The 144,179-nt window shown below is 38.7% G+C and overlaps 1 protein-coding gene across 2 annotated transcripts; it reads right to left on the bottom strand.

Moving 5' to 3' along the window:
- Positions 1-45,128: 45,128 nt before the first annotated feature.
- Positions 45,129-142,928, bottom strand: marchf9 (membrane associated ring-CH-type finger 9). Of its 2 annotated transcripts, XM_012956375.3 has the most exons (5): positions 142,670-142,928; positions 141,017-142,234; positions 64,455-64,610; positions 58,487-58,679; positions 45,129-46,312 (listed from the first exon to the last, which is right to left on the bottom strand). In XM_012956375.3, exons 2-5 carry the CDS (start codon positions 141,338-141,340, stop codon positions 45,984-45,986), a joined length of 1,002 nt encoding a protein of 333 aa, XP_012811829.1. In that variant the 5' UTR covers positions 141,341-142,234; positions 142,670-142,928; the 3' UTR covers positions 45,129-45,983.
- Positions 142,929-144,179: the final 1,251 nt, after the last annotated feature.

Raw genomic sequence — 144,179 nt, 5'->3', positions numbered from 1 at the left:
CAGCTTTGCTGGTATTTATTGATGTGGGTGGAAGTATCAAAGTATCAAATTGGTAGTGAAATCCCAAATAATTACCTTGGTAAATTGCTAAAATCTCAGTCATTTCTTTTTACATTTTGCCCCCCCAAAAAAATTCTCTGTTGCTCTCTAATATGGAAAATCTTAAAGGGGACCTGTCGCTCACAGGTGACACAGCTATATTATAAAAGTCCTTTAAAAATTAAACATGAAACCCAAATTCTTTTTTTAATGAAATCATCCATACCTATTATAAATATGTTTCAAAATCTGAGCTGTCAATCATATACTGTCTGCCCCGCCTCTATGCCTGAGGCATAGAGGCAGGACAGGCAATATTTGATGGACAGCTCCGATTTTTTAATTACAATTATTTAAACTTTCCATTCAGTCCTTCCTAGATATCAAGTAGATGGCAAATGCATAAGATTTTGGGGTGATACAGCATTACCTTAATAATGAAATGTTGCCTTTCTGCCAGCTTGCTGTGACTAAATTCCAATACTGAAGGGAAAAAAACATTAAATAGTTTATATGGTGTAAGTAAAGTTTATTTTGCTCAACTAACATGATAGAAAAGCATTTGGAATTATTTTTTAGGGTGACAGGTCTTCTTTTAGGGTACATTATCAAAGGCCTGGGATAAATTCACAGAAATATAAGTAGCAAGACCCCTGATGAATTTATCCCATTAGGTTTTACCCAATAATTAAACCATATTTATGTGTGTAGATCGGCACATGTGATACAGACTCTAGATCATTTCTTCTTGGGTGTAGGCCCCCAGTTTGAGATTCAGCATTTGGTTAAGGCTCTCTTGGCTTATAACCAGGTCACAGATAAGAATGCTTGGCTGTTTCAGCTATTCGCCTATAGTCTGAAGAATATCTAGAGCTGCAAATCTGTTTAGCACAAATCTCAGACCTACGTAACTTTTAAATTTCCATCTCTGAAAAAGGATTCATTCAAATACTATTAACTTCTACTCTGTTGATAAATGCTCTCAAAATGCCCTCAACACAGAACCACCTCTGCCCACATACTAATTGTTTTGTATTGTATTCCATAAATATGAGTAAATTCCCATTTCTGGGTTTTGTTCCTGGTTCCCATTTCTGGGTTTTGTTCCTGGTTTAGTATGAAACATGTTCTTGGCAACTCCACTTACGATGAAGAGTGGTTTGTTCTCAGGAGCAAGTTCTTTCATGCTTTTACATTCACGGTATCTAAGGATTTCCCGGTTCAGTTCTGCATAGTTTTATAAATAGTGAGTCAATATTTCTGTGAAATATAACCCACCGAGTGGAATTTTCATGTGAAACTGGAGCCCACCTGTGTCTTTTTCTTATTATTTCTACAGACTTTGCTGACCAATTTCCCTTTCAAAAAGCACTGGACAATATAGGGATTATATTGTTGCAGAGTCATACTACACAGGCTGTTTGTGTTTTATAAATGAAAGTGCAACTATAGGTTTACTAGAAATATTTATTGTTGTCATCCATGTGATATGTCAGCTGAGAGGGGAAGATACTCTGACTCACCGACACTGGATTTTGCAATCAAGAAGTTTACATCATTTGGAAAGTTTTTTTTGTAAATAAACCACTTTAAAGTTCCTCACGTCCAGCCTGTGCTGCATGTTGTGCATGCCTTCCTTTTATTCTTCTCACGTCTCTACAATAAAGATCATTGTAACATATCTGGGGATGCCTTGTTTAAAATGTATAGCATTTCCAATAATGTTTTAGTTATCTCTGTAACCCCTGTTTGGTTGTAAAACAGGCAACACCGGCTAGAATGGCTTTAGAGCATGGGGTACATAGGACTCTACACATCAGGTGGGCTTTTGCTAAGTGGAAAAATCCTTGGGGTGTAGTACTACAACTCACTTAGGCTGTGCGCAAGCAAACGAAATAATGGGCTACAGAAGGTTCTTTAATGGTAAACCAGAATATAACTTCTGTATAGCAATACTCACACAGAGGAGATATCAGGTAATTGCACAAAAGACAGAAAAATATGGTGTCCACCCATACAGCCCACATCAGCCAAGGGTGAGGAAAGTAAGGACCACCAACAAGCACAGTCCCCCTGCGGAGAGTAGCCTGGCCCAGTATCTGTATCCTCAGAGTGTCCCTTAGCAGCCAATGGTCCCTCACAGAGGGCTATGGATCAGGGATAGAAACTGACCTGATACATTCGTCTTGCTCTAAGGCAACAATGCCTGTAAGGAAGAGTACTTCCAGCTAATCTCTCCTGGTTTATAACAAAAGGGGTATAAAGTTGATACCTTTATTGGCTAACTAAGATAATCCTAGCAAGCTTTCAGAACATTTTAGTTCATTTTACTGTTTACAATGAAGCTGTGGTGCTCTCTGATATATATACAACATTCAGCTCATAGATCAAATAACCAGAAAAAGGGAATATTTGTGTGCAAGGTGTTAACAAAGTCATATAAAAGGGGGCCTGCAAGGAACAAACATATAAGGTACAAGATATTGTGGATCAAAGTGGCTTGATATAAATTAGGGTAAGTTACTGAAGTGTGAAGTGAATGGAATTCCATGTGATTAACTGACCCAGTGTCTCTACAGATGTTTGTATTTCTGGCTGGGTGCAGGCAGTTCTTAATCTATTTAATTTGCCAAAGTTTTCCTTAACCAAGATTCTTAAAGGAACAGTAACACCAAAAAATGAAAGAGCTTTAAAGTAATAAAAATATAATGCACTGTTGCCCTGCACTGGTAAAACTGGTGTGTTTGCTACAGTAACACTACTATGATTTATATAATAAGCTGCTGTGTAGCCACGGGGGCAGCCATTCAAGCTGGAAAAAAGGAGAAAAGGCACAGGTTACATTGCAGATAACAGATAAGTTCTGTAGAATACAATAGTGTTTTATCTGTTATCTGCTATGTGCCTGTGCCTTTTCTCCTTTGAATGGCTGCCTCCATGGCTACATAGCAGCTTATTTATATAAATTATAGTAGACTTTCTGAAGTAAACACACAACTTTTACCAGTGCAGGGCAGCAGCACATTATATTTTAGTTACTTTTATACACTTTCATTTTTTGGTGTTACTGTTCCTTTAAATCATTTATGGAGTGGTGAGGGCTGTTAAAATGGTTCCCTACTGGTGTGTCCAGTTTTTTATTTGTTATAGTAAAGTGGTGGTGTATAGTTCTCTTTCTCAGGCTTTGGCCAGTCTCTCCTATATACAGTCCTCCTGTTGGGCACCTAGTGCACTGTATTAAGTACACCACATTGGAAGAAGAACAGTTGTACTGGCCATGGATGCTGTATTCCTCTAATGGGTCTGGAATCTGTATTTTGTCTGAGTTACAGATGCGTGGGCAGGTTTTGTATTGTTTTTTGCCACAGGGATAAGTTCCATTTTTGTTGGGTTGTATCAAGGCACTTCTTGTTATTAGTCTTTTTAGATTTGGGGGCTGCCTGAATGCCAGAAGTGGTGGGTCTGGGATTATGTTTCGGAGCCTCTCATCCTTGTGAAGTGTACACTGTGGAATACTTACTACTCCTCATTCACAGGGTTCCTGTCCCCAACTTCACTGCAGCTATATGCAGACTCTAGGGTAGAAGGCTTTACTGGGGCCCTGTTGATCCCGGGCTCAGTGGAACTTTCACCTGGGTCAGCAGATGCAGCCAAAGAGGAAGACCCACCCCCCTGCTAAGCACTATATCAGAGTGCCAAGGGAGTGGTCTCCCTGTTAACAATAAGGCACATATACAAACTATAAACTGATACATGGGTCTTTGCCCAGTAACAGCATAGACGTAGTAGTAGGGTTTAAAGCCATAGGGGCATATTAACCCTATGGGACCCTACATCTCTCTTTTTAGACCTGATAGCATGTTCTTTTGTTTTCTATGGAAGAACCTGGCAGCTCTTTTTAATTGGTCAGAAGAACTTTACAATAAAATAGTGGAGTAATAGTGGGGGAGTATTTTTAAATCTTAAATGCCCAATCCCCATTCTCTGACCATTATGTAATTAACCAAATTACATAATGGTCAGAGAATGGGGATTGGGCACCTAATTTCACATGCTAGGGTACACAGGTATTTAGATGTGATGTGATGCACTATTGTTTTTTATCCTTGAGAAAGGTCCTAACAAGGACCGAAACGTTGGTTTTAACAATATATCTGCAATAAAAATTTTTTTGATGAAACATTGAAGGGTGTGCTGGCCACAGATGATTATTTTCTATATATACATAATTTTGGCTAAGCACCCCGCAGAATATTGAGCCTTGGAGTGCGGACACCATTTGGATTGATATATATATATATATATATATATTACACTGTAAGGTCTGCACTCCCATATACAGTTCACATTCACAATTCTCAAATGGGTACTGCTATCCTGTATCTATTCCCAATGATTATGTGCACCACAGTATCCTTCAGTCAAACTTATTAATACTTTACTTCATGGTTAAAAAACATCAATGTTTCAGTCCTGGTCTAGGACTTTATTCAAGATGTCAAACCCTGCAACCTGTACACACAATTAGGCTATATATATGCATGACACCGGGAGCTAGCTTTACCCATCCTCACACGGGGCAACGCCTCATGATTAGGCATAACATCACGTGTACCACCACTCATGTAATACATTTAATTATGTGCCCATGTGGGCTTTCATACGTGGGCAAGACAGATCTTATGCTGCGCCTACATATGGATGCTCACAGATCAGCAATTAACATAGTGTACCGGGATAATAAATCCATGAAACCGGTGGCTAAGCATTTTTTGGAAATTGGGGCATAGATTACCAACCTTCAGGATATATTGTCATAGAATCTAGATCATGTGCCCATGCCCAGACGTGCTGGAGATAGGTCTAGATTACTTCTCCAACGTGAAACTTTTGGATTAAAAAAACTTGATACTCTGTCACCAAGGGGGACTCAATGAGTACTGCTCCTTTAATTGTTTCTTAGCGACTAGACAAATTATGTAACAGTGTAATTCTCAATGAATTCATTTTTAGTGGAATCTTGTGTAATAATGTATATATTATCAATTTTGTAAGTAATTTTCCCTTTTCCCATGATGTCTGCATGCAATATGCTAGTCAGGGGTTGTGGGGCTAGGGTGTTTCTATGCAATTGGTGGGTGGGGTTATGTTTCCTTTATATAGCCTAATTGTGTGTACAGGTTGCGGGGTTTGACATCTTGAATAAGGTCCTAGACCAGGACCAAAACATTGGCGTTTTTTAACCATGAAGTAAAGTATTAATAAATTTGACTGAAGGATACTGGAGTGTTCATAATTATTAGGAATATATATATATATAGGAACTTATAGAAGCAGGCACTCGCGTCTCGTGAGAATGTAGTGTGCCTGGGTGCAGTATGGAGCAACATACATATCAGAAAAAAGTATGCCGCACTCGCAGGTCTTAAGGTGCAAAAAATATATTTCATTAAACAAAGGACTGACGTTTCGGCTGTCTCAGCAGCCTTTCTCAAAGTGCAGATGTGGCAAACAAACCCCCCTGATAAACCCAACAGTGGCGCCAAACATTTAGTGACGTCATGTAGTTGGAGTGTAAACACATATAAACGTAAAAATGTACATATAAGTATAAACAAATAAAACGAAAAAAAAAGTAAAGAATGTAGAACAAAAAGGGAGAAACACCAGAGAATAGAGAAATGAAAAAAGCGCAGTTATCACTGTCACGCTGAACTGCAACTCCCACTACCCGTTCAATGCATAGAGCGCATAAGGAAACAAATCAAATCAAAGTCGGACAACACAGGCATGTACAGCACCTTGATGGGAAAGCAGGCTTACCTAAGCAGCAGATGTGTTAGCGGAGGGCACCTGTTAAGTGTGTCACAAATAGGAATAACCGGCGCTCGTACTGACATCGCACTCCTTGCAGCACTGGCATATACGAATGGATCCTCACAGCGGCAGCTTCAGACGGCTAGTTACATGTATGATCAAGGAATCAAGACCCGCCAGGGGAGACCCTAATGTCAATACAACGTATCAAATTATACCGTCAAGCTTGCGGTTTTGAAGGTTAATAGTGCAGCGTGCCCAGAGAGTCAAAAGGTATTAATAAAGATTGCATTATAAATACTTGTAGTATTTCCCTTACAGGAGGAAACCCGTGCGGTGCTGATATCAATGCCCAACAAGGGGGAGCACAATGGCAATAAAATGGTAATAAAAACATGCTAATTTAAGGCAATAGTACACACACAAGGTGCGCCTGAGGTGTGCCAGCCAAAAGACATTATTTAAGGAAAAATCAAAATGGACCAGGCTGAGCCAGCAAAAAGGAAAATTATATAAAGTTTTATAAAAACCAATTAAACAAGAAGGAGCCAGGTAGTAAATGGAGATGCCTACAGTGCAGGATATCAGTGTTTGATGTAGTCCCCAATTCCATAGAATGGAGAGGTATCAGCACCGCACGGGTTTCCTCCCATAAAGGAAATACTACAAGTATTTATAATGCAATCTTTATTAAAGGAACAGTAACATCAAAAAATTAAAGCGTTTTAAAGTAATTAAAATATTATGTGCTGTTTCTCTGCAAAAAACTGGTGTTTTTGCTACAGAAAAGCTACTATATAAATAAGCTGCTGTGTAGCCATGGGGGCAGCCATTCAAGCTGGAAAAAAGGAGAAAAGGCACAGGTTACATAGCAGATAACTAGTAGATAAGCCCCATATAATGAGGGTTTGTCTGTTATCTGCTAAGTAACCTGTGCCTTTTCTCCTTTGAATGGCTGCCCCCGTGGCTACACAGCAGCGTACTTATATAAACTATAGTAGTCTTTCTGAGGCAAACACACCAGCTGTAGCAATGCAGGGCAACAGTACATTATATTGTAAATACTTTTATACACTTTCATTTTTTGGTGTTACTGTTCCTTTAACTCCTTTTGACTCTCTGGGCACGGTGCACTAATAACCTTCAAAACCGCAAGCTTGACGGTATAATTTGATACGTTGTTTTGACATTAGGGTCTCCTAATGTCCCCTTGATTCCTTGATCATACATGTAACTAGCCATAAAACTAAATGTTTGGCGCCACTGTTGGGTTTATCAGGGGGGTTTGTTTGCCACATCTGCACTTTGAGAAAGGCTGCTGAGACAGCCGAAACGTCAGTCCTTTGTTTAATAAAATATATTTTTTTGCACCTTAAGACCTGCAAGTGCGGCATACTTTTTTCTGATATATATATATATGCACCATTCCCATGACCATTCCCCCCGCACATGAGCGTTAACGCTTCCATTTAAACTCACATATGGAGCAGTGGGGAGAGGTCCCCATTGCTCTGTATGTGAGCAAAGTTGCTGTGCGGCTTGGGTGGCATGCCGCCCCTACATTTGTGCCCCATTTGGCTTCGCCACAAATCCGGGCCTGTATATACAGTCATATGAAATAGTTTGGGAACCCCTCTCAGCCTGCATAAAAATTTACTCCACTTTCAACAAAAAAGATAACAGTGGTATGTCTTTCATTTCCCAGGAACATCTGAGTACTGGGGTGTTTCCTGAAAAAAGATTTTTAGTAAAGCAGTATTTAGTTGTAAGAGATTAAATCAAATGTGAAAAACTGGCTGTGCAAAAATGTGGGAACCCTTGTAATTTTGCTAATTTGAATGCATGTAACTGCTCAATACTGATTACTGGCAACACCAAATTGGTTGGATTAGCTGGTTAAGCCTTGAACTTTTTCGGCAGGTGTGTCCAATCATATATATATACTTCTTTATGTGCTATGTGGCTTCATCAGTGGTCAGTTTTTTCTAATTGGTTTCTTGGGGAAGAGAATTGAGTCACACTGTAGTGCAGATTAGAGTAGCAAAAGCAGCTGAAGAGCATCAGAGATTATAGAGCAAACAGAGAGGAAAACAGGAGCAGGCCAGAGATCAGGGTTTGTGCAGAAGTTGTGCACCTTATGCTGGCAAGGAATGCTGGATGCTGTTATGTTTAAATGTAAATACAGTATAACATTTTAAAGGGTGGCTTAAAGAAATATTATATACCTAAAATCATACATGTATGACAAAAATAGCAGCAAAGGAAAGACTATAGCCATGCTACAGACTTCTTACATAGAACGGGAAGTTCAGTTTGTTCAATGGGAAGAATACAGCCCACTAAACTGTTGTGAACTATATGCATATACAGTGCCCAGGGTCAGAGAAAAGCAGGCACTAACTGAAAAGGGATTCTTATATAGGCAGCCCGATAGTTACAGTCTAGTCAAGGCAGATGGTAGTTGCAAGGTAACTGGGCCTACTCAAGTACCAAGTCTAGCAATCAGTCCACATAAACCTATGGAGCAACAGATATGTGGTGAATTTGTCAGCTCTGGCCCCAGTACATAGTTTTAAAGAGCTGTCGTTTATAATCTCCTGGTTACATGCAGGTTCTGCTATTGCAATACACAAAGTGCCTTTTTTCATTCTTTTAAGTAAGACAAAATCAGACAAAACAATTTGTTGAGATCTACTCCCTCCTCTTCAGTGCTCTTCACTGACAGAGTCCAGAAGGCATGACTTTTATTCATGTCAATGTGCATTCCAGGGAACACTGACTGCTCAAGAGAATCTCCGAAGCAAAAGAGTGTGCCAATGCAGTAACATTTTCTGTCAACCAACTCCATGGTTTATGTTCCAAATAAGGTATTTCCTGTTGAGACTCAAAGCATGGCAACACTTCTATTCTTTTTGGCATAGGCATATATCTGCACATTATTAACCAGAGTAAGTGTGTTGCTTTTACAGACACGTTACTGTGTATTTTCTGCATACTCAGCACTTAACAGCTACAAAAAATCTCAGCCCTAGAATTCTATTGGAAGGAGTAAATCAGACAGAGGTGGGGTGCTTCAGGTAAGCATTGGTTGCCCTAATATTTTCATTATGATAAAGGAGTGTTTTAAAGAAAGATTCTTAATAGATGCTTTGTCCTATTGACTTCAGTGGGTTACCCCATTGTGTGAAATAATGGCTCAGTGTTAGTCTGCCATAAAAATAATAAACGCCTGCTTATTGTTGGACTTATGTGGCTAAGGTAATCTTATTACGTAAGATATTAAAACTAAGCTAACTGCCCCCCCCCCCCCCACACATATATATTTAAAATGATGGGATACCTGTTAAATATACAGTTTCAAAAGGGTTGTTATCAGGGTTGACAGATTGGAGGTCCGGTAGGGGCGTAATCCAGTTTGTGGGTCCTGAAGGGGCAGAGATTACTGTGAGTGAGCAGGGTTTGGATGGATAAGGGGGTGTTCTGGAGCATGGCTGAGGTTGTTTGAGAAATTAACTATTTATTGATTTCTTGTTGTCCTTGAATATCAATTTCTTAGCTTCTAATCATTGCTTAAAACATTAGTTTACGTTGCAGAGTTTTGCTCCATATAAGCCAGAGATATAAAAAGGAAAATATAGTTGTCGCTTTGTTAGTGGAATTTAAGTATAAGAAAAGCCCCCCAGATGGACAGCCTATATGGATGGTGTAATTGCAGCATTATGCATTTTACGGTGACTGAACATAAAGATGCATGCTGGGAAAGCAATGGACTGTATAAGGGAATCACTATTAAAACAAAGTAGTTTAGAAGTAGTGAAGATGTAAATTAAGTCCTGACATCTTAGGAAAGCACATCAGGACACTTTAAATATAATATCTATTAATTAATATCTATCTAATATACATTAATTGTGCAAATTTCACTAGTTCACCAACGCTAAAATCTATTTGTCCTGCCTCCATAAAATTTTTTGGCATCAGAGCATTTGCTGACGGCTAAGCAAATATCCAAGCCATAGCTAGAGCATGGGCAGAATAACAATCCCAAGCCTTCCTTGTGCTGTCTGTCTCATCACTTTTATCCGCAACAATGCTCAGGCTATATGAAATGCCTGCACATCCCCACTGACCCTTGATGGCCCGCCCTTATTGATCTCATCTCATATAGGGAACATTGCATTTTTTTCATGGGGATGTAAGGGAATGGAAAGGTGTCATTATAATATTTTATATATAACCAACAATCTTTATTGGGTAAGGGAGTATATGCCAACAATTCAGCACCTTTTAAAACCTGGGTTCAACAAACACATGTGCACCTTTTACAGTACTTGGGGGAAGTGACAGATCGGCTATGACATTTTTCTGTGTAGAAGTAATGTGGCGGTTCAAAAGACAAGATTCAGACCTGCAATTAGGCAGTAAGTTGTGGAAATCACTTTCCTTCTACTTCTACTAGGTCTTGAACATCAAATAAAAAATGGAATGGCATTTATAGTCAGTAAGGACCTCCGGAAGACTTTAACTGTGAATGCCATTGCATGTCATTGTAATTACTTGCATAGACATTGAGCATTGCAGTCATACAGGCCAATGTCCCAATGTGCAGACAATCAGGCCCAAGTAGACACTGACCTGCAAACAAGATAACTTACTGGTAACTATAGACTAGAATGCCAAGGTGGGAAATGAGGAAGAAGGAAATACAGCCAGAAATGAAGTCAGGGAATGACTAATCATCTACTATTTGAATACAATGATCTTTTTATTAAATTTTTCATGCAATCAAAGCAGTATCATTTCACCTGGACATCACAAGATGGAGTTTACCATTATCAGGCAAATTCTTTCTTTCTGAGGCTTGTTTTTGCCTCACTTCTAGACAAGAGTGCTGACCCTGCAGATGACAGGACACCTCCCAAGCATGGCCCTCCTTGAGTGAACTGGCTCTGTCCCCAGCAGGGGATGACTTCTAGTGACATTACCTCCATGCAAGAGCCCCCCAGGAAAGCTCTAATTAGAAGTGTTGGAAATCAAACTAAACTATTAAAAAAGGGAGAATTATGGGACAACAATATCTCATTAAGCACCCACACTTCTTTGCATTAATAGCATGGGGAAACAGTTGGCAGTGATGGGACAAGAGTGGTTGTGTTGTATGTCACACATGCCTCAGTCAATCATATTGAATATGTGGCATATATTTGAACAAGTTGTAGCTTTTGCAAAGGGATGCAGAATACACTATGGACTTTCTGAGGCAACATGAGTACCTCTGTCATATGCTTTGTTCTTTGCTTCCCCATGTAACACAAAGAGATTATAAGCTTCAAATTGAATCTGGTTACAAATGTAGGTTTTATCAACTTCTGTGGGCCAAGTAGTAACCTATTATGTGCATATATGAAACAAAGAAAACTTATTCTAACCATCTTCATAAAACAGCTCACAGTCTTGTGTGACATGGGCCCAGTGTTAAATTAACTGGTGTAAAAAGGTTCCTGAAAAACTAAATCCATACTCTGTAATAACTGGCTTCTAAATCATTTTATAGTTGTGAGCACACACCTAGTTCATTTATGGCCTACTAGTTCTATAGATGACAACACACAGTTAGAAATCATAGGAGTGTGTCTTTCTTACATTCTTCTTCCATATTTTCATTGTTTTCAATCAATCAATCAATATTTCACAATATTTCTGTGAAGCAGTTGCACCCTAAATCACTTTAAAGAATCAAATATAATTCTTTTGAGGAACCTTCTCCAAACAAAGCTTTCTTCCTTCCATCCTTTGTGAGTTTAGGGCTACTGATTTAATCAGATCTGATTGTGTCAGAAACCAGACAAACCTGAAATGATATAGCACCGTCTAGTCACATGCCTGTCCCCACAAGCAGAAAACTATTTCCTGGCTGTTAAAAATACATGATTACATTATTGTCTTCAGTGTTTATTAAACACTCCCCACCCTCATCATTTGATTTATATTTCTCACAGCTATGGAATGTAACGAGTATCTTGGGCAATATGAAATCACATAGAGTTATAAAGGAAATCACTTACAGTATCTTGTGAAATAGCTGTATCATTTAAGGAAACAGGTTTGGGTAAGGGGGCTAAGGTATGGCAGTTTACCATAGTATATGCTTACACATCTTACCATTCCCAAGCTGACAGTTATTACCATAGAGATATCAGAGAATGATTCATCTTTATTTCTGCAGTAACTGAATGGCATTGATTATTTACATCAAATTGCATGAAGGAGTTCTAGAAATTAGCACCTTACTGGCAATCCATAGTAAGTTCAATGTAGCAATTAACACTTTTCCTATGAAAGATCATATTATTATCACTTAAGAGACTTATTATCACTTAAGAGGCAGGCCTGTGTTTTCAAACATTCTCTTTGACCACTTCCAGCTCAATGATACTCTTTTCTTCTGATGTTCTAACACCCTTACTGTATAGATCCTGAACTCCCAGCACTTTCTGCTTTCTTCAGAAAATCAGTACAGGTATGGGACATGTTATCCAGAAACTTGTTATACAGAAAGTCCTGAATTTTTGGAAGGGCATTTGTACAGAAAACTCCATTTCCCAAGCATTCTGAATAACAGGTTGAATACCTGAAAGCTAACTAATAGGTTGGAGGTTAGCATATCAAATTTAGAATTTGTTTATAGTGGGTACAATCTGTTTCTTTAAGGTAAAGTTAAATCATTGTAATTCCCTGCACTTATAATGAGTAGAATTTCAGATATAATTCAGGTTTAAATTGGATATGTTGGTACAGCACATGTAACTGTTTCAGTTTAGCTCTGCCTTTATTCCACTTTCTTCTATGTTCCTCATCTGTACTATCCATCCCTTATTTTCTAATACTCTAGCCTCTTGATTATTTGGTAAATTCTGCCAGGGATGGATCAGGTTGGATCTCTGCTAACCTGGTGCTTAACTTGTAGGTCTGCTGATTTGGTACAGGCCTGCTTGGAACTTATTAATCAAAATGTGTTGTGGCTGGCCATTAGATATGCCAGAACAGGAGTGTCATAATCTGTGCTCCTCTCTCCACCCCCTATGTTATTCCCTCTTATGCAATATTCAAAACACAACACTTTACTAATGTGGTAAGTAACAATTTCATGAGCTCTTGTATGAACCTTCTCTGAGCTCCTAAACATGTGTATAGCTTCAAATATTGTATCCAAAACTCCTCACTCCATTATGGTTGTCTGAGATCCTAGGCAACTGCAAGTTCAGTTTGGAAAGAGCAGTTTGAGATTCAAATCGCCATGCTTTTTACGCAAAGTGCAAACTTTTTACTCGTACTTGTATTTGTGACTGCACTCCAAGTTGTGTCTGCCACAATTGCTCCTAATGCTTTAAAACGCCTGCATTTTCAATGTGGAAGTTGCGTGCAGGGTCCATTTGGTGAAGTTGGGCACCATTCATCAGAAGAGATAGAATGGATGAACCAGCAACCGTATGTAGGTGCAAAAGGGTATATTGACGGAATTAGAAGCCCATATTGATGCAAGTAAATAAATGTGCATTTTGCTCTCCACATTTTAGAGAACCCACACTTGTGGGTGCATTTATAAATGACTCCTAATTTCCTAATATGTGTGATGGTTTTGGATCCAGCAACAACAAACATGAAGTAACAATGCTGGAAAGGACATACTAAACTCTATTTGTGTAAATATAGTTACATAGGGTTGAAACCAGACCTCCTTGAGTCCATCAAGTTCAACCCTTCCAAGTAAACCCAGCACCCACAAACCTACACTGACCTATCTATACACTCACATACAGACCCATACTGACCTATCTATCCACTCACATACAGACCCATACTGACCTATCTATACACTCACATACAGACCCATACTGACCTATCTATCCACTCACATACAGACCCATACTGACCTATCTATCCACTCACGTACAGACCCATACTGACCTATCTATCCACTCACATACAGACCCATACTGACCTATCTATACCCTCACATACAGACCCACACTGACCTATCTATACACTCACATACAGACCCACACTGACCTATCTATACACTTACATACAGACCCATACTGACCTATCTATCCACTCACATACAGACCCATACTGACCTATCTATACACTCACATACAGACCCATACTGACCTATCTATACACTCACATACATAAACTATATATACCAACATCAATACTAACTGTAGATATTAGTATCACAATAGCCTTGGGTACTATGCTTGTTCAAAAACGTATCCAAACCCCTCTTATAGGCATTAACAGAATCTGCCATTACCACATCTCTAGGGGCATTCCCCAACCTCACTGCCCTCACTGTGAAAAACCACCTACACTGCTTCAAATGGAAGCTCCGTTCCTCTAATCTAAAGGGGGGGCCTCTGGTGCGCTGGTCATTTTTATGGGAAAAAAGAACATCCCCTATCTGCCTTTAATCCCCTCTAATGTACTTGTACAGAGTAATCATGTCCCCTCGCAAGCGCCTCTTTTCCAGAGAAAACAACCCCAACCTCGACAGTCTAACCTCATAGTTTAAATCTTCCATCCCCTTAACCAGTTTAGTTGCACGTCTCTGCACTCTCTCCAGCTCATTAATATCCTTCTTAAGGACTGGAGCCCAAAACTGCACCGCATACTCAAGGTGAGGCCTTACCAGGGACCTATAAAGGGGCAAAATTATGTTTCATCCCTTGAGTCAATGCCCTTTTTTATACAAGACAGCACTTTATTTGCTTTAGTAGCCACAGAATGACACTGCCTGGAATTAGACAACTTGTTATCTACAAAAACACCCAGATCCTTCTCCATTAAGGAAACCCCCAACACACTACCATTTAGTAGATAGCTCACGTTTATATTATTTCTACCAAAATGCATAACTTTGCACTTATCAACATTGAACCTCATTTTCCAGTTTGCTGCCCAGTTTTCCATTTAAACAAATCGCTTTGTAAAGTGGCAGCATCCTGCATGGAACTTATAGTTTTGCATAATTTAGTGTCATCAGCAAAAATAGAAACAGTACTGTCTATGCCCTCCTCCAGGTCATTAATAAACAAGTTAAAAAGCAAAGGCCCAAGGACTGACCCCTGCGGTACTCCACTAACCACACTGGGCCAATAAGAAAATGTTCCATTTACCACCACTCTTTGTACTCTATCCTTCAGCCAGTTCTCTATCCAATTACAAATATTATGTTCTAGGCCAATATTCCTCAATTTGATCATTAACCTTCTGTGAGGTACTGTATAAAACACTTTAGCAAAAGCTAAGTAGATGACATCAACTGCCATTCCAGCATCAAGGTTCCTGCTCACCTCCTCATAAAAGGCAATAAATTAGTCTGGCAAGATCTGTTACGCGTAAACCATGCTGGCACAAACTTATAGTATTGTGATTTGCAATGTATTCAAGTACCCTATCCCTTATTACCCCTTCTAAAAGTTTTCCCACTACTGATGTCAGACTAACAGGCCTATAGTTTTCAGGCTGAGAACGGGACCCTTTTTTAAATAACGGCACCACATTAGCAATTCACCAGTCTCTCGGCACCATGCCAGACCTCAATGAATCTTGAAAAGTTAAGTAGAGAGGTTTGGCAATCACAGAGCTCCTTTAATACCCTGGGACCATCCGGTCCTGGACCTTTGTTTACCTTTAAATGTTCAAGTCTCTTTTGAATTGAACTACCGATGTGTCGGTAGTTATATTACTAGAACTGGGCATATTAAAAGGGAAGCCTTCATTATCTGGCTCCTCAGATGTATAGACAGATGAAAAATAAGAGTTCAAAATTTCTACTTTCTACTTCCCTGCTCGCTTTAACCAACGTACCCCCCTGGATAATGAGGTTCCCACCCCTTCTTGCTTCATTTTTTTACTATTTACATATTTAAAAAATAATTTTTGGATTTTTACTCCTAGCTGCAATATCCCTTTCCATCTCTATTTAGCATGCCTGATAGCTTTATTTGCTTCCTTGTACCTGATGATTACATTTCACAAATATCTAACTAATGGGTTCTAAGAAATTGAGCAATTTATGGTTATGATCTTATTACTGTGAAATTGTATGTCACAAACTGTATTTTTACTTCAAACCCCATTAACTTCCAATTGTAAGATTTTATGCTACTTTTTATACAACAATAGAGGAAGCAGACCCAGTGGCCTGGGCCCCCCTGTCCCTTTGGTCCCCCGCGACCATGGCGTCTGCTTCCTCTATTGTTACGCCACAGTGTACAACCCCCAGATGAGATCTTTAATTAATTGTGCTATAAATGTGTACACATTATTAGTAGAAAAAAACATGTTGTTTATTTAACAAAGTTAAATTATTATGTTACTGTGTTGTAGTTCTGTGGGACACAATGTATATATGCTGAAGTCTGTGATTTTGTTTAGGAGGTTGAAAAGATTACTGTAACACTTGTTTTTACATAACAAACTGTTCTTTATAATAGAGTCACAATCACTGTCAAAAATATATGCACCTAACGTATGTACTACTCATACAATTACAGAGGCACAGATACGTTGATGATGACTCTCTTATTTAGCAAGGGCTTTCTAATCATTTTATCATTTTACTATAATTTTTTTTTTGCAACATTCAACAACATTTCTTGAATGTGTATCTTGAAATGTAATCAAGTCTGTCTTAAAAACCTACAGCCAATAATAGCAAATTATTGGCTAGCTATCCTCATCTCTGGAAACGTATTGAAGATATACTTAAAGGGCAGTGTCTTCGCCGAGAAGAATTTGTTCAACAGATGAATGTTCAGACAAATGCTGTATGTATATGTCAGACTGCATGTCAGAGACAAGATAGCTTCTTTATAATCAGCTTTAAAGAATGAAATGAAATGTTCTGAAAGCTTGCTGTGATTATTCTTAGTTAGCCAATAAAGGTATCACCTTTACCCCACTATGCTTCATATCAAAAGTTTTACCCTCTTTTTTAACATGAATATTTGCAAGCTTAAAATTTGTATAAGAAGGTTATAACATTTGAGTCCTAAGCAAAGCATATCATGTGGCATTGTCCCACCCTAGGGACTCACTTCTGTGTGGTCAATGAGAAGATAAAAACAGGGTAAAAATGCCCCAACAAATACTGTAGAATTATAATGAATTATAGCTGTCAAAGTATGTCATTTAGTAAAACGCTGGGGTATTTTGCAAAGTGACCTCTGTTTGAGCACTATGGAGGCTAACACTTCAAGAATCATATACTGAACTATTTCTGTATGCCTGAAATAACCAATAAAAATTTTAAGTTACAAAAAAAAAAAAGAATCATATACTGAAAAGGAAGGAGCCTTAAGGATTTTTATTGAATTGACACTTAGGAGAAGGAAAGTTATTTTGGCATTTTACTGCCAATAGATCTGCCACATTAGTGCCACCTAGAACACTATATTTATTCTGCAGAAAGCATTACCATACCTGAGTAAAGAGCACTAGAAGCTCCCTCTGTTTGTTTAGGTTAGCAGTTGCCATTTTAGCTTGGTCTCCATAGCTTCCTGCTGTAGCTCTAGAGGCAGGTAGCTCAGATTACACATTTCTAAGGGAGGAGGGAGTGAGTTTTAGGAATTCTTAAGGAAGGAAGGAGCAGGAGAAGGGAGAGAAGAGAGAACTGCGCAGACTCTGGTCCAAGAATGAAGGATTTTTCTGAGAGAGGAAGTCTGATACTGAAGAACATGTTTACACAAGAGAAGACAAGAAATCCTGTGTTTCTTTTGATAGAGGACTCAGTGCAGCTTTTCTGATAAAGCTTACTTAGTTTTTACCTTTCCTTCTCCTCTGGTTTGGTTAGGCACCAAATTTTTGCAGGGCCTCAGACATTTGTGGATCTATTTTATGTCTGGTCATCTCAGATGTTGGCATTTGTGTTCAGCATCATAAAGAATAACAGCAGAAAAATGACATATCTTGTATTTTGATTCTTTGTATATTACAGGGAACAAAAAGTTGTTGGTTCCATGGTTGACATACTATAGCTCCCCTACTGTATTTTCCATTTGTGTCAGCCAATAGCTAATTCATATTTTATATACTTGTTGGTTTGGCAAAATTGAATTTTTCTGTTTTCAACACTGGATCGCTTGAAACAAGAGCTTCTGACAGTACAGAAGGTCATTTTTTGGTCTTCACAATAATGTTAGTTTTTTATTTAATTGAGTAACAGCAAACTTTCGGAAGTAATTAAAAGACCGTAGTGAAGCAACAGTTCACTTAGGCAGGCAGAAGTCCAGTTGGCTGTCATGCAATGGTAGGCTCAGTGGGTCACTGCTCTGTCCTTTATTTACTCCCATTGTACTACCTCATGCAGAAATCCGCCAACAAGCAGCACAGAATCAGAGAATTTCATTTGCTGCCAGGGTATTTACTAGAGTGAGCACTTGGCAGGGATCTCATGCAGAAATCCGCCAACAAGGGCCACAGAATCACAGCATATTTTTTTAAAACGTTTCCGGCTCAGAATGGGACGAGTATAGTTCTGTGCTGTTTTCTAGACATGTAACGTTTAGTTTAACTGGCTCAACTGTGTTTTGTACATTTGCTCTGAAAACCTGTATTTTCTTACAGCACATTTTTATGCACATTTCACAGGTTCATCTTGCAGTCACAGTAGGAGCAGCCAGTTCCATATGAATGGATTCTCTAATTGGACATCCAGATAGAAGGCCTAATTTCCAAACATGGGTTTTAAATTGCACAAGTGCAGTTGCTAACAGCAACCAATTTACCTTCATGTTCCAACTTAGTAGACAATTCAAAACTAATTGTTGATTGGTAGCTACTGGAAATTGCAGTTAAACAATTTAAAAACAAGTTAGGAAATTAGACCGTATTTCGTATACTGGTATATTAATGGAAAACGAATAACATGTAATGACTTTGTATAAATAAACCTTTGAGTTATAGAAAGAAACTACAGAATCAGAAGGAAGTGCAGATAAACAAATGCAGACTCCATTGCTATAAATGAAAAGAAACATTAAAAATAAAAAAGAAGACCAAATGAAAGGTTGTTTGGAATAAGCTTATCTATAATATAAAAAAGCTACTTTAAAGGACGACCTTCCCTTTAACATCATAGATAAGAGACTTGTTTGCAAATCTGAGCAGAGGAGACTTTTTGCCCACTGTACATAGCAGTAGCTGCTACAGTATGTCTTAATCCTCTTTATCCTCTCCTTATAAACTATAATTATTTCTATGAAAAAACCCTGAATATAAGGGCATAATTTTAAAAAAGAACTGTGTATTGTGTTCTTCTTGAAACTTTCCTTGTTGGTAATGGGAAGGTTTCAAGAAACCAGTAACCCAGTGTCAAATGGAAGATGTATGAGAAACAGGGGAGGAAGAATAATTTTTGGGGAGCTTTGTTGAAGGACAATGAGGAAAGATATTTGCGCGGTGATAGGGCAGAGATATTGTCAAATCAAGGAGCTCTGGAGTGATTTGAGCCAGGGACCATTTCGATTCCGGTTGTCTTTCCTTTACTACTGTGCTACAAAGTCAGCAACAAAGGTTTCTGGTGAATAAGAGATCATGCTCTAACTTTCCCCTACCAGCACCCTCATTGGCCGTTGGCAGCCTATTCTCCATCCTACTGAAACCCCCTTCCATAGACCAGTTGACTGGCATAGAAATATATCAAGAAGTTAGGGTGGGTTAGTGCTCCTTTCTCGACTGGGGTTAGAAGCATTGGAATTCTTGGTCGTTCCATTGCCCAGATGAATTCTCTTACACATGCATCTACTGTATTTCATTAAACCATTTCTTGTTAGGCACAATTGGGGAATTACGAAACTAATTCTTTTTATGATATTAATGTGGCCAGGCAGGGAGAGTGGCAAGCTTTCCCAGTGGTGGAGTTTAGTCCTAAGAGATTTAAGGCACAGAGGTCAAGTTCAGTTCTGTAAATTTCATTGGGTCTTTATGTATTACTATGCCTAGGTAAGTAAAGAAGGTGACCCATTGCAGTTGGGGTCCATGCAATAGGTCTCTAGCACTCCCCTTATCTATGGGGAACCCCAGAGACTTTGCTCAGTTAACCCTGAGGCCTGATAAAGCCCCAAACCTTGTGACCTCAGTTAAAAGTTCCTTAAGGGACTGTGTGGGATTGGCCAGGTATATATGTCATCAGCATAGAATGAGATTTTTTCCTCCAGTCTCTGAAGTGCTTTTATGTCTGGATTGTTGCGTATTTTAATGGCAAGGGGCTCTATGGCTAGTGCAAATAAAAGAAGCGACTGTGGACATCCCAACCTAGTAGGGTGTTAAAAGCTTTTTCAGTGCTCAGAGCTACAACCACTCTCTCCCCTGTGACATCATACGTAGCCCAGATATTAGTAAACATACGCCTAATGATGATGTCAGTGGCCTTTTTAGGCATGAAGTCATTTTGGTCAGGGTGGATCAGATGTTCTATAGCCTGTTTGAGCCTGATGGCAAGAACCTTGGCTAGCACTTTAACATCTGAGTTGAGGAGTGATATTGGCTTATATGATTCAAATCTCTCAGGGGGTTTTCCCTGCTTAAGAATCAAATAAATAGTGGCCAGTCTAGCATTTTCTGGTTGGCGGGCTCCTTGTGTAATCATGTAATCAAGTGCAAAGTCTGGGCGCCACTATGTCCTTGTTTATTTTATACTACTCAATGGGAAGCCTGTCCGGTCTGGGGGAATTCCCAGTGGGAAACCCATCAATGGCCTCTGTGATCTCATCAAGTAAAATCTCATGGTTTAGGATCTCAGAATCTCCCTATTATGTTCTTTACGTACTGGAATATCTTCTTAATTGCCCAATAAATAATTATTTTTCACATATAACAATGACTCAGCAAAAAAAATGTGGCCATAAAACCATATTGTGACTCAGAACCTTCCATTGAATCAATGATGTCAATGTCAGACAAAAATTGCATCTATATTTGTAAACCAAAATTTAGTGAATTTGAAGAAATGGTGCTTTTCCTGTGACATTATTATATGAAAGTACGATTTTCCTGTGAAATGCTGTTATGAGGAAACATTGCATGAGTAAATACAAGTCCTTCTTCCTTCTGCCCGACTCACGCATAGACCTGTGGTTACACTGTGGTAAAACTGCCCATTGCATCGACACATTGTGTTGCAACCAAAAAACTACACATGTTCTTTATAATCACTGTCTTACAAAACCCACATATCCCTTTGAGACACTACAAAATACAAAGAGCTCTAAAGGGGCATAGTAATACTGCACTTTTTAATTTCAGTAGCAGTATATATGGTGAAATTGTACAATTGTAATTTGGAACTCCATACTTTAAAGCTACTGAAAAGTCATTTAAACATTAATAAACCCAATAGGATTGTTTTGCCCCCAATAAGGATTATTTATATCTTAGCTGGGATCAAGTACAGGTATAGGACCCATTATCCAGAATGCTTGGGACCAAGGGTATTCCGGATAAGGGGTCTTTCTGTTATTTGGATCTCAATACCTTAAGTCTACTAAAAAATCAATAAAACATTAATTAAACCCAATAGGATTGTTTTGCATCCAATAAGGATTATTTATATCTTAATTGGGATCCATTACAAGGTACAGTTTTATTTCTACATAGAAAAAGCAAATCAGTTTTAAAATTCTGAATTATTTGCTTATAATGGAGTCTATGGGAGACAGGCTTTCCGTAATTCGGAACTTTCTGGATAACGGGTTTCCGGATAAGGGGTCCGATACCTGTACAAGCTATTGTTTTGTTATAACAGAGAAAAATTTAATAAAATTGAAATGAAGTATTTGGGAGCTGGCCGTTTTATAACTCCTAGCTTTCTGGATAACAGATTTCTGGATAATGGATTCCATGCTTCTCGACTAGACTAATGTAATCCCAGAGAAACTATCAGAGTTTTCAAGAAGATAAACCAGAATAAAATAGAATAGGCCAATGCACACCCCAGGAAATTTACCCCAGAAAAGTAAAAAAACCATTTAATATACTTAACATGTATACACCAATACATCTACATTACAAACAACTGCGTATACATTAGGGATGCACCGAATCTAGAATTCAGTTCAGGAATCGACCAAGATTCAGCCCTTTTCAGCAGGATTCGTACTCGGCCAACTCATGGCTCTGGCCAAACCGAATCTCAAACCTTAAAACAATGTGACTTTTTGTCAAATAAACACGGAAGTTGAAAACGTTTGACTGTGCGTGAAGCACACAGTTCTCTTTAACCCTTTCTTATTATTCATATTCCATTTGGTATTTGGCTAAATCTTTTAAAAAGGATTCAGGGTTCAGCCGGGTCCTAATAATAATGTTAATAATAAGTTTAAGAGTGCCCTCCTAACTTAAGATATTATCATGTTGTCCTTAAAGGAACAGTAACACCAAAAAATGAAAGTGGATAAAAGTAATAAGAATAAAATATACTGCTGCCCTGCACTGGTACAACTGGTGTGTTTGCCCCAGAAATTTATATAAACAAAGCTGCTTTTTAGCCACGGGGGCAGCCATTCAAAGAAGAAAAGGCACAGGCACATAGGAGATAACAGATAAAACACTATTTTATTCTAGAGAGGTCATCTGTTATCTGCTTTGTAACCTGTGCCTTTTCTCCTTTTTTCCAACTTTAATGGCTGCCCCCATGGATACACAGCAGCTTATTTATATAAACTATAGTAGTATTACTGTAGCAAACACACAACTTTTACCAGTCAGGGCAACAGTACATTATATTTTAAAAACTTTTATTTTTTGGTGTTACTGTTCCTTTAAGCAAAAGCCAGAGAAACACGCACCCTACTAATAAACCGGCAGCCCTGGTGCAAAATTGCAAATACTGGGGCTCATTAACACTGACTAGTGATGGGCTAGTCAGTGGATTCATGGATGGATTCGCGGCAAATTTCCACGTTTCGCCAGTGGCGGATTGTTTTGCGAAATGGATGAAAAAAATCACAGCGGAAAAATTCGCCGCAAGGCCAAAAATTGTCGCGTCAAAAGAATAGTTGCGCGAATAGTCGCGGGTGTCAAAAGAATAGCCGTGCGACAAAAGAATAGCCGCGGGCGACAAAAGAATAGCCGCGGGCGACAAAAGAATAGTCCTGGGCGACAATTTTTTTCATTTTCGCCGTTTCACGAATTTTTCACTGTTTCGCAAATCTTTTGAAAGACTCGTGAATTTTTCCGCGAAGCGAAATGGGACAGATTCACTCATCACTAACACTGACTTATTTATTAACAATGGGCAAAGCAACTGGGCAGTAAACTAAACAAATGAATGGCTTTTACAGTATATTTATTTCAGTTATCTGCTGACTTGGATTTTATAAACTGCGAGATAAAATTGAAAAAACTTGTTTAAAAAATGGTACTACCAGAATATTAACAAATAAGAAGGGAATGACTTCCAATTCTCACAACACAAAAGCTATGTAATGGCTTCCAGATTCCCGAGGCCGGCCCTCTCAGTACAAAGAATGGTTTGTGCCAGGCTGTTCAACTATAAATAAACAGCAGAGGGCGCTTCCTTGTACACTAGTATCAGTAGAATTGTAGGTGCAACATTATCACAGATAAATACTAAATACAAGACTTTGCAAATGTGGGTGCACAAGATGCACAAAACACTTGTAATACTTCCATTTATTTATATCAATATGTTATGTACTTTTACTGTTGATTAGTTTTATGGTCTTATACACTTATTTGTCCTTTCAGTGCGGCTGCTACCACTGGGAAAACTATGACAGAAGGAAGCGACCTCAACACTTCTCTTGAGGTTTCATTCCATGTAAGATGCATATGTCTAGTAAATAGTAAGTATAGGAATAGTATATTATTATAGGAATCAGCGGGAGCCCTGTCCTAATTTGATTTATTTACAGTAAAAAAGAATGTAGCCTAATATTGCTTTTATATAGCCTAATATTGCTTTTATATAGCCTAATATTGCTTCTAACTGCCATTTATTCTTTAGAATGCTTTTTTTACAGCTGTACCTTAATTAAAAGGGCAACATGATAATAAATAATAGCAATAAATAGGACTTATGCTAAACACACTTTTTGCCTGTTACTTTAATCCGAAAAAAATCTATGGTTTTTGTTATTTCCTGAGCTAAACAACAAACAGGGAAATTAAAACTACTTCATGTTTAGTCTTTTAAAGGTAGATGATTACATTTCCACTATACAATCCCTTCCTTAACCTTTGTTGTGAGTGTTGTTAGCAGGAATCCATTATGCAGGGAGATTATATGTGCATTTAGTAATCAAATTCTCTACAAGGACCTATTTTGCTCAAGAAATAACAAATGACGTAGATTTTTTGTGATTAGAATAATTAGGCAAAAGTATGTTCGCCACAAACCCTATTCATTACATTCTTGTTGAACAATGGGGTATACTTACCCTTTAAAAGCTCCTGGGAAAGGGTATGTGCAAAATGGTCTTACTGTTCAGTTGTATATCAGTGTATTTTGCTTTAACTGCACCCCAACAGGCAGTGTAAAACGATAAGGGGCCCTGAAGTGACTAATATGCGCTAATATATTTCGTCCAAGGTGTGGTACCAACCACATTATTTGTAACAATTATTTATATATATTTACAAAGGCTGGCATTTATGATAAGAGAGGGAAAGATAAATATGAAAATCTGATACGTTTATAGGTGGTTCTCCAGTGTAACTCTGTGCCTGGATTGTAGAAATGGAGTGAGGGGCCATAACTGATAACCATGAGGCTGTCATGGGAAAAAAATATATATATAATGTCTCATACAGCTACAAAATGCTACATTTTACAATCTTACTAAGACCTAAAGTTTGCCTTTAATGTTTAATAAAAAGCATCAATAATAAATATTGAGACAGGTAATAATATGATTTAGGGCCTGGATACTGCAGGGAGACCACAAAGGAAGTCTTTGGGAAGGGCTTCAGGCAAGGGCTGAGTGGGAGAAGAAAAGAACAGGAATAGTGGGCAAATATCTAATCAAGCAGGATCATGTTCTGGTTGGTCAAAATTACCAACAATCAGGATAAAGAAAAAGAAAGTGAATATACATGAGAAAGGCAGGACCAGGCAAGGATGCTCAGAACAGATACTGAGACCTAGTGATGTGCCGGAAAAACTCAACTCATGCCCCAACTCTAACCAGCAAAATGTTGCCATTGTAGGACCCACACCCAACCCATTCTGCACACATCTCTGATTCCAAGAGAGTCCAAGAGAATCCTCAGAATCAGAGGAGTGTACTTTCCCAGTCCGACCCACCTGAACCCACAATCCCTGCTTCAAATTTCAACCCATACCCACCCATACATCACTACTGAATACACACAAGGTATCTACGATGAGTCTAGGATCTCAGGACAGAATAGGGTGCTCAGAACAAGCAACGATGGGTCTCAAGCCCAGTGCTAAAACACTACAGGCATATTTATTAACATTGGAAAAAAACATCACCAGTGATTTTACCCATAGCACCCAATCCAGTCTCAGTGTTAGACCCATAAGTAAGTAAGGGATATGCTTATACACAATGCTGATTGGCTGTGCCTAAATAGCCAAGAAAAGGCCACTGAGGTTTGTGGCACTACAAGGAAGGCAGGTGAGTTTGCTTGTTGGGTTTCCAGCCCAGGACCTAGAGAAGGGCAGCTAGAAGTTGTAAAGTCCTCTTGTGATACATTAATGGAAATGTCAAATTCCGAGGGTGATATAATAACGGGGGCAAAGTCTGTTAAAGATCTAGTTACCCCTAGCATTCAATCAGCAGGTAGCATTCCCAAGACCTGGAGCAAACCTTACACACTTTATATAATGTTTATGGCTATGATACGAGATCACTCATAGAGATAACAGACTTTTTATTTTCTCTTTTATTACTCCAGATAATTTATTACTCCTTTCATTTTAGAGATTTTCATTTGCTGAATGACACTAATCACTTTGAATGCATTCTGATGGTGTATTCCACATACTCTATGTCATTATGTAACATGCAAAAGAATAGGTTAGTAAATCAATCTTCCGATGATGTGTCGCTGAATCATTCTGCGCTAATGCTGCACATCCTGACTGTTTACATTTACCTCTCAAATAAACTGTTTTCAGACAGTTGTCATAAAGTAATTCCTTTGTTACAAAACTTTTCCACAGCAACAAAACCCTTTGCCTACACTAAGCAGGAATGAATTCAAATGATATTGTCAGGCTTCTTAATGTCCAGCCTTGTGATTCTACTGCCATCTGGTGGTGTTAGAGATAACTGCAGGCAATGAAAGCAGAAAGGCAGATGCACAGCTCTAAGAATTAATAAAGAGCAAATCAGGGCAAATTTGCTAAAAGTTGGGGGGAACGTAATTCACTTGGCTGTTCCTCTTTTTGACATGGGGAGGCCCATTTATCACCATTTTCATTTTTGTGGTTTTATCGGTTTTTAAGAGACTATGGGGGAGATTTATCAAGACACGAACGCTCAGAGCATATTTCCGGCGATTTTTTTTTGTGCTTGCGCGACATTTCCGTACGCCCGCGTGACTTTTTCATACTTTTCACTGTTTATTATCGTTCGGTACGAAAATTTCGTGACTTTCAGATCACCAATACGATATTATCATGACTAATACGTTTTTTTTTGTAAGCATTTTCGTGATATTTGCGATCTTCAGAAATTATTGTATCCAATCTGAATTTTTCCCATTCAGGATTCGAACTCGTGTTTAATGAATCGGCCCCTGTGACTAAACCTACTGCATTCATTGTTAAACTGACTGAAAATATGTAATCACTGATTGGTTGCTATGGGTTACTCAATACAATAAAAAGCCATTAAAAAAATCATATTTTTTTACCACAAAAGATTCATATTTTTGCCAAAAAAATACTAACAGTGAAAAAAACAAAATGCAAACGTTTGTAATGCCCACATAAGCCTGTATTTGTAACTTAAATAAAAGTAGACATTTATTTATGGATAATTGGTGGCAGTTTTTACAGATGACATATAGGCAGCCCTTGGCTCTCCAGATGTCGGTAAACTACAATTATTAGAAACCATCTGTATTACCAACTTTTTTAATATGAAATAAGAAATTCATATGGATCTACTTGTATCTTCCCTTTCTTTCACCAATTATTGACTGCTTTAAGGCCCCTTGTTTGGATATAATTCAGAAATAAAGTATCCCAATATGCCTTATAATATGCCCTTTATGCTGTAGCTCACTCTGGAATATGCAGGGTCTGTAGATTTTTTTCTTATTCTGCAAATAATTCAAAAACTATAAAAAAATAAATAATGACGACCATTTGAAAATTTGCTTAGACTTGACCAGTTTATAACATAATAAAGTTAAGTTAAAGGTGCACCACCCCTTAATAGAATATTCAGACTGCTATGCTATGTTTTCTAATGAAGTTCCACTGTGCTTCCCTATAGTTCAGTTGTTAGAAGCCGTGGATGCTCAGGGGCCTGAATACCTTCCTGCTTGTATTGGCACAGATGATTCATTCAAAATAAGTGAGAACAGGGAAATGTCAAAAATCAGCCTTTTGTTCTCAGTGAAAATTGGAATTATGTAAGGTTTTTTCTCTAAATGACTGCATGCAGAGCGTGATTTCATGCGGTACATACTGTACGGTACAAGGTAAGTCAGTCAGTGTTAGGCACTTGCCTTGCTGATTCATCGCCGGCGCGTTTGTGCTCAGCATATTGTGCCAGTATTCTACACTCCTACATCTTCTATTCAGCACTAATTATGGCACCTCGTATAACCTCTCTGCATATCCCAATTAGCCAGGGTACTAACCTCATGGGAAATGTAGCCAAACTGTGCGCAAACTAAGAACGCACATATTTCATAGTTATTATTTTATTACTAATAACCCCTTATCCTACATGGCTGCTGCATATTACAGTGTGGGGCCAGCTGTAGTGTACAGGAAGGGGATCCATTATCCAGAAACTTATCATCAAAAAAGCTCCCAATTACAGAAAGGTCATCTCTCATAGACCCCATTTTAATCAAATAATTGACATTCTTAAAAATGTTTTCTTTTTTCTTTGTAATAATAACACAGCACCTTGTACTTGATCCCAACTAAGATACAATTAATTCTTACTCGGGGCAAAACAATAATATTGGATTTATTTAATGTTTGAATGATTTTTTAGTAGAGGTAAGACATGGACTTAATTTTTCAGGATTCATTGAGGTCTGGCATGGTGCCGAGAGACGGATTGCTAATGCGGTGCCGTTATTTAAAAAGGGATCCCGTTCTCAGCCTGAAAACTATAGGCCTGTTAGTCTGACATCAGTAGTAGGAAAAATTTTGGAAGGGGTAATAAGGGATAGGGTACTTGAATACATTGCAGTTCACAATACTATTAGTTTGTGCCAGCATGGTTTTATCCGTAACAGATCTTGCCAGACTAATTTGGTCGCCTTTTATGAGAAGGTGAGTAGGAACCTCAATGCTGGAATGGCAGTTGATGTCATCTACTTGGACTCTGCTAAAGCGTTTGATACAGTACCTCACAGAAGGTTAATGATCAAATTAAGGAATATTGGCCTAGAACATAATATTTGTAATTGGATAGAGAACTGGCTGAAGGATAGAGTACAAAGAGTGGTGGTAAATGGAACATTTTCTAATTGGGCCAGTGTGGTTAGTGGAGTACCGCAGGGGTCAGTCCTTGGGCCTTTGCTTTTTAACTTGTTTATTAATGACCTGGAGGGGGGCATAGAGAGTACTGTTTCTATTTTTGCTGATGACACAAAATTGTGCAAAACTATAAGTTCCATGCAGGATGCTGCCGCTTTGCAGAGCGATTTGACAAAATTGGAAAACTGGGCAGCAAACTGGAAAATGAGGTTCAATGTTGATAAGTGCAAAGTTATGCACTTTGGTAGAAATAATATAAACGCGAACTATCTACTGAATGGTAGTGTGTTGGGGGTTTCCTTAATGGAGAAGGATCTAGGGGTTTTTGTAGATAACAAGTTGTCTAATGCCAGGCAGTGTCATTCTGTGGCTACTAAAGCAAATAAAGTGCTGTCTTGTATAAAAAAGGGCATTGACTCAAGGGATGAAACATAATTTTGCCCCTTTATAGGTCCCTGGTAAGGCCTCACCTTGAGTATGCAGTGCAGTTTTGGGCTCCAGTCCTTAAGAAGGATATTAATGAGCTGGAGAGAGTGCAGAGACTGCAACTAAACTGGTAAATGGGATGGAAGATTTAAACTATGAAGTGAGACTGTCGAGGTTGAGGTTGTTTTCTCTGGAAAAGAGGCGCTTGCGAGGGGACATGATTACTCTGTACAAGTACATTAGAGGGGATTATAGGCAGTTGGGGGATGTTCTTTTTTCCCATAAAAAGGATCAACGCACCAGAGGTCACCCCTTTAGATTAGAGGAACGGAGCTTCCATTTGAAGCAGCGTAGGTGGTTTTCACGGTGAGGGCAGTGAGGTTGGGGAATGCCCTTCCTAGAGATGTTGTAATGGCAGATTCTGTTAATGCCTTTAAGAGGGGCCTGGATGAGTTCTTGAACAATCAGAATATCCAAGGCTATTGTGATACTAATATCTACAGTTAGTACTAGTGGTTGTATTTATAGTTTATGTATGTGAGTGTATAGATTGGTAGGTGTGGGTTAGGTGTGCTGGGTTTACTCGGATGGGTTGAACTTGATGGACACTGGTCTTTTTTCAACCCTATGTAACTATGTAACTATGTATGGAATTATGGAAAGGATAATAGGTCTTACTTGTGCCTGGGGCAGTAGCTGCATTCGCCAGCTTGTGCAAGAAAGCCATACACTAAGGGGCCCATTCATTAAAGTCTGAATGAGTACAAATGAGAAAAATTTGTATGTTTTCTAACTTTTCGAACTTTGCATATTTTTGTTAAATTACGTGACTGTTTAGTGTTTTGCGTCAATTTGTGTGACAAAATCGTATTTTCCAATATGATTTTGGATACGTTCGGATACGAAAATTTTGTCACTTTCGGATCACACCACAAAATTTTCGTACAACCATGATACAAATTTTCACACAATTGACGCACATCAGAAATTATCTTTGTTAGTCTCAATTTTTTCCAATCGTGCTTTAAATTGGCAAAAATTTTTACTTTGATAAATGTGCCCCTAAAAAATGGCAGACAGCAACTACACGTCTTTGCATGAAAGCTCCCTAGGGTGCTCATCTAAATGATATACAAACTAGGAAGGGTGACAGCGTGTCTATATCCTGCCTACAGCACCAACAAGCTCTGCCCGCACTGCATACAGGAAAGTGCTAACAAGAGTTAAGGATCTGGCCACAAGATGGAAATCTCATAGGGAAAATAGGAGCTTTATGCCTCTGCTTTTGGCCTTGGCTCCTTGCCTCAGAATAATAAATGTGGCCTCTGATCTCTTATAAACAACGAATGCAGCATGAAACAAATCCAAACTGTGTGCTGTGACATGTAAGGAAAGCAGAAGAGCAGAAGTCACCTTGGAGTTCCATGACCTGTAGAAGAAACTAACAAGACTGAGTCCAACAGAATTAGTCTTAACCTCATTCATCAAAATACATAATTAGCCAGCATATATATATATATTGGCAATAAATATGACAAATGCTAAACCCAGGTTCTCCAACCAAATATCCCCCATGTATTATTGATACAACTGAATACATGTCTGACCTTTTGGGCAGCAATATTCATCTTTCCAAATTAGCACAACTCTGTCATCAAATGTGTTTGCATCATTATGGCTTATTGAATTAGAAAGGTAAAAGTCAGTATAGAGGATTATTGTTGTGTTTTTGTTCCCCAGCCGCTAATACACGTGCAAAAGGTCTGTGTTAGTGCCTGTCAGCTGAGTGATTTATGGCGCAATATGTTTGTGAAGCCATGGTCACTGGTCCCTTTATTTTTCATATGATTAAGAAGCACAGAAGACATCAAATGACTAACCGCACGGTAGCAGTGACCAGGGCTTTGTGTTTGTATTTTCATTCTGCCGCCTGTTCAGATGGAAGATCATTTATGGCTGGGCCCAGCAGCTTGGCAGTAGAAGCTCCTTATTATAACCTCTATATCTTAAATCCAAACAAAGGCCTCATTGGTTGGCATGGAGCCTAGTGAAGAATGCACCGTTTTCCTCTGATAATGGATCTTATGAAGCAGTCACATTCTCACTTGTGCTTTATAACTATCTCCAGATGTAGGGACCCATAGAGTTAATATGACCCTATGGCTTTAAACCCTACCATTTCCTTCTTTATCCTGTTATTGGGCAAAGACCCATGTATCTAGTTTGCCATTTGCATTCTGTGCTTTATTGATTCATAGGGAGACCACTCCCTTTGTACTCTAATATAGTGTTTAGCAAAGGGGTGGATCTTCCTCTTTGGCTGCTAGAGAACCATCTGACTGTAGTAAAAGTCGGGGAACAGGGATCCCATGAATGAGGAATAGCTAGAATAGTAGAACATCCTTCAGACGGTTAAGACGCAGGAATCAGTTTAGTCAGGTTAGTTCCTATCCCTGATCCGTAGTCGGCTGTTTGGGATCCCTAACAGCTAAGGTATACATCCTGAGGACATGATGTACTTGTCCAGACTACCCTCCATAGTGGTGCTGTGCTGTTTGGCTGTCTTTACCCTGCCCAGAATCTGTTGAGGTGGGATAAACTGGTGGGCATCCTCTCTTTCTATCCACAGAGCTTTAATCTGCTATCTCCTCTGTGTGAGTATTTGCTATCACCCTGTGGACAAATTGTCTTTGACAATAAGCAAGTTAAGTTCTGTTTCACCACAAAAGAACCTTCTGGAGTCCATTTTTGTGCACAGTCTAAGTGAGTTATAGTTGCACTACACCCTAAGGATATTTCCACATAGCCCATCTGGTGTGTAGAGTCCTATGTACCCCATGCTCTGAAGCCAATCTAGCTGGTGCTGCCTGTTTTTACAGCCAAAGAGGGGTTACAGAGAAATTCCAAGAAATAATGGATTTGGAATAACAATATGTTGTATGAATTAACTCATCACCACTGAGGAAGAAATGGTCCCTCTATTTTTAATAAGATATAAATTACAGCCTAGGTGCTAAAGGTGCCTATAATGGATCACAGCCTGTTTTTTTCCTCCTTTTATTTGCCCTGTCTCCACTGTTTGCTCTTCATTTAAAAAAAACAAAAAACATTTTTCTACCTTGAAATATTTTTTTTGGAAACACACACATATTAAAGCAGATTGATGGTAGGAAATGGGAGTAACCGGACTTCCTTCTTGACCAAAGGAGTGCTGAAGGCTGTCGCTCCCAACATGTTTCATCTAAGAAGAAGGCTAAACCAATTGTGAATATTTTAAATGGCATTCCATGGGAAAGTGATGTTATGCAAGAAACTGTAGATGTAAAGACCATGTGTTCAGCATATACAGCAACTACATGTAGTGCAGTTGTTTGGAACAAGGGTTGAGTTACAGGTGTGAGAGAGTGATACATGGGAACAAATGGAACTGTATTACCAGTAGCGTTGGGCCCTCCCCAGCGTACAGAACAACTCCTAGGTCTCCTGGTGAAGTTATACCAGCGTATAGTAACCTGTTTTCTTTTGGAGGTATATAAAAACTAGAAAAAAACAAAAAAAAGATAAGGGGAAGTTTGGCACATGTTTATTTTTGACTGGGAAGTGGGATCACATATTTCCTTGACAACAGATACACATAGCAAAGGCCTCAACAGATAGAATGGACGATGTTAGTGGCCAGGGAAAATATTTTAGCAAAATGAGTGCTTGAAAATGCTCCTTTCCCCTAGAGTTGAGAGCCATGTGTGGAATAGTATTTAATCCATTTTACCCTAAGTGACCACCTTTTGATTGTCCACTTTCCAAGCAGTTTTCTGTCGCATGATGAATGAGACCCACCGTGCCTGATCTACCTCTGATGCATTTGCACTGATTTAATAAAACCAGCGTTTTATACGTACATCGAAATCGATGCTCTTTTGTAAGTCAATAAAGCCAGCGCAGCATTTGTATTCTCTAATGACTCTAATAAATATTTAAGAGCTACCTCACATGGCATGCACTCCTACGTCCGCATTAGAGCCATAAGAGCAAGCAAGTGATTTATCATCTGTCACAGAGACTGGCTCCATGGCTTCTGCCTGTGCTATCTGCATTGTAGGAAAAAAATATATGTAGGTTATCAAGGCCTGTGTTGGTAGAGAGAGCAGTATGCGTATTGATGTAGCAAGGCGATAGAATGCTAGTAAAAGTGATATGCTGCTATATATTCAGGAAAGATTTTTGCCGCCTCGTATACGTACATGGGAATAAACTTCCTGTAATCTCCCCGGCACTGACAGCGCTGTTAAGAAGCACAGCTCAATAAAGAACATTAAAGTGTCTTGTGCTGATCTACTGGAAATTTTCCATTTCTAAATCTCTTTCTTGTAACTGTTTTAAAATAACGCCTTGTTGGCAATGAAATGGATTCTGGGTAATAAATCAGGATATGATCGGAACACCCAGATGAATGGGAATAGCCCTAAAGAAATGCAAGCTGATTTGGAAATGTAACAGTTTCGGTGAAGAATTAACAAAGTCAGACAAAGTAGATAATTAGATTGCAGCTCCCATTCACCCTTTGCTGTGACTGTTTGTTATGTAGGGGCATTATCTGAGCACTGGTAAATTCTACCTTGCAAGGACCAAACATGGCGTAGTGTAAAATTCCTTGGTTAGAGACAGATAACAGGTTCAGAGTTTCATCAGTTGCAGTTTTGGTAGAACCGACTCTTAGATTTATATTAGAATCTGTATATAAATGTTTTAGCCCTGTTGGGTAGTATATTCTGTAGGTAACATAGGGGCCGATTCACTAAAGGTCGATAACGCTTATCGCTTGCTTGGTTGCGTTAAAAAAAGCATGCGATAATTAAGTCCCGATTCATCAAAGTCATTTTGCATGCGTTAAGACGCATATCGAACGTGCAAAAAAACGCACTATCGCAATGCGTAATTTACCTTGTGTTTCGTTAATTAGCGAATAGAAATAATACTAACGAATGATTCACAAACACATATGAAATGTTAAACGCGCTAAATATCACATTAATCTGTAGGAATATTAACACCTACTTGGGGCAGGCGGTACTTAAAGAATTGCGGTTCGTGAGCTTTTGGCAACACAATAAGGACTTTGCAGTGGGATTTATTCAAGTCTGTGTTGGCCCTAGAGTGATGCAGCCGCCAGTTTGCAGGGAAATGGTCATATTCAGAACAGTAGTTTTCCGAAAGTAATGGTTACGTGCGTAATATCGTGCGCTAATATAGAAAGCGGCGAAATATATTGCGCACAGCGGGAAATAACGCAAGTGGCGGGAAATAACACAAGAAAAACACTCATCGCGAGTTAAATAATACAAAGAACATCACTTCTTAATTATGACGCCTGTCCTTTTAGTGAATCAAGCGTAAAGTCGCAAAAAATAAGAAGCGATAAAATTTTTAATGCATGCTATAAATAGCGCTCGTTTTATCGACCTTTAGTGAATCGGCCCCATAGTGTTTATTAAGGAACTCAAGTTATGAGAATAATGGCTTGGCAGTCTGCTCATTTTACCTTAGTTAGCACACACTAATGGACCGATGTTGTTCCTTCAGCTCATTTGTACAGGATCCATCTCCCATGAAAATAAGAAGTAAAATCAACTTCTGTATTAGGAGCTTATAGGAAACAATTGGGAAGTACAGTCAATATCATTGGGAAACTAACCCCACTAATTCTCCCTAGTGGAGCTTAGGTCAGTGAAATTTACTTTAACCCTAACAATTACTAGTCATTATGCATGTGGTCCCCCTATCATACTCCATAATGCCCCCAGGGTCTTAACCTACATCTTTGCTGATTCTTGAGGGTATTAAAGAGATTGAATATAGCTCACCTTATTATTATTTTAATTATAACTTACTATGCTAGGCAAATACACAAGATGGACTTTTAAACAAACAAATATACATTATAAAAGGCAGTAGCAGTACCCTCTACATGAAAAAATTACCCAAAATAATCCCATCTTTGTAATGTAGCTAATGATGGGAGGCATGAATTCAGCTCACTCTGTCATTCTTATGAATGAATTCTACAGGGCTGCGCAATGATGGCACCTCTGTCTTTGTATCTCTCAGTCTAGCTGCATTTTCTGTATGTTTGTTCAGTTTCACTTTCATTTGCTTACGGTATATTGAAATGCTTCTCTCTGTTTGGAATGAATATGTCAAAATGTAAGGTAGAGGATAAAGAGGATATATATATATAAATATATATAGCAATGTGTAAAGGAAAGCCGGCACTCACGTAATTTTAGAGTCAATTGTGCCTGGGTGCAGTAAATGGATAAATATTTACAGAACAAAGAAGAAATACCGCACTCACAAGTCTTTGAGAAAGGCTGGGGAGCCAGCCGAAACGTTAGTCTGCCTGAATAAATTTTCTTTATTTTTGCACTAAGACCTGTGAGTGCGGTATTTCTTCTTTGTTCTGTATATATATATATATATATATGTTCTTGTCTTTTATTATTTAGAGGTTTATATTATGCTTTGATGAAAGAGCTAGGACAACTGTAGGATGTCTAAAGGTTCATTTGCTATATCATTAAAATAGGTTAAATGATGCTGGCTTGATAGATGAGTGCAGAGGACTTCAGCCACCTGGTTACTTAATAGCTTTCTTTGGATAAAGAATATTCACATAGGGATGCAGTATATGTAGCACTGCTAGTAATTCAGTCCATCAACTTGAATCTATGGCATGAAATCTCAAAAGTGCAGAAGGCTGGGAAAATGTAATAAACCAACACTGAATACAGCTTGAAATGCAGCCGATGCTGTGTAAGCATGTGTCCAATTCCACCAGTTTTTCAAATAGTGTTTTTGTGTACAATTACAGCAGTGGGTTTTTATTCCAAAAAAACAAACTCATTAACAGTAACAGTTTGTATGTCTGAATATGAAGTAAGTCTGCCTAATGTGACTAGCGAAATATAAAATTGTTGCTGTGGTGGCAGCAGCAAATTCCCTGAGAGCACACTCACCCTAACACAAATGTACACTTTCTGGTAAGGTACCACTAGGGGGAGAACTAAAGCGAATGAGCCTAAATGCATAACCAGAAACATGGAGGCTGGCATGGCAAGTGAAAACTCTGCTCCTGGAATTCCTTCATGTTTTTTCCAGAAAAATGAAGGAGTGGACATACTTTGAACCTGGGAAACCTTCCTGTATTTTTCACCAAACTACCAATAGTTATTATCTATTATTTATATAGAGTTGGCATACTGACACAATGCGTAGACTGAGAGGGGCTGAGGACTGGGGGTGGGTGCTTTGGGCACCAATATTCCTTGGCCTGGCTCTGCCATGCAGAAACAAAGATACCAACGTTAACCTGATTATCCTGTCTAGAAACAATGAGGGAAGGGAAAAGGGAAGCAAAAAAGAAAGGGTTAGATGGAAAAAACAAGAGGAGGGAAAAGTAGAAGGAAAGAAATGGGAAGAAGGAAATGAGGCAACAGAAATAATATCAATGTACTATGCATATTAGGCAGGTTTGCAAATTTCACCTGCAGATGCACCATTTCGCTTAGAGTATGGCAAATCAACAGAGGAGTAATGAGATTCAGCTCCTATTTACTTCCTGCTGTTCAAATCATTTGTGCTTATGGGAATGATCTGTACTACACAAGGGTGACACATGTGGCCCCTCGAATGGTCTTTGTTCCTTATGCCCATGGGCTAATCGCTTGGAGAGTTTAGCAGATTATCTATGACCGCTGTAACAGAAGTTAGGGACGGGAAGAGGGAGATTAGTTGCTAAGGGGATCCTTACTGAACACTACTGTGTAACCAGGATACTGGATTCTTATTTCCTCCACAACTAATTTCAGGTTCTGCTTTAAAACGCTATCAGTTATGAAACCCTATACATAGTTCCTTTGTTGATTCACAATATTTGCCTTGCTGTTATTTAAAATGTTCCACTGACCTTCATTTGTTATGATTTTCCCTGTGTAACTGCCTGCTGGTTGCACCTATACCTGTGCAATGATACCTCCATGTGTGCAAACGCCTTATGGAGAGTTAGTTTTGGTTTAGTATTGGCTTCCAATATAATTTTGGAAGGATGTTTTTAATGTATATGAGGGTGATATGTTGGATGAACACTAATTTTATGTCCTTGAAAAGTTTGGACATATGGCTGAATGACTGAAAAAGTAATGTTTTTATATACCTGTAACTTTGTTGTTCCTCAGACTGGTACTGGCTTAGAGTTATTGTTCACCCCTGCATGCTTCTTATTCTCTGTGCCGTGTACTGATTAAATCTTTAATACAAAAGACATACAACCGGCACAAAAGGACAATTCCATGGGAGGAGATCCCCTGCGTTTAGTGTGAAATTTGATACAATAAATGAAGGACATCTCCCCACTTGGAATTGCCCTTGTTGCTTGTCTTTTGTACGATATTGGCGAGGGGCCATTACCCCCAATTGTGTACCAGGCTGAACTTTTTTCAGACTTCTGTCTTAAATAGAGCATCCATCCAGGCACATAGCACAGAAGTAATTGTTTACTTATGAACTGCCTTGAGCAAGTACTAACTATGCATCACCAAATGTGCCTTATGCCTACAAGTGCAAAACTTATGCTGATCATTTGAGGGACATTTATCTTGGAAGCTAATGGGAAACCCATTGCATGAATACCCCCATATAAATAAAAGGCACTAAGTTTGGCCAGGAGCAGAAATTCATAATAATAACCAATAAGATGTTTGCTTTTAAACAGGTGATCAATAAATGCTTCCTGTGGATTGGTTGCTATAGGTTACTGCTCCTGGGCAAACTTTGTGCCTTTTAATATATAAAGTTTCTGCATAGAAGAATATGAAATGAACACAGGAGTGCCCAATGCCACCTTAATAACCAACCTAATTTGGGGACTTACACTAAGTATATTAAGTAGATATCCAGAGCGCTTAGACACTAAATCATTTAAACTACAGAGCTGGCAGCAGGAGACGACATAAGACATGTTTGCTGGGCTGAATTCACAAGGCATTGACTTGGATCGTTTCAATTGACTTGACTTGAACGTCAGGCTGCATCAAGTGGCTGTGAACATGATTAAAGAAAACATCTTATTATCCTAAAGGTGGCACTATAGGAACTATTTATTCCAAACACAGCCATGAGTCATTGGAGCTCAGCCAGTTCTGCAGAATTATGCACAGTTTACAGGCTATAATTTCAAATTAAAGGCAAAAATGATTATAATGTGACTCTTAAACCCCAGTAGAAAACATATGGAAATGATATTTTTACTTTCAGCTACTAAATATTCTGAAAACTAATATTCGTAAGGACTTTAGAAACTCAGATATTCTAAAGCATGCGCTTTCATTGTGGAGGAGGAAATTAGAGTAGATTTGTGGGATTATTGGTAAAACAAGGCAGTTAAAGGCCACAGAGCAAGAAAATAATATACAGTATGGGACCTGTTATCCAAAAACCCATTATTCAGAAACCCCTGAAATATAGGAAGGCCATTTCCCATAGACTCCATTATAATCTAATAATTCACATTTTTAAGAATGATTTTCTTTTTCTCTGTAACAATAAAACAGTACATTGTACCTGGTAACAACCAAGATACAATTAATACTTATTGGAACCAAAACAATTCTACTGAGTTTAATTTAATGTTTAGATGATTTTTGTACACCCAAAAGCCCTGGGTCCCGAGCATTCTGCATGACAGATCCCATACTGCTACAATATATATAATAATATACAGAAATAATACAAATAATACACCCCACCAGCTAAGATCACTCCTGGTTAGATAGGGCAGTAAGTATATGGCTCCATTGCAGCCTATGGCCACCGGAGTCTAAACAATATTCAAGTTAGGAGATTGGTAGGGGCTGGAAGGGGAGCGCCTACATAACTCCCAACACCGACCCCACGTTGAAGTCCAGAAATACGTTGCAGGGTGTAAAATGCAAAAAACATGGCTATTCTTTGCACTTTGTAAACTCCTTAGGGGCATTCTTGAAACCGAGTACCAGATAAAAATCTACCGTAAAGTACATAGAGCAATGTCAAGACCTGCCAGGCAGCAAGGACAGGGCCCCAATGAGGGTTGTGCATGTCTGAATAACCTGCAAGGTAGGGGCAGGTAGGGAGTGTTCAAGGGGATGCCTATGTGCCTCCCCCCCCTCTCTAGTATCCTGCACTAACACAGACATCAATGTACCCAAAGGCTGTATGTCTGTTAGCAGATGGGCAAATGCAGTGTGCAAAGTGGAAAAAATGGCCGATTATGGCCTTTCAAATACAGAGAAACCGAGCAATAGAAAATGCCTGACCCAAAGGGTTTGCAATCATCATCCTCATTGATTCTTTGCCAGTCTTGCACTATTGGGGGCTGATCTCTCTCATGTTCTATTCACAATCATAAAAAGGAGGAATAATTATATTTTCACATTTTTTTTGCTGCCATCCAATTTTTTTTCAAACTGAGTGCCTTTGCAGTTATTATTTCATATAAGTTTCATATTTGTCTGTTGCCCCCACAGCTGCACAATCCCAAGATTCTCTGCGTTTATCTGCGTTAGCATGCGGTGACTCGCTGAGAGACTGCTCAATGAGGACGATGATTGCAAGCCCTTTGGGTCAGGCATTTTCTATAGCTCGTTTTCTCTGTATTTGAAAAGGAATTTCCATCTGCAATCCAGATCCTCTAGACCCCTTGTTTGTTATAACGGCAAACTGCGTTCTGTAATTTCAAGCTCTGTGTGTTGTCATGTAATTTTCTAGCTCTTTCAGATGTTGCCTGAATGGCAAGTAGCATGGTACCGATTATCTATAGATGTCAGGCCACATGGCTCAGCCATTATGTGATGTGCAAGCATTGTCAGGCGCTTTGCTGAAAATAATAGGTGACTGGTGCTATTTTACTGTGAACTGCAATCTCCCTAACTCAGTTTTCTAAAGATTGTGCGCACAGTCTCTCTTTGTTCCTTGGCAATTACACTGTGCTTTGTACAAAATAGAGTTTAATGATAAACTGCAGTTTATGTGATGCAGCTTCCCTTGGTTATTGCAAAGACCTTGGCATCACTTTTATTGTGTCTCCTTTGAATTGCAAGCTCTTCCTTGCACCTTCGCTATGAATTTCAGCCTTTGCAATTCCCACATTTACCCTGCTCTAAGTCATAATTTGGTTGTCCTCATGGATCGCAAATCTGTCTGAATTGCTTCCCATCAGTTAGTACAATTCCATACTATTTCCTTATTTGTATTTTCTCTGGTTAATGAAAAGCGCCATGCAGTGGTTCCCTACTGAGTGGATCTCTCCTACTATAAAATGTGGTGATTCAGTACAGAATGAACGCTGGGTACCTCTGTTGGCTGTTTGTAACTTTACACCTGAGCATTGCAAAATGTGTCCAGAGGGTGATACCGTGACAACAACATGGCCAGGAAGACCCAGATGGACTAAAGAATGAGAATATCCAGCATTTTAAGAGAAAATCTGCAGTTTAAAGGAGCCAACATGCTGCCCAGCATTTTTGGGAATATTATTATGGGATTTCATACCCAGAAACACCTTAAAAAAAGTACCTTGTATGTGGTTGTATATAAAGTTGCATGAATCTATAAGTTTATATAATGCTTATATGGAGCATAATGGCCAATGCTCTACATTACAAGGTACTGTTTATTATTACAGAGAAAAAGGAAATCATTTTTGGAAATTAGAACTATTAGCTATGGGAGATGGCCTTTCTGTAATTAGGAATTTTCTGGTAATGGGTTATAGCTAGAGGTGTATATAGCGGATCCGCTGCCTTCTGTTTCCTGAATGTGTGCACTGACAGGTGCGGGATCAGCTTGGCAACACAGAGTGGATTTCTGAGTGGAAAAGCTAAAGTGTGCATGTTTGTGCTGTTAAGCTGATCCCATGCCTGTCGGACACACACATTCATGGAGTGGAAGGCAGCAGACTGGCTATATACACCAGTGGATTAAACAACTTGTCTGACATTAGTTTAATGACAAATGGCTCCCTCACTCTGCTGGTGAGATTCAGGAGGACTGCTCTTCCATACCAAAATATCCCAATTATAATACTGAGGATGTTAGTATGTTAATTTCATCCAGTTCCGTATATCATGCTTGTAAGTAACAAGTTAAACATCTGTATGCATGCAGAATAGTCTCTGAACCCCTGTTGCCTTCCTAATGTGCTAATTTCAGTGTTGCCAAAATACTACTAATAACCCAATGATGCCTTCATTACGGAATGTATGTAACAGTTAAGTGAGGATAAATTTAGAGCTTATCAGGGCAGCAGAAGCATACAAAGTATGCCGCCTGCCTGTGAGCAACTGCAGGGAGATATTAGCATACTGTCTTGCACACAAGCACAATCCACAAACCAGAGCTGGGGTAGTGCAAAGCAGGCCAGAGAGCAGTGTTAGTGCAAGGCAGACCAGAGCAGAAAGCGGTGCTAGTGCAAGGCAGACCAGAGAGCGGTGCTAGTGCAAGGCAGACCAGAGAGTGGTGATAGTGCAAGGCAGACCAGATAGTGGTGTTAGTGCAAGGCAGACCAGAGAGTGGTGTTAGTGCAAGGCAGACCAGAGAGTGGTGCTAGTGCAAGGCAGACCAGAGAGCGGTGCTAGTGCAAGGCAGACCAGAGAGCGGTGCTAGTGCAAGGCAGACCAGAGAGCGGTGCTAGTGCAAGGCAGACCAGAGAGTGGTGCTAGTGCAAGGCAGACCAGAGAGTGGTGCTAGTGCAAGGCAGACCAGAGAGTGGTGCTAGTGCAAGGCAGACCAGAGTAGAGGTTTTTTTTAAAAAGAACAATAGATTGTTCTGTTCAACATGAATCTATTAAATGCATGAATGTGTGTCCTGCCTATAGTTTCCATACTAAATATTGCTTGGCTTGTTGTGAGTGTTGCAGTATAGAGCAAGTGAAGAATATTACATTATATACTTGGCATCACATAATTCCTATGTATAATGAATGCCTCCTTATGTACAAACCTAAGAATGACAGGAAAGGGGCAGACATTAAACTGAATTCACTTACTTTGCTGATTCTTGGGATGGGAAGCGAGAAACTGAAAAAGAACATTTTGCTCAACATTTCATTTTTAATTAAAAAACATAAAGACGCTGGATTTTTTTTTAATTAAAAGACCAAGCAAAAGCATTCCCAGAACAAGTTTGGTTTATTCTGCTCTGGTGACTACAGGTGTATGCTGGGAATTTAACTACTTAGTGGAACAAAATAATGACTGGGCTAAGGATTTGGAAGTGCTTTCTAATTATATTTTTAAAAATGATAACTCTATAAAATACCAGTAATACCAGTAAAAGCCTACTATAAACACAGCGTCTGATGTTTGTTTAGCAAACTGGATTTGCACCCTTTAAAAACTGCAGGGAGTGGATTATTCCTACAGCTGCCCATAGTAGACACTGGGAGTCGTTTATCAACACAGGGCAAATTTGCCCATGGGCAGTAACCCATGGCAAAAAATTGTTGCATTCATTGTTTTACCAGCAGCTGGTCAATCACTGATTGGTTATTATTGGTTACTGCCCACAGGCAAATTTGCCCAGTGCTGATAAATAAGCCCCAGTACTGACCACCTTGTGGGAATAGCACTACTTATTATATCAGGCTCAGTATTATTACACAGAAAGAGAAGATATACAGCTTTAGTAGTGTATGCTGGTGCCGTAATTATTACGTAGCGCTCACTGCTATATATAGCTTATAGCTTAGGGTTCTTTTGAGCCTCAGACAGGGCCCGACAGTGCACAATTGTATTTTATTGTTTTGTCTCTTGGCATTACCTTGTCTCTGTCTGCTTATTTTCTCTGCAGCTTGGAACATGCTTGTCTCCTTACCTCTTCTGGCTGTTTCCAGCTTTGCCTCTCATCGATAGAAACATCCAGTGCATTTTCCTCCGCTCTGGGTCTGCAGCAGTAATATGTACCATACAAAGCCTATGGTCCCCGGTTGTTAAGAACTTACCCTTATGTCAGGTGTGTTTCATGCCCACTTTGGGCCCAGCAGTTTCTACATACACTCCTTTAACCCCGTGAGTTTGGATACTTTCCATGTACATGTTCATATACAGAAATATATTTAGCAGCAAATGCCTAGGAAACTAGCGAGCACACAAGCAATCTAAACAATAAATAGAATTAGTTTCATTTTTTTTGTGGTGGTGGAAAAAAAATCAGACGTAGTATTTACATTTACAATACAGGTGAAGGTACAAAATGTGTAACTCTGAAAGGTGACTATTAATATAAGACTTGGCGCAGAAAATATTTTGACCAAATGCAATTGAAAGCACAGAAGGATGAAAAAGCACCGTGCGTGCAGCAAAACATTTTCAACTTCCGTGTTTATGTGACAAAAAGTCACATGATTTTAAGGATTCGGTTCAGCCAGGACCATGGATTCAGGTGAATCCTGTTGAAAAAGGCCTAATCCCAAAACAAATCCTGGATTCGCTGCTAAGGGAGGCTAAGAATTCCTTAAAGAGATACTGACACCAGAAAGTAAATCTTTTTTTTACATCTATCATAACATTGTCTTTGCAAAAACTTTATAATTTTGCCATAAAAATATTTAACTGACAGGCTGAGAAGGGACAGTCAGGTTGGCAAAACAGTCAGGTTTAGGAACTTCAAGTAACAAATACTTACAAAACCAAACACTTTAAGGCCCTGACAGATGATTTAACTGGGGTGAGTTATCGCCCCTGGGAAATGCCCTCTCTCGTGGGTGATATAGCACCCAAAAAATACCAGCCCCTCTAGATTCACTGGAATAGCTGAATGCAAAAACCTTAGTGTGACAAAGTGTCAGCTCTCAAGGCATATAATCTATCTTTATTATAATATGTGTTTGGTTGAAAATTCTTTGGTTTCAGTTTTTATTCTGAGGTTGAGAATTACACAAGCCCTTTAGTAGCCACTTGCACTACAGGCAAATATAGTGGTCACACTGGGATTTACGTGCAGCAGGTATTGACTGTCACTGATTTAGGACCTGGACAAATTTCATGTCATTGTAGATGCCACCTAACAACTAAACTATTGACTTTTTAGGACAACTACAAAACAAAGTTGCTAAGATAAATAGCTGACTTGTGGCTTAATAACCCGCAGGCAGGCATGCAAAGAAACAACTCGCCGTACGGAAGATGCTTACAGAAAAGATTTTTGGCAGCTTGTGCTATCAGTCAGTATCAGTGCCTCCAATTTCTGCAAATTTAACCTATTGGAATTTGCAGCCTTATATAGAGATAATGTAAATGAAATCTAATATGTTTTATGTATTATCAATTCTCAGGATATATCATTGTAACTGATAAAATGAATTTGTGTATTTCAAAAACCTTGGTTTTCACTTGCAAACTTACATTACCTCTTGCATTACCGCCATTTGTTGGTTTACTCGATGTCTAAGGAAACCACTGGTAAAGAGAATTACCTTGGTAATTGTTCTAATAACATATTGTGATACTGTGTACAAACATTCTGTATTCACAGATGAACAATGAGCAGAAACACTAGCGTGTGTGTGTATATATATATATGAGTAGTCAGTAGTCCGGTGTCTAGAGCAGCACTGGACCAAAATGCAATAGTTTGACAGTAGTTGACGTCTAAAATATTATATATATATATATATATAAATAACAATAATAATAATATAGTAATATAGCCACAGAATAAACCATTTTAAACTCACAACTAAAGGCAGGACACAAAGGCAAATAATTCTAATCCTGCCAGAATATCTGCACTATGCCTCCTTTATAATTAAGATAATTATGATGAACTTAACTTCCCCTTTAAAATTCTGCCAGACTATCTGCAGTATGCCTCCTTCATAACTTAGAGAATTATAATGAACTTAACTTCCCTTTTAAAATGAAGTGCAAGGTGAGTTTGGCTTTAACACGTGGAAGACTGACAGTAACCTAGAACCTGTTGTACATCTGAGAGTATTTCAGTACAAGTACCCCTGAGTGTGTGCAGTTGTGTCAGATCGCATGTGTTGCTCTTGCTCTGTGAAGTGACACCATACGGGAATACAAGATGTTATAGGGAAATCCTGATGCTTTAATTTCACATCCCAGTATGTAAATAGAAAGAAAAGAAAGAAATGTAGTTGGAGACTATTTGCATATAAATATTTTTCTTTATCCTCCCGCAGGGAGAAAAGAGGGGGGAAAAAATTACATTTACTCATGCGAAAAATGTAAAATCAGGGGAAAAGTACAAGCGTCTTATTGCAAAGATCCCATTTTGCCGTAAAAATATGTTTTATTGCACCTATTCATCGCTTAGAAATTTCTTAACCATAGCATTGTCTTTTTTTTCCCCACACATATGATTACCATTCAGGTTCTGCAATTCTGGCAGGATGGACTTGTTGGAAAATCATTTTATTTACCGTTTTCAAGTTTGATTTGCTATCACTTGTGTTTTTGTGGTGCTGCTGTGTTTGGTAAATCTGAGGTAAAAATGTTAAGACTTTGTTCCTGTGATTTTTGCTGTTAAACCGCTGGCTTGTGCTTTCAACATATTCAAAAAAGTAATGGTTCAAGTGGGATTTCTTGGGAACAATTACAATGCTTGAAGGAGCCGTACATTTTCAGCTTTTCTTGAGGTTGGGCGGTTTTGTAATTGAAAAATAGCACGGGGCAGCACTAGCTGACAAAAGGCCCAACTTCTAAAAAAAGAAACAAAAAAAATAACAGGGCTTTTGGTATAAGAAGAAGGTTGACCAGAATGCATTAGAATGCCTGCTCACTGGGTAAAAGAAACGCATTTCGCTTGTGTTCCACATCAAAGCAAAGCTCTTTCCCCCCTTTGACAACAAACTGTTATCAGAAGTAAAGTGTCGAGGATAACAGCGAGCCCATTCTCTAAATGATTCCAACAAAAAGTTGCTCATACTGTTGTCACTCTCATCACCACCTCTCTGTTGGAGTTGGAGCTACTTCGATGTTCATTAGGCCTCAGGTGGCTAAGGATGTGCAGAATCGTATAACCACAGTGATGGTTCAAAATAGTCCTAACTCGCTGGCTCCGACCAGGTCCTCTGTCATTGTGAGAGGAATGGTTCGTCCGTGAGTTTCTTCCCCCCAGCTTTGAAGTCCCACCCAAAGGTTCTCCAAGGTCCTTGGTTTTGTCATAGTTCAGAACTTTCCATTGCTGATTAACAGCCTGCCACCTCTTGAAGATCCGATATACTGATGATCCTTCGTGGATAATTAAACCTGGTTCACAGAAACAAGGGAGATAAAACGGATTATTATGAAAGGTCTGGAAAAGAGGGAGATGTATTTATTATTCTGACTGACCATAAATTGTTTCTTTATTCCTATATGTTTGCTCTTCACTAAGGATTACAGTTCTAAGCTCAGGATAACATCATGCACCACAAATGTAAATTGCAAATTCCTGTTAATTAATGTTCTTTTGTTAATCATTTAGTTGCTTTCGTAGATCATTAAAGGGTTAGTTCACCTTTAAGTTACCTTTTAAAATTTTAAAGAATGTCTAAGTCTAAGCAACTTTTCAATTAGAATTAGTTATTTTTTTATAGGTTTTAAATTATTTGCCTTATTCTTCTGAGTCTTGCCAGCTTCCAAACGGGGATCACAGCAGCCAAAAAACTATTGCTTTGTGAGGTTCAATTTTATTGTTATTGTTATCTTTTATTCCTTCTCCTTCTATTCAGGTCCTTTTCTCTTCATAAACCAGTCTCTTATTCAACCCACTCCCTGGTTGCTAAGGTAATTCAAACCCTAGCAACCAGATAGCTGCTGAGACTCCAAACTAAAAAATTAAGACAGATTGTATTTTGTCTCAGAATATTTTTAAATGACCAATAAGGGGTGTGTTTTTAGTGTTCCTGCACTTGGTTCTGGAATTAAAGTAAATGACCCCTGTAGTCACATACTCACAAAAAAGCATCCCCCATATACACCAAATCAAATCAGTTAGGATGGAAATGGAGGGGTTGGATTACTGTCATGGGTTATGAATTGCACTAGTGCAGTCTCTCATGGCAACTTAATAGATTTTTGCTTTAATTTTCTAATTTCTAGGAAACTGGTGACAAATGCTCCTGATACTGTATTGTCAACCCTAACGGTTCTGACAGTATGTATATATTAATACACTAATATTGACTAAAAGAACACACAGAGCAATGACCATGAACCCCAGCACAGATATTGGCACTGACATACATACCTATGTGCACATATTTCCATACAGAGTCACTGACCCACAACATATACTGACACAGTGTCATCCTCAGCTTTTCAGCGTTTATTATACAGTAAACTGACCCCAGCATATATTTCCACAGTCTGTCTGCACATGTGACTACACTGAAATGAATTCCTAGCACATACTGCAACAATGAAAAATGACCGTCAGTAAATACTGCATGTAAATACAGCGGGTCTGGTTATTTGGCTACCACAGTACAAGCAAGTCTCATTGATACGAAAGGCTGATGTAACCTAAATTCTGTTGTGCCCTTCTGGGTATTGCTGCAAAGAAAAAAGACCCAAACACACCAAAAAAAACACACTGTCTAATTTGGCTGTTGGTTACAATGGCAGTAGAAATAAATAGATAAAAGCAATGTCCGATTAACTGAAGACTTCCGTACATCAATTAATGTGATTCTAGGACAATGGTTATAAGTGAGTCATTGCAACCTAAGGCTCCTGTCACTGATGTGGTTACCATGTGCTTTCTGTTATTGTGCCCTACATTGTGCTGTTATTGTGCTCCATATTGTGCTGTTATTGTTCTCCCCATTGTGCGGTTATTGTGCTTCACATTGTGCTGTTATTGTGCTTCACATTGTGCTGTTACTGTGCTCCATATTGTGCTGTTATTGTGCTGTTACTGTGCTCCATATTGTGCTGTTATTGTGCTCCACGTTGTGCTGTTATTGTGCCCTACATTGTGCTGTTATTGTGCCCTACATTGTGCTGTTATTGTGCTCCACATTGTGCTGTTACTGTGCTCCATATTGTGCTGTTACTGTGCTCCACATTTGCTTCTCATTTCATATAAAATCCATTACTGAATTTTTAATTGGCATTGCAACTCTATGCAGCTATGAGAAGGAACTGGCTGCTTATGGTTCCTTTTTATTTTTAACTGCTTTTTTTAACTGCTGGGTAGATATTAACCACATTACAACATAAAAAAAACAAGAATTTGGTTGAGAAATAGTAAGCTCATTTACTAATGTTCTATAAAAAGCTTCTGTTTTTGAGGACACACTAGAGAAAGATTACCCAAGATATGCTGTTCTAATACATCTTACACTGCACCAGATATGTAGGTTAATGCCAGCATCATGCCAGTGCTGTGACATTATAGCGCTCATGTTGGGACTGACATGCTGTGAATGTTGTGAATATAAAAGACTGAAATCCCCACTGTTACTAATACCTTTGCCAGATTGTATGTATTCCTGCCTCATTTCTGTTTGTTCACACTGCCATTATTGTGCTTGTGTTGGCTTCTTCTATTCATTTTTGAACTTAGCCTGTCCTGAACTGGCCTGGACTTTGACCACAACCTTTGCACCTTACTCTCCAGCTTTGCCTGCCTACCCCGACTGTTCCAGCCTTGTCAATCCTACTGTTCTACGGTACCTACTTCCTCCTCAGTCCTCACTTACCAGCCATAAGAGTGCCCTGACAGATAAATCATTATAGGATAATACAGAGCCAAAATCTAACTCTATATCTATATACTGCATGATTTTAAAAACCATTGTAATTTCAAAATTTGATGGAAACAATGGAAAGAATCATTCGCAAAAGAACTACAGTCATAATAATCAGCTTTTGTTTTTGTCCAAATATAAACCCAACCAGTGGTATTATAGCTATTGCTACAAATCCTAGCAATGGTATTTTTCTGCAAACATAATAATGACAGATACATTAAAGTGTTCAAGAAATGTGACTTTGAGTTCTAAATCCCAAACCTTTACAGATTATATTTCAATGTGAAGTGCTGTTTGAAGACCTGGAGTACAGATCTTTTGTTGGTGAAACTGTAAGGCTAACAATGGCAACTCAGTGAGTACAAAATGAACAAATAACCACAGTACATGTCTGAAAAGGATTATAAAGCCTACTGTATTTATATGTGGCTGAACCTTTCTTAAATTCATTAGTACATTTTTCTTTCACTGTCTGATTCTGTAGGTACCAATTGAAAAGAATAATAAGCCTTATAATAAACTGAAAAATTAAGTGAATTTATATTTAACATCTTTGACTTTGTTTTTCTTAAAGGGAAAAAGACCCTTCTATTTTTACATAAGCTTATTCAGGCAGGTGTATTTTAAAAAAGGTTCCCAAAACTAATGTATATTTCTTTTTTTACACAGACAAACCTGAATTTACAGACTGAAAGAGAACCATGATGCCACAATAATTTGCCTCTGGCTCATAGGAACCATTTCCCAACCCCTGTTAGGCTCATACAGCTCCTCCCATACCTTGTTCCACTGTAAAGTAATAGTCTGGCACTTGAATTCCCCCTCTTTTCTATAGTGGGTGGTGCTCAGACTCTCTCAGAATCCCAGATTCTACCATTTCACAATGGAACAAGATAAGAAAAGGGGTTGAATAACTCTGTGAGCCTAAGGGGGGTTGGAAATTAGTTCCTACAAGCCAGGGGCAGATTATTGTGGTTTCATTTCAATTTGTGAAATTAGATATGTCTGTATAAAAAAATACAATTTTGTTTATTTTTAAGGACAGGTTGCACTGGATAAGCTTATGTCAAAAAGGTGGGTATTTTCCCTTTAAAACTATATGTAAACTGGATTTACCACAAATAAACTGCAGATATATCCCTTGCAAGCAGAAGCTCCCCTTGTGTTTGGAAATGAAGTCACAGCTCACATAGGACAGTGGTTGCTTAATTAAAATTTCATGCAGTAATGGAGTAATCGGCTAACCAGAAAATTGCTTTCCAGCCATATATCACAACTTCATTCATACCATATAGTGGCTTTAATAACATTTTTTTTGTTGTTCTTTGACATTTTATTATTACTATAGCGTATTAAGTGTAACTACAACAGAGTTGACATTTTGATTGAAAAAGGCTATTTAAATGTAAGATCAGCCTGAACTCTGAACAGACTAATCTCCAGCTACTGTACCTTGTTCTGGTTATTGGTACAGTGGCACATAAAATGGTCAAACCACCATGCGGTCTTTGGTGCTATGGACAATCATAACCCATCACTGCCTTACAAAGAAGGTTATTTATGCTTCCATCACTGTTGTGATCACACCAGTGTCAGTCTAAGCTAGGGGGTCCTCAAACTTTGTAAACAGGGGGCCAGTTCATGGTCCCTCAAACTGTTGGGGGGCCGGACTATAGTCCTCAAACTACGCACCATCCCCTCCTCTACTACATCCCACTCCAGCTCCCTGCTGTGTCCTCAAACTACAGCCCGCTGCCTGCTCCCCGCTCCTTGCTGCGTCCTCAAACTACGGCCCACTGCCTGTTCCCCCTATCTTGCTGCGTCCTCGACCTACGGCCCACGCCCTGCTGTGTCCTCCTGCTCCCTGCTGCGTCCTCGCTTCACGTCACCGCAATGAAGCATACAGTTAGTAGGCAGGGGTATGGTCGCAGCAAGGGCTGGGGAAATTAACTTGGGGGGCCAGATCTGGCCCGCGGGACGTAGTTTGAGGATCCCTGGTCTAAGCAACGTGATGCTGACCTGCTTTAGAGGTCCATCTGGCAAGGAGCCCCCATAGCAAGTGCAGTTGGCATAGAGAGGGACATTGTTTCAGCAGTGTTTATGATTATTATCATATTATTGAAATCACTCTACTGACTCTGTATTGAATTTTGTAATAATTGAGAAAAAGCTCAATGCTCTTTACTCCCTTACTTTATAGGGTTAGATCTACCAAGCTTCTATTAATGCTGTGCTTGCTACTGAAGACATCGTTCTTATATTACATAGTGAATGCTTATAAATGATGTCTCTCCAGAAACCCTCTTTCAAGCAGCACATCTCAGTACTTCTATACTGGCACCCACTCACAGTTCATTTTTTCCCAAGCCCCTTGATAAAATGCAATGTTTTGCTATGCCATACACTCAAAAACACTATTGCCCCCTGTGACACATCCATAAGATCACACCAAAGTTGGCAGGACTTATCATTCAAATGTAAATGTAATATTAGCTTTATCTCAGGGAAATATGAAACTTTCTAAATATAATCAATAAATGATGTAATGTTTCTAAAATAATCAAGTGTCTCTTCAGCGTTTTGTCTCTCTTCAGTTTCTTTTCATGTAGAAGTTGGGGTCAGATTTTATTAACAGGTAGCTCCAGTGTTTCCTAAAAAATAGGGCCAATGTGTCGTCAGAAATAAAGTGGAAGCACGGCCCCCTGTGACTACAACAACATTGGAACTCTGGAGAAAAATGCTGCTTTATGGAAAAAAACAGAGATAGTATTTGAAATTTCTCTTTAATCACAGCATTCGTGGTAGTAATAACTTATGACTCAGAAACAGTCATATTTAGTGCAACCAGATCTTCAGTGTGTATATATATAAAAACATAAGCCTTACTGTGAACCTCAGCAAAAAGTGCAAAATGTTTTTTTTTCTTTACACAAGGAAGCTGTTAGCAGTCAGTAACCAATCAGTGACTTGAGGGGGGGGGGGGCATATGGGATATAACTGTTCAGTTAGTTTGCATTTCATTCTGAACTGTATGTTCACAGAGCTCCCATGTGTCCCATGTCCCATGTAATCTATAAGAACTGGAGTGGGCAGATGTCTAACAGAACAGCCAGAACTCTTCCTGCTTAGCCAGTGACTTTAGGGGGGGGGGGGGGGAAGTAGTGTTCTGGCTATAAAGTTATACATCTGCCACACCAGCCCTTATAGATCACATTTTTGCCTAACTAACTATATTGAAAACATTTCTTATTTTGCGCAGTTTAATTTTTACCCTGAACTGTTCCTTTAAGATTTATGGAAAGGTTTAGTAGAAGTTAACTTTTGCTACTGAAGCTGGCAGTTTCTCGACCTCCGCACATTTCAAAACCCCTCTGGGACAGAATTCTGGGGGGACCATGGCCTATGAAAATAGCTTCCTTTCAGTTTTTAGTAGTGTGTGCCATTGGGTAATCCTAAATAGAAAATTGCCAAAAGCACACATAAATGTTGGGTCACATGAGCCAATTAATGGGCATTTATTCCTGTTACAGTTAGAGCTGCATTATTTCCTGTCTGGTGATCTCTGAGGGAGAAAACAGACCATAACAAAATGGTGGCTCAAGGTAAAATATGTACAAGGGCAATATTTACTGAAATATATATTCCAGATTGGTAAGATTCTTTAATAGGCCTCGTAATATAATATAAACTGTCTGTTGGTTAACTGTTCATTTGGGGGGGGGGGGGGGGAGTAGCTTTCTTTTAAGACAACTAAAGGGAAATCAATAAAAAAGTATTGTTTGTTTAAATAGGACACTATGAGAAACAGTGTTGCTGTAATTTGGTGATTTTTGTATAATGGGTTTCCAGGGAATAGATCATATACCTGTATATAACTCTTGGAGAATATAGAAAGTGCTGCTGACTCATTGGGTCTATATAAAACCACAAATGCCTACATACATAATAAATGAAGTTTGTGAGCTGTGGTAGTTGCAGCTGACAACTTTATAGAGAACAAATGCATGAAAGCAGTAGAGGGTGAAATATGGGCTGCATAGAAAGCAATAAAAAAGATAAGGGTTTTCTCTTCCATATATAAGGGCTGACTCACTCTGGATTGCTATTTAGCCATATCCACAACTAATTTTATCTGTTAAGCAGTACCTTCAGTGAAAGGCAGGGTACTGTCAAATCTGTATAAATACACAATATAAATATTGGTGAGATTTGTAAATGTCAAAAGATTAGACACACAAATGGCAGCAAAACTGCTTTGCAATATCTTCTACACTGACTGAACAGCATACCATATAAATCCTGTTCATGTGTCCCAGTTATTGGATATGTAGCTTGGCAGACCTATAGCTTGCTGGGAATTGTGCTGCTTTAATGGGAAATAGCAGACCATAAATGTTGCTGAAAATAAAATGAATGATTTTTCATCGTATCTATTTATAGCAGAATGGATTGGATATCTGCAGTATAACAGGCACAGTTTATTCCATCACTTCAGATCTGGCACTATAAAGTTTATAGGATGTGGGCTGTATTGAAAGAACCCACATCTTTAAACTGGACTGAATGGAATCAGGCAGAGATTCCCAGCAGGCTCATGGTTGGCTTCTCTGTGAGAATCACTGCTCATTAGCAGACTACATTCTGACTGGTGAATCACTGGCTGCTTTGGATTCTGGGCAAATGAAACATGGATGGGCACATAGAAGAATTAAGTAGAAGCTGAAAACTGCCAGTTGAACAAGAACTGTATTTTATGTTTTAATGAAAAACTTCAGGTACATTTCTGTTATGGGGCTAACAATTATCTACCCTTTTTTTTTCTTAGGGTGTGAAGGGGGGAGATTAAGAGATGTCATGTTGTTCTCTATCCTATCCACCCAAGCATGGTTTTCTGAGCCATCTCTATACAGAATACTTAATATTTCCTGAAACATTAATGAGCACCAACTGCACCTTTACTCACAGCTTTGGAAATAGAAGCCTTTTTAACGAATCCACTGCGACAATTCTACACTCACACTGTGTGAAAACTCAACCACCCAAGTTGTCCCTGCAGGCACCATTGGGGGCCCAAGCTTTTTGATGAAAGCACCTACAGAGATCCAGTACTACGTAGGACACCAGTACATAACAGCAAAGTGGGAGGCAAGGCATAAACCAGAGTCTAGACAAAAGCTCAGGGCAGCTGGCAGACCACAAAATATGATTAACTGGCAGAGGTCAGGGAAGATATCAAACTTGCCAAATCTAAAGGTTTGGCAAAGGTCACAACATGCAACAAACAGCATAATATGGAATCCAAATAAGAGTCAATAACCAGGAAACACATCAAGAGCACAGAAAAAAGCTTAGCGGGTTCTGCAAGAACCCAGACAGCTCTCAAATAAGGGATCACCATCCTCCAAATCCTATTTAAAGGGGTTGTTAACTTTTAGAGAGTGATATTCTGGGGCAATTTGCAATTGGTTTTCATTTTTTATTATTTGTAGTTTTTGAATTATTTAGTTATTTATGTAGAAGCTCTTTAGTCTGGAATTGCAGCAGCTTTTTGATTGCTAGGGTCCAAGTTGCCCAAGCAACCAGGCAGTGATTTGAATGAGAGACTGGAATATGAAAGGAAGGGTTGAATGGAAAGAGTAACAATAACAATAAAACTGTAGCCTCACAGAGCAATAGGTTATTTGGTTGCTGGGGTCAGTGACCCCTCATTTGTAAGCTGGAAAGAGTCAGAAGAAGGCAAATAATTTAAAAACTATAAAAAATAAGGACTATTGAAAAGTTGCTTTAAATTATCCATTAGATAATATACTAAAAGTTAAAGATGAACAACCTCTTTAAACAAACAATTCTTTTTTTAATGAAGCAATACAATCCTATTGTTTTTTCATAATGTTTTTTGTAGCCTTGAGCATTGGTGCTGCTGCCATGAGGTAAGTCGAGAAACTCGTCTCAGGCAGCAGCGCCCCATAAGTTAGCAGGGCGGCAAAAAGCCTTTAAGAGCTGATTTCCTGGTTTTATACCGGACATTCGGCTCTTCTAGTGCAGGGAGCACAATTGCTGCGATAATAATAAATAATACATTTAATAATATATAATACAGGTTCTAGCTCTTTGTTTCCTTGTGGTCAATTCTCTCAATTCTATTCTTCAATCTACTGCTCATTTTCAGATCAATTAAATATAATACTTTGTTTCGTTTAAACTTTTGGCTGAAACCCATCTGTGCAGCCTGGGTGCTTAGGTCTGGCCTTTAAACATGGTTTTCTGGGCACCTACAGCTATGTTTTTAGGTTTATTGGTCTTTGGCATGTAAAAGTATTTATTTTCATTTAGTTTATTGTCCAGTGCATTTTTCATCTCATCATTTTTATGATAAAGTTTCATTTCTTATGTATAGTTTTTTGCACTATGCAATATATTCTAATACTGATAGACAACAGGTGTGAATATTAAATAAATCATATGGGTTTTCCATTAAATTCCAGTTGATTTTAAATGTAAATGTGCCAGTGTTTTCAGTTACATGGAAACAGTATGTAATTGCTTCAGGCTAAATATAGCACCTTGTGTCCCAGAATCCAACAATCACCAGGTAATTGTAGCGGTCTTAATCCAGTAACGTCAGTGTGCAATGTTCTGCAGTTTAGGCTGCCTAAGATTTCACATATCAAAAACTAAACTTGCAACATGCAATTTTCCAGAGATTTTCGTGGGCAGTCATATGTGTAAAACTGATAGGTATTTATAGCATCAGAACAATCACAACTTGTCCATTTATCTTTATCCACAGCCGACAATATTTTATTATGACAAATGCACTTTTGCCGGGTAGGAATTCCCAAGACAAATGTCTATGACACCTGCTTATTAAGTGAACCGGCGACTTGTTAGAATTGAAAACAAATAAAACTCTCAGTTTTTTAAAGTATTATGGAAGGCCAGTACATTTACAGGTTATATGCAATTTGTTGTTATCTATTTCTTATATTACAGGTATAAGATCTGTTGTCAGATATGCTTGGGTTTTCCATAAGTGGAGCACCATGCCTGAAAGCATTTAAAAAGTATTATTGTTTTGCCATCAACAAGGATCAATAGCTAGCTTATGTAACATCAAGTACAATATAGTATCTTAACATTTCATACACAAGGCAAAACAATTTGTATAACTAGAAGTAAGGATTCACCACCCCTCTCAGTCTCTGGCTTCCCATAGCTCCATCTGAATTCTTATTGGAGCCACAGTTGAGGGCCCTATGGGCTATTGTTAATTTGTTTTCATTGTAGGTGGTGCTGGGGACATGGCCACATTCTATAATTTGTCTGCATTCTATCTCCACAACTTTCTGGAAGAAAATCTCAGTGGTAAAAAAAAACATGGACTAATGCTGTATATGGAATACAAGAACCACCCCTGGGCCTGGAAACAGGTTCACGTATCACTTGAAAATGATGTTGTGTTGTAACACTCTAAGCATTTAGGTCCCCACTGTGAAACTATGTCACTGTGATGTGCTGCATTCAAAGGCACATAACAAAGGCTCCATGTTTTATGGTTCTCTGAACATTTATAGAAAAATATCTGGTATCCATACTTAGATATGTGAAACATTTAGTATTCCGTTCATTAATACAAAATGCAGGTTTTAGATGCCCCACCTGATATGTTCTACAACCATATAAAGGCATCAGGCCATTTATATTATAAATACTGATGAGGGTTTTGGTTTTTTTTACAGTGGGGATATGTTATAATAAATATGCTTTAATGAGTTGTGACACAAGGCACATCACTGAACAAGTGATGACCAACAACCATTTAAAGGTATATAGAGAATAATGTACCCCCTATTTAGTTATTTACTGTTATTTACATAGTGATGACATATTTCCACAGTCACTGCTTTACAGAGATTATACATAATTCACATCAGTCCCTGCTCCAAAGAAGTTTACAATCTGAGGTCCCTATTATACTCACAGACACTATGGTCAGAATCCGGAGTAGCCGGAGCAAACCCATGCAGGTATGGAGAGAACATACAAACTCCTTGCTCTAAATCATGAGAATATTGTAAGTCACCAACTAGTTTTGCGACCCTATATATACAGAAGTTACTGAGATAACATATTTGGAAGTCAACATGGACTTGGCACTGCAAAAATATATCTCATCAAACTTAAAGGAAAAGTAACACTAAGAATTTTAAAGTAAAAAATCTATTCTACCCTGACCCAATAACTGCCCTATCCTGCAAACCATTTAGTATTTTGAATGCTTTATTACAAACTACCTGTTAAAACTTGACTTCCGGTCAATTGAAATAAGGTAAGGCGATACGGCAAAGGAAGGAGCAGCATCCACTATGCAACAATCAATTGATCTAGCCTAGCCTTCTTTCTGTAGGAAGGAGTCAGGCTAGGCTCGATCAATCGATCGTCGCATAGTGGATGCTGCTCCTTTATCAGTTTTCAATTTTCAGTGTTACTTTTCCTTTAACTGCTGGATAGAAATAAACCATGGATAAACCACCCAATATGCCGTATATGCAGAATACATCTTAAAAATAAGCTCATCCTCTCTATGCTCATTTATGGGCTGCAACACATGAATGAATGAATGCCTTAGAAATACAATTAGTATGGACTCATTTATGGACCAGCCTTAAACTAGACAAGCAAATTAATTTAAAAAAGAGGTAATCTTCCTCTCCTTAATCATGCTTTTATACTAGCTCACCAACTGGGTGGAAAATGCCCACTGCCAATCACTAAAATTGCTCTGAAGCCAGTGAATTAGCTTTATTAACACAGCTATTAGCTGGTTTCTGCTGAATACAATATCCCCTAAGCTTTGCAGAAGGTCTGACAGACACCAATTCAAATTATACATAATCAAGATGTTGACCAACACACTACCCTAAGGAAAAATCTACCATATCCTTTAGTAGAAAACTAGGGTCCAGTGAATAAATGGGTGTACACAGGTATATGGGCAACAAGGGGGGTATAGCAAAATGATCCATTCTTCCCCTTCAGGGAGATATTTCATTTCTAGTTGGTCTGTGGCTCAGTTACATAAAGGTGGCCACAGACGAACAGATTTAAGCTGCTGATTTGGGTCCTTTAGAACGATTTGGCAACTTACCTGCGCATCTGTGTATGGGGCCCTCCCATGGGCCTCCCTGACCTCCCCTAGGGCCAAACAATCGAATTAACTAAATATTGCCCACCTTAAGTGGCCATATCTAGAGAAAGATTTGCTTGTTTGGGACTTTGCCTAATGAGCAGATCATATAGTGTATGGCCACCTTAAGACTCAAACAGAAAATTACTCTTTAATACAGCAATTTCTTCTTTGTAACTTTAATAAGCAAGTACCATCCATAATTAAAGGGTCAGTGATATTTTGAAGATACAGATTTTCAAGAACTAGAGGTATCAAATAGCCTGGAGAAGGGAACACCACCATGTACATTTGTTATTGTAAAAGTTAAAATGCAATAGTTTTTATATTATATTTTTATGACTTAACCAATGTGGCATTATCATGTACATAACAATTCAATATAATGTGATGAATGGCAAAAAATTATTTCCTTAAAAAACTATAATATCATTCCCAACCAATTAAAGGAAAGCCCTCACCAAGACTAATGTGGTTTGTGGAATTTGTTCTTCTCACCTATACAGACAATGTCCATGAAGCCATACATCCCATAGCAGATTTGAAAAAGTAAATCCTGTCTCTGCCATTTTGCTGAAGGACTGAGGGAGGACCAAATTAACCAGGAGATGCTAGCTATAAGGAAAAGGGAGCCCAGGATTATAGCTGCGATCTGGACCTTCTCGATCACAGTCAAGGATATAGCTTGCCACTGCAAGAAAAAAGGAAAATAATATATCAGAACATTATAGATTGAAAAAAGACTGGCAAAATTATAGCAACACATATGCAACAAGTATACTGTGTCTGATGATTTTCAGGTTTCCAAATGAAAAATATAAATGCACATGAGGAAAAAGTAACTAAAATTACGTGCACCAGATCAGGTGCATTGTCAGAAAGGATCTTGGAGGATCCTGTTTTGTTTTAGCACACGGGCACATAAATATGGCACACGGGGAGATTAGTCGCCCGCGACAAATCTCCCTGTTGGCGGGCGACTAATCTCCCCGAATTGCCATCCCACTGGCGAAAATGTAAGTCGCTGGTGGGATGGCACACACTGCACAGGCTATTTCGGCGAATCGCCGAAGTTGCCTCGCGAGGCATTTTCGGCGATTTGCCGAAATCGCGCCGCCGTGTGAGCCATCCCACCGGTGACTTACATTTTTGCCGGTGGGATGGCAACTGATGGCAACTCGGGGAGATTAGTCACCCGCAAACAGGGAGATTTGTCGCGGGCGACTAATCTCCCCGTGTGCCAGAGCCCTTAACCTCAGATGTTTTGTTTGGTTCCTCTGTCTGGAAGATCATCTACAAGTGGAGAAGATTTCAAACAGCTGCCAGTTTGCCCAGACTAGGAAGTTTAGCCTGGGAGCAAAATGCAAAATGCTGAAAAAAGTGTCTAAGAACCCCAAAATGTAATCACAGGACCTAAGGGTATATCTCACTATTACTGATGTCAAAGTGCATGAGTCTACCATTAGAAAGCGTGTGCACAAATTAGATCTAAATTAGAATTAAAAATTAGAATTAACCTGATACCAACTGATGAATGAAACTAAAGCACCAATATAATGACTACTAAATGTTTTCAGATATAAGATAATATATATAGTATGAAAGCATGTTTTTTGGTGCTATGTGCTGGCATGACTATAATCTAGTTGATTAGGTGGATCTCAGCTGGATAACCTTTTGGAATTTGAGGTAAATATTTCTGGGCCATGCTTGCCACAAATTGTACATTTCGTTAAGAAAGTTATTATGCATAGGAGAAAAAAATACAGTTTCCCTGTTTGTAGACCAATTATTTTCAGAAAGGCACTGCAGAAGAGAAAACAAATATATTGAGCTTTTGCACTGGCAAATTCCCACATTAGCAGAGCGTAGAGAGGTGTGAATAGTCTTTATTTCTCTGTCACGCACTGGAGGGATGTGTTTAACCCCAACAGTGCCTAGACAACATGCAAAGATTTGACCCATGGGTTCCAATGAAGGAAATATATTGCAGAATTCATCAATAAAGAACTACTATTTCTGCCCCATGAAACACTATAAAACACATTTGTACCATTTAATAACAATGTGGCCTAAATGTTGTTGTTATCCCATATTTATATGCCTCAGATATCCTCATGTATCTCTAACGGTTAACATAAATAACAAAGCTTTTTTTTTTAATTCGTCATTTTGTGAGTTCGCTTCCCATTGGAAATAAACTTTCAGTGATTAAGCTACTCAGCTAAGTGTAAAAAGCTTTTGTGTTTGCTAATTCACCTACAAAATCAGTCTGTCAACTACGGCATCGCACTGAGACAAATGGGCCATTGCTGTTTTCCCTTTGAACAAGTTAAAATTATATGATATGGAATTATCAGGCTTTTAATGAATGAATAACACTCATTTGCTTTGTTCTTGAACCCTGTGCACAAAAAACTTTCTGAAACAAATCATGTCTTAGCCTCTTCAATTTATAGCAATAAAGATGATGTAACGTACAAAACACTGCTCCCCCAGTGGAGTTAATAAACCATAACCATGCAATTACAAATGACAGAACAAACCATTACAGAAGGTATTAACTCTGGAACAAATACAAATTCCAAGGGTAGCGGCAGAGGTAAGCAACTCCATAATTTCCTTCCAATTGATCAGAAATTGAACAGAAATATTCTCACAGATCATACAGGTCACTGGGTAGGAATATTTGCTAAAATAGTAATTTTCGCTTATTTGACAATTTAAAATGTTTGAATAATTGGAAGGTCTTTCAACCCATTCTTAATTATTTATTTGGGGAAAAAATGAAACAAGCTCTTTCCTTGTTAGTGAATTTGTCCTGAAAGAGGGAGAAGAGAGGATACTAGACAAGGAGTAGAGGGAAAATAGAACAGAATAGCAGCAGAAAGAGAAGAGGTCGGAAGAGGGACTTAATAGCAGGCTGCAGCAGAATAAATAAAAGAATTTAAAGATACTGAGATGAAAGTGTGAAAATTGGAAACTAAATAAAAAGATATGAAAAAAAAAATATGGTATAAAAAAATAGAAGAGTGCATATAAGAGTGCAGTTACTGTATGTTGAGAAGATGAAAAGAGAGAAAATAATGAAAAAGAGAGGGCAAAGACAAGAGAAGACAGTAATACAGATTGAATGAGTGTGAAAATTGAAATCTTTTCAGGAATGGGTAACCAGCACCCTTTTCTTACAATAATATTGCCAATCAGAAGGCCTACAAATGACATTACAGGTATTATTATTATATATAGATCAGGAAGACCATTATATGTAGCAAAAAGTTCTTATATCTATTACTGGCCAAAGTGTATATAAAATATAATACGTGCTGTTTTCACAGCTTTTTATACCATTTCGATATAATATGTTAACAGAAATAAATCTGTGACACAGGCATCACATCATATGAATGGCTAATGGAATTGGCTTTTCTGGCAGGTATAAAGAAGGTTGAATGCCTAAAGCCCCCAAACACTGGGGCACCGCAGAGCATAGAGTTGGATGGAAAAGCATAGTGGCAGTAGGGATAGACAGTATCAGAATACCAGAATTTATTACCCAACATGCAGCATTCCAATCGCTGGTGATGTTCCGCTCCCATTTGTTGCCTTACCTTACCTTATCACGTTTACAGCACTTCTCAGCACAACAGAGAGACCTCAACCTATCATGCAAAATAATTTTTCTTTGCGGGTATAGCTAAGAATTATGTTGTTGTTTTTCTTTTTGTTTTCAAAGATTGACTCTTGAGTCTTTTAATGGAACAGACATTGGTAGACGGTGAGTCAGCAGTTGAATACATAGCATGCACTTTGGCTACAGAATGAACACAGTAAAATGTTTCAGATGTCAGCTGACTCACAGTCTTAGAACATTTTAACTGAGATAATCCTGGTTCTGATTCAAGAAATGATGTACTATAATTATTTAACGCCAGTACCATTCGCTTCCTTTATTCACCCCTTATCTCTTTCTATGACAGGCTCTTAAATCACTAAGGACCGGTCGATAAGGTTTACCTTAGGCAGAACAGGAACAAATCATTTTAGGCCTGCTTGCTCCTTTTTGGGGAATTACTCAACCAGGGATTTTAGGAAATGTTAGAAAATGGCATGTACCTTGTCTCAGAGAATGTGGCTTAGCATGGGGCTGAGAATATTCCATCCAGGATGCAGAAAGAAGGGGAAATATCTAAGAATGTGTTGGATTTCTTACTCTAGTTGCTACTGGATTCTTTTAATCTTCATACATGGATTTTACTGGCCATGAGATGTATGCTTTCTATACCAACCACCTCAAACTACTATTGCTTTAATCAAAAATCTTGCAGCTGCCAGCGGCAGGAGGCTTGCAGTTTTCTTTCATATTCTTGCTTGTTGAAGCAGGAGCTCCATTTCAATTAATGAAAATATTCTATTGCCGTAGTATGAATTTGTCTTTCCTCAAGGCATATTTTTATCGTAGCAACCAAGAGTTACCACAGGGTATATTTTTCAAACGGTGAAGAGCCAATTCAGCACAAAATTCCCCAGAAGAGATCTCAACAACCCTTTTAACTTGCATAGGCTTTTGGAGTATTCTTTTGTGTGGAACAGTCTCTTCGCTCTTTGATTAAATTTACTCCCAAAGCATCACTGCTTATGAAGGACTTTGGTTGACTTTGAGTCTTCTTTGAAAATTCCCTCTAAACTATTTCCTGGCAGGAAGATTCCAACTCCAGATCTAAAATTATCTAAAAAAAATCTGAGATCATCATAGTTTTTGAAATCTCTGTTTATTTTAGATGAAATTAGCTTGAAAAGGTTATTGAGCTGTTCACTGCTGACCCTCTTGTAGGAAACTTATCAAACAGCAATTTATTCTTGGTAATTATAAAGTACCCTAACAGTATGTTGAGAGAATTTTTTTTTGCGGAAATTAATTTTGACAGCCTGTTTATTTAATAACTAAATAGTTGTATTTTCAGCACCTGGTCTGGAATCCAAAGAGAGTCTGCATCTTCACCCTTCCTCCTTTTGCAAAATCTGTGTTAATATACTGTATGTTGACTGAAAAATGTTACAAATAAAATCAGTAAGCCCTATTCTGCATCTGTTGTTTCTTATCTATGGAAATTTGTAGTTCCCCATCCATCCCACTACCTCCCCTTTCCATACCTCCCGGCCCATATATATATATACCCTAAATCCACCCCAACCCTGTTCCCACCACATACAAATCCCATTTACCATTTCTATGATGCCACAGTCCCTACCCCAGTAACATCACTGACCCACCCTCCTAGAAAATTCACCAATAAATAATACTGACAAAGGTGAAAACCATAGTCTCTAGAGTTTTGTAGCCAATCTGTGTTGGCTGGCAAGCTTTCGAAATAGTATGTTTTTTAAGTGAGTGTTTGTTGATTATATTTTGCAATAATAAAATATACTGGTTTAAACTATAACAGGTTTATGCTTATGGAAAGGTCATCTTCTATAGGCATTTTAAGTAAATAATTCTATTTTTTTTAAAGATGTCCTTTTTCTTTGTAATAATAAAACAGTATAGGTATAGGTTTTATTATGCAGAATGACTGAGACCTGGCATTTTATGGAAAAGTGATCCTTCCATAACTTGGATCCAGAAACCCAATAGGACTGTTTTGCCATCAATATGGATTCATGCAGTTTACAAGTACATGAACTATTTTATTATTACAGAGAAACTCATTCTTAAAAAATGTAATTAGTTTCTTAAAATAGACTCTGATACGGCCTTTCTGTCATTTGGAACTTTCTCGGTTTGCAGAAAAGTAATATCATACCTTGTACTTGATGGTAACTAAGCTGCACAAATCCATATTGGTTGCAAAACATTCATATTGGGTTTATTTATGTTTAAATGATTTTCAACACACAAGGTATGGTGATCCAAATCACAGAAAGATCCAGAACCAGATCAGAAAAACCCCAGTTCCCAAGCATTCAGGATAATAGATCCTATACCTGTACTACTACTGTCTTACTAATAATCTTGTAATACAGTTTATGGCTCTCTGACATCCCAACCTGGTGGAGGGGCTGCTTAGATACAGGTATTAGGCTTTACACAGTCTCAGAACACATGACTTCATGTGAGTATCATTTGTATTCCAACAGACACTACCCAATGAACTCTGAGCTTTTTAATATTTCCTAGTGTTATATAGTGTAGTATGATACGTAGTAACAAATAAACTGTATGCATTTAATTTGCATTTTACAGAAAATGTTCATAGGCATGCTGAAGATACCCATACTTTTATTTCCCCGATGCTTTGCCAAACAGAAATAGTCACAGAATTCCACTAAATCAGAAGCTATATTCAGCATTTGAAGTTAGTTGTACAATGGCGTCTTAAATGCTTATGAAACAGGGCATGTCATAAAAATAGCATCACGCACGCAAGTGATTCTATACCACTAAAAAGTGTCACTGTTGACTTACCTGGAGGGGGTTCTTAGTACTAATGGCTAGAACATGGTATTTGAAATAACACAATTCACAGCTCCAGGATCCTCTCTCACTTATCCAGCGTATTAGGCAGGGCTGATGTGTGCAGCGTACTGAACCGTCACAGCGACATGGGCTCAACAGTTCACCCTAAGGGGAGAGAAATATATATTTTTAGGAAGCACACCTAATTAAAAATGCTTTTGGTAATGCATAACTGCTTAAAGAATAACAAACAACCAAAGAAAACACAGCAACAAAAGCTATTACAATAGATTTAAACATATATTTCTACTATTCTGTTCTTTATTAATGAAATTAAATGTGTAAACCCTACATATTCCTACCATGTATTTAAGTTCATCATTTGTCAAACTCATTTGTACTGCATATATCTCCTCTGTTTGCCTGCATCATCACATTTTCCTAAAACAAATAGCAGCTTTCACCCGACGTTCTTTTACCCTCTGATATTTACATCTGCGAATGGCACGTGTGCTGTAAAGTTCACGCAATGAAGAATGCAGGCTTACACAGGCAGAACTTTGATAAAAAGTTCTGCTTGGACCGAGCACTGTAATGGTTAAACTGAGCTCAGGAAAGGTTGTCAGGAGAAAAAACATGTTTCTCCAGCACAGTGCACAGCTAGAGCAGAGTTTCTATGAAAACCAGCATTGCCATCTCACTGGCTGCTAGACTGTTTAGTAATCCGAGTTGGGAAGAACTGAGCACGCTCAGTAAGCCAAGAGCCAATTCCTAAGGGAGGGTCAAGTAGGTTAGAGGAGGAGAAGAAATCCAAAGTGGTTAATGGGATGCTGCAGCCTTACTATTAACCTTACCAGAGTGGCATCTATTTAAAGATTTGTAATAGGCTGTTCACTGATTAAATTTTTTGTGGGGTGTTTACAGGTCCTTTAACATATGTCTAAATGACAGCGGCCAGAAAGACTTATATGTTCTTCTCTCCGCTATGGACAGTAATAGAGAAAGGTTATGATAAACTGAGTCTGAATTCTTCCTGCTGGCTGGTAAAACAGAATACATAAAAAAAAATCTTCAGTTAATGTTGGTAAGGAATACGGTAAGGAAGACCTGTCATTACTCAAGTGTTCTTTCTTCACGTGAAAGCAACTTGTCCTTTGGTTCTGCATTACTGTCTGTTCAATGATAGCAGCAACCAATAATTTTTATTTTGATCTTCATAGGACAGAAATGTTAAGAATTGGATACCTGTCTTTTTAGTGCTTTCAGCAATAATAAACAGCCACTAATGTTTCCTAAAACACCAACCACATTCAAAAAGACACTTATTTAAGGCACTATTCAACAGTTCTTGTTTAAAAGTACACAGATGTACAGTATAAACAATATAAATAGAGTAGCTACATGTGATTGACCTATGTCTATGCCTATGGTTCAGCCATTGTTATGTCTTTTCATACATGGCAATCTGATTTAATTCCAGTGCTCCATTAAAATGTAGTACTCTTGTATAAAACAAACATTCAATGTACATTACCTATAAGTCATGTTGATTGTTTTTTTGCTGATAGGGATGTTTTTGTGAGTAATTGTTACTAAACATGACTATTTTGCAAACCTGACTGCCCCTTCTCAGCCTGTCAGTTACAGCTTCTAATGCTAATGGACTACTGGGGTAATGTGACAAAATGCTTGTTTGCCCAGGAACAGTAACCCATAGCAAGCAATCAGCAGGTAGCATTTACTGGTCACCTGTTTAAAACAAAACACATTATTGGTTGCTATGGGTTACTGCACCTTGACAAACATATGGCGGTACTGCTGCACCAATATGGCATTCCCCTCATAGAGGAACATAGGGATGATATAGCTAATGTAAAAGCACTGGGAAAATACATATAAGACAAAATAATATATATCATGCAATGACATGTTATGATATATTTAAAAAAAATTCAGTCATCTTCAGAGGCCCAACCCTTACCCCATGCTTTACAACTTTACAGACCCAACCCTTACCCCATGCTTTACAACTTTACAGACCCAACCCTTACCCCATGCTTTACAACTTTACAGACCCAACCCTTACCCATGCTTTACAACTTTACAGACCCAACCCTTACCCCATGCTTTACAACTTTACAGACCCAACCCTTACCCATGCTTTACAACTTTACAGACCCAACCCTTACCCCATGCTTTACAACTTTACAGACCCAACCCTTACCCCATGCTTTACAACTTTACAGACCCAACCCTTACCCCATGCTTTACAACTTTACAGACCCAACCCTTACCCCATGCTTTACAACTTTACAGACCCAACCCTTACCCCATGCTTTACAACTTTACAGACCCAACCCTTACCCCATTCTTTACAACTTTACAGACCCAACCCTTACCCATGCTTTACAACTTTACAGACCCAACACTTACCCATTATTAACAACTTTACAGACCCGACCCTTACCCCATTCTTTACAACTTTACAGACCCGACCCTTACCCCATGCTTTACAACTTTACAGACCCAACCCTTACCCATGCTTTACAACTTTACAGACCCAACCCTTACCCATGCTTTAAATAAATAAGTAAAAAAACAAATACTGTTTGAAAACAGAAATATTTTTTTTTCTTTAGTGCCAAATGTAATCATATATCCCAGCACCCTCTTTCACTTTCAAGATTGCACAGAACTAAAGTCTAAAAAACATTACTTCAAATCACTAAGTGAAGTCCTTTTGTTTAACTAGGACCATGTCTCTCTATCATTAAATGACAGAGGAACATAGTGTACATCAGAAAAGTACTAGTCAGGGGGTGCCCTGCCATATGCCTTGTTCCTTAGACAAAGTATTGCTATCATGGCATGGTTCTCAAAACCAACTCTAAAATCTACCCAAGAAGAAGTTCCTTTGGACTTGAATGATTTGTAATGTGTGTGACCTCAAACACAATTCAGTTTTAGGTGTACAAATGCTCAATATACAGCAGCTGCCAGTGTCCTTAAGTGAGAAGATATGTAGCATAAAGCATAATGAAGTTAGGTTGTGTACCTATGCATGTTTCTTCTTCTCTTCATTCACTAATCCAAGGACAGTTTCATAACTAGCAACAATGGCAAATTAAAGTTATTTTAAACAACATCTGTACTAAAGAAATAATCTTTTATCCTTTAAGATAAAGTTTGTATGCATGTATGTATGTATATATATATAGTATATTGTTTCTGGCTGGAATGGCATCAGGTATGGCCACTTGATGTCGCATACCACCTATCCATTAATGTTTCATATTACAATTTGTGTTGCACACACATCAGGGAATAGTTTCCATTGGCTATAATAAAATTTGTGAACAAAGATCTTATTTTATGTTACTTTACTATCAATCGATCATAACCAGTTCAAGACTCACTCTGGTTCTTTATGTTTAATATCTGCTGTACAGGTATGGGACCTGTAATCCAGGATGCTTGGCACCTGGAGTTTTCTGGATAAGGGTTCATCTTATCCATGATTTGGATCTCCATATCATTAGTCTTCTAAAAAATAATTTAAACATTCAATAAACCCAATAGGATTGTTTTGCCTCCTATAAGGATTAATTGCATCTTAATTTGGATCAAGTACAATTACAGAGAAAAAGGAAATAAGTGAATCATTTGAATTAAATTGAGTCTATGGAAGATGACCTTCCCCTAATTCTGAGCTTTCTGGATAATGGGTTTCCAGAAACCAAATTCCATACCTGAATACATATATATATATAGAGAGAGAGAGAGAGAAAGAGAGAGAGAGAGAGAGAGAGAGAGAGAAAGAGATACACCATTGTTCTAGTTCCTAGCTCAGGTGCAGGCACATGTAGGTAAAATACGCATAAAAACGTGAGACTTTCAAACTCCGCTTGCCAAAAATATTCGCCCTACGCCTCGTCTGGCATTAGCCTCACTTAACCCGCACAATTTTGAGGGCTTAGCCTTCAAGTGAATTAATTGCTCCTCTTTTGGATTAAATTTGTTAACCATGCAATATATCTGGAAATGTTTTGCCTTTAAATATACTTGTGGAGTTCATGCAATATGTATCCTACAGGTAAATATAGCTATTTCAGATTGGTACAACTTTCTCTATTTATCCTGCAGATTGTGAATAAATGTTCCTTATTTTAGCCTGTGCACTTGATGAAATAGTTAGGATTCAGTTGAATAAGAATATGTATCTGCAGATATGCCTTTTGTCTCCGCAGAGCATAGGCGCTAGGTAAGGTTTGTGCTTAATTGGGGATTGGGCTCCAGCTGCACATCACACAAATATGCACTTGGGGAAGGACCGGACCCTGCTACTTAGTCCCTGCGGAGAAGCAGCTGCACCACTATCCCACTAATGAGCATTCTATACATTTTCTACTTTTGTACATAGGCTGGCATGGCGTTTGATTCTGGGTAAAGCTTTCAGCATTTGATTCTGGGTAAGCTTTCAGCATTCAGCCTATTCTTAAAAAGATGCTCTCTTTCTGCTGTATGGCTTTCCAACTGTACTTTTAATAACCTGCTGATTTTATACCCTGCCTACAGATATAAGGTCAGAATGAAGTATATTATTACCTTTTTGTCAAATGAATGGCAACCAAACCTACATATTATTTTTTTCTTAGAAAGTGAATGCCAATTATTTTTTGTATAATTAAAAGGGGAGAAATTACCCTAACAATTTTGTGTACGTACTGTATAGTCAATATAGTACACAACTGTATCCATACATATTCCCACATACATCAAGGTTATTGCTCCAATCCTCCCTTTGCATTATCAGGAGGTAGTCAGTTATGAAGGCAGAATGTGGCACCCGATGGTTAAGGTAACCCAGTGCACAATGGGGCTTTTAGGGGGCTAGCAATCAGACATACAAAGAGGAATGTAACAGACAAAAGAAGGTGATTAAAACAGCCATGCTTGTTGACAAAGCTGCGAAGCTCAGAATGCACAACTATTGGCATTGGAGGAATAAAAGTACAGGTATGTAATCCGTTATGCGGAAACCTGTTATCCAGAAAGTTCCAAATTACAGAAAGACCATCTCCCATAGATTCCATTATAAGCAAATAATTCTAACTTTAAAAATGATTTCCTTTTTCTCTATAATAATAACACAGTACCTTGTACTTGATCCCAACTAAGATATAATAAATCCTTATTGGAGCCAAAACAATCCTGTTGTTTTTATTTAATGTTTAAATTATTTTATTATAATTATTAGTAGACTTAAGGTATGGAGATCCAAATTATGGAAAGATCCCTTATCCAAAAAACCCCAGGTCCTGAGCATTCTGGATAACAGGTCCCATACCTGTATACATGCTCTGCTATTGCTCTCCTACATTCCATCAAATTCATTACCCTTCCAAGATATCAAACCTACATTAAATAATTTTAGGACATTTACTAGGAAGCACATTCACTAAACTCATTTCCACAATGAACTGTCGCACTGAAACCTCTACCTTTTCAAAATTGTCTCACACAAAAACAGCATCAAAATCAGAAACCTATTTTTTTTTAATGTTTAAATGTGTTTTTAGTAGTGATGGGCGAAATGTTTCACCAGGCATGGATTTGCGGCAAATTTCCGCGTTTCCCCATTGGCGGATTGTTTAGCGAAACAGATTAAAAATTTTGTCGCGTGTCCAAAAGAATTGTCGTGCGTGAAAAGAATTGTCGTGGGCGACAATTTTTTTTTTGATGTGCAACATTTTCGGCGTTTCACAAATTTTCCGCCGTGTTTGCAAAACGGGACAGATTTGCTCATCACTAGTTTTTAGTAGACTTAAGGTATGCAGATCCAAATTATGGAAAGATCCCTTATCCGGAAACCCCAGGTCCCGAGCATTCTGGATAACAGGTCCCATATCTGTATTTAAAAGGATTGTTAATGAAAGGCACTAGGTTTGCCCAGAAGCAGTAACCAACCAAGATAACCAATAAGATGTTTACTTTTAGACAGGTGCAGCCTGTCGCTATAGGTGATTAGACTAGTAGCAAACACTGCACCTTTTATTATATTTCCACATTAATTTGTTTATATCAAATTATGAAAAAATATTTATCAACTATTAAGAATAGTTGATAATATAGCAATATGACAATAGCAATGTCTTATCTTCTCTTCCTCATTAAATTAGCTTTTATTTTTTTTCTAGTATCTTTTGTTACATACTTTTTTAATTGTATTTTAGTTTTTTTTTGCATATTTCCCTTTCATTGTTTGTGTCCCATATATAAGATGTTTAATGGGAATATACATATTAAGTTGAATTAGAATATGTACAGTCTTGGTTTCCATGGTAACTTCTGTAAGCCACAATCCAGATGAGACAATATAATTCTCTAGTATTATTCAATTAATACCAACATGAATAAAGTCTGCTTATTATGTAAGCTGTGTTCTGATTAACGTTTCTTGGCACACTCATTTTGAAATGTTATAAGCGCTTGAGTGTGAAAGACTGATAAAAAAAATTCTTACAGGTATCAAACAATGACAAAAATGGTTCAATTTAGACATCCTGGGCAGATATGGACCTCGTATGCAGGCCCGGACTGGCAATATGTGGATTCTGGCAAATGCCAGAGGGGCTGCTGTAAGATGCCATAGAGTATAGACAGTCACTATTTATTAAGCTGGTGGGGGCTGTTTCAACCTCTGTGTAATTAGAATGGAAAGGCCTATTGACTCCCAGTCCAGACCTGCTCTTATGAAATTGTATGGAGCTAAGCCTGCTACTTGGACACACAAACTTCATTGTGTGACGACACTGTATTCTAATGAAGCCCACAAATATTGATATACTGTATAATCATCCCACTATAGGAAAAATCTGGTTGCTACTGATCTACACACACAACAGCTGCAGTGCCAAAGGTTGCCTATCCCTGGTATAGATGTTTGTAACAACTTCAGCTGCAGTTGCACAGAATATACGCAACGTGAATGTATTCCCAAATAACATAATTGATTCTTCTAATCTGATTGCTAATTAACATTTATATGCAAGCTAAATTAGCTCAGCACTTATTCTATTATACTGTACCCATTACTAATTAAATGGAAACATTATGGAGGCAACCAAAGTAGTATTAGTATGCACTCTAAACGGAGGCAAACAGATCAAGATCAAGCATTTTGTACCTAGAAAGCCGGGGAATGTACTTATCTGTTATGACAACACAATTTCACAACCTTTCATAAATTTCAGCAGATATGGTCTGCAATCTAATTGTGCTGCCATTTACCACCTTCAGTGTAAAAATGATGGGCCATTCCGCCAGAATGCCCTGCACATTCAGACTACCCCTTGGGAGCACAATGCTCTCAAGATTAAAAGTAAACCATTCCTCTCTGCCACTATTTTTCTCCAATGACATATTCGGTAATTCATTGTCACTTTTCTCCCATGCCATTGACAACATATAGACTGCACTATTCACAGCAGAGCTTGCACGCCAAGCACAATGCACTGATAAGAGAAAAAGCACTCTGCATTGTAATTAAATCAGAACAGTTGCATTCAGAAATGAAGCCACCCTTAAAGGAAAACTATACCCCCAAACAATGTAGGTCTCTATAAAAATATATTGCATAAACAAGCTCATATGCAAAACCCTGCTTCATCTAAATAAACCATTTTCATAAAAATATACTTTTTAGTAGTATGTGCTATTGGGTACTCCTAAATAGAAAACTGACATTTAAAGAATTAAGGGCCGCCTCCCGGGATCATATGATTCACAGTGCACACAAACAAGCCAAGGCACATATACATGCTAGGCCCCATCAGCCAATTAATGGACAGAGTTCTGTCTTTTACTCCCACACTACTTCCTGTTACAGTTAGAGCTACATTATTTCCTGTCAGCTGATCTCTGTGGGAGCACACAGCCCATCACTAAATGGCGGCTCAAGGGAAAGGATGTAAAATGACAATATTTATTGATATATATATTCCAGTTTGGTGAGATTCTTTAATAGGTCACTTAACACAATCTACTTTTAATTAACTGTTGGTTAAGTATACATTCTGGGGTATAGTTTTCCTTTAAAGTGAACTGCAGAGCCCATGCTCAGCTTTGGAACTGAGAAGGACAACTTTAAAAGTGGCCCAAAGAGCCTAATACAATTAGAAAAATTCTCTCTCCCATGGAGTACATGAGAAACTGAGAAATATCAACATGCTTGCATCCCACAGAGCTGTACCTTACCACAGTGTTCATCAAACTGCTTTTGCCAGAACATAAAAAAAATGAAAAATGAAACAAAAAAAACTGCATAAGGGAATTGTCTACAGTTTATATTCATTTTTTTTTTGCATTTTCAAAGCTTTGCATTCTAACAGTTCCCACCAATAGAACATAGTTATATAGAACAATAGTCTTTGTCATGTACATAGTTAAAGGGATTCTGCCATGATTTTTATGGTGTACTTTTTATTTCTAAATTACACTGTTTACATAGCAAATAATTCACTCTGCCATTTTCAATGTTATTCTTGAACCAACACGTATTTTTTTTTCGCCATTATATTGGTGTGTAGGCGCCATCTCAGTGCATCCGATTCTGAGCATTCAGAAGGAGCCAGCGCTACACATTAGAGCTGCTTTCAGGTAACCTATTGTTTCTCCTACTCCCGTGTAACTGGAGGAGTCATAAACCAGATTTATATTTTTTACTATTGAGTACTATTTTGATATTTACCACTTATAGTAATACAGGTGTCAGAGAGTTGCTATCCTGCTACATTCCCATTGTGCTGCTGATCTGCTGCTGGGAAGGGGGAGGTGATATCACTCCAACTTGCAACACAGCAGTAAAGTGTGAAGTTTATCAGAGCACACGTTCCATGGCTGTGGCACCCTGGGAAATGAAGAATATGGCTAGCCCCATGTGAAATTTTGAAATTAAATTAAAAAAAAATCTGTTTGTTCTTTTGAAAAATGGATTACAATGCAGGATTCTGCTGGAGAAGCTCTATTAACTGATGCGTTTTGAAACAAAAAATGTTTTCCCATGACAGTATTCCTTTGACAAAAAATGTGCAGCTGAAGAGATATTCACCTCACAATCATCCCTCTGCTGATCCTTCACTTCTGCACGGACTCTGGTGCTCCACCATGCCATTCTAGGGCTGTGAGTTGCTCATAAGCCTCCCCCTCACAACCACCACTACCTATGATTGCTCACAAACCTGCTGCTACCCTTGCATCCACTCAATCACGCCCCCCCCCAAGCTAATTAGCTTGCTACATCCTCCAAAATCCCTTATTTGCAAACCTGTTATCTGAATTAAAGGAAGGCCATCTCCAGTAGAGTAAATTTTAAGCAAATAATTCTAATTGTTTTAAAAATGATTTGCCTTTTCACTGTAATAATAAAACAGTACACCTTGGACTTGATGGATACTAAGCTGAATGAATACATATCAGTGGCAACATAATTCTACTGGGTTTATTTAATGTTTACATTATTTTTAGCAAGGTATGGTGATCCAAATTACAGAAAACCCCAGGTCCCCCGCATTCTGCATAACAGACCCTATCCCAAGATTCACAAATCATTACAGTAGCAAAGGAATCATGTCTGTATGGTACCCTGTAAAATATAAACATGTGTATATTTAGATTGTGAACTCTGTTGGGTAGGGCCCTCGCTATCTCTTTTATAGGTTGGTATTTTGTATGTAATCTGCGTGTTTTATTTAACCATTCACTTATTGTACAGCACTTAAAAATACGTTAGCACATATAAATATGTTTTCATATTAATAATTGTTGTATATATAGTCCGGATGGAGGATTATGTACAGCTACAACATACATTTTATTTAATCAGTCACATAATGTAGCTTAGCAATGCACTGCATAGGCCTCAAGAGGATAATTTCACAAGGGACTTCTGAAGTTTCCAGTCCTTTGGTTTTTAGATGGGGAGAAGGCCAAGGGGAATGGCTGTAATTCTCTTTCCAGCTCTGTACTTGTTATGGCCTCCCTTGCTCTCAGCGGCGGGAGCATTTCTTTTCCCATATTCAGAGAACCTTCTCTGTATTAATCATAAAAGCAGATTTCATATCACTTCTTAAACAGATGATTCAAAGCTTTTCCCATAACAAGCCAAAAATAAAATGAATTCCTGCTTCACATCAGCCCATAAAGGCACATATTTATGAGCAGTGCTTTCTGCTGAGAGGAAAAGGGGGAAGAGCAGAGCGGCTGCCTGTGAAAGCACTTGGCTCTGGAAACTAATTAGTGCTGCGACCCCCTGACATGCACTGGAGTAATCAGGTTTCCATCAGCATGCACTGTATCCCTGGGTGCCGCCACACAGGCAAAGTGAGGTCAACATCTTCTTTTCATGGGCAGCCAATCACTATTGCTCTTAGTGAATCACTTGACCCAGCAGTCTAATTACACCCATCAAATGCACAGCGTGGGCACATCATACTGATCAGAAGCCCCAACCTATTAATACAAACACGTAATCAAATACACTGCCACAGCCTCCGCAGCTCTCACACGGTACTTCTAGTAGGCCCAGAGCATGTCAGCAGCTCTTAGTGACACACAGCAACCCAGCTGTCACACATCAGCTTCCCCCCCTTATACCCATAGCAACAACACTTTGCCCTGCTGTGCGGACCTATGAGAGATGAGGGAGGAGGAGTTTTGTCATCCACTCAGCCCCAGCCACTTCCTTTCCCCTGTGATTACACTGTTAAAGTAACAGGGAGAGATGCATCTGACTGCACAGGCCACAACCAAGCAGGTTTTCCTCAGCAAATGACACACATTGTAGTGACACAAAATCACTCTTTTCAATGGTGACATTGCACATCAGACTGATATGTATTATCAGTCTCATAAAAGCAAAATGTAAATATATTCTACACTGTCAAATCATGAGGATAAAATTGCTTCAGAGATAATGTCTAAGGCAAACTCAATTTGCAGGGTACACACTCAGCTGTATGTTTTATTTTTGACTTTTATTGTATCCCTATTAGCCACCAAAGCTGTTTTTTCTGCAACAGTTTAAACACTGAATCCATTTTACATTTTTGTGCTACTATCGTTTTTGTCAGCAAGCAAAGCAAATGGCGCTATAATCATTTCCTGTAGCCCAATTAGGGGTGCAGCACCAATGTAGTTTACCTGAAACTTAAGGTTAACAAAATCCTTGCATATAGTGCTCAAGACTCTCAGGACCCCAGCACTGGTGTGTGGGTCGACAAAAAGTCAGCCCCCATCTAACCCTAACGTCTAGCGAGTCACCTGTATTTATAGACCTGCAGCCGACCTGCCCATCTCTAATGTCACTGTGCAGGCACAGTGTATAAATACAGTCTGCCAGAGGCACAAGTGAGGCATAGTGAGGTCAAGTGCAGTGGGCAAATTGAAGAGTTCAGCGGGTCCCATGGGTTTCAGACCTGCCTGCACATTACTAGACCCCACCAGCTGTAAGGCAGACGTGCTAACCACTGAGCCACTATGCTGCAAAAATAAAGTAGCGCTCGATGATTCTGGATCATGTGTTAGGTCTAATCATTGCCTGAAAAATACGGAACATACTACAGGGAGCACTCTGAATATTTATGTTAAAGGGGTGGTCCACCTTTAAGTTAACTTTTAGAATGTCCTATACCTAGCAACTTTGCATTTGGTCTTCATCATTTATTTACAGAAGCGGGACAAGACAACTGGGCGCCCTAGGCTACCCAGCCAGCCACCTCACCCCCACTGCTAACCCCTCTCCCCTTCCAACCCGCCTGTGCATGAATCCATATTAAAAAAAATAACATATTTTGAACAAAAGGAGGTTTATGCAATTTTTAAAGGAACAGTTCAGTGTAAAATAAATAGCAAATGCAAAATAAAAAATGTTTTCAATATAGTTAGCCAAAAATGTAATCTATAAAGGGCAGATGTCTAACACAATAGCCAGAACACTACTTCCTCCTTTACAGCTTTTTAGGCTGTTAGCAGTCCCCATATGGGACATAACTGTTCATTTAGTTTGCTTTTTGACCTTTGTACTCACAAACTGACTGACAGTTATGTCCCATATGCTCCCCCCCCCCCCCCTAAAATAACTAACTAACTAAGAGGTAAGAGCTGAAAGCAGGAATTAGTGATCTGGTTGTTATGTTAGACCAGTGGTTCTCAACCTTCCTGATGCCGTGACCCTTTAATACAGTTCCTCATGTTGTGGTGACCCCTGTGAAAGGGTAGTTCGACCCCCAAAGGGATCCTCCATGTAGCTCAGTCTATGAGTGTGATATAGATTAGGATATTTAAAGGGGTAGCTACCGTATAATATATGGGCTTTCTGGTGTAGATAGGGGCTGTCCTAGGGTTTTCACCTTTAACCATCAGCAAAAACTGGATAAGAGAGTGGGACGATGACATCAGGGGCAGAGCAGTGACATATGGGGGTGGGGTTGTGACATTTTGGGGCCTTGTAGGGGTGGAGTTATGATATCAGAGGTGGTTATTGCCCATGTTATTGTTGGGATTTCACACAGCTGAGACCTGAACAGCCCTAAGAATAATCAAACTCGGGTCAAAACTGAACAGCTGGAATCTCTAAGATGTGCTGAAATAGCTTACAAGCCAAGACTAGAACTCACACCTCATTATCAAGCAAGGTGTTATACACAAATTATACATCTACAGGTTTGTGATGCACTGTTTGGTAATAAATTTAATCTGTGAAATAGGACTGAGCTGTTAGCATCTTGGGCATAAAGGTGTGTAAGTGCTGAATAACAACAGAAGCAGAATTGAAGCATCTATAAATTATTTTCATGACTTGGAAGAAACAATTCTGGTAACAGATGGCACCACTGGATTACCCAAAATTACTTCTAAGCCTTAGACTGTTTTCTTTAAAAGACAGTTAATGTTTATTCCTGAAGCTCTCTCTCTGTTGTGCTATGTAGTACCTGTAATAACCTCTGTTCTGTACAATGGAGTACCTGAAATAACCTCTGTTCTGTACAATGGAGTACCTGAAATAACCTCTGTTCCGTACAATGGAGTACCTGGAATAACCTCTGTTCCATACAATGGAGTACCTGAAATAACCTCTGTTCTTTACAATGGAGTACCTGGAATAACCTCTGTTCTGTACAGTGGAGTACCTGAAATAACCTCTGTTCCATACAATGGAGTACCTGAAATAACCTCTGTTCTTTACAATGGAGTACCTGGAATAACCTCTGTTCTGTACAGTGGAGTACCTGAAATAACCTCTGTTCCATACAATGGAGTACCTGAAATAACCTCTGTTCTTTACAATGGAATACCTGGAATAACCTCTGTTCTGTACAGTGGAGTACCTGAAATAACCTCTGTTCTGTACAATGGAGTACCTGGAATAACCTGTTCTGTACAGTGGAGTACCTGGAATAACCTCTGTTCTGTACAATGGAGTACCTGAAATAACCTGTTCTGTACAGCGGAGTACCTGGAATAACCTCTGTTCTGTACAATGGAGTACCTGGAATAACCTCTGTTCTGTACAGTGGAGTACCTGGAATAACCTCTGTTCTGTACAATGGAGTACCTGGAATAACCTTTGTTCTGTAAAATGGGGTACCTGGTATAACCGCTTTTCTGTACAGTTGAGCTCCTGTGTTATGAGCAACATGGTCCTAGGTCCTACTACTCTGCACTACATACTTAGAATGTTAATAGGCAGTGTAAGAGTCATGTACAATGGGGGGCCTTGATGTGGCACGTGAGCTTACATAGTTTGGCCAAAGTGTGGTACTAAAACCTCATTTTTGTAAAAATGATTTTTAAAGGCAAACTGAGCACTGACAATCTTTCTCCTTTTTTCTGTGTACAAATAGTGGCTTTTTATTGTCTCTAGCAGCTGGTTAACTAAAAAGTTTGATTTTGTTGTTTTTTTGTTGTTTGATTTTGAGGTTTTGTCCCTGTGGATAACTGAACATAGTAAGTTGGGTTGAAAAAAGACATACGTCCATCACGTTCAACCATAAAACACTTCCTACTTTGCTACCTCGAACTGTGCTGGGCCCACAGAATAGTCCCCCACCTATCCCTTAATCCCGCCTTCTCTTTTCCCTTAAAAACGACAGTCACTACAATAATTCCCAAATCTTGTTTTTTGTTTTCTTCATATAACTTAGGGGCTGATGGAGGGCGTGCTAGGAGTCCCTGTGCACTGGTCCCTTCTGGAGATTTTTTTCTGGGGGTCCCAGTGCAGACTAGTTACACCACTGTTCAATTCTCTGTAACACTATGGAGGCATTTACTAATGTTTTTTTTAATTTTTTCTTCACGATTCATATTTTTTTGCGCCAAAATGCAATACTGCTGTGGAACCCCTTCCCCCTCCCGCAGCTTTTATATATTTATTATGCAACAAAACCAGAAAGAAAAAATAGGCCATCTAAAAGCTATCAAAATCATGTAGAAATTAATGACAGACACCCCTTTTTTGGGGGGGGTTTTAGACACTTGCATTTGTGTGACAATACAAAAATGTCTCGGTTTTCGAGTTCTTTTCCGCATTTTTTTCGTTCATGCTCTAGAAGCACAAAAATCCGAATATTAATAAATGCCCCCATGTAATCTTTTGCATTATCTTGATAATGTAAATGTCAGTATGAAACCAATATGATGCAGTTTCATACCAATTGCTCCTTGAAAATGTAGCACACTGGATAAATGTCTTTCTACATTAAAAACAATATGAACATATTATTTTTATTTATCTAAAAGAGTGTTTAAGTTACCCTTTATATGAACTGATGTTAACTTTGGGATTTTTTGTTTTCCTCATTAGGAGGATAGTGTCACGCAAATGTAAACATCACCTCCCCAGCCAGTTGAGCTTTATTGCTCCTTGCAGGTAGTCCTTGACAGTAAGCTCCCTGTCTGCTATGTATATGGAGCTTTATACCGCCAGGCAAAAAAAGATGCTTGATCCAGAACGCTTGCAAGCAAAATCCTGTTTCCCTAATTTATTTATTAGAAGAGTGGTAATGAAGCACTTTCTTTTTTGATACAGACCATTAACCGAAGGGAATTGGTTGTCATTCTGGACCTTGTGACATATCTGGACCATTAAATGAAGTCATGTGCAGAAATCTCAGACGGAATACATCTCACAACAGAATGCTATTTTCATCACTTAACTCCTCTCCACCACCTCCTACTGATTTCTCCCAAAGCGACAATTGTATGAGGGCATGCAATTAGCACTGGAATTTTGATGATGAGTGATACACAATTAAAACCACTCCAATAAGGAAATTCACTAAAAACAGCAGACATAAAATAAAGGCAATGACATTGAAGCTGATAGTTTCTTTACAGTGTCATCTCGACTAAACCAGTGCTATATACAGGTATGGGATCTGTTATCCAGAAACCCGTTATCCAGAAAGCTCCAAATTTTGGAATGGCCATCTTCTATAGACTCAATTTTAATCAAATAATTCAGATGATTTCCGTTTTCTCTGTAATAATAAAACAGTACCTTGTACTTAATCCCAAATAAGATTTAATTAACCCTTATTGGAGGCAAAACAATGATATTGGGTTTAATTAAATTAAATTATTTAAATTTATTTAAATTATGGAAAGATCCGTTATCCTGAAAACCTCAGGTCCTGAGCATTCTGGATAACAGGTCCCATACCTGTATCTTATTTTTGTGTCTAGGCGTTACCCCGATATCAGCCCATGTGCTAAGGGCTGAATCTGGCAAGGGACAAGGTAAGGAAAGTGTTACTGTGGCACAATTGCTATTCCCAGCAAAAAATAAGATCTGGCCAATTTGGCTCTGATTTTAGCCCCGAGTGTTATATTGTGCTTTCAGAAATGTAGGCCCTACTGCAAAACAGAAGTAGCGTTTGGTGGCAAAAGTGAAATCCTGCCTTAAAGTGGTGGTTCACCTTTAAGTTAAATTTTAGTATGTTATAGAATAGCCAATTCTAAAAACGTTTCATTTGGTCTTCATTATTTATTATTAATAGTTTTTGAATAATATGCCTTCTTCTTTTGCTTCTTTCCAACTTTCAAATGGGGGTCATTGACCCCAGCAGCCAAAATACTTTTGCTTTGCGAGGCTACCATTGTATTGCTACTTTATTTTACTTATTTTTCAATTCAAGTCCTCTCGTATAAATGTTCTCATTCAAACCCCTCCCTGGTTGCTAAGCTAATTTGAACCCTAGCAACCAGATAACTGCTGAAATTTCAAATGGGAGAGTTGCTTAACAAAAAGTTAAAAAACTAAAAAAAACAAAAATAATAAAATAAACAAAGACCAATTGCAAATTGACTCAGAATATTACTCTCTACGTCATACTAAAAGTTAATTTAAAGGTGAATATTTGTTTTTCCCTTCCTTTAATTCTCCTTTTATGGAACTGCTGCACCTTATTCGTGGAACATGTTTCCAAGAAGTAGATGACTTCCACATCTATACCAGAACTGCTACACCAGAAAAGGTGTCTGAATAATTATGTGGCCAATTAGATGTTCATAAACTGCATCTCCCTTCAAAGCTGGAGGGTAGGTGGGATTTGTAGTTCAGCTACAGCTAAAGGCCTATAGACTGGCATCCCTGTGCACTTTTGCTGTACACACTTTCTTTACAAGTGCATCAGCAGGGAATGCTCATTTTCCTGCATTGTGTTTAGAAGAACTATAGCTCTAAACATTTGCAGAATCATCGTTCTCCAAACATTTTCAGGAAAAAGCAAAAGGTATGTAACCCTTTCTTGGCTGTAACAAGCCAACAGCACGGCTAGATAGGCCTTGAGCATGGGGTACACGTGACTCAGTCCTTCAGGATGGGCCTTCGCTATGTGGAAGTAACCAAACGGAGCTATGGTGTAGTGCAACTACAACCCACTGTAGCTGTGTGCAGTGCAGAATAACAAATGGGCGCCAGAAGGTTCTTGCAGTTTAACAGTAGAACTGGTTTATTGTCAGAGACAAGTAACTTGCAGGGTTATACAATATACTCACACATCAGTTAGCATAGCTTTCTCTGAGGACAGCACAGAGAGGGGGCACACCCGCTCCTCCCAACTCCCCTTGAGCCAGGCAGGATCAGTGCCACCGGTTCAGTTGCTCACTCTGTGGAACAGCTAGCTGGATACCACACTCCTCAGGCCCCACGGCAACCTTGGATCAGGGTTCAATCTACCTGCCTCCTAGGTCTAAACCGTGGCCCTACACTAAGGCAACAATGCCTGTCTGGAAGGGTACTCCCACAGCTACTTTCCTCTGAGCCAAACTGCTCGTGCTCTCTTCCCTCACTATCTCACTTTCCTAGAAAGTGCTCCACAAAACTTGCTATCTAACTGGTCCTCATTCACGGGGTCCCTGTCCCCGACTTCACCAGAGTGGATGATAACACTCTGGGGCACATGGCTTTTACTGGGGCCTAGTTCCTTGCCTCCAGCACAGTGCTCCTTCCCCTGTGAACACAGGCAGCCAAAGAGGCAGACCCACCCCCCTGCTAAACACTATATCAGAGTGCCAAGGGAGTGGTCTCCCTGTGAACCAATAATCACACATCTGAACTCAAAACTGATACAGGGGTCTTTGCCCAGTAACAGCACAAAACCAGGAAGCTGCAGGGTTTAAAGCCATAGGGACTAGTTAACCCTATGGATCCCTACAGGTAGTTTTCTGTGGGGGTATGAGAATTACAGAGGCTGGGAATTTTTATAATAAAATATAATAAATTGGTTCCGAGTACAAACATAATGAAAACACTGGTAAAATCACTAGAAATAGACTGCAAATGTCTCCTGAACCAATTAACGCCATGAACCTAAGTATGTGTTTGTGCTGTACCCACTGGGGAATTGGTGTTGATATTAAGCAAGATATTACACAGAAATAGGAAGCAGAGTCTGTGCGCGGCCTCAGCAATAAGACAGATACAGAATGCCTAAAGCATCCCATAAAAGAAGGAGGTGAAGCAAGGACAGATGACAACAGGGGGCCAGAAGGAACAGCTCAGCCCTACATGCTAGTCACAATGCCTGATCAAGAGCATGCGTTAGGCTGGAACTGAGATGCAGTTAGCAAGCTATTTGTAAGCACAGGGCCATTTCACCATTCATTTCAGCACCAAGGACAGGGAAGACATGATGAAAAGAGGGATAGACAGTAAAATAGTACTGGTGAAAAACTAATTACCCTTATATAAACTGAGCCCTCCGTTATACACACACATATATACAGGTATGGGACCTGTTATCCAGAATGCTTGGCACCTGGGGCTTTCCAGATAAGGGGTCTTTCTGTAATCTAGATATTTGTACCTAAAGTCTACTAGAAAATCATGTAAACATTAAACACAGTAGAATTGTTTTGCTTCCAATAAGGATTAATTATATCAAAGTTGGGGGTCAAGTACAAGGCACTGTTTTATTATTACAGAGAAAAAGGAAATCATTTTTAAAATGTTAATAATTTCATTAAAATAGAGTCCATGGCAGATGGCATTCCCGTAATTTGGAACTGTCTGGATAATGGTTTACTGGATAATGGATCTCATACCTGTACATACAATATATATATATATGAACTATGCAGGGCCAGAAATGTAACAATTTCAGCCCTTAGGTGAGATTTCAAGAAAAGCATAATTATAAATTGTTAGCTTATGTTTTACCTACATTTTGCTCTGCTTCTAATGAGATTCTAATGAGATATGGGAACAAGGTGCAAAGTTTGCTACGGGTCTAATCACTTATAGCAACCAATCAGCAGAAAGCATTTCCTGGTCACCTATTAAAAAGCAAACATCTTATTGGTTGCTATGGGTTACTGCATATTGGCCAGCATAGTGCCTTCTATTACATATGGGTGATAGTGTCAAGAACAGTTTCCTGCTAATACATTATAAGAATCTAAATAAATAAATGGAATATGCCTTTTAAAGTTATTTGTTGCACTGCTTTACAGAAAAACCTCCTTAGCGCCTTTCTGTTTAAAAATGCTATATGTCCTCATTAACAGCTATAAAAATGATCAGATGATGTAAATATTGATGATAATTAGGGATGCACCGAATCCACTTTTTCGGATTTGGCCAAACCCCGTAAAGGATTTTGGCAAATACTAAACCAATGGGAATACTAACTAACATATGCCAATTAGGTTTTGGAAGGGTTAAATGTTGACGCAACGTGTGGCAAAAAAAAAATTAAACTTTACGTGACAAAAACTGACATGATTTTTAGGATTTGGATTTGGTTTGGCCAGGAGCGTGTATTCGGCCAAATCCGAATCCTGCCAAAAAAGGCAGAATCTTGGCCGAATCCCGAACCAAATCCTGGATTCGGTGCATCCCTAATGATAATAATATGACCTTTTTGACAAAAATGGAATGGCTCTATATATATATATATTGACATTACAGCAAATGCAACACTTAAAAAACTCACCTTATCTGACAGTATGTGTGTAACTATATGTGAAATTCACACTAACTACCTTCAATCTAACAACAAGGGTTTATTTAAGAACATATGTGTTAAGCTGTTGACAAAAGCAATTAGCATTGAACAGTCTACTACAAGCTGGCAGCCCCTAACCCTGTCATTCACTGTTATATAAATCCATATGGAATTTTTTTTACAGCATTTTATGAATTTTGTGAAATATCTGCTAAAATGCCAACAAAACTTTGTGCAGCTGCAGGAATTATTTTGCTGGTAATGAACACACTTGATTGAAAGCGGATTGAACCAAATCTCTAATGCTGGGAGTTAAGGTGCATGCACTCTAGTGGGCAACATTCATCCTTATTTAGTGTTTGTGTTGAGTGGTTGCAATTAAAAACCAATAATTTAAAGCTGTACAAATCCACAAAGGCCCTAACTGGATTTTTTCACAGGAAGCTGAATGGAGCTGCATCTGTGGAATGGCATCTGCAAGCCAAGTTCTCTGTTCCAGGTGCAATATTTTCAAAATTCTGTTCAGCCCCTAGCCTGTTCCGGTTCTGCCATTAATATCTTTAATAACACAATGCAGTTGTTACCTGAGCAGAACTTCAAGCAGACACAGAGGGGCATATTTATTATAGTGTGTAAACCAGGTGATGTTGCTCATAGCAACCAATCCGATCATTGTGTTTGTCTTTTAACTTGTAGGTGACCATTCACATTTAATTGCTGATTAGTTGCTATGGGCAATGTTGGCTTACACACTATAACACATATGCCCACAAATGCAATGGGGAGGCAACACACTCACACACTGAATCTAAATAAATGAGATCAAACATTTTCTTTATAACCCTTTGTTATATTTCTGTATGTATACAGCTAATTTCTAATATATTTTGTATTTAAGTATGTATAGGTTTATATTAACCCACATTTAATAATGGAACCTGGAACCTGCCAATATTTTGGACACCCCCCCATAGTGAATTCAATACATTTTTCTCTGGTTTAGTGGTCCTTTTTGGAAAAAGATGCCTCAGTCCAGGAAAGTTTTTCAGGCAGCATTTAAACTGGCCATGTACATAAAGATCAGCTTTGAGTGGCTTTGGCCATCAATATGCTGGGATAAATTGGGCTTATCTGATTATTTACCCCCTAGGCCAATGATTACATTATAATGGTGGCCCTTATCTGGAAAACTGTGGGTCCCAAGCATTCTGGATAATAGGTCCCATACCTGTATATGGAAAAGAAACTGGAGATGGGTGCAGGCCATATACATGCAGTGCTCCACTGCTGCTATAACACCATAAAAAAACGGAAAAAAGCTGCACTCCTTCTTCTAAAAAAGTAATTTATTCCATCAAATGTAAAAACGTGTGGCTACTGCAATGCAAACAGCAAAAATGCAAAGCATTCAAATTTTATAATACTGCTAGCCTTTCTGTATGGATCTAGATGCTTTACACTATTAATGTTTAAAGAGAAGGAAAGGTAAAAACTAAGTAAGCTTTACCAGAAAGCTCTTTGTAAATACAGCCATAAGCACTCACAGAAACGCTGCACTCTATCAAAAGAACATAGGTTTTCTTTTTTGTATTTAGGGTATCAGACTTCCTCTCTCAGAAAAATCCTTAAAGGAGATGTCAACGATAACTTTAATGTTAGGTCTAATACCCCCACCTCAAACGCATAACTGTCGCTATCTCAACCTCTTCCTATAGCCTGTACCGCCGCATTCTTTTTTTTGCCATTTCCCCTGTCACCCGGCCGCCATTTTGCCGGGTGACGTCATCGAGAGCTCGGTATTTATTCCAAATTCGCATGTGTGCATAGCCCCTCCTGCCTGGATTTTTTTTTTTTTGAACCAACTTTATTAAGAAACAACAGATTGGTTGCCCTGCAGAACATGCAGGCTCATTAAAATGGATTGGAAGTGCGCAGACAAGGAGATTCTGAAGGGAGGGGGGAGAGGGAGTTACTGAGCTCTGCAGTGAGAGAAACATCAAGGGATCGCTGCAGCTTCACTGTTTGCTTTTGAGACTCTGGAGTGGCAGGTATTTAAAGAGTGCTGTGAGGCTTTTCACTGCTAAAATTTTTGGTTGGGGGGTTGACATGCCCTTTAATTCCTGTGGCCAGAGTCTGCGCAGTTCTCTCCTCTCTCCCCTCTCCTGCTTCCCCCTCCCATGAGAATGCTAAGAACTCCCTCCCCACTCCCTTAGGAATGTGTGATCTGAGCTATGAGGGCTAGAGCTGCAAGCAGGAAGCTATGAAGACCAACCTAAAATGGCAGCTGCAAGCTTAAACGAACAGAGAAAGCTTCCAGCTCTTTACTCACGTATGGTAGTGATTTCTGCAGAATAAATATAGTGTTCTAGGTGGCACTAATGTGGCAAATCTATTTGCAGTAAAATGCTTAAGTGACTTTCCTTCTCCTTTAATACTTTATGTGCAAGAGACAATTGTCAATTTTATATTTCTGTGTAAAATAAAGTTAAAATAAAGAGAAATATACATAAAGACATGCAAATTAGTTCTTCAATCATTGGCAATAACATTTAAGGCAGGGACTTGATGACACAGACATTGTCCCCTTATCTTTTCTTATTCGTCTCATTTCTTTTGACTTCCCACGGATGACTGCAATCAATTACATATATTATGTGTGAGACCCTCATTACTCATTCTGATGACCAAACTGTTGCCCTGAGACCCAGCGGTGGTTGACTGCACAAAGCTTTTAAGTCCAAATTCCAGCTTTCTAAATCACTGAAATTACATTCGTGGATGTTGGTTGGAGGTGCCACCTATTCAAAGGTTAACAGCCAGGTTTAATAATAACGTGTTAGTTTGCAGTTCACTTTTGCAGGATTCTGAAAGCCTTACAGATTATATTGTAATTTACTGCCTGTTTTATTAACTTAGCTTTGGAGACCTATTTCAAGGGACAAAATAGAGAGGCTGACTTATTCATATCCAAGTTTTTTTTTTCTGTACAATTACATATTAATAAATAAAAGGTTTATAGTATCCCAGTCTAGATTGGGATGGAATGCTATTAAGCTTATTGTGAAAAATCTATATAATTACAAGAGTGGAGCTGGAAGTGATCGAACAGGCTGTAACCAAAACCAATTAAGCAATGGTCAGGTCAAGGGCAATCCAAATATAAAGCCAAAGTTCTCTTTCTCACATAAATATAACAATTTATTCTCTACGTCTGCAGCTTCATTTTAAAAGAGGCCAAGTACAGCTCATCAATGTCTACATCAATATCCTCAAACTATACATCAATATAGCAGGAATAGAAACCAGGGCAAAAGATGTTCTCATGTTTTCTGCCATTATGGAGATAATTGTGTAATACCAGGGCATTAAGGCAGAGAATGTCACTTCAAGTTTTATACCATGTCCATTTTTTAAGAACAAGCCCATTTTTAAAGCCAAGATCATCTTAAAGTGAACCTACAATTACTACACAAACTTCTATATGAGAAATCCTTTCTTCATCTACAAAAATCCATCTATCAACACTTGCAGTCTGGCACATTATATTCAGCGCACAGGGTTAAAGGTACGCCCAGCAGATTAGAATGAGAATAACTGGTACCCCCCTACCCATCATATAATACACTAAGAGCAGTAGGCGATAGCACCACCTGCATATTATACAGATTGAGCAATAGGTAATATAACATTCAGCAAATTATAAAGGGATAGCAAGAGGTAATGGCATCTCTACCACAATATAGAGTATGAGAACTGAGTAAAGGGCAACCCCATTACCAAATACCAAAAAGCAGGAAGTTGAAAAAGAACACAATGTCATGACAGAAGTTACAGGTGCCCCCTTCTGTTCTATCACAGTGTATTGGTCTTCAAAACATAGGTCTCCGAGGCTAATCTGAGCATGATGCAGTGTAGCAGAGACACTCAACTGCCTTGGAACTAGCCTTTTAGCTTTTTTTACCCTTTGGGTTACGGGACATAGAAGATGCATTTATTTATTTTCAGGAAAGTCTGACCTAAGGTTCAAGTTAGGAACAGCTAACTTCTCCTCAAAATAACTTATCCTCAAATTATGTAATCTACCAAATAGCAGGTCTGTCATTAATATTATTCATTTATCCTGTATGACTGGGGTTGCCATCTTCTCTGGAAAAAAATACCGGCCTTCCTATGTTTTTATATTTCTTCCCTATTAATAACATTGGCATCAAGCAATGTTTTTACTAGCCAGAGAGGTGGCTTGTGTGACTCCTAAATAATTCCTCTAAATATATATACTGTATGTAATGGAGGCTTAGAATTACAAGACACATTTATTAAAAACAGTGGCATTAGCTAATGAAGAAACAGTTGTAACATCTATTTTTGCCCTATAAGTTAATTTTATACATCTGTTTATTTTATATGTCATCTGTAGAGCAATGGCTGCCAGAGACTGATTAGGGTTCTACGCTATTTCCATCTTTATACTAATTTCTGTTTCTCTGTACATGTACCAGCAGCAAGGCCATGCAATACACTGCTCAGTTGCTGCTTCTCTTGCCATTGTCTCCACAGCTAAGGGCAAGTAGTTCATACTAGCAGACTAAACAAGGCCTTCAGAACATTTTTCTGTTGTGACACTCAACTTTCTTGCTGAAAGATATGTAGTGCTGTCCTTCAGAACACTATGTGAACATTTTGTTAAAAAAAATAAATATATATATATATATATTATGTGAAGGCACAGGGTCAATGACTAGGGCTTTCAAATCACAAATATGAGAATTAAATTATTTGCAGAGTAAATCGAATAGATTTCTATCCCACTTATTTTACCCTCTTTATACCACCTACAGTACATTTTATATAAGATTAATGCTCAGCCAATTTTGCCTTAAAAACTGCTGTTTTCCACTACAAGCAGATGACACATGATGCAAACAATGTGTCTAGTCTGACAGTTATATCTGCCCTTGATGTTATCATTTTTTTCTCAACTGAGGATGAAACAACATTAAATTGCACAGCAACACATTACAAGCTACATGACTAATGCAGCGTCGAGCCTGTCGTGCCCCCTTTTTCTTTCCCTTGATACCGAAATAAAACAACGGACAACTTATTTTGGGGAGAGAAGGCCGCAGTTGTTTAATGTAGAATTTAATATAAATCAGTAAATATATATATGTAAACAACAATAACTTGTATTAAACTGTTTCAGTTTCCAAACATTAAAACAGCAGTCAACTTACTTATACCTCTAAGGAGGTCTGACCCTGAGCCCAGGCCGGAGCCTGTGTCCTGTCTATTATCCAGGTCCCATTCTAGGGTTATCCATCTCCCTGAGGACGCCAGGCCTACCCAGTTACCCACTCATTTTCCAACTGCAACTTTTTAATTTCCTCTGGGGCTCAAAGTCGACCCCACCCCGCAACTGCGACTACTGTAAGCTTGCCTAATAGGGAGGGAGGGAGGGATGCTGCTGATCCTGCTCCTTCTCCCGCCGGAATGATGTGAGTTCACATCCGGGGAGGGTCCTGGTTTTCTCTGCCCTGCCTGTCCATCTGAAACATCCTGTGGTGGGAGGGGGTGAAAAGGGGGGGTGGCTTACTTCCTCACATAGTCATGCCCTGCTTCCCTATCATTTTATTCGGGTCATTGGGCTCCCGTATTACAACATATTCACCCTAAAAGGACCAAACATGGAGTAGCTTCAGATTCTCTATTTAGCTCATGAAATAACAAATATCATTTTGTGATTAAGACACAAGCTTCATTCATTGCTTTATGAGACAAGTAAATGAATACAGACTCATGTGTATCTTTTCTATACTCTACAAACATGTCACCTCTCTGAAGAGTTACAATGTGCCATTGTAATTGGATTAGTGGAAGAGTTATATATATATATATATAAGCAGAGGACTTCCCATACCAGTCAGCTGGTAGCAGGTAGCAGAAGCTGCTCGTATGAGTAGTGAAATATCTTCAATGATTACTTTTCAAGTCCAATTGCTTTAGATTTACTTATACTTGATTTACCATGACTTGGATGAATGAAAATCTTCATAGTCATACACTATAAAATGTTTTTTATGGACAGTGCACTAAGGCCAATAGGACATCAGGCAGCTGGACTGCCATGGTGGTAGGGTCAAAAGCTCCCTCTCTGTCTTTTGTGCAGAGAATAGGAAATACCCTGCACAGGAACTAGGGGTAGGCAGAAGAGGCAGCTGCCTAGGGCGCAACAATTGGGGGGTGCCAGGCTCTCCTGCCTACCCCTAGTCCGCACTCCTTTGTCATTGCCCCCGCATCACACCAGCCCCCCCACATGGAAAATGCGTGTGCGCGCCAAAGGACACGCAATGTGGGGAAGGTGCAGGGGTGAAGTGGCCGGCCGGGTTGCCTAGGGGGTGGTGACAAGACAGGATTGCTTGGAACACTAGTGCAAACACTAACAATTTTTGCCTTGTAATGGCATTTTGACTGCTGTGATTTTCACTGAAATCATTATGGTGGTCAAATCATCTAGTGGGCTCTACCTCTATGAGTAACTTACATGTAATAATGTATGTGGCAGTTTGCCTTGTTGGTATTATAATACAATTTGATTTAAAACACTTTTGCTCTGCAGTTTTATAGTTTGGAACATTTTATCTTCTTGGAGTCCTTAATCATACAAATTAGGATAACAGTAGGGTACAAGTGTGTGTATTTGTGCATGTTTAACTTTATATTTATTTATTTTACATGTCACCAGTCTGTGGGGAAATGTAATAAAAGTCACAACCATTGTTAGACAGTTATTAAATTGCACATTTGTAGGGGGGCATTTAAAAGGTGCAAACATGCTTTTCTATGATCCCTATTTTTTTTTTTCTTTTGCACAAAAATACAATTTTGTTGCGGAAAAAAATACCATTTTGAGATTTTTTATGTAACAAAACTGCGACAAATACAATAGACAAATTTGATATCTGAAAGCTGTCAAGATGAAGTAGAAGTCAATGGCAGGTGTATTTTACAGCTGGAAGATCTTTCTTTGCTTTGCTGTTTGAGAGCTTTTATGTGTTTTTTTGCATCATTTTCCTTTGTGCTTTTTCAGTTTGGATCTTTTAATAAATGACTAGACATTCACGATTTTTGTGGAAATGAGTTTAGTCATGGTTTCAAAAAACTCTGAAACCACGAAAATCCAAATATTAATAAATCTGCCCCTAAATGTGCATAGCTCATTTCTAAAGCCTCTTCAAGGTTAACATCTTTTTCTTATGCTTCTTTCAGTAAGAAGTTTTATTGCATACACCGAGCAGTACTGAAAATAATTAAATATATGATACTTCTTACACTTCCTAAAGTTGCTAAACACTTTCTGAATTCATTAGGGATATATTCAATTGGCATAAAGGTAAAATTGCTTGCACATGAAAACATTTCTTACTGTGCGTATTTTTTTCACAAAATTGTAAACTCATAATCCAGAAAACTACTGGAAGGTCATCTCTCATTAACCAAATAATTCTAAAAAAAATGATTTCCTTTTTCTCTGTAATAATAAAACAGTAATTACAGAAGAAAGGCCATCTCCGGAGCATAGACTCCATTATAAGCAACTAATTCTAATTTTTAAAAATAATTCTAATTTAAAAAAAATAAAAAACTGATTTCCTTTTTCTCTGTAATAATAAAACAGTACTTTGTACTTGATCCCAACTAAGATATAATTAATCCTTATTGGAGGTAAAACAATCCTATTGGGTTTATTTAATATTAAATTATTATCAGACTTAAGGTATGGAAATCCCAATTACAGAAAAAGCCCGTATCTGGAAAACTCCAGGTCCCGAGCATGCTGGATAACAGGTCCCATACCTGTATATGGTTCTTGATGGTAACTAAGTTGCATGAAACTGCATTGGTGGAAAAACAATCTTATTGGGTTCATTTAACGTTTAAACGATTTTTAGCAGACTTACGGAATGGTGATTCAAGTTATGGAAAGATCCCTTATCTGGAAAACCCCAGGTCCCAAGCATTCTGGATAATAGATTACATTCCCCTATGTATATATATAAGGTATTTTAGTCTCACCCTATTTTAAATGTATGAACTAAAATACACCTGCAGTTCTCTGAACCTCTGGTACACAGTTGTCTCGCAAAACAGTGGCCATTGACTCTCCATTGCTTTCAATTTAAATAAATCTACCCACATGCCCAAGTGTTAATAAAATGCAATTAATTTCAACACATCAACTCACCAATAGGAGAATACAAACTAAATGCAATCATATTGTTTTTGGGTGACAATTCTTATTTATTTGATGAATGGTGCTTATTTCTGTTCCTAAAACTAAATATTCATGGTGCTATATATCAAAATCTCCCAGCTGCAAACCTACAGAAAAGAAAGCAGCAGACTCTGATATCATGCAACCCAAGCTATGGGTCTTCCCGTAACTATAAATATAGTAATAGGATTGATAGAACAGAAAAAAAAATGATACTGGAAAACCAAATATATAGGTTGGCATGTAATTTAGAAACAAATGTAAATATCCATACCAAATAGGCTAAACATGCACAACCAAGAGTAGAATATATGCCAAGAAGATTTATAGTTGTTGATTGAAGAAATATTAATAAATCCCATGAAAATGACAGCGTAAGCATTTGACCTTGTGAAAACGTCTTGTGCAAAATCTTTCAAAATATTTTATTGTACCTGATAATAGAAAGCATAGATTAATCCTTAGAATAAGTCCCCTGGGGCCCAAAGCAATAGTATGAGTCCCAGTCTAAAGGCAAATAGGACAACCTGTGGGGGGTTTCTTCTAGACTTGTTTTCTGGGTGACTGTTTTATATTGTTTAATTCTGTCATCATGTAAGGAGCTTTTAATAAATGGTTGACCACAAATAGAAGATTTGACCCCAAAGGTCTTTAAAGGTCTTAAGTAGGCTAGTATATATTATAGTTATAGTATAGTTACAGGAACATTACAAATATATTTATTTTCTAACGCTCATATTTTTTTTCTTTTCCGACTTGGATTTTTAGTGCTACAAGTTGTGGGAAAAAAGTTGCGACAATTTTTAAGATTTATAATGCAACCAAACGGCTAAAAATACAAATCCGACACTTCACCAGCTAAAACTTGCCAAGATCATGTAGAAGTCAATGGCAGAGTTCCCTTCCCATTCCTGAAAGATCCTTTTTTTGCTTTGAAACTTAGAGTGTTCTTAGAACTTTTCTGCAACTGTTTTCATGCTGACTTTTTCAGGTCAGACTTTTTAGTAAATGTAAAACATTTGTGGACTCAAGTTTACTTGAATTTTAAAAAATAAAATAAGAAATGTTAGAGTTTTAGTAAATTTGTTCAAATGAATTGTTTGGTAAAGTCAAGAAAGTGAATATTTGGTCCAGTATGTGTAAGTGCAATGGTGCAAAGTTTCACTTATGGCTGGTAACACAGTACTATATATAGAAAACAGAGTTACATATAAGCTCTACCTATAAATATGTTATATTTGTCTTTAATAATCCAAAACTGTAATGGAAAGGTGGGCTAGTCTATTAGCTACTGAATGACCATGAGAGGAACAGTGGCTCTTGGTGATATTGTCAGGAGGCAGCTCTGATCAGTGCAGCGTGGCCCATTATATGCCAAATAGATTTCAAATTGCACAATATCCAACTAGCTTTTTATTAGCTTGCACTGAAAATATTTTTTGGGGTTTAAAATACAGATTAAAATAAAAAAAAATCTGTCTGCCAACAGTATCTATCTGTGTGCTTATCTATCTTTCCAAAAACATTTTTTTAAAAGATAGACATTCCCAATAGAGACCTGGTTGGGTCTCTGAAAACAGAGTAACCAAACTCAACCTGCACTCATAACTCAGCTCTTTACCCAATCCAACTTGGCTACGTGATTCATCCAAATAACTGACCATAAAACTGGGAGTGACATCATCATCATCATTATAAACTCACCCAAAGGCAGGGTAGGGAGGTTTCATATTATGGTGTGAAAAGGATTTTTATGGGGAGAGCTGTGAACTTGTGGAACTGGTTGTACATCAGACAATTTCAAATGAGGGGTTATGCCTTTTTAGCAAGTGTAATAATTGGAGAGACTTGAAAAGGTTCTTCTTCTTTGTCAAATCTCTGTCGTGATAGAGCTACCTGGTCGAGTCTGGTGATTACAAAATGTTATATCTTGGAACGGGTATTTGTAACCACACATACTCACAGAAACAAACCCCTGAGTGCAAAACTGTGTTGTGCAAGTATTTCTTGGGAGAGTAATAATATAGATTTTTATAGGTAAGCAGTAACACACAAGCATAATATTAGCATTTACTATGGCAAGCATCTAATGGAGTTGTGTAAAGGTCACCACTGGTTCTCTAAAACTAAAACTTTACCTCCTAGACATCTGACAGACTAGCCTGGATTTAGTCAGGAGAATGCCTTCCTGAAGTTTGGTGGTATAAAAAGAATGCTGATCATGGGTTTCCCATTAGGTGAGGGTCTCAGTTTTTTTAAAAAAGTACAGTGTACAATGGCATTCTTGTCAAAATGTTGCTTGTTGTTAAGGCAACAGTTTGGGGAAGGCCCTATCCTATGTTTTGCCCCAGCCCCTCAAGGCAAGGTCTATACAGAGTTTGGTTTGCTGAGATGCAAGATGGTTTTATTGGAAAACTATGAAACAGGCCTGTATCAGAACCCCACATTGCTAATATAATGTCCCTTAGCTGAAATCAAACCCCATCTTCTGTTAATAAATAACAGAGGGTGATACCCCTCCAAGAAAAGCCCATGTGCCCTAACCATTTTTTCCAATCAATAAACCAACATCTAGTGACAAAGAAGTAGAAGCTAACCAAAGCTTATTGCAAATGTCAGTACAGTAGCATTAAACTTAAATTATAATTTAATAAAAAAATGTAATTAGAAATATAAATTATAATGAATTATGGATCTTTAGCACAGAGGTACTGTCAAGCATTTTAAACCTTACAAGTCTACAAAACAAACAGAAAAAAACTGCTGAATGGTTTATTGAAAAAATGTAGCACAACATGTTCCCGGTTAACTCATCCTTCAGGTCCAAAACATGTTCTGTTACATTCAATAAACAATTGATCAGAGCTTTTTAGATGAACAAGGACTTTTTATTTAGTGGACTTATAAGGGCTGTTTAAGCAGAAAAGGCAGGATAAATTTCATACGTAAACCTTTGATTTCTGGATATGAGTTTGAAAAGACAGTTATTTGTTAGAGAGACAGCTGTCAGATATTTCTGCCCATATAGCAGCTCATTTACTACTGTAATATACAGACAGATGTCATCATTTTTACCCACAATGCAATGCTTTGACCCAGAATTCCAGCATAATTGTAGGAAACAGCTAATTATTGAGCACCACAATTTGTACACAATTTAATGCAGTCGCATATCAACATCTGCACTGGAGAATCATGTGTAAGTTGCATTCACATTATCCTAGCATCGGTATTACGCCATTTCCATTGTGGTGGTGCTTGTGGTACTGGAAAAAGCATTACCCATCACATTATTAGGCACAAGTCAGTTTTGTGTATAGATATTCCAAAAAAATATATTCAAAGAAAGCCCTAGAAGTAACACATCCTCAAGCTTCATGCTTCTGCGCAAATTTCTATGCTGATATACAGTCATGTGAAAAAGTAAGTACATCCCTTAGCAATTTGTGACTATCCTTACAGAATTTTGTTTTTCATTTTAACAATATTGATAGATAAAGATGATGTAACAAATAATATTTACATTTTGTAGTGCACTGTAATATAAATCAACAAAATCAGCAAATTTCAGAAACATGGAAGTCACCCCTAATTTTTTTCACTCAAATAACTAAAATTAGAATCACGGGCATCAGATCAGGAGCTTTTGGTTAGAATAGTGCTAGAGGGGATGGAGCATCCTGTCATATTCAAATCTTAGACATTTACTTTGGTTTGCTTGTTTGTTTGTTGTAATGTGTGGTATTATAGGTAGGTATACCTAGATTGAAAGAGCTTTGCAAGGCCTTTAGAAAGAAAGTTATGGATGCCTATGAGTCTGGCAAAGGTTTTAAAAAGGTCACCAAACAACTGAACATTCATTCCACTGTGTAGAAGATTACAAGTTGAGAAGATGTCAAACAACTGCCAATTTTGCCCAGGCCAGGCCATTCCGACCATTCAAGTTTAGCGTAAAAGCAAAATGCAAGGTGCTTTCTCTAAGTGTCTCAGAATTGCATCATGGGACCTAGAGGTAGCTCTGGCCACCACTCATGTCAAAGTGCACAAGTCTACCATTAGAAAGAGGTTGCATGATGGGAGGAGTGCCAGGGCTACTTTTTGTCTCTCCTGGTAAAGTGCCATCTCAATATCTCAACCTTCATGGCAATAATGGCGCTGAGTTTTATGGCATTTCTTATTACCGGCTAGAAAAAAAAAACAAGCAAAATATTCCTGCTGTGGTTAGGTCTGTCTACAGAACTGTTTGGCTGACCATTTCCTCAACCACTCCAACCCAGTACCACCTTGTGATAAATGAGGTTGGGGATAAGGAAACTTTGGTCCAACTAGCAGCAGTAAAGCAATAACACCCTAAACAAAGCTCAAACTGCAATTGTTTAACATGCAGCAAGAAAGACAGCATATTTCATGTTCATTTGGCTGCAGCCCATGAACTGAGTGTCATTTGATTCTGCAGGGTGAACCCCAGTTGTCCCTGAGGAATGCGAAGGGGCCAATAATATTTGTGCATAACTCTTGCATTGGAGCTCTAAGCCTTTTATACATTTATGCTTGTCATTATCACTGACCTGAACACTAGATATTTGGATTCGAGTCAGACACGAGTACCAACACCATCTTTCCCCTTTACCCTATTAGCATTGGCAAGCAGCCCTTATATTAACAAACAGCTTGTTAATATGTGAGCATTTCCACAAAGGAACATTTTATTTACCTCCTTTGAGTCCATTCTGAACCATCAATATTTCCCTCATTAAAGCTGTTGGTTTCTGATGGCCATGAAATGCCTGACAATTTCTTCTCAAAGGAGGATTTATTGTGACTCCTGTCAAACGCCTCCTCCCACTTTACAATTTGCAATAGTGATATTTCATTATCTGTAGGGGTTTATTGCTGCGGACTCCATGATAGATGCTGGGAATCACTTTTCCACAGACCTTTATCCCTCCAGATATGTCATCTACCCAGTGTGTCATGAATTTTAAAACAGATACTTATTACAAAACTTCTTAAACATAGTATTGGGCTCTATTACGGTGAAGTACTCCCCCTGTTTATGTGCTGGCAATACTTCTCAGATAACACTGTAGTTTATAGCTTTCTAATAGATTTCCTAGTTCTATTGATTCTGCAGTTCTATATATTTCTCCCTCTTGTCAGGGAAATAGTTCTGCTTAAAATTGTCTGCCTTTCCTCTGCTATCATTTTCTGCCATGCTGCTGCCCTTTTCACCCAGCACAGGATCTACAGAAAATTCTCCATTTTTATTAGCTGAGCTGCTTTCACCGGCACAGGCAAGTATGCCTATTCTCTTCTCAGTATTTTTGCACTTAAAATTGTAGGTATTTTGCCACTACAGTTCCCTTGGACTCCAGGGAGGAGGGTGGGCAGAAAATGGCAGATGGGATTTCAGGTTAATAAATGTAAAGCTGATCCTACTTTGAAAGATATTGCATTAAGTAAATCAGTAATGGGGGGGATTAAACAACCAGTACGAGACAAAATTCTGGTTTTAAATGCATTTAAAGTGGAAAATAATACAATAAATTGTAAAGGTTATTTAATAAATCCACAAATAAATATTCACCTGGTTTTCAAGCAGATACTCCTTGTTGGTGACAATTGTCAGGGAGCCAGGGACCAGAAGTGATGCAGCCACCAACCCTGCTGTATAGCTCAGCTCTTAGGAGTTACAGGGGACTTTTATTTAATGTAATGAAACACTGGCCAGGTGGCAACCCTAGCTCGCATATAAATGGTAGCTGAAAAAACAACCTGTGCCACTGGCCTATGCACATATTAGATAACAGGACAGGATTGTATATAGAATCCAGTTTGTTATTCATAGAAAGAGAAACAGGAGCCAAATGACATTTAGCTCTCTATACAGAACCCTAAAAATATTTTTTACACTATGTTGTTACTGGCCCTTTAATGAATAAGCAGCTGATGCAAAGGCTAACAGAATATGAAAGTGTATAAATGGATATTTGATTCCAAGCATTGTGCTTGTAAATACTTCACTATTTAGACTGGTCCTTGAGTATAGGAGCCCCTCCCATCATCCTTTGTAGCTCTGGGTGCCAAGCTATAAATGACACATAGGAGAACTGCAAAAAAGGTTATCAGAAGGGCAACAAGATTAATTAAGAGAACTGATGATATTTAATTTACAAGGAAAGGTTTGACATATTAGTGTTCCTTCATTAGTAGAAGGTATATGATGGATGTGAACAGCTGTATAATAAAGCCAGTATAAAAAATGTATGTAGTGCTTTTCCTCCCTAAGGCAACATAGGTAAGAAGAGGACATCCATGGAGGGTTTACCTACTGTTAAGTTAAGGGATTCCACGGAGAACAGGCAATGGGTGATTCAGTAGTGTATGTATAGATATATATAATCGGAGCTGTACATTTTTACGATATATAAATAGTACAGAGGAGGTATCTGATCACTCGGCCTTTCAATTCACTTGAGTAAGTAACTTAAGGTGACCATACAGTGGCCAAAAACAGCTGCTGACTGGGCTTCTCCAGACTGAGTTGGACAGCACATGTATGGTGGCTGTCAGTCAGCCTGCCCAATGCATATCTTCATCAAGCTATTGGGCCCTGCGAGGTTTTGTTTGTCTTGCTCTCGATTTGCTAGTGGGATCACTTATCTTGAAACCCATGACCCAGAAAGGCCATCCCCCATAGACTCCATTATAAGCAAATAATTCTAATTTTTAAAAATGATTTCCATTTTCTCTGTAATTATAAAACAGTACATTGTAATTGATCCTAACTAAGATATAATTAACCATTATTGGAGGCAAAACAATCCTATCGGGTTTAATTAATTTTGAAATTATTTTTAGCAGACTTAATTTATGGGGATCCAAATTATGGAAAGATCCCTTATCCGGAAAACCCTGGGTCCCGAGCATTCTGGATAATGGGTCCCACTAGTGGCCACTAGTATCTAGTAAATCACTCTTACCAAGTTTCCTTTCTCCAGTGCCACTATAATGTGTAGGAAATGAGGATGTAATCAAATATATCAGGCCATGAAACTGCTTCCTAAGTTACACAATCCTGCTGTTCCATATTTTATGGTTAATTCTAACAGTATTGAGTAAAGGTACCCATACACCATAAGATCCGCTCATTTGGCGAGGTCCCCAAACGTGCGGATATTTCCACCAACTTACCCACCTAAGGTGGACATTATCGGAGAAATTCAGTTGTTTGGCCCTCGGGCCAAACATCAATGAGCCGATGCAATCCCCGATCCAACAGGAAAATCAAACCTGCCTGATCAAGAATGGCATTAATGACATTCATCTGATAGGTGCAAAATGAAGAGGAACAATGTAAAGCAGGGGTCGGGAACCTTTTTGGCTGAGAGAGCCATAAACACCACATATTTTAAAATGTAATTCTGTGAGAGCCATACAATATGTTTGGCCGTGGATGCTGTGGGGCGTGTTAGGGTGGGTCCCAAGGATGGTGGATGCAATGCAAAGGAGGGCGTGGCCTGCACTCGGCAGATAGAAGACGTGTTCTAAGGCTTAGAACATGTCTTCTATCCGCCAAGCGCAGGGGCAAGGTAGGGTGGGTCCCGCGGATGTGGATGCGATGCGGAGGGGGGGCTTTGCCTGTGCTCGGCAGATAGAAGACGTGTTCTAAGGCTTAGAACATGTCTTCTATACGTAAAGGCAATCTGGACTTCTATACGTAAAGGCAATCTGAAATGCAAAGGGGGAAGGTCTCACATAGTAGATATACGTATGCATATTTTGTGCATGCCAAGCTGCACCTTAGAAAAAGACTTTACTAGAACAGTCAGAGGTCAACCAAAAAAATGAAATATAAATAAATACAAAGTAGTTATGCAGGTATTAGATCTGTTTTCCAGAAGGCCATTTCCCATAGATCTATTTCAATCAAAAAAGTCAAATTGTTGATTTCCTTTTTCTCTGTAATAATAATACAGTACCTTGTACTTGATCCCAACTAAGATATAATTAATCCTTATTGGAATTAAAAAAATCCTATTGGGTTTATTTAATTTTTAGTAGACTTAAGGCATAGAGATTTAAATTACAAAAAGGTCCCTCCAGGAGCATTCTGGATAATGGGTTAAGATTATTGGCTAAAGGGCACATATATGACTGCCTGACCTTTTGTGCTCAGGCAATAATAATAATAAGGAAGAAAAACAGCAACTGGGTGCCAAAGTTTTTCTTAATTACAAAAGTCCATTCAAGCAAACTTACGCTGACTACCCCACATGATGCACATGGAGTTTCCCTTATGATTGCCTGAGCATGAAAGCTTGACAATCAAAAACGGGCTCCCTAGGTGTTAAAGACAGAGAGAGGAAGGACTTTACAATTTATAATTAAAAATAATCTTTATACAAGGCCACTCTGGAGCTGTAGCCCCTAAAATAAAATTTATGTCATACACGTTCAGATTTTAGTCTTCAGATATCGATTGTATGTTTAAATGCAACAATCTAAAACTAACATTCAGACTGAAATTGTAGGATAAAGCCCTAAATATAACAAATCAGAGGATGTTCTGAACATAAAATAGTTGGCAGACACCAATTGTACGAAAGTAACTTCTATTGTAGGTCCCCCAAGGATATGGAAGATTTTATCATTATCCAACCAAAATTTTCGAACATGTCCGAGCAGCTAAACGACCAATCGCCATGGTAAAAATCGGGACAATAATTCGGAGCCTGCACACAATGCGAAAATTGTATGAAATGTAGTTGTTATTGGTGCGTATATAGCCTGTGATAGACAGTGATAGTTGCAGGGAGCCATGAAACACATAGTACATCTAAGACAGTTTAGTTTCTGCATAAATTATATTTTTCCTATACATGTATGGGATCCTTTATTGGAAAACCTATTATCCAGAAATCTCCTAATTACAGAAATAATTAAATTTTTTAAAAATGACTTTCTTTTTCTCTTCTGTAATAATAAACCAGTTCCTTGTTCCTTGTACTTGATTACAGAAAGACCCCTTATCTGAAAACCCCAAAGGTCCCAAGCATTCTGGATAACAGGTCCCATACCTGAAAATACACAGATCACACGCCTATGTACAGTGTTGGACTGGCCCACCAGGATACCAGGAAAACTCCCGGTGGGCCTAGGTATCAAAAAGCCCTTCTGCTCCTATCCATTTGACTTATTCCATGGTCATTCCCTATTTCTGTATAAAAACAAAATAAATAGATGGAATTATAAGATAGAAAGAAAAGTGACTAGGAGAATAAAGAGGTTGAATGAGGACATAAGTACACTGTACAAGTAATTTGGAGAGTGAGCCTATAGCCTATATGGTTTTCTGGTGGGCCCTTGACATCCCAGTCCGACACTGCCTATGTATGTACATAGATCTTTATTTATATGGTGCTACTGTAAATCGCCGGTGGGATGGCATGCGCAAACTTGCGCAATTTCAGTGAAATCGTGCCGCCGCGTATGCCATCCCACCGGCGAAATACATTTTTGCCGTTGGGATGGCATTTGGGGAAGATTAGTCGTCCAAGACACAGAAGATTTGTCGTGGGCGACTAATCTCTCTGTGTGCCAGAGCCCTAACAGTACAAACACTGCAATAATTAACACTAAAATGAAACAGAAGTGCATTATAAATGGCATGTTAAGGGACACAGGAGAAATGAGCTCCATGCCCTGCAGAGCTTACTCCTGAGTACTTCTGTGATTTACTTAGTTTCATAAATAAAGAGCTTTAAAAACCCTCTTTTGCTCTGGCAGCTCTTACAATGATCAAGAACTGCTGTAAAGGTGGTGGTACAGGGTTTAATTCCCAATGCATAGGCTACTGCTTGCCTATCTGTTAGCAGTGCTTGTCTGAGAACAGAGGAGCATGTTCCCCCAGCATAGAACAGGTCTGTGTGACCCTGAGCAGCTGCCCCATGCCAATATACTGGGCCATGTTGGGGTTCATTCAACACAGACGTGGCACACATAGTAACATACTTTATCAACTGAATGCTATTGTGCAGCAACTGTCTAAAGGTTTAATAATAACAAATAAACACAACAGATGTAGTAGACTCAGTTGATGCATCTGGCACACATTACAACAGTTATTCAGTGAGAAAAAGAACAATGCTGTGTTTCAATAGGGCGTCATGTTCCTAATAAGCCTTGATAGGTAGACGACGTATAGTCATTTTCTGCAATCATCATGCAAGCTGTTAATTTCGGCAGCGGAGGGGTTAACTTGGTCACCGTCGGCAGGCCCGGACTGGGAGTCTGTGGGTTCTGGCAAATGCTAGAGGGGCTGCTGTAAGATGCCATAGACAGTCACTATTTATTGGGCTGGTGGGGGGGCTGTTTGGGCCTCTGTGTACTTGAAATGCCAGGGCCTACTTTGAATCCCAGTCCAGACCTGACCGTGGGATTATATTGCAGCACATGAACAGTAATGATGTCTAGTAGACTGGGCTAGTGTTGCACAGCTAGACTTTGCAGGGATGGGGGATACGTATATACTACAAGAAAGATGCAAAATTCAGAAGATATGACATCTCATATTTATCCCTTGAGAATGAAAGATATCCTGCTGCCATATATACTAAAATACCTCTGGTATGTGAGAATTCCTGCAGCAGGAGACTGGAAATGTTCAGCAATGAGCAACACTGAAACAGATCCAGTGCAGCAGTATCTCTACTGATACACAGAGGGGCAAGATAATAATCCAGTGAGGCCAATCCAAGCACAAGGACTGAAATACAAGCTCTTGTGGCTCCGAGCACCAGAATACCTCTGTGCAAATTGCTCACAGGATATTACAAGGCAAAAATTGAAAATAGAACCTACACATTTACAGGTGTTTACTGCATATCAGGGCAATGTTTCCTCTAAACTATGTGCACCTACGTTTTGCACCCAATGCACTCCCACTTATATATGTGTGCAAAGTACACATAGTGCTATACAATTATTTCATTCTTTCCACAGCAACACACCAGCAAGAATTAGATGGCCATTAAAGCGTCTGGCTGACTTACTGCCCCAGCACTTACTCAGTGGGGATTTCAGCAATTTCCAATGATTGGTGATGAGCAGAGAAAATACAAAGCAATGCTTCCAGTCTGTAATTAGTAAACATCTTCTATGCGACAGACCTGTACAGAAGACCTGTACAGACAGTGAATAATAGCTGACAGACAGGGCAAAGGGAGACATGGCTCCTGCAACGGCTGACAATGGAAATGCAAACGCTCAACTTTTTCACAAAAAAAAAAAATCATTGTATTATCACCAGCTCTTTAGATAATAAGAAGCTACTGTTCAGTTTATATAGCAACAATGCATGTAAGTCAATCTCACCCTGCTAGAGCAGAGCCTTGTCTGCAAGGTTATAAAGATAACTATGGTATTGTTTTCTTCCATGTGATTTAGGGACAAGAGGGAAAGAGAGGGAAAGACACCCCCACAGTCTAGATGTAGCTGAACAAAGCACAATATTATCTTGGCTATATGAGAATTTTAAAGGAGAAGGTAAAATCACTGGGGGGTGCCAAATTATTAGGCACCATAGTAATTGCTTACTTTATACCCCAAGTTGTTGCTCCTGTTAGGAGAAAACTGCACCGGCCCCAAGGAAGTTGCAAATGACCAATCCACTTCCGTCTCTTGTCTATCTTTGGAAATTCCGGCTCACGTGCAGTAGAGTGAAAAGGGCGGCTTTTATTGTTAAAGATCGGCTATTTTTAGGGTGCCTAACATTTTGGCATCCCCAGTAATTGTACTTTTCCTAGACTACAAAGTAGAATGCAGGTTGATCACACCCTTTTAACTTTAGTTCTGTCAGGCTGTCATTTTTGCTTAAAGAAACAGTAACACCAAAAAAATGAAAGTGTTTTAAAATACAATGTTCTGCTGCCTTGCATTGGTAAAAGTTTAGCACTTGCTTCAGAATGAAAGGTTTATAGTTGGCCACAGAACTTTATTGGGTGTGAACAAATGAGACTCCTGTGGGTCTCGGAGAGTAGAAGCTGTATGTAGTTGGGATCAAGAAGAGCAAGCGGTACAACACACATTTCTCTCTCAAATGAGTTACAATTATATTCGGTATAAGGGTGTGGGGCGTGCACACTGTGACTTCCAGCTGTTGCCGAATTATAGCTCCGCAGCCGCAGACAGTTGCAGACAAGTATTCAAGACTCCATATAAAAAAATAAACATACAGACCTATTCACACCTTTTCAAAATAAGAGCAACATCCTTTTAAAAATATGACCCCTTGAGGTATAGTGGTCAAATTTTACCCTTAGGCTAATGTCAAACATGGTGTAACATCAACTAATGCCCATGACCAGTGCCGATTAATACCTTTAACTACAATGGCATCTACCTCTCTATTAGCACACAGACCAGATTTCAGCCTAAAACCTTTGTGTGCATTTTTACCCTGAAATCCTCTCACGAGTGGTAATGGCATTTTCTCTGCCAGCATCTTTGGCTGGTGGTAAAAACGGCCATGTAATACATTATTATTAAGCCAAAGGATCTTTTCCTTTAATGCATGAGAATTTTCCTATAATCATTAAACTGCCTTTAATTGCTATAAGGAAGTGATAACAGAATAAAGCATTGTGCTATTCTCTCTAGAACTGAAAACCATATGGCAGGTGGGTGTACAGCTCTGCAGATTTATCATGTGAATCATATTTCAGCTTTAAAAATGTAGGCTTTGCAACTACATTTCTGAAGTATACATACTACATACTCAAGCAAATTGATTCAGCTACAAACAGTGAATATAGCTGTAATAGTAAGGGCATTAAGGGTTAATTCTGTTCCTTCTATAAGTCCAGGGCTTCTATTCTGTGCTGGAGGGTGGAGGGCACCTCAATAGGAGCTTGAGGCCGGAGCTAAGGAGATCATCTCATTGGATTCAGGACTCTCTACGTGTGAGACTAGCCTCTGTAGCATGCTTTATAAGTGTAAGATAGTCAGGGTAGGATCATGGTATTGAGGCATCACTGTGAGGGCTAGTACACTAGAACTCACCACCTCACCAGGGTGTGACTGAACTATAAAGCAACTGTCATTATGTGTCCTGATATATTGAGTTTTTATGTGATAAGGGAATGATTTATTTAAGTATTTTCTGTAAACTAAATAAAGTACTGCTTTTCTAAAGATTCCATTCAGAAAAAAGTTACTGTTTTGAACAACGAGTGGTCAACCTCCACAAATATGAACCCTGATCATTTTTGTCCACTTTCCTGTTCCACCTTAACAACGTCCCATTCCAACCATGCCCAACCTAATTACAGGTTATTTCAAACAAATATGGCATATGGGACCTGGGGCCTGGAAACAGCAGTGTGAAAATTATTTGTAAACAAAGCAAGCTATACACTTTGAGATCCACTCCTTTGGTGAGGTTGCCAATGAAGAAGTTTGCTACCCAATTTGCCACCCATCAACTGGTCCAAATCCTGAGCCCTACTCTCTTGAGTAAGGCCAGCTAAATTGAGTTTGTGTGAGTAGGTAGGAGAACCTTTCAACCACCAACAATACAGCAAGAATCTACCTGAAACACAGTCAAATTAAAATGATTTCCAGGGGCTTGATCTTGATTAAATCTCCCACAAGATTTGGTAGGGACAGGCCTGCCCAACCGACATCTGGCCGGAAATCGGGCAGATATCGATCGGGCAGGTTAAAAAATTTAGTTGGATCGGGGGCCGCATCGGCTCATTGATGCAGTCCCTGAACCGGCTGCGCCCATTACCATTATCATTCGCTTGGCGACCTCGCCAAACGAACGGATCTTAACGTTTATGGCCTCCTTAAGTGTCCCGATTTCCACAGAACAGTCCAGATTGTAACCTCTCAGCCCACAGTCCTGGCTTTTTCTTATTGAAAAGTCCCTCATTTCCCTTTGATCTCCTGCACTGAATGCCAAAAATCTACAAAGTTTCACTAACTTAATTAGATACTGTAAGTAGCTTTTGGCAGAGAGCCCAGAATACTCAACACCTGCACTGAGATACAATTGTAACTAATAAGCTAAACAAGTCTCTTGGGGGAACTGTGACTTGCAGCTTAAGGGCTCTGGCACACGAGGAGATTTGTCGCCGGCGATTTTTTAAAGAGCGATTTGGCGACAAGACAAGCGACAAGACGCCAATGCTAAATCAATGGAAATCACCAGCATCAAAACATACGAGGCTACTTCAAATCACCTGCTGTTTCAAATCGCACACAGACCCTTTTCTGAGCGACTTGAGTAAACATGAGGGGGGGTTAACTGTTGAGTGTACTATGGGTAGCAGATCGCCTGGAGCTCAACTCGCATGAAATCTCTTCGTGGGTATTGTCGTGGCGACTTGTCGCCAAAGAGCCAGGGGGAAAAACGCAGGCGACAAATCTCCTTGTGTGCCAGAGCCCTAAAGGGCAATTTCACCTTCATTAGCAAAACTGTAAAAACACATAACCCAAAACCTCCAGAAATGTGTTTAAACTTTACATAACCTGCCAAATTTTATAAAATGGGAGTGGTATTAAGGGGGTGTGACCACAAAAATGGGTGTAGTCAAAAAATTTTGCTATGCTACGTGTGGCATTTCTCTTCGTCCCTCTTTGCATTTTTCATATGTTGAGAGGTATAGACAAGACAGGCAGTTAAGTCAGATCCATTCAATTTTGCGAGAACAAAATCATATATCAATAAGGCTTATAGTCAGAACAAGTGGATATCCTGGCAATCAATTCTTGTATGGTCATAATAAGGCTTAGCTTGGAGCCCAGGCCTGAACCTATTAAAGTGTAGGACACTAACATGGGGAAAGAGATTTAGCAACTGAGGAGTTTGTTTGCAAATGGAGCAGAAGTTATTTCCCCCTTGTTCTACCTTTTTTCTTTGCATTCTTATGGGAAATTTATTAACAATCCTCATTGCATTCATGCAAAAAATGCTACTGTGCTTTTAAAGTGATTTGTCAAGATTTAAGAAAAAAATCTAAATAATGCCACCTAGCATGTGTTGAAATGCCAAAGAAGTTCATGGGAAGTGTATCTTGGGCATTCAAGCCAGTTCATAACAGAGTATTTTCCTGAAATTCTACACCAGTTCTGTTTTCTCAAATAAATGGAAAATTTGATTGATGTGTTCTTTTGTTGCACCTAAGCAATACAATTTGCATTAAATATGCCTGTTAGAGGTTAGTAGTTAGAGCTGCTCCCAGGTACCACCATAAATCCTGGCAATGGTCTATGTAGGTACACCAACCATAGCACTAAGCCTGCTGCCTGGTTAATAATCCTGCACCTGCCATTGTTTACTAGGGGGTCCATAGAACCCTCCCCAAAAAAAGTTTTGTTGTTGTAGACATAAACTAAGGGGCACATTTACTATTCCACGAACGGACCGAAAGTGTCCGAATGCGTTTTTTTCGTAATGATCGGTATTTTTCGTCGCCGCCGTGCTTTTTCGGATTTTGCACGACTTTTTCATCGCTGTTACGACTTTATCATATATTTTCAGCGACTTTTTCGTCGCCGTTGTGAAAAAATCAGATTGGTTTTTCTGCCGTTTACAATTGCTCAATACGAAAAAATTGCGGCGGCGGCGAAAAAGTTGCGCAAAATACGATAAAGTCGTGACAGCGACTAAAACATTGTGCAAAATACGAAAAAAACGCGACGGCAACGAAAAAGTCACAAAATTTTTGTTTCCAATCCGATTTTTTCCCATTCGCCATTTGGATTCGTTGATTAGTAAATGTGCCCCTAAGGGGGAGATTTATCAATGGGAGTCAATGGGAGTTGTCCTAGGCAAAGTCAAGCCATATTTTCAATTCAAGATGTTTGAGTTTTATTCGCACACATTTACCACATTAATACATAAGTGAGCATTGGATATGCGAGTTTATACAATTTAGAAAGACAGACTCGCATTTGCAAATTCAAAAACTGATAATTAAGTCCATAAGCTTTGCAGGTGGTTATGGATAAAAGTTTAAAAGAAAACAACCTTTAAACCTCTAGACACTAAAAATGTAATAAATGATGTTATTATGTTACATAATTGTAGGGAATCATTTATCATTTCAGTTGGCTTCACATCGCTCTGAGCGTTCAGGAGACTTGGTGTAGAAGTCAGACCTTCAGCCCATGTAAGACAGAACATTCCACTAACTCATGGAAGAGAAACGACTGGATTTAAATGCGTGTTGTTAATTTAATGGGGAATTCAATATGTTCAATGTTGTGGAAAACGCTGTCTTTCAAAGTTAATGGTGGAGCAGCATGTTTATTATCTTCTTTATTTTTTATACCACAGAAATGCAGCTAAAGTCTCTGATCAGCACTGTGACCTTTACAGACATATTTATAAATCCCCATGAATATGAAAGTGATGGTTTATTTACAATGAAATGGATAATCAATACATTTCAGATAAAGCAAAGACTGAATAAAAATTAGACATGCACACTGAATATAAATTGGGGCTTATTAAATAGTTTATTCGCTTTGAGGGGCATTAACTGACGCTCAATTTTTAAAAAATTTTTTTTTTTCGGTTTTCACATGTTTTCTGCTTTTTATTCGTTCATGCTTTTTCAATTGGGCTCTTTTGATAAATGACATTCGTGGAAGTGTTTAGCTGGGGTTTCAAAAACCTCTAACCTTTAGTCATGGAAATCCGAATGTTGATAAATGAGCCTTTAAGTGTCCTGGTGCTGTATGCCTCCATAATGGCTCTCAATGTTCAGCTTTGCGGCTTCTTAATTCTAGGACACTGGGATTGATTTTGACCAGGGTGCTATCTATGATGAACTTGTATTTTCTGTGTAACAAAAGTTTGCCCATGTCTAGAACCTACATCTACCAATTTCCCCATCCCATTAGGCACTGCCAGACTCTCCAAGCCTATAAACAGTCTCTTAAAACTCACCTTTTAACTCAAGCCTATAACCTAAACCACTGGTTTTCACCTCTCACTCCGCACTTACTGTCACTTTACACCTACATAAACTCCAACGCCATGCTAATTACCCTGACCTTATGTCTCAGCCCTCCCTTTTAGAATGCAAGCTCTTGCGAACAGGGCCCTCCCCCTAGTGTCTCCGATCCTCATTCAATATAACTGCAAACCATTTTTGTGAATTGTTTATATGTACATGTTAACTGCTGTGTCTTTTGTACCCCTCTATTCTGTAAAGCACTGCGTAAATTGATGGTGCTATATAAATAATAATAATAATTACATGTTTGGCTCACTTTTGATTACACTGACTCTAGAGTATGTGTGTCCCTTTGACAGGGAAAGAGGACTGGAACCATCAAAGGGGCATACTGGTATAGCCCAGTAATGGGAGACCAGAAGTGCCCCCATTACTGGATTTCAATAATGAGTTGTAGATGAACAAAAACCAGTTTCAGTCTATGTCTGGTAAAGGCCCTCAGTTCAGCTGCCAGTTGATGTATGCTGCAGGCTGGTTGGCATTCTGGGCCCAGTGGATTAGCTAACAGGTCATTATCTGCCATATTACCGTATGTGCACCTTAACTATGTTTTTTATGAAGCTGATGATTTGTCTTTCTATAATTGGTTTATTTAATCCATATACAGGTATGGGATCTGTTATCCATAAGGTATTTCCGTAATTTGGATCTCCATACCTTATGTCTACTAAAAAATCATTTAAACATTAGTTAAACCCAATGCCTCAAATAAGGAATAATTTACTTAGTTGAGATCAAGTACAAGGTACTGTTTTATTTTTATAATTATTTGATTAAAATTGAGTCTAGGGGAGATAGACTTTCTGTAATTACAGGTTTCCAGATAACTGATCCCATACTTTTAGTAGAAGTTAATAGAATTCATGTTGTTGTGAATATGCCACGGCTACTGAAGTAGTCTCAGTTCATTTCTACAGATCAGATCTAACTATAATAAGGCTGTAAATCCCCCATGGGCAATCACAGGCACCCTCACTATATCGGTTCTCACAAAGTCAGGGGTCAATGTGATGAGATTTATTTAGAAATAGGAAAGTAGAGCAGTTATATATACTGTTTTCAAGTTCTTCATTTCTTTAAATTACTGCTCAGCACAGAGTAGAGGCAACAGTGTGTTTTCCTTCTAGTTTAATATCCTAAGTTCCCAATAAAATGTTTATCTTTCCAGTGGATGGTGGGGCTCTGTTCTTTCAAGAGAAGGTATCATTTCTCTGTTTGCCTCAGGCAACAGAAGCAGTAAGGCTGTGGTTTTTTTAAAATTCCCTTTAACTGTGTACAGTATAGCTGAATACCAATTTCTGTCCTCATTTTGAAAAAATATAGATTAATTGGATATTTTCAGGCAAACAAATATAACATTTTCCTTTTAACACATTATATGGCTTATACACTAACTTCCTAAATTGTGCTAAATAATAGACAGCAGCGAGTTACAATTACACGCGTTCATATCAATTTATTTCCTGATTCTTTGGCCTTTGAGTTGAAATTTGGTGGCAACAGTTTCACTGAAATATTCATAAGTCTGACAAGACAAAAGAATTGGCAGAATTCTATTAACAGCTAATAAAGGATCAGCACTGAAAGATATTTGTTAAGGAGTAATAAATTCAGGTCACAACACTGAATTAAGAGAATCTAAAGAATCATTAAATGTCAAAACCTTGGCCAAAAGAGACAGAAAATCAGGTCTTAGCTGTACAATGACAAACAGAGAAAATCAGATCAATGGCAGAGCTCTACAGCATGTAAAATAGGCAATTAGCTTGATCATAATCCCCTGAAAGAAGAAGGCCAGAGATGTCCATTTCACAGGGAGAGTCTCCAGTTAGAAACTGTAAATTAGCAAATCACTCAAACAAAAAGTTTAAATGAAAATAAAAGCCTGCTAGACTTTGCCACTAATCAATGCCAGGAGATCAGCAAATTAGAGTTTAGGAACAGCAACTGGCAGCTTTATAACAAGTATCGCTATCACAAGGCTCACTTGGAAAATAATGGCATTACCCTCCCCAGCACGGTATCCTGACTTACACCACTTACACCACTGATGTAATCCACATTATATTAAGACTTAAAGTATATATATATATATATATATATATAAACCAATTCAAAGTGTCGGCACTCATAGGATTTCCGCAACAAAAGCACAGCAAATAAAGTTTCTTATCAATGCAGGTGATGTGGTTTATTAATCCGACGTTTCAGTCCTTTACTTGGACTTTCATCAGGGAGTCCAAGTAAAGGACTGAAACGTCGGATTAATAAACCACATCACCTGCATTGATAAGAAACTTTATTTGCTGTGCTTTTGTTGCGGAAATCCTATGAGTGCCGACACTTTGAATTGGTTTGTAGATTTTTTTCAGCTCTGGCACCTAGGTTTTTATTATACTTAATGGTGTGCTCCCTCTCTGGACTGTATATATATATATATATATATATGTATACATGCAAAAAATAGCTGCACTCAATTATTAGAGAGAGTGCCTGGGTGCACACCGCAGAAGAGTAAATATAGACTGTCACATAAAGCAGGACACTCACAGGAAAAAAAAACTTTATATATATATAAGAAGCAGAGAGTACCACAACCCATCAAAATATAATAGTCAGCTGCCTGGGTGCAGGTAAAAAAGCAGGTAACAAACCACTGGTTTGTCTCTGAGGAAGAACACTGTCGAAAACGTTGGATTTTTTTCAATTAAACTTTTGCTTTTTTACACAAAGTCCCAGCGAGTGTGGCACCTTTGATTTAACCTATTCAACCAGAACAACTGTTTTGACATCAATATATATTTGTCTTTAGTTAGTTAACAGTTGGATGTACCGTAAGGTTCGTTATTGGGTGCACTTTTATTTAAAGGAGAAGGAAAGGCTAATAAAGAGTTAATCTCAAGCTGCAGGCATACCTTCAGTTGTCTCAATAGTGCCCTTTAGTCTCCCCATATTTCACCTGTTCAGATGATCAGAAGCCAAATAGGAAGAAAAAACACTGAGTAAAGAAAGTTCCCATAATGCCTCACTCCTGCACCAAGACCCAGACCAAGTGAACATGCTCAGTTTGTAAGACTATGAGTCAGCTTCTTGCTGATTGGCTCAGATCCACATTCCTAAGGGGGGGGGGAGTGAGTTCTTAGCATTCTTGAGGGAGGGGGGCAGGAGAGAGCTGCTTGTCTCTGGCAGAGGAAAAGAGACACAAGAAATCTTTTGACAGAGAGGTCAGTGCAGCGTTTCTGTGAGTGCTTATAGCTGTATTTACATAGACCTTTCTGATAAAGCTTACTTAGTTTTTACCTTTCTTTCTCCTTTAATTTGTAAAAGGGAATTTATTCATATTTGTTTTCCACAACTAAATTCATCTAGCGTGTGTCATTCTTACAAGACAGTTGGACAGTCTGGGCTGCAAAGTGGCAGCTAAGTTTCTGTGCTTATAAATGTATGGTTATGTATTAAGTTTTAAAAATATAACGCTAACTATTTTACTTAATTAATTTGTATTTATTATTACTCTTACCGGGATTAAGTTAGGTAAACAGGACCCAGGGAAACTTGAGGATAATAATCTTAGCCGTATCAAAGTAGCTGCAGCAGCAAGGGCTTCCAAAGGGTATAAATTGAATGGAGAATGGTGTACATCTTTCCCTTTAAAAATCACTAGTAAAGGCCCATCTAGAATATGCAGTGAAATGTTGGCCGCAGTTTCAAGAAGGAACATAAAAGGATAAAGCAGTATGGAAGGTGCCAGTTATGAGGAATGGCTGGCCAAGTTGGGGTTGTTTACATTGGAAAAGATATGCTTAAGGGGGATATTATCACTATGTAACAAATAAGGGGGCCAGAGGGTGCATCTTAAGGTGCAAAAATGTTTTTTGCAGAAAGGACTGTAAAGATGCTGAATTCTTTCCCTGATGTGCTTTTACTAGTTACATATGATAAGATTAGTTTAAAAAATGGGTTGAATAGCATTTTTAGCAATTACAAAAATACAAGTTTTAACCCTTAGTACATAACTGACCTAAAGCAAAATGAAAGAAAAGGACCAGCAAACACTGACTTTAGATACTGGTTTTACAGACAATTACAAATATTGCAATCGATTACTGGTAACTTCTTGTTTGGTTAGCCCTTATTCCATTTCAGAGGCATTAGCTTGATCTGTGTTTGTTTGAAGTAATTAAGAAAAATAATAAAAGGCTTGTTTTGTAAAGAATATGTACCATTTCACAAGAATAGGAGAATAATAAAGCAATACAAATAAAAAGAGAATATAACAGCAATATAGCAATATAATAGCAATACCATAGCTATAAAGTGATAATTGCCATAATTTTCCATTTATAGGGTAACGTGCAAAAAATATAAAAAAAAAATTACACTATTTGTTGCCCTTTGCACCCTAAGGAAAAGACTTGTGCCTGGGGCAATGTTAAGTGATATACCGTAATAATAAACATGTTGTCAGTGTAATGCCTTGCCACATTTCTGTATACTTTTACACCAGCCCACTATTCATACAGTACAGGTATAGGACCCGTTATCCAGAATACTCGTGACCAAGGGTATTCCAGATAAGGGGTCTTTCCGTAATTTGGATCTTCATACCTTAAGTCTATTAAAAAAACCAATAAAACATTAATTAAACTCAATAGGATTATTTTGCATCCAGTAAGGATTAATTAAATCTTAGTTGGGATCAAGTACAAGGTACTTATTTATTTTCACAGAGAAATCAATTTTAAAAATCTGAATTATTTGATTAAAATGGAGTCTATGGAATACAGTCTTTCTGTATATCGGATTTCTGGATAACGGATCCCATACCTGTATAACTTCTGCTGTGTCCTTTCACAGTGACAGTGGTATAAAATGGATCACAGAAGAACGATCTCACCAAAATCACAATACATTTTTTGAAAAGTTGCCTCTGCAGTTTATTCAGGGGGAAAAGGTTTTAATAAATACACTATATATCATATTTTTATGCATGTGTTTTGGCTTCAGTTCTTTCACTTTTAAAATTTGGGATTAAGTTATTTCCAGGTCATTCTTTAATAACCTGTGGTTATTTCCAATAAAAGTGAATGCTTGAGTGTATGCATAATTGACACTGCTTACAAAAGTACCTATGTTCCTAGCAGCAAGTGCTAATGGACCTGTTCGGCCAACTCTGGGGAACTCTCCAATCAACTGCCTTTACCTGGCAACAATTCCAGTGTTTTTTTCCTAGTGTAGTTTATCCAAAAACCATAGCCCTCCAACTGTGGGGGTTCCCAGCACCCACACCATATGGAGTCTAACTGACCTTAAATAATTATTCTGCAATAAGCACTGCTGTTCTCAGTGTTCAACCGTTTGTTCCTTCCTTTTTGGCAATAATCAGTATCTATAGTTTTAATTACTTTTCTGAAAAAGTAAGGAAAAGCATAATATTTTTGCTGCAATTATGTTTGTGTCATTTAACAGTATGTTTGCTTGTCCCAATCAGCTACCCATAAAGGCAGCAAATAAACAAGTGATAAATAAAAGAATATAACAAAAGAAGAATACTGGGGAATGTGCCATTTCTGCTTTTTCCTCACTAGTTTCTTCTATCTCAACCCATTTCCAAATGAGGATAATTATTCCAAAATGAGGATAATTATAAAGTGCAGCTGAAGTGCCAGTTTAAACTGAGTCATACTTTAAACTTTTCACCATACTTTTTTTAGTGAAGAAACTATTTTAGTTTAGAAATGGCTTACCTGACAAGCATTAGTTGTCAGATGTATAATATATAATATATGAATTATATGCTATTAACACAAATGCTAGAGGGCACAGAATGGCACTAGTAAGGGGCCAGTATATATACTAACAGGCCCTACCAGACACATTCTCTATGGCTGCTAAGTACTTTCAGGCTGTTCACATAACATTCAATGTGAAGTGCCAAGAGTGGTTTTAGGGAATATCTTGTGTTCCTTCTGTTCCTGTACAAAGACAATTACACAGAGAGCATTTACTTTTATTTAATGGAAACTGGATATTTTTCTGTCAGCACCAGTTTATCAGTTCCCTATCCGTAGTTTTCTGTTTAAAGATCTAACAGTAAAATAAAATATCTGTACTACCAATACTGATCAGCATTTCAACGTGACAAAGAGTTATAGCACAGCACAAAGATGAAACATATTTGTTTTCTGTACCGCCCTTCATGGTTGAGGTCAACAAGGATGACTAGTCCTCATGAATTTGCAGCAAGTGCTGCTGTTGCTCATCACAGTAAACTGCATAGGAATGTATTATTTGCATGAATTAGCCACTCCAGATCTGACTGATGGATGGCTCATTTTACAAAGAATAAATGGTTTTTACAAAGAAACTTTTCTGTTTGGATGCTCACTCTGTAAGGCCGTGACTGTGTCACTTATCTGGATCCTTCTAAAAACCAGCAGTCATACTGACCCAAAGGAATCTGCAGAACAAGTGTTCATAAACACATTTGTATTGTAACCAAGTAGAACATGGATATCTACCCTGTAATTGGTATCACTTCATTCCTAGTTCCTAGGTCATCATGTCACCATGAACCAGCCAATTTCACTGTTTTCCTACCAGGTATTTTAGGCTGGGACACAATCTGTTGTTAGTTACAAACTGACTGAATCTTATGACGTGCGGGGTCCCAATAAGGGTATGCAGTCCATTGCCAGGGTCAGACTGGGCCGGCGGGGCACCAAGAAAAAACCCAGAGGGCCCCAGACCCGATTCCTGCTTGGAGCTCCTCCTGGGCTGCCAGTCTCCCTCCCCAAGCTGAAAGTAAGTTTAGTTGAAGCGCGTTCAACTGAGGGGGTTGGGCAGGTGGCGAGGGCCCCAGCGGGGGCCCCTGGAGAGGCAGGTCCATTTTGCTAGTTAATGAGTTGTGTCTACAGTATGTCTTTTTTAAGGCCTGTCCCAACTCACTATTCACACCCTAGTTCAGACCTACCAGACTAGGGAAATCTGCCCATCCAAGTGTGAGGCCAAATTGCTCATGGACTGATTATAGGTGAACAGGCAAATTTATGGCAAGTGTGAGGATTTTTTTTTTTTTTTAATATAATTTGGGGCAATAAAAGGAAAAGAAATTAAATAGATAAAGAATAAGAATAGTAGGGTCATATGGCACATAGCCAAGATGTATAACCATATACAAAATTGTTACAATAGTATAATGTAAGTCCAAACATACCTAAAGGATGTTGAACTTTTTAAAGCCTTAATTTTAATATGACCTGCCTTTAATATTGGCTTTAAGAAGACACAGTAGGCCTGCCCACCAGCTGTCACACTTGAAAATCAGAATATCCCTCAGTTAATGAATTCCAGACTTTGCATACTCAAATAATTAATTATCCAGTAGCCTTTGCCAATCCAGTTGCTTTAAGGGGCCAAAAAACAGCAAAAAATGTAGTGATCCCGAGCGCTATTTATCCCCTCTCTCAGACCCTGCAGTGAAACTGTCAGCTCTTAGTTTCAGGACAGGGAGACAGGGGGAACAAGTAGAAACAGTCAGCAGAGGTGAGGGGGCAGTTGGGACTGTTCATGCAAGTATAAGACTCATGGTCTATGCAATGTACTCTCCACCAGCATTTTTTCAGCCAACAGAGAGGTGCCCAAATCTGTCAAATAGGCTTGTCATAAGTTTTAAAGGACATAAAAATCTAATCAATGAACAGCCTCTTTAAAATCTTTAAATATCTGCCACTTCCATTGTTCAATTACTTCTCCTCCTCTAACCCACTCAGACCCCTCCCTTGGGAATTGACTTTGGCTGTTAGCTCCTGGGAATGCTCAGTTCTTCTCAATTCAAGTTACCTAATACCAAATTAAGTTCTGCCTGTGTAAGCCTGCATCTCTGATCACTGATGATCTCAGAGGGAAAATGGCTGCTGGGTGCAAACTTCTATTTGTTTTAGAAAAATGTGATGGTCCTGGCAAATAGAGGAGCTATTTGCAGTTTGGGTGGGGGAATTGTGCCCAACTTATATACATGATAGGAAAATGTAGGTTTTACGTGTCCTTTAATGGACAAGTTAATTTAGGCTTTAGGCTAGAAAACTGTCACTAGTGGAATTAAGTCTAAAACAACTGGACTTTTCTGAGTTTTTCTTGAAAACGTTTCACCACTCATCCGAGTGGCTTCTTCAGTTCAAATGACTGGTAGGGAATTCCCCGGTATTTAAACTCTTGATGGTAGTACAGTCACAGACATCCAATCACAATGGTTCCATTGAACTTGTTCAGTTAGGTGTTAGCTGAAACTGACAGGTGTGAGAAGGTATGATCCAATCACAACACCTAACTGAACAAGTTCAATGGAACCATTGTGATTGGATGTCTGTGACTCTACTACCATCAAGAGTTTAAATACCGGGGAATTCCCTACCAGTCATTTGAACTGAAGAAGCCACTCGGATGAGTGGTGAAACGTTTTCAAGAAAAACTCAGAAAAGTCCAGTTGTTTTAGACTTAATTCTACTACATACTGTATATCATGACCTGGATAAATGAGAATCTTCATAGACATGTCACTAGTGGGTTTCCATTAAAAGTAATCACATTCTCTTCGGCTGGATTCAGGCCCTTCTCTGTAGAAATGCTGCATGGGCTATGAACCCTATGCAAAACTGTAAACTGTTATTCCAACATGTTTATTAAGCACCAACATATTTCATGGCGCAGTGCAAAATATGGTGTATACAGCAGGTACAGGCTGAGCTCACTAAAGCTACCTGTATAGTACATTTAAATATGTATATTAGATATATATTCATTTGTTGTCCCCATAAAAGTGGTTAGATATCATTTAATCTTGGCAGGTGTATGTATTTTTACATGTCTTTAACAACTGAGTTATTGAGACAAATATCTTTCTCATAGTCTTTCAACTATTCTCTAGATAACTACAGAAAAAAACCTGATGGCTACAAACTGTATTAATCAACTGTCTCAGCGGGGAAATGTTTATTAGAGTGTGTATTTTCCACCCCAAAACAAGAAAAATTCCACATACTGAAGCTCAGTGTGGGTCAAGCCAGAGGAACAGATGTGCTTGTGTTTCCTATGTATGGAGACATCTGGCGTGTGAGGCTTTTATTATAAGGAAGCAGATGCTTCACCCTACCTGCAAAGCACAAAGGAAGAACTGGCACATACAGAAGGAGATGGGGGTATCAGGAAGCTGAGAATATTTACCTTGTGGTGCTGAACATTATTTTCAAGAATTCATTATATACCTCATAATTGACTGACCATATAAGAGTTTGCAGGGCAAGTACTTTTATAAGCGATGACTGCTTTTATTAGTAGATCCCATGGGTAGTACTCCATGACAACAAATCAAATTGTTGCTTTTCATGTGTTTACCTGCAGCTGGCTGAAAAAAGCCAATAACTGATTGGTTGCTATGGGTTACTCCCCACAGGCAAATATGAGTCATACACAACAAGTTTACAACAGGGGGGTACATTATTTTTTTTATAAAACACTAGTTTTAGTGAGTCATGTGGCACAAATTACATCACTTAGCACCGATTATAACTGATGACATCATTAAACACAGTTTATAAGGATTTATTTTACAGAATATTAATGCCTCTTGCATATACAGTCTATAATCAGGTTATTCATGGCGGGCTATAGACTGAACACAACTGCTAGCAAACACAGTATACTGAAATGATAAATTAATTGTACAGTATTGATTAGTGATCATGTATCTATATACTAGCAAAGCATTTATCTATTGAAGTAACTACTGATTAATGTGTATATACCCATATACATGTTCACACAGATTCTAGCAGGGTATCTTACTTTGGTGAGCATTGGTGATAGCCCCCCAATGAATCCCATGTCTAATTCCAACAGATGAGAATGACTGAGACTAACATACCACAAGGCGGAAATCAGGCAGCCTACTAAAAGCCTTGTAAACCTATAATTTCCTCATTACATGTTCATTTGAATGAATTTCAATATATGAATAGTTTACAGCTGGAAAAAAAACAAGTCAGTGTGTTCAAAGAAGTTAACCCCTCAGCTGCCAAAACCTGCAGCCATACACGGGTGGATCTTTGGCTAATGTGAAATATTTGGTCCCTACAATGGATTCAAATCAAGTGCTGTTTAGTGCATAAAAACCTCTAGCCAGCAAATGTTAGGTTGGTATCACAATGGACTGTCCTTTCTTTGCTTACAGTTTTTTAGGAGATCTTATTATCACTGTATAATTTGTTTCCCTGTATAGTAATATTGGCCCTTCATCAAAAAGCCATGGTTATTTATTTAGCTGGGAAAAGGTTAACAACATAGCGACAACCATTCCTGTCACTGACTCAATCTGTCACATATGGAGAATGAATCATTAGCTGATATGTGAGGCACTCTCTGTAGGGGAGGGAGACGGAGTGAAGGTTATTGTGTGTTACAGCTCTCTCACTTACCAAAGTGTTTATGTACCAAGGCAAAGTTGGAGCAACAGTGACAATAAAATACAGGCTCCAGATGCCCCAATACTGCACAGAAACCACAGTGTGGAATGGCACCAGGTCTTTAGGGGTTTCTGTTGTCTTATTATGCAAGAAACTTTGCCATATACACCAATGAAAAAATATGCAGCCTTTATTTCATTTTTAATGTAATAAATGGTTTGAAACAGTTTTCTGTTGTCTTATTATGCCAAGGGGAAGATAGTAAACATAGTTTCAAAAAACTTTGCCATATACACCAATTAAAAAATATGCAGCCTTTTTTGCATTTTTAATGTAATAAAATGGTTTGGAACAGTTACCTAAGCCTGGCTCCCTATTCAAAAAACATGTAACAGTAGTCGACTGCCCTCAGCCTGCCTTCAGCCTGCATCCTCCCAATCCCACAATTCCCTGCACAAGTAATGCCAATAAGGAAAGGAACATCATAGTGTAATGGGTTATGTGGTTCCTGAATGCTGTCTGTAAGCTGTGGAGAGGTTTAAGCGTTTTAGTCCCCCATCCCCTGCCATAATTTCAAATGATGAAGAAAGAGAAGAACTATTTTGCAGTTGGATTTTAGCATACAAAATGGTATTTTGGCAGAGAAGCTGGAGTTCCCCTTTAATTATAAGCAACTTCCCATAATAATCACGATATTTCAATAGTTTTAACGTTCTTTGTAGATGTAATTGCAGCTGGAGGCAGGATTTGTTATCCTTTTCTGTTCCCTCATTTCTTGAAACAATGTGGCAAAAGTCAGTTCATCTCAAGGCCTGTTAATCAGCTGATTTCTTCTACATTGTAAAATATAAACAATCAGAAAGACTGTTTTCTGTAGCAGATTTGTTTACAAATAACTTTAAAACCACTGAAAATGTTTAATGAATGTATATTGGAAAGTTGCTTAGAATTATATTCTCTTTCATTACACAGAAACTGTTTTTAGGTGAAATTCCCCTTTACGTCTCTACTCTCTGTTTATGCAGTTTTCACAATTGTTCTAATCACAAAAAAATCTATAGTGTTTGCCTATGGCAATCAATCTGGACAAGACCACATCAAGCCTTACGGTGGCCATACACGTAGCAATTTTCGATCTTTTGTGCCACCATTGGTCGCAGGAAAGATAGTTCCCACCCTCCACTGACATTCAGGGCTAAATCTTCAGATATGAAAGTAGAAACAATAGAAATTTTACCTCCTTCTGCCGATTCAGCCCTGAACAATCAAAATCTTTTAACATGGTCGATCAACAAGTTGACTGATATTCGCAACCTTTTGCGATATCGGTCGCCTCGTCGAGCTGCCATACACGCACCAAATATTGTACGAAACATCCGTGCGTGTATGGCCAGCTTCAGATACAGTCCTCGTCTGACTGAATTTTCAAACCTGACAGTCAATATTTGGCTAATATTTAACCAGATATCGATTAGAGGGCTGATTGGCAGGCACCATACATGGGCCAATAAGCTGCTGACTTGAAAGGCTCAGCCAGAAGCTTTTTATTGGCCCATGCATGGCCAACTTAAACCTGCAGCCCCAGCACCCCCAAAAAAGAAGTTTGTGGAACAGAAAATAAAAAGGTTAAAAAAATGGCAAAGTAAGAGAAACAAATCTGGAACAATAAGAGTGATATGGAGAAAATGGAATGTAGATGAATAAAAGGAATTCAAAGCTTATAAATTCATTTTTGTTTCATTTGTTTGATTTCTCCGTAGAATATAATGCTCGCAGAATATATTATATACATATTACAGTATATAAATAATCATCTATTTTTATTCATTCATTGAGCTTACTAGCATGAAATAAATGTATATATATATATATATATATATATATATATATACAGAAAAGAACAGAGCACACCCTAATAGTAATCAAATGCCCCAGGTGCTTGCAAAAACCATGTATATAGCAAGACAATGAGCCGCACACGCAGGGACTTTTTTAGAAAACAAAAAATTTCTTTAATGAAAACGATCCAACGTTTCGAGCACCAACTGTGCTCTTCCTCAGGAAGAGCACAGTTGGTGCTCGAAACGTTGGATCGTTTTCATTAAAGAAATTTTTTGTTTTCTAAAAAAGTCCCTGCGTGTGCGGCTCATTGTCTTGCTATATATATATATATATATATAAAAAAAACATACAGCTGGAAAAATAAGGATAAAGAATGGATGGGTAGATAGATAGACAGACAGATAACAGATAGATGATGATAGATGATAGATAGATATAGACATACAGAGAGATGAGATAGATAGATAGGTGTTCTCAATCCCAGCGACTCGTTGGTGTCTGTGCTTCTTGTATTTGTACATGTGCCTGAAAGCAGTGGCAACTTATAAAGGTCCCAAAGGAGCCAAGACCTGCAGACCAGCAGTGAATCACAGTTATATATTTATATTATAATCTTGAAAGTCTTTACATGACACTAGGCCATGGCTTGATTTGCTTGTACAGGTATAGGACCCGTTATCCAGAATGCTCAGGACCAAGGGTATTCCGGATAAGGGGTCTTTCTGTAATTTGGATCTCCATACCTTAAGTCTGCTAAAAAATCAATAAAAAATAAATTAAACCCAATAGGATTGTTTTGCACCCAATAAGGATTATTTATATCTTAGTTGGGATCAATTACAAGGTACTGTTTTATTACTACAGAGAAAAAGGAAATCAGTTTTAAAATTCTGAATTATTTGATTAAAATGGAGTCTATGGCACATAGGCTTTCCATAATTCGGAGCTTTCTGGATAACGGGTTTCCAGATAAGGGATCCCATACCTGTATTATATAAGCACTGATAATATTATAGATGAGCTATAAGAAAAAGAAGCCCCTGTTCTTATATAAACATAGACCAATATAAAGTTATTTTTCAACTATAATTGATTGAAAATTAGAAAGACATTTATTAGAAAATAAACAGTAAACTTCCCTCTAGCCTTTCCTAGAGAGTTATTCCCCAAGTCAAGCTGCTTTTGGTGCTAGAAGTCTTTTAATTCCCTCCCTCTGATATACAGTGCCACTGAATATGTTTGCACCTTGTAAATACCTTTTATAAATAATAACCATAATAATAATAATGATAATGTTATACAGTTTTTTTTTGTTTACACTCAAATGTAAAAAGAGTTGGAGAGCAACACAAACATAAAAGAGTTCCTGGGGTGTCAAATAAGGGCCATTATTGGTTATTTGGCATTCCCTATATGGACTGACAGCCTACAAGAGGCTCTGGCATTACATCTGTTTTTTATGTAACTAAAACTTGCCTCCAAGCCAGGAATTTAAAAATAAGCATTTTTCATGAACCATGAGTATTTGCTGTTTTTATGAAGTACAGTCTCACTGGACATGTTAAGCAACAGAATATTTAAGTATAGTGAAACGCAGATTTTAGTTTCAGTAAACATTTGAGGTTGCTTCACACAATACGCCATTGAAGTATAAACTGTTTCACTTGAGAAATAGCTTAGTGACAGGATTGGATTTCAAAAAAAGTGTTGTCTTAATGCCTTAATTATTGGCATGCCTTCACAAAATGGAGCTGTTACTAGTGGGGAACCCCAGGGATCAGGGCTACAAGCTCAAAAGGTAATGTTGCTACTGGGCTAGGAAGCAGTCTGTGCCGCAGACACAAAGAATTGGAAAAGGGCTGCTTTTCCTGCTAAGACAAAGAACCAATGGCAATTTCAAGAAACAGATAAGAAACAGTGATCTTAAATTTAATGCCACAAATGCTAAGTAATGCATTTAGGGCATGAAACCCCAAAGGCAGATTACACGCTTAATGGAATTTTGCTAACAATGGAGAAAAGGGATTTGGCAGTTAAAACAATGCAGCCATAAATGAACCATCTCTTGTAGGGGACATTCACAAATGTCTATATTATTACTGATAGTCATGTTTTTTTGTTATGAAACATTCTCCAGCATAGGGACTTAACATTACATAAGGTAAACAGAACATAATCAGCAGCAACTGCCTATCTGGCCTACCGCTGCAGTGTACATATTACCTGCAAAGATGCTTAAAAGAGGTGAGAAAAAACCTGGATATTCTCTGTATTGGTGACTTGCCAAGACTGAAAGTGTAGGTGACAAATGGAGAGTAAAGGACAGAAGGGGGTATATACCTTTGTAGTAAGTGGAGGATATACAGTGAATAATGTACCCACTATTGTAAAATATAATTATGAGGAGTTCTGTGACTCTTTAAAGGCATAAGTACTTTTATACAGGTCATGGCACTCTGACATGCAATATCTTTATATATTACAACAGGGGGTACATTATTCATTATAACACACAAATTTCAATTGGTCATGTGACAGAATTTATATCACTAATGACCAGTTTTAACTGATGGCATCACTAAGCACTGGGATATATTTTACAGGATATTAATGGCTCTTGAGTTTTATAAAGGAATAATATGGCTGATCAACTGAAGGTCCAGGATAGGGGCTATTCTACTCACAGTGGAATCATGGACACCTCCAGGCATACCTTGTTTTCATAGATACCTCCAACATGTACCATATGCTGAGTGATGGATTAGAGTAATGCATCTCCAAAGACCTTGAATTAGAGCACATGTGTCAAACACAAGGCCCGTGGGCCGATTACAGCCCTTCTGGCTGTTGTATGTGGCCCCTGGTTACTCTGCCTGACTGTGCAGCACCAATCGCCCGACTGCGCTGTGACCGTACAGTATCTTAATAAAAAATCTTGGCCGGCGACTTAGCCTGTGTTTTAGATTTCAGCCCCTTATGTGATTGAGTTTGACACCCCTGAATTAGTGTATTAGCTTCAGAGCTTTCTTTAAGGGGTCCAAAAAGGGAGAAATCACAGAAAGCTAAAGTTTTATAAGAAAGGTGAAGACAGAAATATAGTAGGGCAACATGGCAACATGAGTGAAAGGAGTCAGGAGACAGGTTTGCCACCTGGCCGGTATTTCACTTGCCTAGCCGATAAAACACCATCCAAGGTCAGAGTCAGTATTACAAATTTACCAGCAATATACTTTTTGAAAAACAAGTAAATCTGCCCATCTGAAACTTCCCTTTTCTCCCATTCTTAACTAGAATACTTACCAAACCCCTTATGATTCCACATTTGACGGCTCTACCCCTTTGACATCATAGCTCTGCCCCTGTGATATCACTGGCCCAGCCATTTACGTCACAATCCTCCTCCTTACAGTCCTGCCCCTGTCCTGGCTGGTATAATTTCAATAAAAAGGTGCCAATTCTAGTTGCTGATAACTCTCAACCCTCAGCACTCGCTGACAAATGAAGGCTGTAAGAAAGATGGCGGTACTTGCATTTCTGCAAAAGCTTGAAAGCAATATATAGGCAATATATAGCCAACCAAGGGCCCTTGCTTGGGGCGGCAGCTTTAGATAGATTCATTTTCTTGAAAGAAAAATAAAAAACGACTTGTTGTGTAAATCCAGCACGGAAAAGCCGTTCTTTATATGATAGGGCCCTGCAAAGTCAGTTTAGCCCAATAAAGTTTGATTTTTTCCTGACATTTTCTTCATGAACCCATAGGGCAGAAGCTTTTCCACTCTATACTGACATATACTGAGAAGACAAGCTCAGTGTCACCATGTTAAACTTTTCCAATTCTACATTATTATTATTTTCTAGAGACTCTAATTAAGTTGTTCCTCCTTTGTTCCCTTTTACCAGCTTGAACCCTAATACATTTTTAGAGAAAAACAAGTATTTGCTGCCTGATTAAAATATAGACATTTTTAAGAGTAACAGCTTCATTAAAATGGTATCAGTCAACTAAAAAAAATGCAGCCCCCACTCTCATCCTACTGTTATCTGATTCCAGGATATTGCAGAGATGGATGTGAAACCCAACAGCCTCCCTATACTAAGGTTACTGAGCACAATCTACTATTACAAGACTAATTAACGAATGGCAGAACACTGAAAAGGATGGAACAGCCTGTCACTCTCTGAAACCTGCTGGCATCTTAGTAAAAAGGTTTCTTCCTGACCCATGAAGACTTGGCAGGGATGTGTAAACACCTGTATAGGCTGAATGAAATATACTGATAGTTCCTATCTGGATATCTTCTGATATTACAAGTCATTTTGTTACCAGGGACAGTGATGCTCCCCAACCAAGCAAGCTGATTAATTCTAAGGCTAGATTTTTTATTGTAGTGATATTTTATTGTAATACTTTTCATTCTATTCTGACCCACTCCTATTGATATTTCAGTTCCCCTCCAGGTATGTAAATCAACTGGCTTTGTTGACATTGTTTCAGGAGTCAGAACCAAGAGTGCAAAGAATGTGTACAACAATTCCATTAACATTTCTAATTACTGGATATTTGAAAGTTTCTTAGATTTACATTTTCATTATGTAAAAAATAATTTTGGGGAGATGGGCCTCATTTAACATGGTTATTTTCAAGAAAGAAACCTTTTAATTACTTGTACATGTCATATAGTAAGCTGAAAACAAATGTTTTAGTTTTCATACACATTATAATTCAGATAAATACAGAGGAAGCAGACCCTGTGGTTGCAGTACTGTTGGTGGCCCAATAAGGTCCTTATTAATGAGCAATTTTAATATTTATTATGGTAGGACTGATTAACGTACCAATGTTTTGGGGCCCTAAATTGAATTTGCTGTGGGGCCCAGCAATATAATAATATATTTATAATATAGTTATGCCACTGACACATACACTGTATTCTGAAATATATACTACTTTGATAAGTGACCCTTTCTATATGATTATATGTATGCAATAATAAACACCACTTATATGAAGGAAGTGCAGTTGTTCGTTAATTAGCATGGAGCTTGGGGAATAGGGAAATATGGGGAAAAAACAATCTTGTTGCAGGTTAACAGTGCAGATATTTGCATGAAGAAAATGAACATTTACCTCCAAACGCTGCAGAACGAGAGTAATAATGTCATTACAGAATAACGCAAGTTGCTGATCAGGAGCGGAAAGAGTTACAATTAACTGGCCTGGGAAGCTGGCTAAGGAATTACATGGTTTGTTTGTTAAATTCAATACTCAACGCTTCAGTACAGTCTGCTTATATCAGCACTGCTAATTTTTGCCCCAAGCATCAGCCTGCTGTTTTCTAAAGACATAATTCCCTGTATCTGTAACTATGAGGTTGATCGCACAAAAGCCAGACCAGGGAGAGAGTCAGTAGGCGTGGGTATGGACTGCTTAAGGGCTTTTTGCAGAGGTGCCTGTTTATGCCAATAGCACAGAAATAAATAGGAAAAAGAAACCAGCTGAAACCTAGATGAACTGCAAGGAGACGGCAGTGCTGGTACTAGACTAGACAAGGTTGGAGTGTGCATATAATGAAATTTTAATACACTACAGACTGAATTTTAAAACAGAAAGCTGTAATGGATAGATAAACCACTGACTTTTTTTTCTACCACTTGAAAAAAACATTAGAAGGCTCATGCTTTTTAGTTCCATTCTACATTCATCTGAAAGGACAAGAGAAGGTTACAAGAAGGTGGACATTGCAAAAGTCCCTTTTAAGATATATATTCCATTCCAAGACCTAACTGCATTTGCATATTTCTTTGCTATGGCTGGCATCTGCACATTATTTCAATTATATATCTAGTTACTACAGGTAAGGGATCCCTTATCCGGAACACTTTTCTCCAGAAATCTCCAAATTACAGGAAGGCCATTTCCCATACAGTGTATTTTAAGAAAATTATTAAAATTGTTAAAATAATTTTCTTTTTTTCTGTAATAATAAAACAATAAGTTATTAAGTTTTAATAAGTTGTAGGAAACAACACTGGTGGGCAAAACAATCCTATTAGGTTTATTTAAGGTTTAAATTATTTTTAGCAGACTTGAGGTATGATCCTCATCTGGCATAGTGATTCCAGAAACATCCCTGTGAAAAACTCGGGACCTACACATTCCAATAATGTATTCAGTTATTCGCTTTTTGCAAGGATTCTAAATACTTTTTGCCTCTATGGATTCTATGGATAGGGATCCATAATGACTTCTGGCTTGGCTAGTTGTTGGCAGCATGGTCTCCCATTTTTGGTCAGGGATTGACTTTATTTGATCAGGAAGGATGTAAAAATCCCACTAAGGGAATAAACATCTTCCAGTGGGTCTGTACATGCCCATCATATGTACAGTAGTAATAACTGGCCAAATTGTTAAACATGGATTACCTACTCACCTGTATGTCGATAGCTTTAAAGAAAAGGAATCTAGTAAACAGATCTGAATTTATAACATCAAGAACTATAAACACTGTTCTTCCGAATACATATTCTATTTATTGTAATCGTTTAGAGGCAAAAATCTCTATGAAGCAGAGTTCTGCCATTTTCTATCCGTTCTCCATTCAAAGTCCCCCCCCCCGAAACCAGTCTTTTGTGTCTAAAAGAGCCTTAGGTAAAAAACATGTATGCCCTACCCCAAAAGCCCTCCCTCTAATAACAAAGATTTTTCATTAAACATATGATTAATTCTAGATGCTTTTTTAAGTTACAGACCAATTTAACATTTTTTTTTTATGCAGTGTACTTTAACCTTTAACTTGTTCTATGCTGTTTATTGTAGTCTTTGCTATCTTGACACTATTCATTTCATTAATTCTGCCATATATGCATATCATAACGTCCGTGGAATCTAAAGCCAGAGATGTGACTGTTTCAATGTAAAATATTAGTAGCAATGGAAGGCTGACAGGCGACCCTTAGGAGCCTCTAGGCAAGTTTCTGCTTTATGCGCTGTGTAATAAAGCGTTCAACACGATTCATGGCAATCTGAGCCAGATATTTAATTTAGTATTTCATATGGGCAGCACTATAACAGTTTAATCTCAGATTTATGAGCCACAGGCGGTAGGTGATGCACACAAACCAAACAATTGGAAGGGAGGATGCCTGACAAGGTAACCCAAATAGGTTTTGAATCAAATGGATAAATTAAAAAATATCCTTACTGTATAAACCCAAATTTGTTAATAATAATAAAGAATGTGGGTTAATGTTTGATAGAGAGGACAGGATTAATACCAGAAGAAAAGCATTGTTGTTTCTGATAATTGTTGTTATGAAGTTGATAACATAGCTTACATGGTTATTCCGTTCTATAAAAAAGTGCATTATTAGTGTGTACAAAATACAATTCCTATAGTTACAGGTGAATGGAGTGGAATTCCACTGTCTATTGGTACAGCAGCCATGGTACATATTACTTTACACAAGAACTGTTCTAAAAAGGATGTGACAAAGTGTTCATACCCAGTTAGACCATTTTTGTTATGTGTTAATGAACCTGCACAAAGGGTAACTCTGAAGAGGCTGAAAGAGGACAGAGGGCTCAGGGGACATTTTCTTCCCAACAGGCCCATTTTGGCTTCTCTCTGCACCTGCTAAGCATAAGTAGCCCAAAATCTTTCAAACATTCACATTTGTGTTTAAATATTTATTTTATAACTGACAAATGTTTTACTGCTTAATATATGTTCACTTTTACATATGCTTATTGCTGTGCTTTCCTTATCTACTTTATCTAAAAAGCCATAAGCCGAGTAGCATTGTGTTATATTATTTTAAAACTTTTATACCAATAACTGATAGCCCAATTGACCCTCATAGATCATCCCATGGCATATTTGGCTTACCTAGAGGTTCTTTAAAAGCACACCTATCAGTGGAAAATTGTATACCCCACTGGCTAATAGAGCCCACACTCTAGTTGGGGGAAACAAAACCATTTTGTGCAAAGTATGCTCCTAACTGACACTATGCCACCAGCCACAGGAGGGAGCTCCCAGTGAAGGTGGTCATGTTGTGACACTGACATGCAAATAATACAGTTTGGCCATTATGCCCAGGCATGTGAGAAATACCCAGCTCCTCAGTGACAGCAGCTGCATTAAAATACAAAATAATCCTCTAATGTGCATAATGAGCAGACTGAGGCACTAAGTATCATTGGCATGTTAGTGTCACAACATGGCCGCCTGAACTGGAAGCTCCCTCTTGTTGCTGGTGGCAAAGTGCCCCTGCATTTTTTTTTTGCACAAAATGGTGTTGTTTCTCTATTAGCCTGCAATTCCAGTTGGGTAAACAATAGGTGCCCTTTAATGTGGCTAGGGAGAAAATACTGAGCTAGTCCTCTGTATAGACCCCAAAGCATCAAAATAGCCACTTCCCTGGAAAGCTACAGGGGTGGAATACCTAGTATGCTATTTAGTTGTTACTGGAGCTTACATACTTTATACATATGAGCAAGACAAATTCAAAGAAAGGAGATGATAGATAGATAGATAGATAGATAGATGATAAATAGATAGATAAATAGATTATATAGATAGATAGGATTAGCCATGAATTATTCAGTGATAAAGTAATGCTTGTTAAATATTTTATGGAAACATGTATTTTCTAAATGCTTTATAAGAGACTTTAACAGTGGTGTCTGTGTCAGGAATATTACATAATAAATATCCTTTTTCAGTTTTATTAGTTTTAAGTAGTACATGGTTGCCAACTGCTGCCCCGATTCCTGTGTCTGCTGGATATTCTTACAGCTGGAAACTCAGGATAGAGATTTTACATATTGTGAATGCAATGATTCCTTAATGCAGGGAAAGCATTTTCTTTGTTTGGTTACTGAGACACAAGTCTTTTTCTATATTATTTCTATATTTCTATACATCAATTGTGAAACCAGGTTCCCTGGAAAGATAGAAAAGACATATAGGGTTGCCACAAGGCTATTGTTTCAGTCTAGTAGGTATCAGACATAGGAAGGCTATTATTTTCACCAGAAAAAAATGGCAACCAAAGGAACTTTCCAAAAAGCTTTACTTCACTCATCTCTAATAGGAATAAAGTTGCCCTTCTTAAAACTCCTTCCAAAACTCAATGGATCAACTGTGTTATTGAATCATAAAGTATACATTCTCCTTCTTCCACTTCATAATGATGAATATTACTGACAGTTCTGTCTTGTCAATAGAGTAATAAAACCACTGGCTTATTTTGTTATTATTCCAGTGTCATCATTAAATAAGTCAGTCTATACTAAAACTTCAGCCTGATTTCCAACAGATGCTTACACAAGATCTTTCTTACTGTCTAGGGATCTTGCAAGCCTTTCAGTTTAATATTATCAGCACAAAACAAAGATGCCGGGCAACTTAGGTGACTAAATTGACAGATTAATTATCAATAAAATAAATTCACCCATACGTTAGCTGAATATTCTACTGTCGAGCCATGTATGTGAATGTTGATTGTAGACAATTGTGGAAATGACACATGAACTAAAAAGGACTCTAAAGAGATTGCAATTTAAAGCCACAACAGACACTGCAGGTAGTGTTCATTGATTGCTGGCCTACATGCAGTCATGCAGCAAAACAAACTGGAAGTAAAGCATCCCTTTAATCACAGGAACATACCATGTGCGGCAGTCTGCATAGCAAGATATTCTGACACAGCTGGGTAGGCTCTGGGCTTAGAGAAGGAGGGTTGCTCCAAGGGATTGCAGCAATTGCTTCTATAACTTCTGTGGTGTAGGATTGCTGGTGTGGAATGACCCAAATGAGTTCTTGTTATATGTGAACTCAGCTAGCACCTGCAAGCATTGCATTTATTTGGTATAGTGATCATTTTTTTCTGTTGCATCAATGCACATTCATAGGACTCATTTTATTTAAACATATGAGCAACATAAAACCATAAGACTTAAAGGGGATATATAGTCAAAAATCATAATCCTCGTGTGTGTTATATAGATGAAATTGAATTTTGCAATATAAACCCATTAAAAATTCTCTACCATGTTTTAATTAGATTTCATTTAGCATCTTGTGCTATTCGCCTGAAATAAGCTCTAATCACAGCTCCTGGAAACCTACAGGGCCAGTGGCCATCCAGGTAAGGAAGTGAAGCATGAGCAGAGAGTGAAACACGCCCACTCCTATCTTAAGCTGGCCATACACACCGGCTTTGGTACGATATTCGGTGCGTGTATGGTGACTCTGTGAGGCTGGGGTTTTACGGATAAGGGATCTTTCTGTAATTTGGATCTCCATAACTTATTATTTATATATTATATAAACCCAATAGGCTTGTTTTGGCTCCAATAAGGATTAATTATATCTTAGTTGGGATCAAGTACAAGGTTCTGTTTTATTATTACATCGAAAAAAGGAAATCATTTTTAAAAATGAGAATTATTTGCTTATAATGGAGTCTATGGGAGATGGTCTTTCTGTAATTCGGAACTTTCTGGATAATGGGTTTTCAGATAAGGGATCCCATACCTGTTCTTAATCCTATTTAAGACATAATGAATCCTTATTGGTGGTACAACAATCCTATTAGGTTTAATTAATATTTAAATTACTTTTTATTAGACTTGAAATATGGAAATCCAAATTATGGAAAGACACCTAATCAGAAAAAGCCTAGGTCACGAGCATTCTGGATAAAATGTACCTTATCTGAACTATGTAGGTAGGTAGGTTCAATCATTTGGCCTGTAACATTTACTTTATTTTGACAGAATAGTATTTTTGCCTTACATCCACTTTACAATATATATTACTGGCATAGAAAATTAGCACCTAATGGAACACAGGAAGATGAACTTCAGAAAGTGAAATTATAACTACCATATACATTTGTATTGTTTTGGATAATGAATCCCATACCTGTATTAATTTTGTATAATTGGTCTTAAATAAGTCCTAAATAACAGTAAGGTGATTTAAGGTGTAATTTACTTATGTTCCGGACTAAAGTGCAAAAGCACCAAGGGTCCCAAAAACACACCCCTTACAGCTTCAGTGACATTGCTGCTCCCTGCAATAGGAAGCAATATAATGCACATAAATAGGATAGTAGACGGCTAACGATTTTGGTACTGAAAGTAATGTCTCTGTGTTTCCTGAAAATACTAATATAATACTAATATATTCAGAGTAACAAAGTTAAGCCAGGATGTGATTTTCTACAAAGAGCTCTGAACATAATCAGGGGGTTGGCAAAGATTTTTACATTTGGGAATTAAAGATAATCTTGCTTAGTACTGTATATATTAAATGGAAATGTTTTAGGACACTCCCTAATGGAAAGAATTTGGAAGTTATTGTAAGCCCTAGATTTAAGAGCAGAGCTCAAAGCTGGCCACCATTAAATGGATCTTATATGCCTAAAGTGTATCCTTGATGCGGGATACATTTTAGAGAATATGTTCATAAATAGTAACTAAAGCAGGTAAACAGGCAAAGTACAAAGAGGATCAACTCAGTTAATAGATGTGACAGTATAGTTAAGCTGTATGGAAATTGTTTTTAAATATGATACTGATTCATAGATGATGATTTGATTTCCAATATATATTATACTATATTTATATCATAATATTGTTGTTCTTGGTCTCTTGTTATGATTATATAGCTAAAGAACAGCTTTGGGATGGAATGCAGTGAATAATGGCAAGGAACAGGCATTAACCTAATGACACATGCAGTGTTTTGCAGATGGGTGGTGAAATTCCTGCATACCCTATGTCTCTGTTTTTGAAATTTAGGGATGCACCAAATCCACTATTTTTGGATTCAGCACATTTTTTGTGCTTTAGAATGAAACCTTTTTTCTAATCTGAATTGATGCCCTTATGTATTCTGGGAAGATTTGTTGGTGAGTTAGGCACTAATTCATTGTATTTATTCATAATAATCATACCTGCCTTCCTTAAGGACCTCTTCTGCAATTGAAACAAGCATTATAAGAGCACCATGGTTCTCCAAAGAATGCCACATTTGATATAATGCAAATACACACACAGGCATCCATGCAGAAAAATAGTCATGTTTACAACAGAAACCTTACCCATGGACATCATCAGCATCACTGCACAAAAACTAGACATACCTCTACCTCTATCAGGGGCATCAATATTGATTAATGGTAATACTATTTTTGAGGATATGACCAATTAGACAGAATACACATTATATTCTACCTTTTACAACTGAGCTTGTGGTCTTTGATGTGCCTTTAACCAGAGCCATACTGGTTCTTTGATAATATTTCTATTTTTATTTATTCAGAGCTGTTATATAAATGTTCTTTGGAACATTTCTCTTGCCAAAGTGGGCCCACATTAGGGAGGAAAAAATGCTGGCACTGTATAAATAAATGATGATACATATCTTGTGCTACCAATCACTATTTCTGCATATGAAAGAAAGCAATGTAGAGGCAGTGATCATTCCATTTTTCCAAACATGTTAACCCAATCTGGGTCCCTTGTTTCAGTGCTAAAAATACACCTCCCGTAGACATCTACAGCATCTCAGAAAGTTTCAGGTGTGGTGTTTAAAGGAGAACTAAAGCTTAACTAAAGAAATAGGTTAGAAATATTGTACATTGTTGTTTGGGCTTCTGTACCAGCCCAAGGCAACCCCAGCCCTTTAGCAGGGAAGATCTGTGCCTCCAAAGATGCCCCAGTAGCTCCCCATCTTCTTTTCTGCACATGTTCTGTGCTGCTGTCACTTACTGAGCTTAGTGACCCACTCACACTGTTTATATATATATAGAATATAAATATATCAGTCTAAGGCTGATTAGTAATTCATTCAGATTCACATTACATGACAAATCTAAAACAAGGGCAATTGCATCAGAATTGAATAATCAGCCCTGTAGCATCAGTGTATATGAGAGACCATTTTCTGCTTGATAATTTGTGACAACCCCTAAGGTCAGCTTCTCAACAGCTGCTCAGAGCTCACTGAGCATGTGCGTGTCACTGACAGTTCTAACAGAATCCAAGATGAGGAGCTCATGTGACAACTGTAAAGACCTATATCATTACTAATACAGAGCTGCTGAAACTTTAAGCCAGTGCAGTCACTTCATATATGAAATATGGCATGTCTAGCCATATTCATTTTTAGGGTTTAGTTCTCCTTCAAGTAGTCTAGAGGTCTTGGAATCTCTTGGAGGGCCCCATCTTAACAGCAGGCCTCCAGATGGACTGCCCTGCCCTAGATGAAGGAGCCTTTCTGCATTTTCAAGGGACAATTACAAACCAGATATTTGGTAATCTCCTTTAATGGTAATGGGTACCGTTTCACAACAATTCCAGATATTGCAACAAATTCCTTGCAGTAAAACACCATGTGACATCAATGCAATGTACTTTATGAGGCAGGATTGTGTATTTTGTGGACACTGCTGTTGATGTGCAATCTTGCTGAGCTTTGCCTTTGTGGGAGTTATAGTGCAAATGATTTCAAATTTTGCTGCTGGGAATGTTTGATTCACAGAAGCAGAATGTTGTATTTATTGGTGTTTAATTGAATTTGGCATGATATTGGCCATTTCGCTAATTCGCCAGAATCAATGAACATGTTTATCCTGTGGGCTATCAGACTGTTTAAGGATTTTTGTGTCATTTTTAAGATGACAAAGATTCTGTTTTCAATCAGTTGAGGTTAATATAACACAACCAATAATAAGAGATCATTTGGGTGCTCCTGTGTATTTCATCTGGATAAAAACCAGCCATCTCTATTGTATACCTCTCAGCCAATTACATGCTCGTTCTCATGTCCTGAAACCAATCTCAACCACCATAAAACGCCCAACCTTCCCTTCCTCTTATCTACAACATGACACATAGTCAATAATTAGCAGCTGCTATCAACTGATATACTCATATATTCCAGAGGTACAGGGAACATCAATAGGATTCTAGGTCTTGGTTTTCAGTGTGTAACCTTTTTTTAAGTTTTGACATAAAACCGGTGTGTTTATCAAATAAATGTAACTTTATATTGTAATATAAGCAAAGTTCATCCTCATAACAAGTTTTTAGGTACAGATTTTTCAATGAGAAGCCAAAGGCTGATGCCACACGTGACGTTTTTCTGCTGTGTTTTTTCTCGGCCTAAAAACGCTGCACCTACGCTTGAAAAATCTGTGCTAAGGCGTTTTCTAGCGTATTTACGCTTTGTGTGGTTTGATTCGCGTCTTTTCAAGTTATTTCTATGGATGATGATATCAGGCATTTTTCAGCCGCCGGGAGAATTAGAAAATATGCAGCGGAAAAACGCCACGTGTGGCATCAGCCTAAGATCCAATATCCGCACACCAGAATAGCATAAGTAATTAAAAGGAAGGCATCAGCCTTTGAGAAACAGTGACTGCTAACCAAAAAACACCATTAAGTAGGTGACAGAAGGTGCAATAAGACAGACAAGCTCAGCCAGTTTTCAACTAAACTGGCAATATATCATTCCACTTTGGAACCAAAGGGATTTTTCAAGACTAAAATATGTTCAAATACTGATATTGATCTGTCGGGTGAAAGTGTGGTTGGCAGACAACTGCGTTGGTCTGTGTATGTGTATGGGCTCGCTATCATCATAATAAATATGGGCAGTTTACCACCATCATCAAATGAAACCACAAATCAGCTTCCACGTTGTCTATGCCAAGGATCTATGTCCAACACATATTAAAACAATAAAGGTTTACCTTTGCCCAATGTGCCATATACATTCCTAACAACCATGGATATGGTTTGGTTTGTTGAACAGCAGGTTTGTAAAGTTTAGTTAGCGGTCTAAATGCCCAAAATATTTATATGTGTCTTGTGACTCTGCCAATAACAAAAGAACAATCCTTTTCTTTCTTCCTTGTTATCTACTAGAACTAGTAGATAACTACTACTAGTAGTAAACTCATGGACAAATTCATCTTGATATGTTGTCAAGATATGTCCTAATAGTAGCTCCCAAACACAAACCCTTAGATTATTACTACATAAAACATAACAATAGTCTTGAAATGTGCAACCTGTGAGGACATGGGCGGCACAAAGCCAAATCAAATATGAGACACAAAGAAACAAACAGCCACTGATTAAGTACCTGGATCTGCACCACATATAATACCCTGGACATAGCCTAATATTATTTTAACTAGATAAAAAACAACCAGCTTTAAAGATTATTCAATAGCTTCCTTTTAAACACATATTTTCAGGAAATTTATGCCAACCCGAAGTTTCTTCTCAAGGCAATTTCGGCAACTTCGGCAAATCGCGGCGCCACATATGCCATCCCACCGGCGATTTACATTCAAGCCGGTGGGATGGCATTGCGAGGAGATGATCGCATGCGACAAGGGAGATTTGTCGCGGCGCAACTAATCTCCCCGTGTCACAGTCCTTAAATTGCTAAATAGAATGGAGTTAGGGAACCCATCTTTTTAGACAACATACTGTAAAACTCTTCCCATGAATTATCATTCATGGAGACAGCTGCGGGCTATATGCTATCAAAGAAGTATGGTGTATGTGTCATTTGAATCTCATATTACTATAAAACCTCATGATTGCATAGAACAAAAGGCAAATATACAGTAAGTAATTGCAACTTCTCTTCCCTAACTTGCTGGTTATGAATATCTCAGAATAAAGGGTTTATAGTACAGGTATGGGACCTGTAATCCAGAATTCTCAGGATTATCAGGTTTTCTAGTTAAGGGGTCTTTCCGCAGTTTGGATCTCCATACCTTAAGTCTGCTAAAAAAATAATTTATATATTAAACAAACCAAATGGGATTGTTTTGCCTTCAATAAGGATTCATTAAATCTTAGGATCAAATACATGGTACTGTTCTATTATTACAGAGAAAAATGAAATAGTTTTTAAAAAACACAATTATTTGCTTATAATGGAGTCTATGGGAGATGGTCTTTCCATAATTCAGAAATTTTTGGATAATATGTTCCTGGATAACAGATCCAATATCTGTAATGTTAAGCAGGGGTTATAGTTATTCTGTGCTGTTTTCTCCTTATTTATATACATACAGTACATACACATGTGGGGGGGGGGGGGGTGCTAGTCATATTGTAGCTTCAGTACACACTTTAACTTCCAAAATAAAGGATGATGATGTTTCACAAGGACTCAGTGCATGAGTTTATTTGGGAGACAGGGCACACACCATAAGTTTGATGTTTGTACAGTATACTGGATATGCACGAATACAGAATTAGCTGACTGTGAGAGTACAGCCCAGTGGAAAATTTACAAACATGAATTATGCAGCACTTAAAGAGATAATGACACCAGAATTTTTTTTTACATCTATTGTAATGTTGTCTTTGCCTTAAACATATTAAAATATATATTAAATATATTTGCCCTTTCCTTTACATTGCCTATCTGACCCACATCTTCCTCAATGAGGGGGCGGCCATATTTGTGTAGCAGGAGTCTGTTACCATTAGAACAGGGGTCTCAAACTCGCGGCCCGCGGGCCATTTGCGGCCCTCGGTACAATATTTTGTGGCCCGCACCAACGCCTTCTCAAAAGCAATGAATGGATCGCGATTTTTATTGCGATTCAAGGGATAATGCAAGGCACGGCGGGCGGGAGTTGCCGATTGCGGAAATGACGTTATGCCATCATAACAGTTATTATGGGAAGACGTTCTGTATGCACAATTAGCTGCTAAGGAGCTAATTGTGCACACAGAGAACGTCTTCCCATAATAACTGTTATGATGGCATAACGTCATTTCCGCAATCAGCAGCTCCCGCCCGCCGTGCCTTGCAATTATCCCTTGAAAGCCAATTTTTTGTGAAATCCCTTATGCGGCCCAGCCTCATCCTGACTTTGCCTCCTGCGGCCCCCAGGTAAATTGAGTTTGAGCCCCCTGCATTAGAAGCTATAACTGACAGGCTGAGAGGGAACAGTCAGCTTGGCAAAACAGTCAGGTTTAGGAAGTAACAATTATTTACAAAAGCAACTGTATCACTGAAAAAAATAATCAACATAACCTATAGGTATCTTTTAATGTACATTCCTATTTTGAAGAGTAGTTTTTTAGTGTTAGTATCACCTTAAAACCTTTATAACCCTCAAGCTGTACATTCTTAATTAAGGTGGTACAATGAAACAAAGAGGTGTCAGTAGAAGAAATATGACCATCTTTAACCTTGTGTTCAACAAGTAAATGATGATATAAATGGCATGCCCGAAAACAGGCCCACACCATCAAATGCCAAGGTGCCCTAGTAAGATGCTTTAGGGGGTACAGTAATTAAAGGAGCAATGTTAGCTCCTGGACTAGTAACCTCTAGCAGCCAATCATGTTTGCATTGAAACAGGTGACCACCAGTAAATGCTAACTGCTATTGGTTGCTATGTGATACTTAACAGGAGCATAGTTTGCACCTAGGATTACATGATTCCCAACTTTGGGTGTTACCTGTGTAAGTTAAAAGGTAAAAGGAAAGCTCTCTGGGCAGAATAAGTAGCAGCCCCGATATGGACATAATAGGAACATGCTGTTAAAGATAAATAAAATGACTTATGCCTCAGGGCAAAGAGTGATTTTTTCCCATTGCTTTTGCAGAGAATGTAACAAATAGTTTCACCTGGCAGTAACAGTAATATCTAGAGCATTAAAGCAACAAATCTTGCATGCTGAATTAGCAGGATACAAAATAATCAAAAGCAATACACAAACAGGTCTGTACATAGTATCAACATAGTGTCCATAGTTTTAATTTGGTTATTACTTTTAAGCCTCCATCTTGGAAACAGAAACACTCAGTAATGTTGCTGATGCTTCACTGTTCATATTTTTCAAGCTACAAACATATACTGATGCTAAAATGAAATAATGCATTGAATGGGACATATCTAGATCACAGTCACAATTTATTTGTCACTATGCAAACCACTGACATGTTAAACATAGAAGGGCTGGTAAGATGCTGGTGCTACAATATAAAATGCCCTATGAGGGCAAGCAGAGTACTAGATTAAGGGCCATTTGGAAAAACAGATTAGAATGGTAGCATGGCAGAGGGTAGTAGGAGTCACACATTTCTGAACCCTTGAGAAAGCAAATTACTGATTACTGGTTCTTACATTATAATTTTAAGAATCTAACTGGCTTATTTATGCAAATAAATATGCATAATACATCAAATCTTTCTTTATGTTGTTTGGCAGAGTTTTATAGAATACAAAATACAAAAGGTTGATAATTTCATGACCTTGCCATTGCTTGCAAGCTAAGTTCTTAATAGTGGGGCACTAAAACAATCTGCTGTTATGGCCCACAAGGCACTGCTGTGGCGAGTACCAATAGACTTGCACCTATGCTTTCTAGGGCTGTGTTTAGGCACATGTGTACTTAATACCGTGACTAATCTCCCAGTATACCTGTTGGTACTACCTGTATTTAACTGCTGTTAAGGTAGGCCCAAGGTGTCAGGTTCCCTGGTGGAGCCTAGTTGCTTCTCTGCTGCTGTTAGAATACAACTCACAAAATCCCAAAGGCCACAGGTGGGTATTTAAAAACATAGCACAATCTTTGTTCCATTGGAGCTTAAATGTGAATTGTAACACGTCCAAGCCTTAAACCCATTGCTATTGATTTGCAGCAGTGAACATGGTGTTGCTTTTTCAAACAAAGAACTCTGATAGAAGAAGGGATGCAAGAGACAGATCTGTGTATGTGTTTCAGCACAAGCTTTCTCCCTGCATGTCAAACAGCCAAATCACAAGTGTCAAACCCAAACTGAAGGCATAGTCCTGGGCCAGAGCTTGAGCCTTTGTTCTTAAGCAACACTTATCAATAGTCACTTCTAATACAAACACTGGAGCGCTACAGCACCGAGAGCAATTAACTGTTTTTATTTTTCCATTGTCTTTCATAAGGTACCATCCACACAGATGTTTTGAAGTGCACCCTTCACCCAGGCCTACAGCCCTGTACCCAATGTAGTGCCAGGAACTCACAGGGCAATGATCAACACTACATTGTGTATAATCCCTGAACCTTGGGAACTATTGCCCTGCAAGCCTGCCCACACATCACATTGTATTCTGGGCTCACTGGGTGTTTGGTCCCTTATTGCTAAAACCTAGATCCTTGGGATTCAGAGGAATACAGCTCCTATGGCACCTAGTGTACACAGACAATGATCCAGCATTATGGAATCCTGGACACACCCCAGGTCACATCCCACTGACAACAGAGCATCATTGTCAGATCCCACTCACAAGCATATGTAGCAGATAAGCAGCTGGGAGTGGGCAGCTGGGCCCCCCATTTACTTTGCTCACATGATGAACTCCAGCAGACCCTTTACCTTATGTGACCCCCCCCCCATACCCAGTAGCACACATGGGCCCTTACCTGCTCTGGCCCCTGGAAGCAGATCCTGCACTGCGGGGTTCTCATGCCACTGTCAATGCTGCTTCCCAGGGACACAGCGTCCAGCGCAGCCCCAATCCGCCCGTCCTTCTCCTCCAGCCCCAAGCTGCGGGTTCTGGGGTCGGTCCCATAATATTCCTCCTCGTCGTCCCGGGAGGAGCAGTCCGCAAAGGGCGGCCATCCGCAGCCCCCAACCCCGAGCCCACGCATGGCCTGGCCCGGCTCCGGCTCGCTTCTCCCGGATCGGGTTAGAACCAGAACCTTCAGTTCATTGAAGAACATGCGGAGCCGGTACTTAAACATCATTCACCGGCAGGTGGCCCCGGGGCCCTATGGGTTCCGATGCTCAGTTTGCCAGGTCCCAGGAGTAAAGGCATGGATTCAGCCGGTCCGACTGGCCCTCTGATGCCTGTGCTGCGCTTCCCGGTGCCAGGGAGGGGGGCGCACTGCATGGGGTTAGCTCAGTGCAATGCAGGGACGGTGGGGGCAGGAAAACACTCGGTGCCCCCCAGTAACCCTTACAAGTTGGGTGACACCCTGGCTGAGTGCGAAGGATCCAGGGCACAAGGGGCAATGGGGCTACAGCCCTACCTTCCGTGCAACTGCACAATTGTTACATAAAGGGTCAGACTAGGAGGAACCGGCCAATGGCATTACAGCCCGGATGCCAAGGTACCAGCCAAGTGGGCACAATAAACCGAAAGCAGCGGGTAATGTGCCAGAGCATCCGGGGTTAAACCCACTGACTGCCCCCGAATGCATGGGAGGGTGACAATGTATTACCCCCGGCCATCCTTCCATGGGGCTGCTGCCTCCAATAGCCCCAGCTCTAAGGATACACAGCGCCCAGAAATGAATTTACACCAATCAGCGACTGGGGGCTAAATCAGCTGCCCCCAAGGATCGATCAAGCCAGTATCGATGTTGTGTATAATCCAGCGGGGTGGGAGCACATATATCTATATATGCACCGTTATCTCCAGCCTTCCGAGCCTTCTGCCTTCCCTCCCCCTTCGCTACCTCTGCTCTCTGCCTCCGATGCAACACACAGGGCTCCTCTATTGTCTCAGCAGCAGCAGCAGCAGCAGCAGCAGCAACAGCAACCTCCCCAGCCTCCTGCTGGCTCTCCCCATCCACTGAGCCCGGGTCTGGGAGCCGCATCACCAGCCTCCTCCCGCAGCCAGATGGGCAGCCTCCTCTCTGCAAAGCGAGCACAGCCAGCAATGGCAGTTACAATGGGAGATGCGCTGCAATACAAACACACACACAATGCAACACACACACACACAGTGCAACACACACACACAGTGCAACACACACAGTGCAACACAAACACACACAGTGCAACACACACACAGTGCAACACACACACAGTGCAACACACACACACACACACAGTGCAACACACACACAGTGCAACACAAACACACACACACAGTGCAACACACACACACACAGTGCAACACACACACACAGTGCAACACACAGTGCAACACACACAGTGCAACACAAACACAGTGCAACACAAAGTCATCTGTTTTGCAGAGGGGAAGCCTCAGCCTTGTTCTGTCATTCACATCTGTGTATATTTGCAGCACACACACTGACACAGGGATATACAGCTGGATTCCTTACCATTCATTGCCTTTTGTGTCGGAGTGCTGCAGTCCCCATACAGTCACAGATAAGAAGCCTCCATAGATGTGTGTTTTATTGCACTGGGAGCGCTGGCAGGAATAGATGGCTAGAAACTAAGGGCTGGATAAATATGGCTTCTGCTTCCGGTGTGGCATGTTAAATAAAACATTTAGTGTAGGGAGAGAGTGTTTGTGCGCTGCTGGGATGCAATGCCTGCTGCTGCTGCTGGTGGTGGTGCTTCTGCTGCGCATCTGCAGCCGCTGAGGGGATGTCAGGGGGCCTGACGTGTGTGAGGGGCGGGAGATGTGAAAGGGACCGGCGGCCAGTGAGTTGCCTACCTGCCGGCCTGGGCTGCTGCTCCCCTGCAATTGTAGGGTGGAGAGGAGGGGCTGCTGCTGGGAGTCGTAGCAACAACAGCTGGAGGGGCATCAGGTTGGACACATTGAGTGGAGAGATAGACAGTCTCTCTGGCACAGTTATTTCTAGTCTTGCTCTTGTGGGGAGAGGTAATGTCATGTCTGACTCTGGGCTTACAAAGGCCCAGGCACATATCATACAAATGGCCAAACAGCAACACTCAGGTCCACTATAAAGCACTGGTACAGCAGGCAGCCACATATAAATATTGCCAGTCAGAGCTTGGGTTATGGTGCTGCCCTGGGGCAGGTTGGCCAGTCCCCTACACCAGTATAGTGTAAGAGTGAGGGATCCTGGGACAGGGGCATAGCTACAGAGAAAGCCCACCCTACAGTTGCCAGGAGGCTCAAGGGTGTATAGGGACCAGCAAGGCCCTAATTAATGAGCAATATCAATATATTGTGGTAAAAACAGGACCCTAAATTGAATTTAGTATGGGGCCAGGTAACATCTACATTATGTGACAGAGTGGGGCAGTAGTCAGTGGGCAGTGAGGTCTCTGGCCCTTATCAAACCCCAAAGGTCACAGGGTCTGCTTGTTACAGCACTGCCCAACATAATGTGCAATTGGATAGTCTCCCTGTATGAGAGCATTTGTAAGGTCACAAGAAATGAAAATCCATTTAAAGGAGATGTAAGCCCAAAATTAATATTTTGCCTAATGAAATAAAATATCCATCTAAGCACCTTTCCAATATACATTAGTAAAAGATTCCTAATGATTGTAATGTAATTACTTTTGAAAAAGTACCTTCTGTTCTGACTATTGAAACAATGAGTCAGAGGCAAGGTGAATAACAGACCTGGGAGAAGCTGGGAACTCTTTCCTAAACCATTTATAAATGTTGGTAAGGGGAGCACATCTGCCGCAGTCTCATCTTACACCAATAGGTGGCACAGCATCGCTACTCAGTGTGCTACAATCACTAGGCCATCTTTCTTTTGAATGCAGATATGATGAATGTATAAACAATAAGTAGCCCTGCAGCAGATGTTACATTGCAACACCCAGCACCCACAACAGTTATCCTTTAACATGTTATATGATTGGCAGGGAAATAAAGCTCAAGTGTGTACCTATACCCGGTAT

The sequence above is a fragment of the Xenopus tropicalis genome, chromosome 2 (assembly GCF_000004195.4).
Source record: "Xenopus tropicalis strain Nigerian chromosome 2, UCB_Xtro_10.0, whole genome shotgun sequence".
NCBI lineage: Eukaryota > Metazoa > Chordata > Amphibia > Anura > Pipidae > Xenopus > Xenopus tropicalis.
Note: the sequence above shows the minus strand (reverse complement) of the source record. Positions and strands in the feature narration are given on the sequence as shown.

What these genes read in the sequence shown, in the direction of transcription:
- marchf9 (XM_012956375.3), bottom strand. Translation starts at nt 141,340, where the DNA reads ATGATGTTTAAGTACCGGCTCCGCATGTTCTTCAATGAACTGAAGGTT. An exon ending in GCTTCCAGGGGCCAGAGCAG is followed by an intron (nt 64,611 to 141,016) that starts GTAAGGGCCCAT and finishes CTCTCCCCTTAG; the next exon opens with GGTGAACTGTTGAGCCCATG. An exon ending in GTACTAAGAACCCCCTCCAG is followed by an intron (nt 58,680 to 64,454) that starts GTAAGTCAACAG and finishes TTTTTCTTGCAG; the next exon opens with TGGCAAGCTATATCCTTGAC.